The 101,260-nt window shown below is 41.4% G+C and overlaps 4 protein-coding genes across 10 annotated transcripts; 2 read left to right on the forward strand and 2 right to left on the reverse strand.

Annotated features, from left to right (window-relative positions):
• Window positions 1-26,294: 26,294 nt before the first annotated feature.
• On the forward strand, window positions 26,295-29,504 carry SAP18 (Sin3A associated protein 18). Its single transcript, XM_066570927.1, has 4 exons — window positions 26,295-26,430; window positions 26,685-26,794; window positions 28,242-28,364; window positions 29,022-29,504. Exons 1-4 carry the CDS (start codon window positions 26,317-26,319, stop codon window positions 29,176-29,178), a joined length of 504 nt encoding a protein of 167 aa, XP_066427024.1. The 5' UTR covers window positions 26,295-26,316; the 3' UTR covers window positions 29,179-29,504.
• A 7,988-nt stretch (window positions 29,505-37,492) lies between these two features.
• Window positions 37,493-46,950, reverse strand: SKA3 (spindle and kinetochore associated complex subunit 3). Its single transcript, XM_066544813.1, has 9 exons — window positions 46,848-46,950; window positions 45,151-45,215; window positions 44,109-44,274; window positions 41,878-42,301; window positions 40,133-40,236; window positions 39,234-39,421; window positions 38,816-39,031; window positions 38,560-38,678; window positions 37,493-37,743 (listed from the first exon to the last, which is right to left on the reverse strand). The coding sequence occupies exons 1-9, from the start codon at window positions 46,948-46,950 to the stop codon at window positions 37,710-37,712; spliced, it is 1,419 nt and encodes a 472-aa protein (XP_066400910.1). The 3' UTR covers window positions 37,493-37,709.
• Window positions 46,951-47,139: 189 nt separating this feature from the next.
• On the forward strand, window positions 47,140-48,621 carry MRPL57 (mitochondrial ribosomal protein L57). Of its 5 annotated transcripts, XM_066544820.1 has the most exons (4): window positions 47,227-47,364; window positions 47,671-47,890; window positions 47,973-48,067; window positions 48,157-48,621. In XM_066544820.1, the coding sequence occupies exon 4, from the start codon at window positions 48,162-48,164 to the stop codon at window positions 48,471-48,473; it is 312 nt and encodes a 103-aa protein (XP_066400917.1). In that variant the 5' UTR covers window positions 47,227-47,364; window positions 47,671-47,890; window positions 47,973-48,067; window positions 48,157-48,161; the 3' UTR covers window positions 48,474-48,621. The 5 variants fall into 5 exon arrangements, with proteins under 5 accessions (XP_066400915.1, XP_066400917.1, XP_066400919.1 ...); XM_066544818.1 differs by lacking the exons at window positions 47,227-47,364; window positions 47,671-47,890 and adding an exon at window positions 47,140-47,200; XM_066544822.1 differs by lacking the exon at window positions 47,671-47,890.
• Window positions 48,622-49,389: 768 nt separating this feature from the next.
• ZDHHC20 (zinc finger DHHC-type palmitoyltransferase 20) lies at window positions 49,390-98,497 on the reverse strand. 3 transcript variants are annotated; one of them, XM_066544816.1, is made up of 13 exons: window positions 98,429-98,497; window positions 80,680-80,706; window positions 75,742-75,836; window positions 71,602-71,722; window positions 70,188-70,257; window positions 69,058-69,090; window positions 68,157-68,277; window positions 61,732-61,864; window positions 60,022-60,148; window positions 58,691-58,780; window positions 57,497-57,597; window positions 57,030-57,107; window positions 49,390-54,868 (listed from the first exon to the last, which is right to left on the reverse strand). In XM_066544816.1, exons 3-12 carry the CDS (start codon window positions 75,799-75,801, stop codon window positions 57,070-57,072), a joined length of 894 nt encoding a protein of 297 aa, XP_066400913.1. In that variant the 5' UTR covers window positions 75,802-75,836; window positions 80,680-80,706; window positions 98,429-98,497; the 3' UTR covers window positions 49,390-54,868; window positions 57,030-57,069. The 3 variants fall into 3 exon arrangements, with proteins under 3 accessions (XP_066400913.1, XP_066400911.1, XP_066400912.1); XM_066544814.1 differs by having other exon boundaries at window positions 98,347-98,479; XM_066544815.1 differs by lacking the exon at window positions 57,030-57,107 and having other exon boundaries at window positions 98,347-98,479.
• Window positions 98,498-101,260: the final 2,763 nt, after the last annotated feature.

A 101,260-nucleotide genomic window follows, 5' to 3' on the forward strand; every position in this document is an offset into this window, starting at 1 on the left:
ACGTTAAAAGGCCATCAAGTTTCAACCCCCTGCCCATGGAGGGCACCTTCCACTAAACCAGGCTGCTTACAGCCCCATCCAACCTGGCCTCGGACACTTCCAGGGATGAGGAATCCACAGCTTCCCTGGGAAGGATAGGTGGGTTGGAAGTGCTCTTCCCTGTGCTCCAAACTCATTTAGATTGAAAGGTCTGTGCTGATAACCATTATTCCTACCAGTTTCCATTCCATGCTGGACTAACCAGGCACACAAAGTTGCAGCATTTCCAATGCCTACTTGGGGTTTTCTTTTAGCTTCTGGTTTGCTTTGGGGTTGTTTTGGTTTTGGTTTGTTGTTGTTGTTGTTGTTGTTTTTTGAGGGGGAGTTACTTGTTTTTCATGTTGTTTCATAGTGGTGAGGAGACGAGGGAGCTATGAGGTATCAGAGGACAGACAGGGAATTCACATCTGGAACGAAAATGCAGAACCAAGCTGCAAAGAATATTTAGATGCAAAGTTCATATTTGACCTTATTATGGATCGCAGTACCTGGAACCAGATTCATAGACTCACTAAGACTGGAAAAGATCTCTGAGATCATCGAGTCCAACCATTAACCCAGCACCGATGTATTCACCACTAAATCACATCCCCAGATGCCACATCCATGTGCCTTTTGAACACTTCCAGGAGTAGTGACCTCACCACTTCCCTGGGCAGTCTGTTCCAACACCCAACTACCCTTTCAGAGAATATCTTTTTCCTAAGATTCAATCTAAACCTCCCCTGGCACTACTTGAAGGCATTTCCTCTTGTCCTGCTGCTTGTTACCTGGGAGAAGAGACAGACCCCCACCTCCTTTATATGAACCTCCTTTCATGTAATTTTAGAGAGTGATAATGTCCACCTATGAACCTGTTTTTCATGAAAGCAGAAATAATATCATTTTAGATATCTCTGTTTTTTAATAAAGACAATTGACAATGAGAAATAATCCCCATGCTCCCAAATACAGTAATGTTCAGATCTGGGAGGCTGGCTCTGACCCCTCAGCGTGACAGATATGCATGCTAGTCATAACCAGGGGGTATTCATACAGAATAAAAACCATTAGAAAATAAACTTTTTTATACATAGGCATATATCTTTAGATCATTAATATGGAAAAAGCCTGCAGTCCTGAAATTCTTCAAAATTCTTAAAATCCTGTTGCACAGCTGAGAGGTGCTCATTCTAGGGTTGCTCTGTTTGGCAGGGAAAATGTCAGTCTTGCAAACTGTTAAGACACATTTAATCATGCGACGAGCCTCTTCCACTGGACTGCAAGCACGTACAAAGAGAAGTCTGTGCATAACTGTCTTTCCAGGATGGGAGCTATATTTACAGCCTTTTCCAAGCCAGGGAGACTATTTTTGTAAGTAATATACTCATGGGCAGTCCTATCTCAGGATATTTCTCTGAGCTTGTTTATTGTATTTTTTTTTCAATGTCTTCCATGCAAAACTGTCAATAGTGCCTATACATGAATAATGCTTATAAAAAAATAGTGCTTATAAAAGTGCTGGTTTGGGAGGAGAATATAGTGCTGCATTTCATGAGAAAAATGCAGCCTGGTGCATAGAAATTGTTTAGCATCTCATCTGAAGGCAGTCAGTTACTGTATAAAAATTGCTGTCAGAATTTCAATAGTGTCATTGACTGGAATATATTGTCAGGCAGGGTCAGGGGGAGAAGAGGAAGCCTCTCACTCTGGAAAGCTAAAGATAAGGAAATCCATTAGGTTCAGACTAGATTCCAGTGTTGGCAAAATATTGCAGGAAAATGTGGGTCATTTTGCAATCTTCAAATACCTGCAAAACTGAAGTAAATTTTAAATGATATGACTGATGCAGCATGGCTTCATTTTCTGAATTACTGCTGTGCTTATCCGATGAAGCATAGCAACACGATTGCCCAAACCAGACATTGCTCAATGGCTTGAGACCTTTTCCCAACAAAGTTCAGGCTGGTTTAAAGGAACAGCATCAAGATAAAAATTGCTTACTCTGTGCTAAAATACTCTTTTGTAAGATTTGCTTGTTAAGTGCTTTCTTAAATCTAAGTAAAACAGATCTTTTAATTTACCTTTCTCCTTTGGAATTGTTTGTTTTCCTATTGCATTCTGATCCATCTGGGAATGAGACTAAGCTGCACTACTTTGCTTCCTGGTTCCAACCAGCTGTGCTTCCTGAATTTCATGTATTTGCACAGAGCCCCTGGGATAAAATTCCCACCTGAGAGCAGCAAGTACAGGTGAGATGGGTTGCATCCATCCTCTAGAAGGTGGTGCCCATATTCAGCTGGTGCACCACAGATGTAGATACTCTTTAGACTGTTTCTGCTTTTATCCTTTTAGAAACCCAAACTAATGGAAATCACGTTCCTCAGAAATATGAGGGAAATTGAAGTCAGCTAGGTTGATACAACAACTTGGTTAAAACATGATTTGATCTTTGTAAGGTTTTTGGAGATCACCATGAAAGTAATCTCTTTGGAAATTACTGTCAAGTCTTTCTTCCCAGCTATCTTCTCCCCAGTAAGGCACCTCCAGAAGGAAAGATGCTCCATGAAAAGAACAATATAATCTGGGCTGTGCTGAGCAGCAAGTCTGTTCCCAGACTAGACTATGAAATAATAATCGACCATGAGTAAGGGTCATTGTGTTTATTCATGGCTCTGCTTCAGGGAGTGATGCTGCTGCTGGGTCTGTGGTGATTAAAGCACTCACCTGCTGACTTGCCTGAGCAGCTGTCTTGCCGTGTGGGCAAGTGGGAAGGACCACAGATCCACTATTTCACATTCTTTCTCCTTCCACCCACCTGCAACAATGAGGGAGGTGGGAGCTCTATGCAGCTCCATCCTGACATCTGATGCTGTGTGTTGCTTCATCCCCTCCTTGTACTCTTGTTTCACTGTTTGCTGGGTCACAGTGTCTCTTTCTAAACTATTGTATTTGGAACTAATTACCAAATCATGGTGCTAAAAATACTCCTAACAACCAAGTAATTAGGATGTGGGTGGATGAACTTTTTCTTTACACAGTACAAATTGCCAATAAAAGCTTGAACCCGTTCAGAGAACTTGATAATATTCCTAAAGCAGGAATATTATCAATAGTGCCTGATTCTCTGCTAGTTTTTTTCAAAAAGAGGGACACACACATGTGAAATAATAGTGAACATGTGAACACATGTGTGTATGAGCATACATACACAAGGAATTTGCTGACAATGACATCCTGTTTAGAATAACCGTGACATGTTTAGAACAAACCAGTGTGACGTAACATGAATCATGTGCAAGGAAAAAAGACTTTACAATGTCACTGAAATTTTCATGTTTCAACACATTGTTTTTCTTTGCAGAGCGACACTGGGGAATCATTATTCTCAAATCACCCATGCAAAACCAGTTTGAAACAGCAGTTCTGGGCTCTCCAGCACAGTACAGACAATACAACCTATATGTGAATATAATATACATGTTTAACCCTGATGCAAAATTGCATTTCTGGTGGTCAAAATTAGGCTCAGTGCTTCAATAATTGAGTAGGTGAAAAAAATAAACTATAACCAAATTCTAGGTACAGTTTAGGTATGCTTTTCTTTTTCCCTTAAGAGTATGCCTACAAGATGTATTGCAGCACTCTTTTGGAGTGGCAAAGATGCAGTGAACGTGAGACCTGGTACTTCAGAAATTCATTTTATTTCAGCACAAAGTAGTGAAATGGGACAAATCTAACTGGGAAACTGTCTCAGCTTGCACACAGACTGGTTAACTGGGTAAGGCATTCTGGATGCTCAGACTGCCTTTACAGCACTCACAGGTTCAAAAGGTTCAAAACTCTGAATTTCACAAGGACCCACATTCCTATGTACTCTGCTCCCAGCCCCAGACTTTGTATCAATTATTGACTGCAGCTGGAGCCCAGCAGAGCCCAAGAGGACTGTAGGAATGTCGGGACTTTGTGTGGAATTTCATCAGTGTGAGCCAGTTGTGCTCTCCATTTGGAACTGAATTGCCGAGCCAGTTGTGCCCTCCATTTGGAAATGAATTGCTGAAGTGTTCAAGTCTCTGCAATCAGCTTGATGGCATCACCTTGTTCAGATGCAATGCAGATGGCTTTTGAACAACACTGCCACCCAATCCAGAAATTTTAGAAGTCTTTAGGCCGTGCCCTTCTGATCCTGGAGAAAAAGAGAAGGGTAATGCAGGACATGTGAAGCCTTGGTAACAGGTCTGGGCATCCAGCAACCATCAGTCTAGCCTGCAATTATCTTTTCATTGAAGGCCTGGCACAGCAGCATCTCCCAGCATAACAATACCCCCACCACAGCTTTGTCCTTCCTGCCACATGCTCTGAATGATTCACACTCCGGACAGAAGGAAAAGGTGTGGGAGGAACACATGCGTATTCAAAGCCCTTGGCTTGCTGCAGAAAATGAGGGACTGCTGAGGAGAAGGGTAGTTTCCCAAAATGTCCGTGTGGGGGGAAAAAAATGAAGGAGTTACGAGGAACCCCTATCCTGAGGGAAGAAATGAGGCACTTTTGAATTCCCAGAGCAACTGGTATGGAGGTAAGGATTTGGGACTAGGATACTCTTAACAGAGCACAGCATGCAAATGCAGCCCCAGAGCACGTGAGGAGGAATGAGCCTGTGGAGTGCCCCATGCCCCATGCACACACACATACACACACCCACCAATGAAAGGGCATTTTGCAGCCCTAAGGGACTATCAAAGCTTCAGAAGGTTGATACACCACTGAAATGTTTCATGTTGATCTGGGTGAGGGGGTGGTAGCCAGGTGTATAGAGCCAAAGAGAACATAGATCAGCTTTTTCCCACTCCTTGTCCCTCTTGGGACTGACAGCAAGCTGTTTCACTTCTCTACCTGAACTTCCCTGCCTGTAAGGAGAGAGGGATAATTCCCATGTTTTGGAAAGGCTAAGAAATCTCTGGATAAATAGCTCTTTCTGTGACCGATCATTATGTTAAATTGATGTCTCAAAGCCCAGCATCAGAATTCAGCATTAATGTAAAGGAAAGCTGTGTTCATTTCTCTGATCATTTACTGTATCTGTTTAGAAGGCCTGATATTAAAGCCCTGTGCAGCTCTATCCATGGGTAACTCATACACAGGGAAAGATCCAAGTCTTGTTTAAAGATCTGATCCCATTAGGTAAAGACCCTGGAATTAGATAGAAATTACTCATGTGACAGACTGCAATTTACTCATATGAAGCCAAAAATAGCATTTGACAAAACTTTACTGAAAATGGGTATTTTCAGTTACTTGCTTGCAATTAATGTCTGATCACTAAAGCTAAATGTCACATTCCCCAAAAGCACCTTCCAGGAAGGCACCTTCTCAACACCTCACCAGAGAAATCTGATGGATAATTGCCAAGAAGGAGACAAAAGGTAGTAGTTACAGCAGGGAATGCACACAGCTCACATTCTCAGGGTTAGTTAGGAACCCATGTCCATTTGCTTACAAACCAGGCTGAGTCACAGGCATTTTACCACAATTACTTCTAATCCTTCCCAGAGCAAAAAACCAAAACCATCTCAGCAAGCCTTAAGGTGTATTATTCTTAGAAACTTATCAAGATCCTTCTTGTCCTAAGGAAGGACAAATAGGTATGGCTAGAGAGAATAAATACGTTAACAAGGGAGTTCAGCAGTGAGGGCTGGCAGTCCAGTGCCCTTGGAAGATAACACTAGATGGATTATAAGCATCTCACCTTACAAACATAGAAATGGTTCTCCCAGCTAAAGGCTTGAATGGAGTCACAAGTTAGCACATTTAATAGGCTACCTTATCAAAAGCCTTACAAGGAAAAGTGGTACTTCAGACAAGGACAAGGAAGTGCCAGATTAGATATCAATTGAACATACTTTGGGTTCCCAGCATAATGTGTGGTTTGAACTACACATGGGTCTCAGAGGAAACCATTCCTCTTCTGAGATGTTGCTGGATCTGACAGAGTCAGAGGAAAAGGAGGGAAATATAACTGGAAGATTATAAAAAAAAATAGTGACCATGGTAATGAGCCTTGGATCAGATCTTTGAACAAGACTTGGATCTTTCCCTGTAAGCCTTGTTATTATGACTAAGTCAGCTCTAAAGGGAAAAAAATAACAGCAGTGAATTTCAACTGATTAAATGCTGAGAGAAACTGGACATGGATCAGGGTAAAGGAAGGAATGGAATAGAAAAAGCGGCAGTGGCATATGTTAAGAAGAACTATTAATGTGCATTCAAAGACAATTAAAATAATAGTACAGATGGGTAAGGAAGTACGTGGATAAGAAAAACACACTGCAGAAGAAGAGAATTAGACAGATTACAGACTGATATCTGCAACATAATGCACAAGAAAATGCACAAGGAAAAAGGAGTGAGTTGATATAAAACATGGAAGTCGAACTGTAAGAGATTGAATTGTGTGCACACAAATACTCCAGAAACACTGAATAAGACTTCTGTGGAAACAGAGGTAGAGGTAGACGTCAGCTATAGAAGTAAAAAAAAACTTATTTCTACCTCTATTTTTAATAAGTCTGCTTTTGCATCAAAAAGTGAGAGAAGTAGGTGATAGAAGTAACCATAAATTAAAAAAAAAAAACCAAACAGAAATAAGATGCTCTTTATAAGCTGTTAATAAGAAAAAAGATGGGGATGCAAGGTAATCACATGTGTGGAACTGCTACTAAGCGAGAACATTACAGAGAGGCACAGGGAAAATATCAATTAATCTTGCTATATGGGATGGTGCACCAGAAGGCTGCAATTGCTACCAAAAAACCCCAAACCCATAAAAAGGGACCACCTCTTCAGAACAGAGATTACATCTGTGCAGATAAGATGGACAGAGGAGTTGAAGAGAGAAGCAAGGCTAGGCCTCATGAACATTCACAAGGAACACAGCAATTCAGTGGCAAAGCCAGGAACAGAATCCTCATCTACCAAACAACAGTCACCAACTAGATCATATTGTCACTAAAAAAGAAACAAAATTACAAAAGGATGCAAAATACAAAGAGTCAGAGGGGATGTCCAATTTCTCTGTTGCAGACTATTGCCCAGATAAAAAGCTCTGAGGCAAACCTGTAAGGCTTAGGTCTTGCCCTAGTTACTCTGCAGAAATTCAGATCCTCGCTGCTTAGCCTCTCTTTGACACAGTAATTTTCCAGTGGTGCTGTAAGCCTGTTGCTTCATCTCATTTTCCTAAGTAAACTGGCTTTTCACAGTGACTGTGCCAATGGAGCTGGCCTTCCCTCGGCATACCTGCCACATCTGCATGGCAGCATGGAGCTGCCCAGGGGTTGCTGCTGGCTCATGGCTTCTCCCGGGCTTGCAGAACTCTCCTGGTCAAGGTCTGCCCTCAGCAGGGCAGGCTCTCAGAGCTCCTGCTGAGCCCAGCACTGAGCCACCACGTTTCTTGTGCTGTAAGAGAGGGCCTGAGAGCTGAGCAGTTGTGTGATGCAGTTGTGAGGGGCAGGGCTCCTGTGGAAGCCTTCACTGTTTGGATTGCCTGCAGGAAGGAAGTGGGATAACATACAACTTGGCAAGGCATCTCAAGGCAGCATAAGAAGCTCCAGTCAACAAACCTCGCATATTTTCTTGGGGGAGAAATAATGATACTGAGTAGGGGAAAAACTACAGTCACACCTCTGTGTACTCTGGGAGTCAAAATCCTGTGTGCTTTGTACTTGTTTACACAGCTTTATCAGCAAAGAAGGATACCAGAAAACCGAGAGAAGTATTTGCTATTGTCTGTGAGGTGAGTGACTTGCACGAATAAAATAATTTGGCCTGACCCGTTTGTATAATCACAAGCAGGATGGAAAGATAGGGATTAAGTATCACATGGCCTTGGCAATAGAAACATGAAATTGCACATTGAGACTTGTCATCCATATGTGCCATACATCCATATAAAAGAGAAAGTTTTATTGAAATTTGGTTCAGGATTACAGTCCCTAAAAAGCTGTTGAGGAAAATTCTGAGCGGACCCCTGTGTAAGTCTATTGGGTTTGCTTGGCAAGGCTTCGGTACTGGGGGACTACAGGGGTGGCTTCTCTGAGAAGCTTCCGGAAGCTGCCCCAATGTCTGACACAGCCAATGCCAGTGACTCCACGATGGACCCGCCCACTGCTGGCTAAGGCTGAGCCCGTCAGGGTTATTGGTAATGCCTCTGGGATAGCAGACTTAAAATGGGGTGGAAAAAAGCTGCACAGCAGCAGCCAGAAAGTGAGAAAACATGAGAGCAACCACGCTGCAGGCACGCAGTTCAGTGATGGAGGGGCAGGAGGTGCTCCAGGCACTGGAGCTGACATTCCCCTGCAGCCTCGGTGCAGATCTTGGGGAGGCAGCTGTGCCCCTGGAGATTCTGAGAGGAGCAGAAATCTACCTGCAGCCATGGAAGAGCCCAGATTAGAACAGGGGGAATGCATGAAGGAGGCTGTGACCCCATGGGAAGCCCATGCTGGAGCAGGCTCCTGGCAGGACTGGTGAATCTGTGGAGAGAGGAGCCCATGCTGGAGTAGGTTTGCTGACAGGACTTGTGACACTGTGGGGGACCCATGTTGGAGAACTCAGTGATAAGAACTGCAGCCTGTGGGAAGGACTGATGTTGAAGAAGTTCATGGAGAATTGTCTCCTGTGGGAGGGACCCCACACTGGAGCAGGGGAGCAGTGTGACAAGCCGCCTCCTGAGGAGGAAGAAGCAGCAGAGACACATGTGATGAACTGACTGCAGCCCCCATTGCCTGTCCCCCTGCACCACTGTGGGGGAGGAGGTAGAGAATTCAGGAGTGAATTCAAGAAGGGAGGGGTGAGAAAGCTATTTTAAGAATTAGTTTTTATTTCTTATTATACTACTCTGATTTGATTGATAATAAATTAATTTTCCCCAAACTGAGTCTGTTTTGCCCAAGACTGTAATTGGTGAGTCCTTTGCCTCCCTGTCATTAACTCAACCCATGAGCTTTTTGTTTTATTTTCTTTCCCCTGTCCAGCTGAGAATCGCAGCAACAAAAGCAGCTTTGGTGGGCACCAGGCATCCAGTCAGGGTCAATCCACCACAGTAGGAGACTGAAAAATCCTTGGCTCTCCATCATGCTTTACTAGAGTATCATCACAGAATAATATACATGAAAACAGCATAGAAACGGAAAGAGTTTCCCCTCCAAAAATGCTTCACCACGTGCTCCTGTTTGATGGCTATCATTATCACCGTGTGTCTCCTAGTCTTCCGCACAGTCTTTCAACCCACATCTATTCTGAATTAACTTCCCACACCAGCTGCTGCTTTTAGCTCACTTCAGGAATACAAAGTTCCATGTCTAAAAAGCATGACAGCAGTCCTAAACATGCTTTCAACTTTCTAGCTACTTTCTTTCAGTCTCTGCTCTACCTTATGTTTACATACTCGGCTAGAGCTCATAAAAACTCCAGGATCAAAGAAGAAAGGCTCTGAATGTTAGGGGGTAGTAAACTGTAGGTTGGATAATATGTGATTTGTAAGTAATTAAAATACAGATTTTGGTTATAATGAATCTGTAACTTAAATGAGTAAAGTTTTCTTTAAGTTTTGGAATGTGATAAACACATGAATAAGAATGTTGCTATACTGTAAATCAAAGTGAATAGAAACACGGAAGTCACAACCAATTGTTTTAAAGCAGCGTCTTATGACAGCATGCAAAACAACTCAAGTGGTCCTTGCTTTTTTATCCCCATGATTACAAATCATAGAACCCATAGGTCTGGGTTGCAATGGACCTTAAAGGTCATCTAGTTCCAACCCCCTGCCATTGAGACAGGGACACCTTCCACTAGACCAGGTTGCTCCAAGCCTCATCCAACCTGGCCTTTAACACTTCCAGAAATGGAGCATCCACAGCTTCTCTGAGCAACCTGTGGCAGTGTCTCACCATTCACAGGGAAGAATTTCTTCCTTATATCTAATCTAAACTTGCCCTCTGTCAGTTTAAAACTATTCCCCATTGTCCTGTCACTACATGCTTTCATAAAAAATCTCTCCAGCTCTCATATGGCCCCCTTCAGGTACTGGAAGCCTGCTCTAAGGTCTCTCCAGAGCATTCTCCAGGCTGAACAATCCCAGCTTTCACAAGCTGTCTTCATAGGAGAGATGCTACAGCACTCTGATCATCTTCTTCATGATCTTCCAATGGACCCACTCCATTGTTACACTGGGGACTCCAGAGCTGGATGCAGCACTGCAGGTGGGGTCTCACAACAGCAGAAGAGAGGGACAGAATCCTGTCCCTCCCTCTGCTGCCCACACTGCTTTGGATGCAGCCCAGGATGCAGTTGGCATTCTGGGATATGAGAGCACACTGCCAAAACACACCCAGGAGTGCTGCTTTTCAACCAGCACCCCTAAATCCTTCTGCTCAGTGCTGCTCTTAATCCATCCCCCATGCAGTCTGTATTTGTGCTTGGGATTGCTCTGATGCAGGTGCAGGGCAAGTGCGAGTACACTTGGCCTTTTTGAACTCCATGCAGTTCACATGGGCCCACCTTTCAAGCCTGTCGAGGTTTCTCTGGATAACATCCCTTCCCTCCAGCATGTCAATCACACTACACAACTTGATGTCCCTGGGAAACTTGCTGAGGGTGCACTCTATGCCACATCACTGACAAAGCTGTTAAACAGCACCAGTCACCAATCCCTGAGGAATGCCACTTCTCATTTGTCTCTCCTCCGGCATTAAGCTGTTGACCACAACTCTTTGAGTGTGACCATCCAGCCAATTCCCAACCTATTAAGTGGTCCACCCATCAAATCCATGTCTCTGCATTTTAGAAATGAGGATGTCATATGGGACAATGTCAAATGTCTTGCACAAGTTCAAGTGGATTATGTCTGTTGCTCTTCCTTTATCCACTACTGTTGTAACCCCACTGTAGAAGGCCACCAAATCTGTCAGGTATGATTTGCCCTTAGTGAAGCCATGTTAGCTGCCACCAGTCACCTAATTTTCCATGTGCCTTAGCATAGTTCCCAGGAGGATCTGCTTTGTGATCTTGCTGGGCACAGAGATAAGATTATCATGCTTGTAGTTTCCTGGGTCTTCCTTTTTTCCCTTTTTAAAAGTCTTCTCTGTGCTCTGGCCGTTTTTTGCTTCAAGTAGTGCAATTAATGCACAGTTTTTCACTATGCTCCCTTTAGCCTAACAAGAGCAGTCTAATTGCTAACTGCTCTTCTGTCTATTTTCCACTTCTCAAAGATTCACATATAAGTCCAGACACTCAAATGCTCTCTGCAATGCCAAGCCCTTGGTGCATATGGAGCAAGAGGGCAGGCTCTGGCTATGACATGAATTTCAATGCACACCAGGTCTGCTTAGCCATTCTCTGTGTACACAGTGATATCGGTGTACAAATTTGGAGATTACTTTTTAAACCTTGTGCAATGTTGTGAAATGCAATCAAAGACTGTGTTTGTATACAACAAGTGTTCTCTTGGCCACTTGGAATTTCAGTTACTGCTCCTCATGACCATTTGAAACATCAGGCTGAACCCTCATCTTGACAAATGAGAGGAGGCATGTGCCCAGAGTGGGTGACACAAAATGTGTAGGTGGAGATTTTTTGTCTGGTGGCCCCTGAAACACTGCTGATTTTTCCATGTTCCTCCCCTGATTGCACCTGATCATTTCTGCCTGCACCTTTCTAGAGGGTAAATGATCTTCTATTCTGTTCACAACTATCCAGTTGTAGATCCCTGTGACTTTTAAAATTTCTTCTCTGGAAGCTCTTGCTACTATTACATATTAATTATTATTTTTGTTTGATATAAAAGTATCAGTTCTCTCAAATCTGATTTCTGTAATTCTTCTATTTTTTTCTGGGTTCAGGGAGGGTTTTTTTAAAATCTTCTTTCCTTTTCACATTACTGGTCTCTTATGAAAGGCCTAATCTGAAGCATTTTATTTCCGTCTCAGTACTTCTTCTTGAAGTGGTCCTTGCTTTTCTATCACCATGACTACAGTTCTTTATGCTCTGGCCATTACCTGCTTTAGCTACTGAAATTCACTGACAGCTTCTCTTTCAGGTTTTTGTACTCCCTTGAGCCTAACCAAAAATTTTTAATCTACCTTCTCCTCTCCTACACTTGAAGGATCCCATCTCACTTCTTATTCTTGTCATTGTCTCCCTTCCTCCTCACTCTCCAAAGGTTTTCCTTTGCCCCTGTTCCCTCTCTTGCTTCCTGAGTGCCTTCTGATATTATCCTCTCTCAGTACCTCTTGTCTTCTCCCAGCCTCTGTTTCATAGCCTGCCTTTATTTTGGAAGCTGAGTGAGCTGAAGTAATGCCAGTTTTACAGGAGAACTCATGCATAGAACCCTTGACTCCTCCTCACCTATGAGGTCCATGGCAGATTAGGAAAGAAACCACTCAGTGTTTCTGAGTCACATCCAACCATTCAGCTCAGGAGTTCCCTTCTCCAATTAGACCTGCTGCCCTGGTGATTCTTCATCTCTGCAGGATCCATTTTTCCCTGGAGACAATTGCCTTGTGTTTTTTCTTGATCAAATTCAGAGTTTGACTCTGAATTCTTTGGGAACGACTTTAATGGTTTTTGCACTTGCAAATCAAGTTCAAAATGTTTTTGCACTTGCAAAGCAGTTCACCTTTATAGTGCCACATAAATGTTTTCCCCATCCTAATTATAGTAGCCAGTGGCTCAGACATGCTGTACTGCACTTGGGGAGGAAGCAGAGAGAATTCTGTGCGTTGCACAGAGGAAATTGACAGACTGTGTTTGCTCGCTAATTGAATGAAACATTTCACTGACTTCAGCTTGAGCAATATAAAACTGTCTTGAATAGCCTAAATGTGCCTCTGTTAAAATTTCAGATAAGATCTCCTGCCAGAACTGTGATGCTGCCTTGGTAACAGTGATGGCCAGGGTAAAGTGTTGGCTCCAAAGCATGGGAACAGAAAGCATGACCCTATCTGTTCCCTCATCTTCTGGAATTTAAGGGACAAATATTCTTAGAAAACTCTTCATCTTTTAAAGGATGAGAAATCTTCATCGTTTTTCTGGATTTATTGTTGTAACAGGTTCAGAGACCCTTGGTCCTCCTTCTACTGTATTAGCACAGCACTGACTGGAGAAATGGCTGCTCCTGTCTTGAACTGTGAGAGCTCCCATGGGACCACAGTGTGTTAATCCCATGTAGCACCCAACTGTCTCTTTGACTGTCTTTTTCTCAGAAATATGCAACTCAGTTAAGTATGGATCAGCCTTGGTCCACATAATTTTATAGCCAGTCTCAGCAGAACCAGAGCCAATGGGTGAATATCAAGTACATTTATTCAGGTGGTACTTTAATAATTTACCATAAATCTGAAAAGTGTCAAAATGATCTGTACTGACATCAGGTCTTTGGTCATTGCCTGTCTGTTCAGCTGCCCAGAGAGGCTGCAAAGCCTCCATAAGTGGGGATTTGCAAAATCTGACTGGACATGGTCCTGAGAAATCTGCTCTAGGTGATGCTGCTTGAGTAGAGGTCACATCAAGGAGTCCCTTCCAGCCCCAGGTATTCTGTTACTCAGTGAGCTAAGCTCTTCCAGTTTTGTATCACCTACAATCCATATGTTCCTTTCAGGCAGCAAAGAGAACTCCTGCACAGGATGCAAAGCCCTTTGTATGAAATCAGACAAAGGGTGGGGGAGGAGGACCCCTGTTCATCCTGTAAAGAAAGTTTAGCTGGAGAATTGTTCTTTTCCTAACCTTATTCTCCTTATTCACATATTTTATGAGTAACACTTGGGAACCCAGAGTACAAGAGGCTGAATTTATTCATAGTCTGAGCATTATGAAAGCACCCTCTGAGGCAGTTTCCTCTCATGCTGCCACACCATTGAAGGCAGCCCTGACCTTCGGGGACCACCCTCTTCAGGAATGGAGGGTTATTCAGCCTGCATCCTGTTTAAGAACCACACACCCCTCCTAAGTACCGGCTCACTGCTGGAGCACGGGCCTCGCCATCTGTTTCAGTGTTCCCACTGTGGAGCAGCACTCCTGAAGTAACCAGTTGTGAGAGTGTGACCCACTCTTCCTGGTGCTAGGTCAGAACTGAGCTCCCTCTGGGTGTACACAGCTATAGCAAGACTGATACCACAAACCAGGTAGAGGTGTCAGCAACTTAGATGGCATCAGCAGGAAAACACACCCTTGGGATATAGCCTTGCATATCATTTAACCTTAGCTGAATACATGTAGGAAACAGTGATCTGGCTCCGTCAATTCTTATTCAAGATAAGCCCTTTGAAGTCCTTGTATTCTGCAGGCAGGGCCAGCTTGGCATTTTTGCCAAGTCGGTGAAACATTTTGACATAACTGCTTTCCTCTTCACCAAAACAACAACTGGCTCTTGTTCTGCTTATTCTAATCCTGAAAAAAAAACTTCATCGCATTTCCGTCTTGCTTTGCATTACTATGAGGGAACACCATTGCTGCCACAGTTTCTCTCGTGCATGAATACACAGACTCATTGCATACAAATCTCCCTTTTCTCAGTGTCCAGCCTCAAGTTTCTGCACTGAGTTTCACACTGGGAATGTGTGAGGCTGGAGAAGGAGAGAGCAGGCTGCAGAGCAGAGAATAGACTGAGCTTGCCATTCTTCATGCTGCAGAGAGTCAAACTAGTATTTCTTACAGGAAATAAGGCAGTGAGGGATCTGGTTTAGGCTGACTTCACTATGGCAGATACTTCTCTAGTCTTAAAAACTCCAGTGTGAAGATTCCTCACATTTCATTTTGGAAGCTTGGTCCAATATTTCTATTTGGAAGCTTGGTCCAGTGTTTCATGATGTGTTGGAGGCTCTGACTTGGGGCTACCCTCTGTCCAGATTTGCTAGATATTTTCTTTTGCTAGATATTTTCTTTTTCTGCCCATAAAATTCGCCTGCACAGATGTTTGAGGATTGTCTGTACTGCAGCTTGGATAGGAAGGCTACGCATGTGGAAAACCTGAACATATCCCCAGGACCTGTGGTGACCTAATGTACAATCTGTGTACAGGAAACCAGACCAGGAAGCACTGATCTTATTCTATGAATGGGATGTCGTTGCTTGGTGAATAGACAGTACATTCAGTGTTCCAAAAGTGTGGGATTTACTACATATAAGCAACATATCTGATTACAGAATCAGAGAGCAGTACTGGATTCAGTGCCTCAGCACTGCAGAGCATGACAGAAACATACTGAAACATACTGAGGAACACACTGAAACTGGGACCCTAAAGACACACAACAACAATTGTGTGATGCTGAGGTTATTAGACACCAACACTTCTGCAGTATCTTGGGTCCTGCTTTTGAGTTGCAGTTATCCTTTGTGGCCTGGCCCAGCTCTCCTAGGCCTCTACCTTCTCATTCTTCCCCAATTATTTACTTCCACCCATATTAGGTTCAGTAAGTACCAAATATATTTTGGGAGGACACCCTGAACAGAAGCACAGGAGCGCTGTGCTGGCTGCAGGACATGACACAGTCACATTTACCCTGATCATCCAGAGGTGCTGCAGCCCCACGTGCACTGCAGGTGAGGGGTGGCAGAGCACTGGTGTGAAGAGCAGGGGGAAATCAAACGGTACTGGGCAGCAGTACTTCCTTCTTGTATTCCACCACTCTTCACTGTCATGCTTTTATACTGACACAGCTGTTTGCATGACCACAGGATGATCTAGAAAAAGGGGAATTCCACACTAAATAATGTTTTGGGTTTTACTTGGGTTGTTTTTACTTCAGCCAACAAGCAATTGTGCTGGTCTCATTGAAGCTGTCGCTTGACTGTCTCTGAGCAGAAGAGTGCAGCAGGTCAAAAGTCCCTTAGATCAGCGGTGTATAGAAGATCACAAATGAAGTGGCACAGTAGCAGTGCCTGTCCAGCTTCTTCATTCCCCCTCTGCCATGTCCCCTTACTCTTGTCGTCTCCTCCACTGATACTTGGGTGTATTGTGCTGCTTGGCGAACCAGCCGAGGCAACCAATCCAGCTGCAAAAGATTCCATTATAATAAAACTAAACCAGACCATTTTCAGTGCCACCCCTTCCTCAGTGGGGTCCACTGCACAGGTGGAGAGGAGCAATGAAGGGATGGCTTGGTTTGCCCTGTGCTCCTGCCTAAGAAGTCCCTCCATGACCCTCAGCCTTTGCTGTGTGAAACAACAGCCCAAACATAGACGCTTTCCTTGCATCTAAACTAACTGTATTCTCATATTTTGTTTCTCAGCACAATCTTCCATTCTGAAGGGATTTTTAATGAAATTTTATGAAAATTCACATTGTTTTGTTAGCAAATAAATTCATGTTTGACACAACATCCGCCATGTCTGCCAGATTGGCAGGGGTTTTCTTTCTCTGCTTTGACTCTTTTCCTCCTTGTTTTATTTCTCCCTTCCAGTACTCTCTTAATTTAGACTGGACCCTCTTGTAACAGCAAGTCAGCGACTTGCTTTGGGCAAAACAATTTGTACACTAGATTTATTGTCTTCCTGCTTGGATGTCCATCTTGTAATGTCTTCCACATCCAAGCCCATCCAAGTTTCTTTCTCTCTTTTTTCCTCTGTACTTTGAGCTTAGTGTTTTGAAGGAAGTTGATCAAACTGAGCATTCTTGTGAATTTAAGCTTGGTTGCCAAGAATGTAAATGATTCATCCCCCTGTAAGGAAAAGTGCTGGCAACAAAACATTCTCCATTCCCCCTTTTTTACATGCAAAATACTGTTACTGCTCAAAACAGCAGATCTTTTTACTTAGAACAAAATGTTACCCTATTAATTGCACAACAACTAGAATTCTTAAAATACCTTTAAGCTCTATTCTTAGAAGGAAATATTGCCAGCAGAGGCCTTGAAAGTGATGAGATATAAATTACAAGCACAAGTAAAGCACAACAAAATGGTACCTTGCCTCATATCCTTCGTATTGTTATCTTACCCAAATTCCAGCAGTTTTTCTTTTATGTTTTGTGTCGTGGATATTTTAAGAACCCTTCAGGGAAATATAGATAATTTCAGGGGAGAAATGTGTTATTTCCTTGCATGAGGACAGTGCAGGAGCTGAATCAGCTATGCAGTGAGAGGAGTTTATCATCCCAGTTTGTTCCCAGTGGTGGTGCTGGTGTGGCTGGACAGGAGCACACCTTAGCTCAAACTCCCCAGGGACCTGCCATAGCCACATTCCCTGTGCAAGGACACCCTGCCTGTGCCATGCCCGTCTCATTCCTCTTCTGCTACAGCACTACAATGAGTGAAGGTTTTCACATGTTCATCAAATATTGAGCCTGATGCTCTGCACACTCCTCCCCCAGAAGACAGAGGGCTTTGTTTACAATTTGGCAGCAAAAGAAAAGCTGGTTTGGGATGACATATGCATTGGTACAGTCAGGAAAGCAGGATTCATCTTTTCTGGAAGTCTTTTAAAAGCTATAACATTAGCAAAAGACTCCATTGCTATTTGTCATAGTTTTGGCTTTGCTCCTGGCTGGGCCAGGCAATGGTGTGCACAAAGTATAATTCCCATGTTTCAGCAATGCCCCTGCAGACTTGCTTCAACAGTGACACACAGATAGGGCCAAGAACAGTTGTACCTGATGTTTTTCAATCTTGCCAAGGACCAGCTGCTTTCAACTACCTTTCCCCACCTATTATCTCTGCCAGCTAGCCAGTGATGAAGCCACTCACAGTCCTGGTGGCTGGAATAATGGGATTGCTGTCCCAGCAAGAAGCCAAGACTCATTCAGGCAGCCTGAAGAAACTGTAAGCTCCCCTGCAGTTCAGTTGTCAGAATGTGTACAGAGCTAATGGAGCTGCATAGCTCACAGCCCACAAGAGAGCAGGAGGAGGACGAACTTTGGAGCTCCCAGGAGCAGGTGCACAGCCCATTCTTAGTTGCCTTCCATCACTAACACCACCAAAAATTACCAGCTTAAGACAAGAGGCTCAAAGAATGTGGGATAAAAAAGCATTCACCAATAACCAGGCATCCCTGAATGCAAATGCAGTAGGAACTTCTCCATGACTGACCAAAAATGTTATCTGCCATCTAAACATAAAAACTTGTAATGCCTTAGCTAGCCAAGTCATTTGCATCAAAGAACAGCTACAGCTATGTTAGCACAAATACAGAAATCGACCCACTTTATTTGCAGCCCGAGATGGACAGATGCTCGTGAGTCTCTCATTCTGACTGGTCTTCATGGATTCTAATCAGAAACCAATTAATAACTTTGACAGTGTATTACTTTATCTTTGGCCATGGCTAAAATTCTTTCTGAATCTCATTCATGCTGTTTGAAGCTCCATATTTTTTTGGGTGAAGCCAGACCCAAGTCTGAGAGACTCAGCCAGACTGCTGAACTTCATTTTAAGATCTAGCCCATACAGCAGAATCTGCGTGCAATAATTTAGCAATAACTGTGCCCTGTGTTCTTAATATTTCTCTGAAATTTTCAAACCTGCATGCTTAGCAATTGCTCACCTCTAACAGGCAGGGGAATCTATCCATGTCTCTGGGAACAGAATTAGTGTACTTTTCGTTTTCAAGATTTTTAATTCCTTTCATATAATGGGGCTTTCTTTTTCCAAAATTTGTGGTTTTTGGATTTGAAAATTCTGAGGTCTCCTTTTAAAAGTAACTCTGAGTTATTATCATTCTTTAAGAACTCTGAACACCTGCATTAAATTGGTGTACCAGCTGGTAATTATTATGCCTTTACAGTCCTTAAGCCCAAATAAAATAAAATCTTGCTTCACATTGAAGAAATCTAATCTAAGGGGTGTAAAAGCACCATTTCTCCTGCTCTTCTATGCCCTGAAGTTTTATAGAAATTATTCTGAATTATTCTTAGATTTGTAACAGGCATAACAAAACATAAAGCTAACTGTAAAGAAGTGTTGACCCAAGATTTTTTGCCTATCCACTTCTTTTGAAATAGTTTATTTCCTCCCCCTTTCTTAATTTGCAAGAATTTTCCCTTTAGTAAGTCTGTGAGAAACTTATTTTTTTGAGGGCTGTGCCTTCTCACACAACTTGTGAACACAAACAAAGAGTGCTGCTCACAGCAATCTGAAATGTCACAGTCTGTCATGCTGTCACATAACTTGTCACATTGTACAGCTCATAATTTGAAAGCACCAGGTTATGGACAGATGTCATCTTCTGACTCCAAGTGAACCATGGCAAGAAGGATGCCTTTTATCACCATCCCCTCTGGCCCACTGATGTGCCAGCACAGCTGCTTGTGTGAACCCTTCCTCACCCAATCCAGGCAAGAGCAGCAGGACTTTTGTACACTCTTTACAAAAATCTCTTAGCCTTTGCTAAGCTGTTTCATTGCAACAACTCTATGGAGAGCTCATCATGACCAGCTCTGCCAAGAGAAGGAAGAGCAAGAAATGTAAAAGCAGTGATTTCTTCTACCAGAACCCTAGGCACTGTGTGCACTTCTTCCCATGCCCTTACGATCACTCATCTACAACTCCAGCTTCATTGCTCTGCAGCAAAACTTCCTACATTTGCAATTTCCCCAGTACCTCCTGCCATGTGAAAAATGGCAAATAATACAGCTGATAACCATTGTTATGAGAGATTATTCTTTCTTGGTCTAAGGAATAGGCATGCACAAATTTTCTAGGAACTTTTGAAGCAATTCTGCCTTGCATTGTGCCTACAGCACATTCTGTTTTACTGGCGCTATTCTACCACTACCATTATGATTATTTCAGTGTTTCCACTAAGCACCATGTCTCTGGGGAGCTTATGGTAACCAGGCTATCAGAATTCATTCTGGACTCAATCATCACATATTGTAAACTCCCAGTGATGGACAGTTCCTTTCTTTTAAAAATATTGTTAGAGCTAATTGATATTGCATAGCATTCAGTAAAGAATTTGGTTTTATATTGAATTATTCAAAATGTTGTGGATAATTTATTGCAGCCAGAACATTTTCGTCATAAGTGGCCATTCAGAAAAAACAAAACAAAACAAAAAGAGAAAGAGAATTGTGTTTTCTGACCTTCTCGTTGAGCCACAAAAGATATTTCTGCAGGGCAGCTAAGCTGTCTCAGGTTGCTGAGGCTTTGCTTTGTGCTTGACAAGACTGGCCACCTGGAACTACTTATTTTGGAGAAAGGTTTTGCTTGACTCTTTATGACAATGTTTCTGGAGGCAGGACACACGTAATGGCTTGCACAACATCATCCTTTCTTAGGAAGGATACCCACTGCTCTCATAAACTTTCCGTGGGGCTCTGTGAGCCCCAGGAGGAAGCCAGAATAAGCATGCCTCCTACTGGGGCTGCCCAGAGAGGATTTACTTGTCAACAGTTCCCTCATCATTGCAGAATCAGTGCAAAATGCCACGGACACAGGAGATTTTTTCTGTTAGGATCCATCATACTGGGGTAGAAAACAGGGAGGGAAATACCTGTTCTCAGCATGCAGGACACATCTTTATCCATTTACTGTTTTCAGTAGAACAGTGTGTGCCACACACTGGAAACTTCTAAGCGTCTATGGCAAGATGAAGAGAAGCATAGCCAGGGAGCTGCATATACATTATGTGTGTTTGTACACTCAGTTGGAGTTTTGTTCTTCAGGAAGAAAAAAAGCTTAAGTACTTTATTGTGACTCTTCCATGGGAAGGGAAAATAACAAATATTTGGGGGAAGATACTGAAATAACCATCAACCTAATCTGTTAACACTTACTCATAGAAATGTTCCCACTAAACCATGAATGGGAATGTGTCTATTTGATGGACACACTCACCCCCTTCTCAGACTTTTGTGTTGTGTTCAAGGATAGGATCACATTAATCCAGGAAGCAGGCAGGGAAGGGATTTGTCTGCACAGGAAATGTGGAAGACAATACTAAGAACATCTCTTCCAGCTGCTGATGTTGTGAGGGAGCACACTGGCTTTGCCATGCAGGGCACTTGGAAGACAGTGCTGTTACCTCAGAGCAGCCAGTGCAGGGGCAGAGGGTCAGGCAGCCTCTGTGTCCCCAGGGAAAGTCGATTCACTCAGTGGGCAGCAGCAGCATCTGCAACTAGGGAAAGCACCAGCAATGAAAGTGACCTTCACACTGGCTTGGTTTCTCACCACTGCTTCCAGTAGTGGAGCTGACCCAGTGAAGGCAAACCAGGGAGCACAGGCAGGGACCCACGCTGCTGACCTAACTATCTGCACTGAATTACAGGCTGACCAAGTTCCAGTGTTGGTTGTCCTCTCTATAAAACACATCTCATACACAATTTTAAAAATTTCCACTGTTTGAAATGACAACCCATTTGTTCCTCCCTCACAGTGTATGAACGTTTCTGTACTGAGGTAATTTCAGACAAACAGTAGGGGGGAAATCAGGAATCTGCGGTAGAGTATTACCCAAGTTATAAAAGCAGTTTATTACTCTATTGTGTGTCTAAAATTTCTGGAATATTGTAGCAGATGTATTTTATAGAGAAATGACAACACATTTTAATGAAATCCAGGTTTAGATTCTGGCAACATTTCTTCCTTCATTTTATATTTTGTAACCAAGTCTACAACTCCACCAGGAAAAATCAATAGAATATTTAGCACACCTCACCATCTCATCTTAACGGGTATTTGTATAGAGAAGAAAATATCTCTATGTGACAGACCAGGAGCTACTTTTTCTTTACTTAAAACTGAAGTCTCTTTTCCTCTGCTGACAACTACAAGCTCCAGTTTGTTCTGATCTGCTCCAGGTGAAATTCAAGCAGTCATTACAATTTTTAGCTGGATCTCTTTTGCATAAGCTGTACTCTCTAGCTGATTTAGGTTGTGAGCAGTTTTGCACTGGATCAGCCTGAAGTGCTGTGGCTCTCCAGCTCCCTCCTCACACTGCTCAGGGGATGCGGGCAGGGTCATATCCTGCATCCTCCATCACTGCCCATTGTGGGGAGCAGCACCCTAAGGAAAACAAGATAGATCATCACTGTTCCCAGCTCCTGTGCTCAGGCCTGTGGCAGAGCTCAGGAGCTGTGTGGACATCCTTCTAAATCCCTCACATGCCCAGGTGTCCAATATTAGCCTCAGCTGACTGCAGATAAATTGCGGAGTTTTTTGGGTTTTTTTTAATACTACTGTTCAATCCAGTGTATTTGCTTTATGAGAATATTTTTAACAGGAGTAAGCATATCTTACAAATTTTATTTCTTTCTCATGTGGATGCTGCAGGTTTCTGACAAACTGCTGTTAGTATCTAAAATGAACAGAAGTAACAGAAATATGAGTGATAATGCTTATCTGCCTAATACATTATTCCTTGAATATTTTTTTCTGAAACTGAATAAAAACCATCCTGAGAATACTCTTTTAGGAAACACCTGATGTGGAATAGCAGAATGGCCGAATTATAACATTTGGCAACACCACAAACCACTTCCAGCTTTAATCAAGGTCTCACACTGGCAGGTATGAGGCAGCTTGTTTACAAGGCACGGCGGTGGCTCTGCCTCGCGTACGCCGCCTGTGTGCCTGGAGCGAGCACAAACCTGCACAGCCTGACTGCTGCTGCTGTCACATTAGCAGTGAAACCATTCTGCAATACTGTAGAACAGTAAATCACCTCCAAAGCATTTTTATTAACTTTTGGTCCTTCTGATGACTTTGCAGGAAAAAAAAAGAAGAGAAAAACATATATGTACTTTATATACAAATACAGATTCCTCACAGGTAGCTAAGTCTTGGTGCTCCTGAATCAGGGTGCTGCCTCAGGGGTCTCTGTAGGCTTTACACATCCAGTGCCAGAGTCCTTTTCTACATCACAGCCCCACCAGTCTGTCCTGCACTGACTCATTCACTTGCTGCCTCGCAGGCAGGTTGAAGAGGACCACAGAAGCCCAAGAGTTACAGTGCATTTTGTGAGCCCAAACCATCTAAATTCAACACAGGGAACATAACTGAAGTTTACATGAAAACTGTGTAATTGTCTAGCAGCACTAGTGCTGCTAGAAGCACTAGGCTTCTTGAAATTCACACTAACTTTGGTACAAAACACAGGAAATTAAAACATTGTAGTCAAATCTACTGCACACGGAGCATTCTGAACATAAAAACACACCCATGATATCACCATGAGACAAAATGTAGGAAATACCATTGATTGCATTTGCAAAGAAGTTGTGCTTGTGCTCTTCCTCCACCAGTTAAAGCTGGTTTACAGTAGAAGCTCCATCAAATTTGAGACTTTGCTCTCTCAATTGATTGTAAAAATGTTTGAAAGTTGATTGTGCTGTTGCCAGAATAGGGTAGTTGAACTTTCCACAATCAAGATGAAGACCAAGTCCTCTATCAAACAGGCTTTATGGGATACACATACAACCAAGAAAAATTAAGGAGCTGTATGTAGTCCTGGTTAGAAAGAACTCAGAACACAGCCAATAAGCCAGAAGTCCTGGGAGCCTTGGGAACCTGGAAGCAGTATGCTGCTGAGGCTAACTCAGCTTCCTTGAACTCAGATTTTATACACCCATAGCTCTGAAATGTGTGGAGTTCTTTATTCTGGTCATGCTATAATTTTTCTAGTGTCTGGGAGGTTTGCCTCCATGGCTGATATCCCAGGCTAAGCTACACCATTACTTCCTGTACTTTCCCAAGGACATTTGTTATTTGCTACAATCCTTCCATTCTGCCTAGAAAGTTTTAAGCTACCCCATACCAACTGCTCCTTTTGTTTTTCCCTTTCAGTCACAAGTTACAGTAAATGTTTTGTAAGCCAGTGGGCTCCTTGACCCACAGTGCTCCTCTCTAAAAGGCTGTAGCAGCTTTGCCCAGTCCCATGTGCTAATGGCACCAAGTCCCTGTCTCATTCATGCCTGTCTCAGATGCCCCAACAAACAACTCACAGTTTGCTATTTAAATAACCACTTCCTTAAGAACATGTGTTAACAATACATGAAGGGGCGATTCACGCTTCCAAACCACTCGTCTCCTGCTCTACAGGCATTCACAGCTGGAAAAGTTCTAGTCATATTTTGGGTCTTTTCACAACAAAGGCTGGAGACTTGCTCCTGTGCACAGTCTTACCCTGCCTCACTACCTCGGTGAGGATCTTTCATTTTCCTTACATTGTACCTTATATATATATATATAGATACACACATGTTTGCATGTACAGACATTTTTTACATAGCACACAGTGTCCCTGAACAAGCAGAGGAGACCTCTTGCCCCCCAAAACCTAAGGATAAATGAAGGGAGGGTGAAGCAATCAACCATCCCACTACCACTGAAGGGACATGCCCTGCTCCAGTCCCATTCTCTCCCTCTGCCTCCAAGCTGCTCCTGGACATGCACTTCCACTCGCCTTGCACCAGGTCTAGCAATCGTGGAATCAGTTTAGAAGGCGTCAAGTGAAATTAACTGACAGAAAAACAGCCCACACTAGACAGTTTTCTCTTAAATTGGGGAACTTAGCTTAGCTTGGATTTGGAAGCATCTAGTGAGAGTCATGCCTGGCAGAAGGGAGGGAAAAACCTGTCATGTGACTAAGGACAAGCAGTGGGAGCAAAATCCCTCTCCTCTGGCAAAAGCAAGCAAAGGACCAACTCCAGTACCTCTGAGACCTCAGCCTAAACCTGTGAGAACCCCGTTTATGGTGTTATGCCTTGTTTAACCACACAGCCCCATCCCGAGTAAAACCCACACCCTGCAGCCACATCCACTGCATTTGCATTTCCAAATAACTTTCAACCTTTGCTTCCAAACACGTGACAAAAGAATCTTAGATTTTAGACTTAAAATAAAATGTGTTCATGCATAATAAATTAATGCTTTAATTTACTTAAAACTTAGGCCCACTAGTGTCATTTTTCACACAAATAATGTACTCCAAAAGTTCTAGCAGAAGGAACTACTCAGATTTGTGCTTTATTTGTTACAGCTGTTCCCTTACAATACTTGACATAAATTCCTTTGTTTCAGAAATGGTAGTTCACACACTGAGCCCAAAGTGCATATTATCATGGCAGAGATAATTAATTTTAGCAGAGTAATAGACTGAATTGTTGCCTGGGAAATCAAATTCCACAAATGGTAGTAAGGCTGACTCATTGCCTATGGTAACAAAATGATGATATGCTGTAACTTAATGTAGATTAAAAACTGTACAGCACTATCCAGACTACTACAAAAGGAAGTTAATAAAAATGGAGGGTGAACTGTAGAACCTTCCTGGCTTTCTTATGTTGTATTTGGTGAGCCATAAATCAACATTTTAAACCAAGTACTGTTGATTATATTAGAGTGAAATGCAAGAGCTTTTTTTTTTTTTTTTTTTGTAGTATGGACTCATAACCCTTTTTCTTCTTTATGATATACACATAAACATAATATGTGAATACACTTTTATAATATTTATCTCCCTGTTCACAGAGACGCTTGCAGAGACAGGAATACCTGGCGGGTGGGAGCAAGGACTGACAGCCAGACTTCTCAGCCATGCCCCACCACAGAACCAGAGGCAAAGGGCACACACTGACATAAGAAGTGATTTTCTCTTTTTTTTTAACTGCAAAGGCAACTGCACACTGGAGCAGGTTGCCCAGAGATCTCCATCCTTGGGCGTACTCAGAACCCATGCAGCCCCTGCTAATCCTGCTTTGAGCCGGGCTTTGGAGTAGGCAGCCTTCTCCAGAGCTCCCTTCCAGCCTCAGCAAGTGTTTGAGTCCCTGATATATGATTATTTTGCACCTGCAAGCAGGCTTCTGCTTAATTTTACAGAGAAACTTTGTTTTACTCTCAACATGAGAAATAAATTCAGAAGAAACAATCCAAGTGTAAATTCTGTGAAAACAACTGAGCCCCTCTGCACCTACCGCTATGAGTAACAAGCAACTCTCGACATTTTAAAAAAGCTATCACAAAACCACTATTTTGTATTCTTTTATAGATATTATATATTCCTTCTTGCTTTGTAAGACACAAACCACAGACTCAATTTTAACCTAATGAAAGATTCCACTTGTGGGGAAAAAAAAATAAAGTAAACGGGAAGCGTATGCATTTGACCTTTCCCTGAATGCAATATTAAGGGAAGCTAGATTCTAAATAGATTTCCCGCTAGTTTAGTTCACCCTGCTGCTACTTCCAGCAACGGGCTGCGCACTTCGTCACTCCGGCCGACCCGCGGCTCCCTGAGGGCAGGGCGGCGCCTGGCGCCTCACACCTGGGGGAGGAGCCCCGCCGGGGCCGCCCCCGCCCCTGCTCTCGCGAGATGGGCGGTGCGCGTGGCGACATCCGGGAGCGGCGCGGCAAGATGGCGGTGGAGTCGCGGGTGACGCAGGAGGAGATCAAGAAGGAGCCGGAGAAGCCGATCGACCGCGAGAAGGTGTCCGGAGTGCGGGGTGCTGGTGCCGCGCCGCTTCACCGGCCGCACCAGGGCAGACAGCGAGGGTGGGGGGAGTGGCGAGCGTCTAGTGTCGGCGTGAGGCCTCCGCGGAGGTGGGGGGGAGGGCGTGGTAAACGGCCCCTCATCCTGATCCCCTCCCCTCATCCTGATCCCCTCCCCTCATCCTGATCCCCTCCCCTGCGGCTCCTCCCTCCCATCCCCACGCTCATTCTCACCCCCGCCTCGCCCCGCAGACGTGCCCGCTACTGCTGCGCGTCTTCACCACCAACAATGGGCGGCACCACCGCATGGACGAGTTCTCCCGCGGCAACGTGCCCTCCAGCGAGCTGCAGATCTACACCTGGTGAGTGACAGCGCCTCTACGGCTGGCCCAGCTGCGGGGCCTCGCCTGGGCCCCCGGGGCCAGAGGGAGTTGTGCCGGCTCTGGTCGGAAAACTCCGGGGAGTTTTGCCGCCGCCGGTGTGGAGCGGTTCTGGCTGTGCCCTGGCAGCTGAGAGGGGGCATCTCCCGAAGCACAGCTTTGTGCAGCGGTGAGCGCTCGGCCGCCGAGACTAAGTGCGGCTCAAGTGCCCAATTACTGCTGCACGTAGTCTGTGGCTTGTGTTGTGGCGATGGTTATCGCAACACATCTACTCAATGCAGAGGTTCTCCTTTAATGCGTATGTGTTGTTCCAACAGCCCCGTTTTTCCGGTAGAAGCAGCTGTCCCAGAAGGCTTGAAATGTTGTGTGAATGGTTTGTTGGTTTAACTCAGATCCTTTTGAGAGTGGAGTAATGAGTTTTCTTTTTGCATGGTAAGGTAGCAGTGCTTTAACAGAGAGCTGCTTTTTATCACTGTCAGATTTATTTTGGAGAACTGCCTTAGTCTCCACTGCAAACATGTTAGGTTTTGTTTGTAATATTTTGAAGAACACCTTTGAAAAGGAATTATGCTGCTTTTTAAACCCTTCATGATGTTTGCCAGAGTTTTAACTCATACGTCGTGTAGTTGAATAAATGCATTTTTGTGGCTACCAAAGCATACAGTTCTAATTTACTTCTAAGTGGGATTTATGGACTCTGTCCAGGCTGTTGGTAGTGTCTGAGTTGTTTCCCATCTGCAGAAGTCAGAATGGGCATTGTCTGTCAACACACTGCTCTTTGATTGCCTGAAGCTCGGAGCGAGTGCACAGTCTGTATAATTGGAGACACTTCTCTTGCAGTGACTGAGTACTTTTGTTCTAGAAATTCTAGAAATTTGTTCTAGAAATTCTAGAAATTGTTCTTGAAATTCTAGACATGAGCTTTAGCCCTGCTCTGGTTGAAGGCTGGGTAAAGGAGTGCTGCCTGCTAGGGCAGAAACGGAAAGCTATTTTATTTTTCTGCTTTTCTTACATTTCCTTTAATAGTTAGTAATGTTACTTTAATATAGATGTTAGCTTAGGTGAGGAAACTCTTACACTGTGGCTTGTATGAATGTATTAAAAAAAAAAAAGGCTCCTGCTGTTTAAATGGTACCTCTTCAGAGAGACCTGGAGATCAGATGTTGAAATGTATACAGAGAGGAAGAGATTCATCTGAATATCACAGAGAATCAGACACATTTGCACTAGAGCATGTTGCCTCCAGTGTGTAGTAAGTGGTGAATTCTCCCAGGTGTTACAGTCAATAACTGTGGACATAGGATATGCCAAGGCAAAGAAACATGGTTAGGTTGTAGCAATATGTTGATTCTATGTTAAATATTTTGGGAAGCTTTATTTTCTGTACCTTTGAGAGTATGAAGCACTTTAGTTTCTTTGTTTAATCTAGGATGGATGCAACTCTGAAAGAGCTGACCAGCTTGGTGAAAGAAGTTTACCCAGAAGCACGGAAGAAGGGCACACATTTCAACTTTGCAATTGTTTTTACAGATCTCAAGAGGCCTGGCTATAGGTAAATGGCATTTCTTCTCTGAGTTAATAGAATACTTTGGGCACCAGAACAGTAAATTATCCTTCATTAACACTGATTTAAAGTTCAGAACCTGCATACCAAACTTCTGAAGTTCTCTATGATGGCTGCTACAACCTCTTAGTTGTGCTTGGTGACCATCCCTGTTAACGTGTTCCCAAGACTATGAGCCTGTGTGCTTGAAGGCTTTGGTTTGTATTGGCAGCTGGAACATGGCCCTCCAACTTGAGATAATGCTTTGTTCCTGGTAGGTCCTGGTAGGCACCTGAGTTACAGCAGTGATCTTGTAGCAGGTGTTTCTCTTCCAGAATGGCATGAGCTAATCTTTGTCAGCAGCCAGTAGATGTACCCTGCTTTGGAATCTGGTGGGGTCTTGTGCTTTGTCTGTATGGCAGGGGGTAAGGGGTTCTCACTAGTATTTAACATAAGAGGGTAGAAGGCTCCTCTGTGCTGTCAGACAGAGCATTTGGTGCACCCAGGATTGCAGAGAAAAACCCCAGTGTTCTGAGTACACAGCCACATTTGTGCAGTGCAGGGAATGGCATGGGAAGGGAGTTAGGAGCCAGTGCAGTTCCTGTTCTGGACATCTGGAGAGATTGGCCACTGATAACTAACTTGCCTTTCCTCTGCTACTCACAGGGTGAAGGAGATCGGCAGCACCATGTCGGGCAGGAAGGGCACAGATGATTCCATGACATTGCAGTCTCAGAAATTCCAGATAGGAGACTACTTGGATATAGCAATTACTCCTCCGAATCGTGCACCACCCCCATCAAGCCGCATGAGACCTTACTAAAGTCTTGCTTCTCTTTGTATGATTATGTATTCTGTTTACTCCTACTTGCTGTTCTAAAGCAGGCTTATTTTTTTGCTTTTGTTGCTAAGCACCTGAAGACATAGCTGAGCTTTGTAGAAGAAATTTAACTTTTAAACATTAACTTTTAGTTTGTTTAGAAGAAACCCCTTCAGCAGTGCCATCATCCTATCCCTGATTGTTATAGTTTGAGTAGTAAATTAGTGTGTCCAGTGTTCTAAAGACTTCCATGAAATATGACCCAGGAGGATTACAGGTGTTCTGAAGTTCTGTCTTGTTTGGAATAAAAATTGATGTTAATCCTTTGACTATTTAGTGGTGTATCAATGCTCAAGGCTGCTCTGTGTTAGAAGTTACTAATGGTGCTGGGAAGTGTTGAGCAGTCTAGAATCTGAAAATAGAGGAAGGGGTGGCTCAGGTCTTAGTTGTCCATGAGGCAGCTGGAAGATTGGTGTGTGGTGTTGCCTGGTGCCTTAAAGAGCAGGATGAAGAAGGGGTGACCTGTGTCTCAGCAAAGTGGTGCTTGGTGCTTGCCAGCTTGACTCCCTCTGTCACTGCAGGGGGAGAGGCTGAGATGTGCAGGTGCCTCTGGTCTTCCAGCAGGGTCCAGCTGTCCTTGCCTGACTTGGACCATCCAGCTGGTCTGGGCAGGACCAGGTGCTTGGTTTCTGCACCTTGAGCCCCTGTGTGCTAAGAGCAAGGCAAGGGCAGGAGTAGAAGCAGTAACTCATTAGAATCTCCACCTTCCTTGCCTAAGGCCTGAGCAGAGGCTAGGACTGCAGTAAATGTTCCTGTCTGCTGAGGACAAGGTGTGCTTTGTGTCATGAACTGGGATCTGTATAGCTTTGTTTTTTTCCCTCTCAGGAGTCCCTTGGTTCAGTATAGCCTGAGGGAGTTCTGCCCTTGGCTTAACCCTCTTCTGTCCCCCTTCTCTGCGTTCTATGTTAGGGAGCTGCAATTTCAGCCTTCATGAATGTCTCTCATTCGCAGAGTCACCTATATCCAGGTCACTTCTCCCCTAAGACTGTAAAGTGCTCCCCACCTTTTTTTAAAGAGAGCTCAAGAAAAGACACTTATAAATGCTGCTTATTAAGGACTGAGCCTGGAAGTGGCAGTGGAACTGATTTATTGTTGCCAGAGTTGGCATGGGCAGGATGTTTTTTTGTGGTGCAGTCACCTCTGGTGTGAGACAGTGGTGCTCCAAATACTGATGTGAGAAACCCTTGTGTTAGAACAGCTCAGGGACTTGTGTTACCAGGGACAAGCTTGCTCACGTTTGGGACACTTGACAGACCTGGACATAGAAAAGCAAAGGCCACTGCTAAGTGGCTCAGGGGCTACCCAGGGCATCATTTGTCCTGCAAAATGCATGCGGTGAGTAACCAGCATATAATTACAGAATTGCAAAGCTCCCACCAAAGGGAAGGACAGACCTGCCATTAGAGGTACACAGGAATATGGGCATTTCCTCAGTTTTGTGTCCTGGTTTTTGCTTAATTGCATTTAAGGATAATTCTTAAATGTAGTCACTATAAAAGGCAACAGCAGCAATGGAGCCTGTGTCTGTGACTCAGCTGCTCTGGGAAGCGACTTGACTTTGCTGCTGGAATGGGAGACATGGCCAGGGAATGCTGGTTCCTGCCCAGCTGGCAGAGAAAAAGAACATCTACTGGCTTTCTATGTGGTGGCCCATGAAGCAAAATCGCCAGGAAATGAAAGTGCAGAGCTGCCTTCAGTAGCAAATACTCCATTCAGCTTGTTTGGCTGAGGAGTTTACCTTTCCTTGACTGCCATGAATGTATAAATGTCAGCTGATCTCTTCCCCAGCTGTTTCAGGATAAACATCTCTTGGATCTCTTGCTCACAAAACACAGGAAGGTAATGTGGACGTGCAGAGCTTATTATTATGGGAAAAGACACTTGAGAGAAGAATGTTGTTCAGGTTAGGGGTTTCCTATATCAATATATATCAGCTGGCAATCCAAGCTGACGGCAGCAGCTGTAGAAGCAGCACCAGCATACAATCATCCAGATGTGGCAAGAGATGAAAGGGAAGTGAAAGCTGTCACCAGCTGAGCTCCTCGTGCACAGGAGGGGATTCAGTCCCAGTAACTGGTTGAGTTTGTCTCTGAATGCTGCTATAAAGTTGAGGAGGGATATCAGTCCCTAAAGAGAGCAAAATATGTAGAGCATTGGGGCTTGGGGAAATTGAAACATGGTCATCATCAGTGAACAGTCCGTAGGCTCAGGAAGTGGTGTAGACAGCACTGCATCCAAATTTGTCAGTCCAGAGGATTTGCTTTGTAGGCAGTAATTTGATGAGGAATTTTTGCCCCTCATGAAGGCAGCTGGATAAGGTGCTTTCCTTTTTTTTTTTTTGGATCCTCAAAGGCCTGAGACACAGCTTTGTCATATATCTAGTGTCAATCGCAACCACTCCTCCAAAGCTTTTTGTCGCCCAGCTGAGTAAGGGCAAGAACTAGGATGACAGCTCTCCAGAAAAGGTTTCCTGACTTTGACACTTCTCAGAGGTAATCCCTTCCCTGCCCAGCAGCCCAGACAACTCTTGCCTCCTGCCCATGCCCTGCCAGGAATACCACACCTATCCACACCTCCCTTGCAGGTGTCTCTCCAGGCCTCCCCTTCTCCCTGTCCTTTCTGAGGGCCGTTTTTCTTTGCCTCTAACCAGGGACAAACATCCAGATCATTCCTGCAGGTCTCCAGCCTGTGCTCCCTGGCCTCTGGCTGCAGCAGCAAGCCTGGTGAGCTGTGCTCCCTGGCAGGGCCAGAAGCATTCCACATCTTGCCTGTGGGGTGCAGCACTGTCATATAGACCCAGCCACAGAACCAGGGTAACTTCCCTTAATTTCTTTTTTACCCTCAGTACCACCTACTGAAGGCTGCTCTGCTCCCAGAGATGGGACTTCTTCCTCTTCTGTGTCCCTTCTGGTGTGTCTTTCCTGCCTGTCTAGGTTTGGCTTGTCATGAAGGACTCTCTGCTGTGCTTCCCCAAACAAACTTGGCTCTTAGTTCTAATTTCCCCCCCTCATTCTGTGCACCTAAACCAATGCTTTTTTTTCAATCTTATAAACAGAAAAGAAGGTATATCAAAAATACTACTTTTTTTCCTCACCAAGAATTCCCACACCATCAACCTTGTCACACCTTACATAAATATTGATGCAATTGTTGATCATTAGCCAGGCTTTCAGTTAACAGGGGGAGGAAAAAAGATTATTTTCCACATGCTCAGGCCTTAATTAATTTTTCACAGTCACCTTCTGATTTCATCACCCCTCCAGTGCAGGCAAATACAAGTGTGTATACACACATATGTATGTACATCCACGAACAGGGACTACAGCATCAGAAAGCCAGCTTCTTTCCTGTAGTGGCAGCACAAGCCTGATTTAACTTCTGCAACACTTTTGGGAGAGGTCCTGGTGTGGAAGTTAATTCCCTCCTTAATTTAAAGAGTGAGGACAACTCACACACTTTTTCAATAACCTGGGCAGCACCAGACATAGTCCTCCCTCCGTGTTTGCTATCTGACTGGAGCAGTTGTGGAGAATTAAATTTTACTATACAGCTCTGCTCAAAAGCAGAAACACTGGGATGCAGCAGGAACATATTAAGCATTATCAGCAAGTTCTCACTTTTGCAATGGAAAGCAGGAAAAATGTGGAGGTCTCCGAAATCCTGTTGTGTCAGAGCAGGTAAATGATGAGAGCTAGGGTAGTATTCAAAGAACAGCACTATAAGTAATGCAACAGATAAGGTTCAACCTGCCAAAACCAAAACAATCCAATCATCTGCTGCTGTCTAAGGCCTCGTGTCTGGACTTTGTGCAACTCAGATGGGTTGAAAACAAGAGTATCAGTTCCCCTTGAGGAATATGCCTTGCAAAACACCCATGTGGTGTTGTGCACCTGGCCACAAACACCTGTCGGTGGTGAGGGGGTGCCTGGCTGGCACACTGGGGCAAGGTCTTAACTGCCTAAGGGCTGGCTTCAGAGGGCCTGGGCTGTTTGAGACCCTCTGGGGGGTATTTCCAGTCTCACAATTATGGAGGAACAGCCTTAGGCAACCTTACCAAAGCAGCCGGACAGACAGGATAGGATTCACCCAGCCAGGGAAGGAGGACATCCTGGCTCCCACGCCTGTCCTTTCCCTTCTCATGCCTCAACAACCATCAATGCCTTTGCAGGCAGGCAGTGATTTCGGTCAATGCACAGTCCCTGAACAATTTAATCCTGGAAAACAGTAATTAGCTCCTGGTGGCTGGGCAAGCAGGAATGGATTTCCCTGCAGTCACAACTGCTGTGATGCAACCGACAACCTAGGGTGTGGGACCTGCAGCTGGGGGAGGAAAGGTGGGAACATGCAGAAGGCTCTAGATTGGTTTACAATAATTTCATAAGCAATCATTAGAGAATGTAACCCCAGGCTTTAAGCCAAGAATACAATATGCCAAAAATTATGGAAGCATCTGAACACCTTCCTGCTGGGTATTCTGCAAACTATGCTTTCCTTGGCCCCTCCTCAGGATAAATGCCTGTGTGACAGAGGATCTTATTCCATGGACCATTTCCCATGCAGACACATTTGTGCTACTTTTTTTTAAACTCTTCAACTTGATTTAGGCAAGACAGGTTCAAAGAAATTCCTGGATCTGGTCAGCTCCTGCTATGATGTCAACTGCCCCTTTGTAAAAGTAGGTATTAGTGTAAGAGAAGCATAAGGTTTTACATTTAAATTGATATAGGCAGCATGAGCCAATGTCTTCCTGGCAGAAAATTGTGCTCCTTTGGACTAACACACATGTGATTCCATAGTGTGGCCACTGGATATTGTCTTTGCTCCTTATAAACACCACAATATCTGTATTATTGTCCCATGGGGAACAACAAGGTACTCCCAAAACAGAAGGCAGATCCAACACCAGCTACAGCTGTTGATTGAGCACATGCAACCACCATGAGTGCTGGAACATTTGAATATTTGTTCTCAGTGACAACTGAGAACAAAGCAAATGTGACATTTTACAGGAAATTTAAAGAAGCCAGGGTACTTCAAAAAAACAAGGAAGCCTGGACTCCAATTATTGTTCCAGTGGTTAATAAAATCTTCAATAAAAGCACAATGGGAATCACTAGAAGTAATCCTTGTCATTTATCCCTTTGACAACCATCTGGGAAGTTTCATTTCACTGAAAGACCTATAATTGTGTTCAATCTCAGGCAAAGTATTTCCCAGATAAGAAAGCACTGACCACCTTATTAAGGGGCTTCCTGGGCAGAACAGTTGAGATGCTCCTTTGACAACAAATGGGATTAGGGGGAGAAGCTTCTGTTAGCTGACACATTTGATATACTTTAAAAAAAGAAAAAGAAAAAATACTAAGAACCAGAGCAAATGAAGGAAAAGGCTATGATTTTTTTGTTACTTCCCAGATGTTTTTGAATACTGAAGAGCAATTTTGTGCTGGGTTCAATCTTTTCTGAGAGCAGGTACTGCTAGGAGATGTGATCTCCCTTCTCACCCTTCCCTTACATCTGCTCCAGCACTCACATGGGCAAAAGGCAAAAGCTGAGCTTGAGATTACTGTTGGGAAGGACAAACAAGATGAGAAGACAAAAATAATTAGCGTTTCTGTGTCTTGGCAATGAAGAAATCTATTGTAAAACTGTACAACCCCTAAATTCTGTGCAAGGGAATTAGTGAAACAGCCTCTAGTGGAAGCAGCCCCCAATTAAACTAAATAAAGCACAACACAAAACTGTACTCTGGCAACTTTGCTTGTTTCAGGTGATGGCTGTCTCTTAAGAACCACTGTTTGCTACTTACATAGCTACTGTTTATCAAACCTTACAGGCCAATGCTGTTAAAGAGATTCACCCCACAACAAACCAACTTGTAAAATTTCTTTTGCATCATTCCCACTTTGACAGGTTTCTAACTTTACAGTGCAGCTGGATGAGCCTTTCTCCAGCAGCAACACTGGCCTAAGAGGAGTTTTACCCTCCTCCAGCCCCATGGCTGCATCCTTGGTTGTTCCAGTATTTCAGACAGCCACACACCCACCTGTCCCACCCTCCATGCTACAGCAGGATTGCATCCAGGTGGGTTTTCACTGTTTCCACAGAAGGAGACTCCACTGCCTCTAAGCAGCCTGTTCCAGTGCTTACACTTTCACTGCTGTCATTTCCCATTACCCAAACTACTGTTTAGGACAGCCTGAAACCTAAAAGAGTTTCAAAGGTGAAGTACAAAAAACTAAAATTAGTTTTTGTTTTGCTGCCATGATTTTATCTATCTCAGAGCCATACTTTGCCTATAAAAAAGAATACAAATACAAACAACAATATTACATGTATTGGAGTAATACTGAAGGCAAGAAAAACAAAACTGATGCATACGACTTCATTTCTTGATTCCAAAAAGTCTCATCCCTGTATCATGTCACAAGAGCTTGAGTAGACCAGAAGACTCTAAGATTTCAATTGTTATATTGAAGATAATTATTAGTTAATAATGTGTTGCAGAAAATTTTAATAGACAAGCAAAATTATGCAAGTGCCTTGCAGTGAGAAACCCAGCACTGCAAGGTACAGCTCCACGCTTCCCTAATGGAGGAAAGCACAGTGGAGTGCTGAGTTGTTCTCAAGTTTAGGGAAAAGACTTCTATAAGGCCTTTTGTGAATTTCATTAGTTGAAGGCAGGGGGAATACAGCAAGGTCTGTAGTAGTGCTGCTTGTTCCATTTCATGTCAAAAGGCTATCTGGCTTGCTGCAGGGCAAGAAAGAGACTGCAGGCTGTGAAATCCCTCCTGTTTAGTGTGGGTAAATCTGTCTGGTTGAAACCTACTTGTTCTGCAGCAAGAATACTTTGTACCTTTCCAAAGCCATGAAATTCCAGGACCAGCATTCACCCCACTGGTTTTTTAATCTATGAAAAAGCTGGAAGCAGGTGTGGCCTTCAATTTTGGAGGAGGATGGGTAGAACAAATAAGTGTTCTTATAGCAGACACCAAGCATTTGAGACAGATTTATTTAGTATCCAAAAGTGTTAATTAAGCTCACAGACTGACACATTAATATATACATAATTTTAAACAGAAACTACTAGCATTTTCAATGACAGGGTGCTCAGGTCAGAACTAGTAGAAAATCACTGTCTCCCATTAATTTGATATACATTTATCCTGGAAAATGGCTGTAATAGCAAGGAAAAGGCATCTTTACTTGTTAAGTTTTAACCAGGACAAGTCTAAACAAATGAAGAAATACTTGTGGGCTTCTCTAGACATTTGCATATCTTGAAGACTTAAAAAAAATGTGGAGCTGAGTTCAGAAAAACATCCACTTATCCCCATCTCCTGTGATAGTCTCTCCCTTCTCATGTGTTGCATGTTTGCCCTCACATAAATGACAGAATTTCAGTCATCAAGTGGAAGACAAATAGTAAGAACAGTCCTGGAGTCACTTAGAGGAACAGCTGACACTGGAAACAGCAAACTGGCTCCAAACAAGGATACGGAGCTGGGTTTTCTGGTGGAAAACAATAAAAGTGCTGGTAGAAAAAAATTCTAATTACTATGACTACCAAAAGAGTTCCAAACAGCCCTGAGAACTTCAGCTTGGTCAGCTACTACAGGGTTAGATGTGCATATTTAGAAGTGACACCAGCACTGAAGAGAATACACACAGCAGCAGCAGGAGAGGAAGCAATCACCTACAGGCCTGCCACCGAATTCCTCCAAGCAGCTGAAGATACACATATCCAGTAACAATTGCACATTTTCAAATGATTCACAGTAGAGTGGAGTCACCTTCCAGAGCTACAAAGAAACCAGATGCATAGCACCTGATACTATGTTGATGCATAAAGAAAGAAGCTGCACGGGAAATGCCTGTCTGCCAGAGAGGTAACAGTCAGTCTGATGCAGAGATGTGTCAGCTACATCTTAGCACTGCAGAAACGACTAAAAGCACAGAACTGCTTTAAACAGTAAAGCAGGAATTACTCTTCCAATACAAAACATATTTACTTGTTTCTGTTGAAGATACCAAATACTGTTGAAGCACCAGACTTCAGCCCTGAAAGGATGCAGAGTCACTGAAACAGCCAGAGATATCCACTTTTGAAAACAATATACTGGACTTTCCTTTTATTACAATCTAACTGCACTCTCTACAGCCTACGGCAAATGCAATCCTACACAACAAACTGAAGCACCACCTTGTACATGGATCTCCATTCCTCTTTGAAGTGCAATATATTTACAACCCCTCAATACATTTTGCCAATAATGTCAATAGAGAATTAAGCACAAGCTGTTAGTTCAAACAAGTTTATCCACATAATGGATAAAGAATTGTTCTCATTAAAAAAGCCTGCTCTCGGTATGCCTCTTTCTTCCCACCAGTATTTCCTTTTGCTCTTTGAACTTGTTATGATTTGGTGATAACATCCATGAATGTGAAAGTTTCAACATGGTCTTCAGTTTCATTTCAGATGTTTGTCTTGAAAACTCCACGATATCCTCTAAAAATATACCCAGACATGTTCATGAGCTTATTTTAATCATATTTTGAATTAGCAGAAGACAGAAATATTGAAAACTTGTCTTTTTTGTCTTGACAACAAAAAATGAAGGGTCAGCTAAAGTGAGATTAGACAAATTGATTCCAACTCCCAAGTATAGTAAGATATCAACTTTTATCCATGTCACTCTGGTTGTTGTTCCTTACCTGTGCCTTGTACCTCCTACTTAAATAATCTTTACAGACTCTAAGTTTAACAGATAATCAATAAGCATTATATTGCATTGAATCAGGAATATGTATGCTTTGATAAAGTTGTGATAAAAACTTCTTTATAGTCAAACTGATGGTATTCTTTATAAAACTATAACTCAGTTGTTCTAAGATTACTCATACATATTGTAGCTTTTCATTTAAAGTATTTTGTCTTTACCAAAACAAGTTTGAAATCAATTCTCATTTAGATACTTTTCACCAAATTCTTTTTGTTTTATTACCTAAATTTACCCAGAAAGCATTCACTGGTGCTTTCGTTGCCACAAAGCAAAGTATACCTACAGATAAACCTACAGTAAAACTCTGCCTTTTTTTTTATTATTATTTAGGAGGATCCAAACACACCACCAGCTATAATATTTGTTCTTTACAAACAGGCAGTTATATGCCATGCAGAAGGCCCAGTTATTTAGTCAGAGAAACAAGAGCTGTTTTGATAGTCGAATAGCAAGCAACTATGTGAATTTCTAAGTGCATTAGTGCCTCTTTGTACCTCCTACAAATTAAATTACTTAACCAAATTTGTGAAGTGTAATCATACCTGTTCTCTTTTTTGCTGTAATCAGTGGAACCACTTTCATATCTTGTAGTATTTCCTGCCTTGGTCTCCATTTCCTTGGCTTTAGAAGAGTCTACCTTATGATTATATTGGGAAAGCATCTATAGGAAACATTAAACAGGAATAAAAAGAATTACCTAAGAACTCAAACCAGATAGATTATAGACAGAACTAGGCCCTTTTAATTCTAGTAGTTTGATACTAAAATTTGTTAGGGGAAAAAAGCATATTAGCTAACCTTTAGAACATTATCTGGTATCCTTGTTATTTCTGGAGGTGGAGGAGTATTGAGTAAATGGTCATAGTGTTCCAGTTTGGGCGGGGAAGGGTCCCCAGTATGTTTAAGATACCCATCAGAGCTTGCAGCAAAAGGAATTCTTTCTTCATTGTATGGTGCATCTTTTGCATCATTTTTTGTCACTGACTCAAGCTTTCCCCCTGGTGTTACCTGCTGCTGCAAAAGAAGTATTAAACACCTTCAGTTAATTTACTTATGTTAGGTAAAGTATTTAGTAAATGTTCTTACATAATTACTATTAGAAAGAACTTTTATAGTGACATATGTAAAAATAGTATTGGAAAAGAACCCCAAACTGACATTTTAAAATCCGCTTATGGCAAAGTGTGTGAAAATGTACATAATTGCTATTTACTACCTTAGCTTCTGCTTTTAGCCATCTTGTTTGAAAATCTGGACACTGTGGTGTTGCTGCATGACTGGGAAGAGGCAGTTCCTTTGTCTCTGGTGACCTTGATAATACTGTATTATTTGTTTTGGAAGAGTCCTTCACATCAGGAGTACAGAACACAAATACCATAGGAGAAGCCATCCAGTCAGCTGCTGCTATCAAGGGTGAGCAAAATAAAATTAAAAATATGTATGTACACACACACACATATATAATTACTACCAGTTCCAGTTTCATTTTCTAAAACATGTGTATCCTTTAGTTGATATTTTGCTTGATCCATCCAAATTACAGTATTCCTTAAAGGCAGGTAATGCAAAGTAGTCATTCTAGTCCCACTACAGAATATAACTGAAGAAGCCCAACTTAAATCAGCATTGCTTTGCCTTCTCATTTACCCAGTTGTCACTATGTTGGTCTCAAGATTTTTAAAATAACCTATTTCTCCTTTCAAAGAAGTTTTAGCATTAATTTTGACAGTCTTAAATTACTGTCTTGCTAGCCCCTTTCTTTCCTGTCTTTAAACAGATCCAATAGGTATTCTCAGGAAAAAAAAAAGCTAAGTTGGCAAAACAGTATTTTTATTTCAAACATGGATAAAATGCAGTTACAAAATTATTAATTCCTCTGCATAATTCTAATTGGATAGGAGTACAAGAATGAGAAACAATTTATAGGAAGTAAGAAACTTCCCCATAGAAGCCACCAACATTTTTGAGACATTACTACTCATACAATGACCTGCCTTGAATTAAACATATTTAATCAGAAAAACAGTTAAAGTTAACCAATCTGTTTACAATACACTTGCACATGCATTCTGTAAAAATGCATATGTATATTAATTTAACAGATTCTTTACTTACCATTCTCAGCTCTCTTACTTGATTTTGATGAAGGAGTAACCATGATTTCCTTGATGGTCATTTCTGGCAAATCCCCTCCATTATCATCTCCTCTTTTAACAAACCTGAAAACCAAATCCCCAATTAGCTCTCAAGTATTATGAAGAAGTCACAATTAAAGGAATATTGCCAACCTAGTCACTTTTCTAGTATTCATTTATGAATAAGCAAGTAAAAATTTAGTTTTCTCAAATATGAATTTTTTACAGATTCTTTTCATGTGTGAGTCTACTGCAATTTGTGGTATGCAAATGTTCAGTCCAGCCACAAATGATCAAATATACTGAGATTTCAGTCTAAGGCATTAAGAAAAAACCAAACCTAAACCAGATGTCCAGGGTACAACAGATGCCACAGATGATCAAGTCTGTATTAGGGGTTTTATTTTGAACTGCCTGTTGACTATGAAATTATATTGAACAAGAGGAAATCTTTTCTGCTTTTAAACTAATAAGGTCTTGTAAACAGGAAAAGATTTTAAATTCAATTTTTATGTATAAATAAAATTGTTTATCTTAATCAAATACTATAGAGCTTTCAAGTAATTTTAGTAATTACATAACTATTTATAAGGAGAGATCCCAAAATTATTTTAAAACAAAATCTAGTGATTTCAAAGTGACAAGCTATTTAATATTGATTCCACAACACTGGAAACAGAAATTTTAAAAATTATTTTTTCGTATCCAAGATTTTCTAGTGAAAAAATCGCATATACAGTTAAGAGAATACTAGGCAAAAAGCGGAAACTTACCTAACCTACATACAAATCTGTGTCTTTAAAGAAAGTTATTTTAAATGGTTAAAAAGTAATCTTAACTATCATAACCAGATTTAGATCTTCTCTACAAAATGTCTAGGCTGCAAAACAACCCCACAACCCCACTAAACAGTATAGGCAGTATATTTTACTGAGATGAACACATCTTAAACTTTGGGTTAAATAAAGTAACTTTTCAAGTCAGTTTTGTCTTTGAAGTCATAGACGTAGTTGAAATCATATAATTTTTAGTTTTTACAATGAGTAGAACCAGTAGAATTTTTAAAGTGGTTTTCATGCATATGATCCTTGTTTTCAAAACAATTTCTCCAAATATCAAATATTTAGTAAATTTAAAATGGAACTTATTGTTAATAATAACGATAAAAACATGACCTATTAACTATGTGCATGACCTAACTGCTGCAATTATTTTCCTTTATAATTAGAACAGTAAAAATCTAGAGAAGTCTTTTCAACAGAAGACTGGAGCAAAAGGAATAAACTGTAAGGTGGGGCTTATGTTAGGGACAATACAGTGCTTCTAAAAATTTACTGAATGCTTTACAAACTGTTTTCTGTTTATATTAATAAAGCTTCTGCAACCTTTACACTGGCTGTATAATATCTAGGGCAGACAAGCCCAGGCTGAAACCTTTGGTCACATATATTGTATTTTTCTCTTTGTAAATACATTGTGTATGGATGATTCTTATGGTGCACTCAAGGCAAGGAGCACAGCAGATGTATTTCATGTCAGCATCTGGCACTGCAATGGGTATGTGAAAAGATGTGTAGGGAGTTAAATGACACAGGACTCAGCACCTGAGAGATAACAATCACCCACCTCAAGACAAAAGAATGGCAACAGGAGCAAGAAATTAGTACAGCAAGAAGAAAATACAGAAGATTCAGTAGAGAAATAATCTGAATTCCAGCAACTTACTTTTTGATAGCCTGAGAAGTTTTCTGAATAAGTGACATGGTATAATCTTCATTCATACACATGGTGTGTTCACTAATGCCAAAGTGCTCAAGTTTCGGTGTCGCACACTCGTAGTCATCCATCTTCAGCTTACATTTCGGTGTTTTGGGCAAAGCCTGCGGTGTCTGCAGTCTCAGTGGAGTCTCACTCTTGGCCTTTAGCCGACGCGCACTCGAGGTGTGCTGCGCTTTCAGCGCGCTCCAGGGCCGGGAGAAGGCGTACTGTGAGAGACCAAAGTCAGAGAGCTGCGGGTTGCGCAGCGGGTCTTTGGGCAACGCCGCCTTCTCTGCAGAAGCAGAGAACTGAGGCACAGCATTTGCTTTTTCTTCATCAGATTTATTCTGGGCAGACATTGCCGATTCACTGTTAGCTTCATCCTCCTCTTCTTTTTAAGAAAAGAAATGAAAAAAAAATGATGTCAGAAATTTTGACATTTCCCCAGTATTCAATTTTTTTTTTACTTAAAATAGATTCCTTCTTTCACTTTAAAGTACTGAACCTGAAGCTACACTCATATGGCTAAGCTATATTTATTTACTGAGTTTCACTCTATTGGTAAATATTATTTTCAGGGAAAATGAAATTCAAAGATTTTTACATAAATTTTTTTTTACTCCCTGCATGGAGATGAAAAGGTGTTTGGGGAAAGAGCAAAGGCTGCATACAGTACTAAAACGCTCATTCTTCAGAAAAACAGTATTGAGGAAAGGTTATGAAGCAGTAACTGAAAACTTGTGGAAGGAGACAGCTTTTTCAGTAACAATAGTTCACTGCAAAAATATGTAAATGCATAGTTTGTACATTTTTGGAGTTAGATAAAGCAAAACACCCCAAAATGTCTGTCAATTTCTGCATGATGTAGTAAGTAAAGGACAATGAATATGGTGAAGGGTCTGGAGCACAAGTGCTGTGAGGAGCAGCTGAGGGAACTGGGGGTGTTCAGCCTGGAGAAAAGGAGGCTCAGGCTCTTCTGCCAGGTAACAAGTGATGGGACCAGAAGACACAGTCTTAAGCTGCAGCAGGGAAGATTCGGGTTGGACATTAGCAAGAATTTTTTCACAGAAAGGGTAATTAGGCATTGGAATGACTTCCCAGGGAGGTGGTGGAGTCACTGGAGGTGTTTAAGGAAGGACGGGACATGGCACTCAGTGCCGTGGTCTGGTTGACTTGGTGGTGGTCAGCCACAGGTTGAACTTGATGATTCAGAGGTCTTTTCCAACTTAATTGATTCTGAGAAGCGGGTAGGGGGAGGGAGGCCATTTAAAGTAGTATACCTTCTGGTGTGCAGTGGTATTATCTCTTCAGATACACTTAGCTTAAAAACACAACTTAAAAAAATAATTTAACCTGTAGCTCTCTTTGGAGACTTTAAAGGCAAAGAGTATAGAAGGAAAGGCACTATAAAAAAAAAATCAGAGCTTTCTGCCCTATCTGTGTAAAACAGCTATAGGAGCTTAACTTGGACATCCATATAGTTCACAACCATAATTTTGTTTTGTGTAATGACTGGATAATGCTCAGAGCAAGTTAAGACTATGTCAAAAGCTTTTTGAAACCTGATTGGGCCCTTGGTACCAAAAGGGGTATGTGCAGTATTGACAGGTGTAGTACTTTAACTCATTTGGCACAACTGGATTTTTCAGACGGTTCTATGTGCATTTTCTGACTGGATTAAGGACCTCCTTCCCCTCCAATGATCAAGGTGCTACTGCTTGTCACATGCCACCTAATTCCTGAGCATTCTTGTCCCATTTGTGCTGTGAAACAGGCACTTTAGGATTTTCTCTAGGATGATTTAAGTTAATGAAACCATCACATGTGAATACAAACCAGCTGAGGTGCATCTACAATAGTTCCTGATGCATGAGAAGCTGAAGCAGCAGAAGTCTCTGGGTTACCAAAACGTGCTTGCTAACATGTTTTCTGAATATAATTATTACTGAAAAAACCCAAAATCCAACATACACTAACCTAAAGGCATGCCAGAAGAGCTAATTCCAAGTGTTTGTGTTTTGGTTTATTTTCACAGCACCAATCCCAACAAAATCTACCCTCTGGCTATTATTATAAAGCAAATAACATGGGTGTACTTGATCTCTATTCTAATTAATAGAAATATACACATAGCTAAAGAGAAACGTTTTATAAAAATGATACTTTTCTTCACATACTGTATTGACAAGAAACATTACCTGTAGAGTCTTTGACATGTGATTTGTAGCCATATTTCTGGAACAGCTCTCTTATTTTTCCAAGATCTGCTGCATTTCTTTGCATCAAGATTTCACTTGCCTTCATAAATTCATTAACTGCTTTTTTTTCAGAGCAAATCTTACCAAGACTGGCACTAACATCTTCCTTTGGGGAGAGAGAGGGAAACATAGAAATACTGGCTTTCAAATCATCACATGATAGTTTACACATCAAGCATTTTGGGAGTAAGTATTTAATTGCAATTCAGATGAAGATAAGCAGCGAATTTAGGTCTTTTCTATACCTGAAAACCAACAGGTATATATACCTACAGAATACCAGGAATATATAGAACCCAAGTGTGTGGAATCTTATAAAAGTAACTGTAATGACAGTTCACAGCATGATACCTGCTTACTGGTAACCTTGCCAAGGAATTATATGCTTTTACTCCAGAAAAATATGAGGTAACAGCAATTAGTCTGGACTCTTACTCCATATGTACAAAGAATAAATGCAGAGAAGGTGGCTAATCTTACTTTTATATCACTCAATTATTTCTATATTGTTCATTTCTATAACCCATTTTTTCTACTTCTGTATAAGAAATAGACAACATTTTTCACAAGTTTAACTGAATGGCTGAAGGTACTGAAACTTCTGTGAAGATTGATTTTATTCTAAAGGCTGGTCATGGAAAACAAGCAAGCTTCTCTTTTGTTGTGAGCTGCTGTTCCTGAATCATTCTTCTCATACCTTGGCACTGCTCCAACTTCCTTGTAACCTTTGTTCCCTGCTTACCTGAGTGACAGCAGTGACTGCAAACTAAGAAACATTGCTAAACCTACTTTGGGTCACCAAGTTTTTGGGCATTACCCAATATCCATGGCAATTAAGAGGACTTAGATGTAAGTGAGTAAAAATAAGGGTTATAACTATTGACTAACAAAGTTGAATTGTGGCTTAATGACCAAAACAGAACCATAAGTTTATGGAACATGCACACACATGTAATTTCTCAAGAAGGAAGAAAGTTGTTACCTTCTGAGTCTTGATTTCGCCATAGAGGTCATGTAAGACTGTGAGCGGAGATTCATCTTCATAGTCTTCGAGATGAATGTTCACATAAAAGAGTTTAGAAAGTAAAAGAGGTGTCTTAGTGTTTTAGCATGAAAGTAACATTCTACATGGCAGTTTCCTGCATTAGCAGATGAGCTGTCAATGTGCCCTCACTGACATTGAGCTGTGAATGGCCATGAGCTGTCAGTGTGCTCCCACAGCCCAGAGAGCCAAACGTGTCCTGGGCTGCATCCATGGTGGGCAGCAGGGCCAGGGAGGGGATTCTGCCCCTCTGCTCTGCTCAGAGCCCACCTGCAGGGCTGCACCAGCTCTGGGGCACCAGCACAGGGAGGACAGGGACCTGCTGGAGTTGGTACAGAGAAGGGGCACTGGGATGATCAGAGAGATGGATCTCTCAGCCTTTCCTCTCCTGCAAGGAAAGGCTGAGAGAATTGGGATTGTTCAGCCTGAAAGAGAGGCTTCTTCAGGATGAACTAATTGCAGCCTTACAGTACCTGAAGGGAGCTCACAAGAAAGAGAAGGACTTTTTTTACAAAGGCATGTAGTGACAGGACAAGGGGGAATGGATTCAAACTAAGAGAGAGAAGACTTAGATTAGATATTTGGAGAAGTTCTTTGCTGTGAGAATGATGAGGCTCTGAAACAGGTTGCCCAGAGAAGCTGTGGATGCCCCATCTCCAGAAGTGTCCAAGCTCAGGTTGGATGGGGCTCTGAGCAACTTGGTCTAGTGGAAGGTGTCCCTGCCCATGGCAGGGGGCTGGAATTAGGTGATCTTTAAGGTCCATTCCAACTCAAACCATTCTGTGTTTCTATAATATTAGAGATGTTGGACTCATAACCTAGAGAGAGTCAATATAGACAAAACCAAAGAGAACTAGTTCCCGTCAGGCACTTCACAACACAAAAAACTGCTCTTTATACAGCGTGTTAAACTCCACAGAGAAACTGCCAAGGCTTTCACCTTAATGTTGGCAGCTAATATTGTATATAACAGATACTGATAAAACAAGTGGGTCCTCGGGCTGTCAAGAATTACTTGTATTAAAATTTTATCCCTAAAGAGGTTGGATGAATTCGGAAAAAAAAAAAAGTGATATAGAGACCAGTGAAAAACAAATCTCAGCAGAAAATTGAATTCTTCAATTGTATTTGCACGTGGGCAGATGCACTGCTCACTTACACAATGCAGCAGACATTACTTTTTTTCACTGAAACCAAGGCTAATGCAAGCAGTGTAAAAGACGGCGCCCGCTACGTGACAAGACATAGCACAGAGATAAACACAATTAGAAGCCTGAGCTATCTGTCCAGAGAGAGAACACGCCCTGCAAACGTTTTCCTATATCGATCTACTAAAAGAAGAAGCAAGAACGTGCTTCTTATTTCATCCCATTTACCTTGGTTTTCTCCGTGATAAAAAATCTCAGCCACACACCCACAAAGGAGCTCAGAGAGACAATGAGACGAGGGAGCCCAAACAATTCCCAGCCGAGCAATTCCCAGGCTGACCTATTCCCAGGCTGACCTCCGGGCCCACCACAGGCGCTCCCAGAGGAGCACGAGGGACTGTGGCAGGCAGGAACGCAAATCCCGCAAGGAGGAACAGCTGCGATCCCCTCAGGCCCAGGCGTGCGGCCACGGCCGCGGGCTGCTCTTACCGGCGTCCTCCCGGCGCATGGCCCGCTCCAGCTGCTTCAACTCCCTCTCCACCGTGAGGGCCAGATCCCGCAGCTTGCCGAAGAAGCCCCCGGTTACGTCCATGGCTCCGAGCGGGGGAAGCGGAACCGGGGCGGCCCCGAGTGAAACGAAACGAAACCGAACCGAACCGGGCCGGGCTGGGCCGGGCTGGACCGAGCCGCGCGCGCCGCTGAGGGGCTTCAAACTGCCGCCAGCGCGAGCCCCATTGGCTCCGCTGGGCCCCGCCCGCCGCCGCCGCCTCTCGCGAGAGCCGCGCTCCTCTCCCGCCGCCATCTTGGCTCCTCCGCGGGGGCGCCGCCGCCGGAGCTTGCCGGTGAGTGAGGCTGGGAGGGGAGCTGGGGACTGGGGCAGCCATGGCCCCACAGATCCCCGTGGCTTCTGTTAGCGGCAGCGCTGGTTTGTGCCGTGCTAGAAGTGCTTGGGTGACTGACTTGGTCACGGCTGACAGAGTTCATGGAGGGTTTGGACAACTCTGAGGTACATGGTGTGGTTCCTGGCGATGTCGGGGGCAGGGCCAGTTGGACTCGATGATCCTTGTGGGTCCCTTCCAACTTCGCGTATTCTGTGATTCCCTAAAGCTGATAAAATCCCGTGTAGCGTGAAACGTGGGCATTAGCGGGTGTGGGACTAATGAACAGTTTAACAAAGAGCATTTGTGTAAAGTTTGAACGTCATTCGGCGTTTCCTGCCCCTTACACCCAGCGTGTTGTGGCAGGGTCTATTGGTGCTTTCCGCTTACGCCCCTTGGTCTAATTCAGGATATATCTTCTCTCTACCAACCAGATTTCCCTCGGTCAGGATACGAGACTAGGTAATTACATACTAATAAGCTTACGGAGAGACTGTAGTCCAAAACCTCATGCTGAGGAAAGGCCAGATTTGGATCGAGAAGACAGAGCTGGAAATACTCTGTTTTGACAACTATTTGAAGAAGACCTGAGCGAAGTGAACCTTTCACTCTTGAGTATCTGTGACTGGATTTTTCTTAAATAATTTGTGGAGGGTATGCTTTAATTGCAGTGTAAGAATAACTGAATAAATTCTTAAATTACATAGATTTTAATTCCCCTTTTCTGCTTCTGAAGTTTCCAGTGTACCTGGCCTTGTGCTGCCTGCTGTGTGTGATGGTTACCAGACTTGGAGCCTGAACCTTCAAACCAGCCAGCTACAAGGCAGTGGAGTGAGTGCTGAGCTTTTAATCTTGTCAAAGTTGTATTTTTCTCCCTAAGGTAATGAGTATTTATTTTATATTTCTTTTTATGTTTTAAGGCAAAATGTTTTTAACAACAGTATTACTGCGGAAGAGAATTCCTGGAAAACAATGGATTGGGAAGTACAGGCGACCAAGACAGGTTACCATTTCCATGAAGCAAGCAATGATCCGAAGGTTGGAAATTGAAGCAGAGAACGAGTATTGGCTCAGCCAACCTTACCTGACACAGGAACAGGAATACAAACACAACACGGAAGAGAGACGTGCCAAGTGGGAAGCTTTCAAAAGCCTGAAACAAGCCAAGTTTCCTGAGCACAGATACATCAGCGATCATTTGAACCACTTAAACGTGACAAAGAAGTGGACATGTTGAGTAACACAGCATATTTATATTTGGCACATGTGCACTACCCTGGGATCTGCTCTCATACCTGTTATGGTATTTCACTGTAATTAGCGTGGGTGACAAATAAGATGTTGCTGTGTGTACAAAATACTACATTAAAAGTAGTCCTCTGGAACAGCCTATGTTTTATTATTACTGCTTTGTTAGAGAAGTCCTTTGCGTGCCTCTCTACCATCTGCCCACCCTCTGTTCTTCAGGGCTTAAACAGCAAGTTACCAGGTGCAGTGGTGGTGATTTATAGATAACCTAGTTTAGTTTCAGCTATCTATAACCTAGATAGCTTCAGTGATTGCCTTGTGAAAGCCTGGGGAACACTCCTGCTGTGTTGAAAGGGTACTGCTGGTACTGGCCACATGGCTTGGGCTGGTCACTCTCCCTTCCTCAGGGATTGTTCTGTGTACACCAGGTACTTGAGACACGACTATGACACTTGCCATCAGGTATGCAAGGAGCTAGGGGAACTAGAACTGCAGAGACAGGGGGATGAGGCTGGAATTCATGGAATGTTATAAAATGTTCCATTTAAAAAAATTTTTCTGGAAAGAATTGTTGATCTTAACTGCTAGTGTCATTGTCATGTCAGTGTCGACTTGGGTGTTACAGCTCTCTTACAGATTGTTCCTGATCTAAAAGGAACGTGGCTGATTCCTGTTTGAGCAGTTGACTTCTAAGTCAGGCTTAGTGTCCTGGAGGAATAAGATTTAGCCACAAGTCAGGCTTTTTATTTCCCCACAAGACCCAGTGACCTGGAAGATGTGTCAAGAGTGAGTGCAATCTTAGGTTTGTTGCAGCTGGAGTGTAAAAACCAGAGCAATGGTGAAGTTTTTCCCAGGTAGGCAGTTTTTCTCGGTGATCTAATAACACAGATGCTACAGCTGAGCACTTTTCAGATTCTTTCACATACTTTTATTAAGTTGATGTTGCATTCACTGATGAATTCAAGTGCCAAGTCCATTCATATCACTTTGGAAAAGAGGCTTAAAATGGTACTTTTTTATTAAACATGAATTATACTTCAGTGAAGTATGAACAGGTCTGAACACTGATGTACAAAATCTTGAATGCACTTCCATTGGTTATAAATGGCTTAAGAGAACTTTATGGAAAAGTATACATATGGGGAAATTGCAAATACAATTAAAACATGAAGGAACTTCCAGGCAAAGCAATGTGATTTTGTATTTATTCATTTATAAAAGCCCGTTTCAAAAAGTTACTTCAAGTATTAAACTATAAATGGCAACGTTTTCTCTGTGCATAGGATGAGTCCTATCTGTAACATACAAAAAAATACAATAAGTGCATCATTGTTACAGGTATCTTTTACATGTCGTCCCAAACTTAAATACAGCTCATTCCAAGTTTAGGCAGCACAATTAAAAATAACTTTGTGGAAGCAGAATAGCTGGGACATTGTGATTAGTGCAAATGTTGATGACCCTTGCTGGCAAATACAAAAAGAATGCGGAGATAAAAGGGATGTTTCATTCATCTAAGTTAAAAATGGAACAGATTTAACAGGAGGAATGCTGCCTCTCTCTGGGATAGCTTCATGATTGTAAATCATCATTCAGGAAGATTTAAGTTTCCCACAATAAAGCTGATAAAAGGATAAGGGACAGGAGGAATCACAGAGGACCATGCTAAGCGTCTTTAAGTTGTCAGCTAAGCAGTGTAAACGGAAGGGAATCAGCATGTCACTCCCAATGCTTTGGTGACAAAGTAATACAAATTCTTCATCTCTGACACATCTGCTTGACTGCTGAGCATGAGCTCTGTCTTTCTCAGGACGGGGTAGGAAGAAAGATGGGGAAAGCTCCCAAAACCAAAGAAATGTCCTGTAAACATTATCAGACTTCACTACCTCATGGAAACAAATTCAAGTAATGGCTTCAGAAAACAAATGGCCAAACACAGGTTTTAATCCGCATTAAAACAAACTACTTGTAGCTTCATGAAATTTCACAACAGTTACATAATTAAGAAAAATGTGTATAAAAAGCTCTATATACAAAATAAATTGATAGAAATGAGTGTAACAAATGTGTTCAGTACTAAATCCCTTCATGTGCAGCTGCTCTCTTTGGTGCCACTTAGGGATAGAAAGAAGAGCCTCTGAAGTGCACACATTGCTGTTTTTTAGGTACTGTGAAAAGACATGTTTGTGAACTAAAAGTAACTGCTCTTTGGAACCTCTCTAAATGCACACCCAAATCCTCCAGTCAGACACAATTTTAGAGGGTGTCCTTGGAGAACATACACTATGAAACTCAAAGCTGTCGTGGTTTTGTTCTTATTTAACTTTTAAATAAAAATCTGGTCAGTCGGTGCTTCAGATCCAGGCAGATTTGGTCAATCTGTGTTGGAGCCAGCGCATCTTGGTAAATCTGCCAGACATTAATACTGCTGCAAACGCTGCAGTTTTCCTCCTCTTGGGGCTCTGCTTAGCTACAACTGGACCATACTCCAGTTAGATCATGAAGTCTTTGTGTGCATACTCAGTGGTATTGAAATTCGTCCCAACCCAAAAGATGATTTATAATTAATAAAGAAGAACCACACAAGACCAAAGGAAAGAAACAGTACCTGAAAACTGTGAGTATTCAGCACTCTGGAGAACAGGACCAGTTTGTAAGAACAGCATACCAAAAGTAGCTTGGTACTTGCAAATTCCACACTCAAGAGGCAGCTTTAACAAAAATATTACCATGATTTCTACTTAAATCACTAAAAATAGAAGTACCCAAACTTCCTCTAAAGTAACCCTCAGATTATTTAAAATGGAGGTTTTTAATCACATCTGACTTATATCAGTACAGTCTCAATACTGTAGGAAGTCAATTAATATAAAGTCAATTAATACTCCTCTTCCTGCCCTCCTCCCATAATACGCCTTTGGTAGGCACAGCAATGATGGGTGTGTTGCACACTCTGTGAGTAAATAACAGTAAGAAAAAAAAAAACAGTATTGTGTAGTTTTAAGTAATTTCTCTTTGTGGATTTTCCTGCCTCATATTCACAGGGACAGGTTTTTTCAAGACATTTCAGAAAAATGAAATCCTCCCCTACATCAGGCTTCTGTTTTCACACTGCGAATTTAAAGCCATTTTAAAATTTTTTTGAGTGTATGTAGATTTTTTTTTAAAGAGAAAAGCAGAAAGAAACAAGAAAACAGTTTCTAATCACAGCCAATGTCAACTATCTACAATAACTACTACATAATCCTTGTAGTAGTCATTACTTTAATGGATCTAAAAGCTTAAGGGCTGCTATTTTTAATGACAACTTAGGTATTTTCAAGACTCCCTGATACAGAGTAGGCTAAAGCACAAAACCAGCATTTACAATACAGCCCAACATCCTAAACAGTTGTTTTCTCAGGATCCATCCCCCTTCTGATCTCCTGACCATGGGCCAAAAGTACCCCCTTCCTGCAGCCCCTGCCTCTGCTAGCAGGGACACACGGATGGCTGCTTGCAGCCCAACAGCCAAAGAACCATCCTGCTCCCTCATGGACTTCTGGCACAGCACAGCCCAGGGAGCACTCAGGACAGAATCCAAAGGCAGAGGATGTTATCCTGGCTGCCTTAGCCATGATACCTCCCCCAAAGCCCAGGCCTGCCAGAGAACCTAACCCCTCCATCCCACTGGCTGGCATGCCCTTAGAATTCAGCAGTACAATTCCCTTAGAGAACTTAATTCCTTTAAATCAGTCTGGGGTTTCTCTTAGTCCCCAGTTCCCCAGGCGAAAAAACCAAAAGGAGTTGAGGGTGGTGAATGTGGGAGAATCATGTTTCAATCATTTTACTACATTTTGTATTTGTGAAAGTGACTTTCAGTAATACCTGCTTTTACATCAATAGTAACTCTGTCCTCAGGATTATCCTAAACCCACTGCTCTCCTTTTCTTACCTCAAATATGAAGAAAAATCTAGGACAAAATATTCCTGTGATCTGCATAAATATGTTAGAATTGTGAGTTCATCATGAAAAACCACAAAAATGTCCATCAGATATACAAAGAAGTGGTTTTAGAAGAGCAGCACTTGCTAGAAAATGCATATGGAGATAGCACAGTCTGTTTACTTGCAGTTTTTCCTGTAGATTCACTATGCTGACTAAAGAAATCAAACAAGTTCCTATCTTGGCCTACAGGATACATACATTCATGGGGGTGGGGGGCATATGAAGCACTTTGGGGAGCAGGTGGGGGCAGCAAAGACCATATTGCTGAGTTCAGTGACACTTAGGATTCTGACATACATTTTGCTTATACTTCTGCTAGATGATGTCTGTGCATGGATGTATTATTTCAGCTATAATACATGGATGCAGTAAAAGCCAGATGAATCCCAGGCCCTCCATGACAGTTCCACCAGTGTTTGGGGCTGCAAATTATGATATTCAGAACAAGCCATTTAAACACGCAGTCTCTCTTCTCTCTTATCTTCCCCAAGAAATTTTGCTGGTGTGATACTGCTGAGAGCTTATGTTAGGATGGCCACTTCTCACTTAACACTTGAGAAGAAAAAGCTAAACCTTTCAGATCAATGCGTAGCAAATGCTTTTGTAAGTTTTGGAATTAGCAAATGCAAAATTTCTTGTACAAAGTTTGAAGAAACATCCTGCAACTTTTATAAAACATGCAAGTTTGGACCATTGTTTCTGTCTCAAGAATATCCAACAGTGAAATCATAAGTTCTCAAAGAGTTCTTGTTCCAGAAGATTAATATTTAAGAAAAATTTATTATATCCAAAGACAAAAAATACTTATTTTAAACCTTACAGTATACTTGATACCTTAGTATTTCCATCATAAACAAATTTAACTCAAGTAGCAATCAGTCTGGGAGACAAACCAAACAGGTTCTTTTGGACTAGATCATCAATTTGACTACTACCTTCAGTCTGTATCAAAAGGGCTCATGTCTATTTGTAATCAGCAGCAGCTGAACATCAGAAATCTTACAGACAGAAAAATAGTATTTGCCACTTTTTCCAGGTGCAAAATTGCAATACCACCCAAAGATGAGTTAGCAGTCTTCTCTGTAGAGAAGTGAGGAAAAAAAAACCCCATGTTGTTTGCTGTAGGTCTTGAGCTAAGAATGGGATGGACTTGAATCCTCACACAGGAAACACACTTTGCCTTTTGTAAGCAGGTACATTGCTGCACATAGCCATCAGTCTTTAGCAATTTCAGCATCAATTAAACAGGACTTGAAAGTGGGAGGCTAAAGGATGCAATTTTTCAGTGTGCTAACACAGATCTATGATGTAACACTAATCTTCTCTTAAGTACCTGATATTTGTACTTTAGAACCAATAAAACCTTGTGCCTTTATAAAAAGATAAAACAAAAGTATAAAACAGTATTTATAAACCATCAAGAGTCCCATGGAAAAAGCAGTACTCTGCTTGTTCTGTTTCTAGAAACACACAACTGCAATATGATTTTTCTCTGGAGTACTTTATCATTTTGTGGCTGCCTTACACAGAACACAGCAAACAGTAACAGAAAATGTAAGAACTGTTAATTCCTTTTTGGACTGTCTTTTCCTTGTATGCTGACTGACAATTGTTGGAAAGTAATAATCCATCTTTTTTTCAACTAAAACCCAAGTTTTCTTCTTTGAGCTCTGTCCTTGGTATAGTTAAATAAATCAAGTTAAAATGATGAGGAAGCTCAATCCTATAGCAAAAAAGCAACACCCAAGTTAAAGGCTTTTATGTTGTTGGCATTGCCTAGCTCCAAAGCACAGCTAGTAGAAGGAAACCTCAGTCCCAAAAGACTTGGAGAGCTGTGATCATGGGGTAGACTGGTTAATAGGAAGAGAGGAGAAGACATCATCCAGTCCCTTCCCCATCACCTGGCATCTGAACTATGTATACTCCCACTTCAGACTTGCTGACCATGCTCTAGGCTGACTTTTTTTTTTTTCTTCCTTTTCCTTTTTTCTTTCCTTCTGTACTCTGGAGACCTGCTATGGAAGTGACTTCTGCAGTGCCTAAGGTATGAAGTTTGCCCGTGAGGAGGTAAGAGTCTCTGCAATTTACCCCCACCACTGCAGCATAAAAGAAATGCATAGTTCCCACTCTGGACCTTGTGCATCCAAGCAGGGCACTTCTGGATCTGGCCCTTTGGTAGCAGTATATAATTCAGTGTTGCATAAATGCACATTAAGAATCTTAAGGCATCTGTCTTAACTTCCCTGCTCTGCGATAGTGCTTACAAGAATCCATTGTACTGTGCAGAAACTTGAATTTCTTGTCTCTTCCTAAAATGTTCATGTTCCATTTTTTCCTGCTCAATTTCTTCCAAACAAAATTAAGTAATATTCAAGCTCAAAATGGGTTGCAGAAACCTAGTGAAACAAAAAAAAGGTAATTAATAGAATTATCCAATTAGCTTTGAACAAACAAATCATAGTGCATTACACAAATGCACCTGGGTAATATGATTTACAGACTTCTGATTAAGGTAAGTAGTTAAGACAACTGTAGCTCAGAAATAGCCTTCTGGGAGGGTGTGGGTTTTTATTTCATACTTCTTATGTTTTGGAAGTTTATCAGTGCTAAGAACATCAATCCATCACCACTGATCTGCATCTAAAGTATTCTGGATCCCTGACTGGCAATTCTATTTTTGAATTAAATTGATAGATGAGGACACAAATGGTATTTGCCTAGGTGAAGCTGGGGGACTGGCCTTCTTCTGCAAATCAAGCTCTGTACACCAGAATCAGCCATGACTTTGCTTCTCCTGGGTGTTATGGGCCCAAAATTCCAAAATACAACTATTGGCTTGTTACAGGGTTTTATGGAAGTGCATTGAAGAGATTCTGGATCTCACAGCTACTGTATAGTTGCTTAGAAATGCAGGACTGGAATGAACCATCTTGGCCTAAACTGTGATCAAATCCCACTGAACTCAGAATGGTTCAAACATTGTGTTACTGAGTTAATTTAAGGTAACACATACCCAAATGCTTTTGGATTGGGTGCAATTATGCACTTTTATTTATATAATTTTTAAAACTAGTGTAGTTTGGGCAAATATAACACAAAGTACAAATTCTTCCTTTATTAAATCTGGCCTCATTTTAGGAAGAGAGGGAGGATAGAAAAGAAATTAATCTCAAATTATTACCAATTAATCGTCTAGCTTAAAACAGTCATCTATGCTCCCTCTCTAGGTCAGTGGAAAGAAAGATTAGGACCTTTCTGTAATACCCTATCAAAGGCTGCTGGGATGAGCTGCTCTCAGAAACTGCTATTCTGCTCCATGAAGAACAGAAAAGCCTTCGTGACCTATTTAGATCAGATTAGGTTTTATATAGCTGGAGGCTGAAAGGAACCTCTTGCTTGGGATATTCTTTAGCACATTTATATAACATTAAGAAAAGTTGGAAAGGGGAAACTTACCATTGGTGAGTTCTCATGGTTGAGTAGGTTTTTCAGAAGTTGTAACTAACTAGTCTAATCTTGGTTTTGTATGAGTTTACACTGAGCACTCTGACCAACATGAGGCCAAGCATCACACCATCACCCACAAATGCCTTTTAGAAAGATTTTTTTTCCCTGAAAACAAACCAACTCCCTCCCAAAACTATAATTTTAGGTCAGAAGGCTCCTTAAAAAATAAAAGGAAAGGAAACAAAAGTAATCCTAAAATTACTGAGCTTACCAAATTCAAATGTAGTGGTTTATTTCTGATAAAAATGTGAATTACTTGCAGAAACATCACCCCCACCACAAAAACCACAACAACAACAACAACAACAAAAAAAGACAAAAAAAGAGGCGGTAATGACTCAGCTATAGCTTCTACAGCTGTTAGTTGACCAAATAAGATTTGTTTGTCTTCCAGACAGAAAAACTTAATGGTAACTTATAAGCTCACCACAGTAGAAAGTTAACATAAATGAAGTCTAATTTAGTCATTGGAAATACACCAAAAGAACTTTCATATATGCACCAGAAAGTGCTGTATTTCCTAAATGCAAAGTGCACACAGGGCACTTTAATGCAAGAAACATTCCAGAAGATCACTGTCAATTCCAAATGTGATAGAGCAGTCTGTATGCAGAGACCTGTATTCACTTACTGATCTTCCTTCCTCAGGCACATGCAGCTTCCTAAAGAGCAGAACACGGCCCACCAATATATGACTAAGAAAAAGACATTTAAGGAGCTCTTCCTCAAGACAGCGTTTCATCTCAGAACTGCATTTAGCATCAGATTCTTTTCCCTGGTCAGGTAACAAATCCAGCACTACCCACTTTAATCTAAATTACAGGATTAGTCTGACTCATCCCAGGCCTAGCCAACCCATGTTTCCTGCACTACAGCATTACTCCCATTCTTGTCTTCTCAACAGCCACTCTGAATTTTGTTTAGACTTTGTTATTACCCATCCAACATCAGAGGACTCTTCTGCATTCCGTGACTAGTTGATTTTTGACTTTAAGATGTCAATTTTATTCATACATGTACAGAAATAGCAATCAATTATGTTAGTCTTACCTGTTTCTCATTGAGATGGTTGGTTAGTAATTAGCTGAGATCAACTTTCCAATGAAACTATAATATGCTTTTTTGCACCTAGAATGTGAGAAAATCTCAATTATGTGTTTTTGCAGATCTGCATAACAAATAGCAAAGATTTCAAACCAGAAAGCACATTGACCATGTTGTGCCTACTTTTACAAAAATATTTTCCTCCCCCTTACCAAACATAAAAGATCCCAAATCTCAGAACTGAAGTGCAAAAGTGGAATTACTTATCCATATACCATCCACTACCATAACACAACAATTAATTTTGGAGCAGAACATGGGATGCAAGTTAGCCTTAATTCTAAACATCCTGACTTGATTCCATGGAACACGTTTTCTTCTATATCACTCCAGCCAATTCCTAAGGATTTTCTAGGTGCCAAAAATTAAAAAAAAAAAAAAAAGGAAAACTGAACCACGAACAAAACCACTACCTGATTTCACATTTTCCTCTTCAGGGCCAGTTTCCACCCACTGACAATCACCGGATAGCAACCGATTTTGTGATTCACTGAGTGGTCGAGTGGTTACAGAGCTGAAAAGTAAGCAAAGTCAACAAGAATTCTGTAATACCAGTAGCAGCCTCAGACATTTCTAGAATAGTGAAGCTATTTAAAAGCAAAGTTAATAAAAAAAACCCTACAGTGCCAACTGGAAATGGCTGCCTGCCCCCAGCCTTAATTCCTCTACAGGCTTGTTCCAGTCATTAGTCTAAAATAAACCCCTACCTGACACAGGCCACTCACTTCTAATGGAAAAACCCCACGGATTGAGACACAAGAAATGGCACCCTGACAATAACACTGCCACACAGCTAAAAAGAAAACCTGTGCAGTTCCATCTGGAAGAGCAGCCAAATGCTATCTTATCCCATGCAAATGCCAGGGCCTTCTTCTGAACAATCTTCTGAATGTAAAAGGATACTTTGCTGTTTGCACAAGGGTCCTGTTCTTGTGTAAATTCCACAGGTTATGTTGCACTGGAAGTAACTTCTTCTCTGTATTGCCTTTGAATCCTCTAATGTCTGGTAACTCAGGTTACTGCTGTTGGCAACAACCTTCAGCTTACAAATTCATTAAACTATGCAGAAGACTTCTAAGGTGGCAAATGTAAACAGAACCTGCACATAGAGACTCTTGTCGCTTTGAAAATACATTGAAGATACAAAACATGCAAATTTGAGAGGGATAAAAAGTAATAAGCTAAAAATCCCAGCATGAGAGATCTACTTCTCTTGCAAAATGTCTCAGCATTACTTGCTTAAGCATGCTTGAGGAGATGAAATACAAATAATACCTTGTCTTTCAGAAAAAAACCCCAAACCAAGCAAATAAACATTTTTTTTCCATGGACAATTATTCAGTCTTCCCAAGGACTTTTTTGATTGTTGCTAAGAGCCAGTAAGCTCCCTTACTTTCGGTATTACTTCTTCCTTAGAGCCTTACGTTACAACAAACCAAGACATAGTCAAGTTTTCAGTCTTAATCTATTCTGTCCTTCACTGAAGACTTACAAATTTACTCTGAAGTGACAAGAAGCATAAAGAATTCAAAAACTAACTTTGAAATAATTTTTTCTCTAGATAAGTATGAAACAGTACAAAATCAGTTTCAAAGTGCTATAGCTACCTTTTGGCAGGTTCATTTTGGCTTGAGACTGCAAGTTGTTCTTGATCCATAATCACCAAACGAGTTGGGAAAGTACATCCATCTCCCAAACTAAATGAGAAACAAAGACTCAAATCACTGTTGGTAGCTGACTTAAGTGAACTGAACAAGGACCCACGGAAGAGGCAAAGGCTACAGGGTCAAATCAATTAGCTGAGCAGAGTGCTGAACTCCAGACTTTAGCAAGGTAGTTCTACCACTAAATCAAATGATCAGTTAATTAAATCTTCAAGCTCAATTGATTCCCACTCTATCACTGAGTATGGATTGCTGTGCACAAGCACAAGTCTGTGGATTTCAGAAACACAGATGTATTTCAGTAGACTGTAGCCCTAATCTTCCCCATAACCAGCATGCACACATGGCAAGACTCTCTGGTATTTACAACCTCAGAAGCTGTATAATAAATAACATTCTGGTGGCCATGCTTTCCCCTTCACTCATAATTTTGAAATTAGCTAAGCCTTCTTTTAAAGTTTATCAGGACAAAATGTGGTAGCAAAACAGATCGAGCAATCTACCATGGAGCTTCCGTCTGTAATCACATGGTAGTTGAGCAGACAGCTGAGTCAACTTAAGCTGCTGGTATAACCTCTGCAGTTTGATACCAAGACCTCAGCTTCACAAACAGGTTCAGCAACATTTTTACCTGATACACAGACCCCCAAGAGCAGTGTTGAAACACAGTTCCTACTCTATTCTGCTGAAATCTGGTAGTGGTTGGAGTGTGCAGCACATCAGCCTTGCTTCATAAGGCTTGTCTGCAACTCCCTAATGCTGGCTCAGCTGATGTTTTAATTCCAGCATTTTTAATTATATCAGATTTTCCCCCTCCTGTTTCTTATTTACATGCAATTTCTTAGATGGCTTTTGATTCCTAAAGTGTCATCTACAGCAAAAGGAAAGCTGTCAAGCTTTTCCAGGGCCAAGAGAGGGTGTTTTTAAGCTGATGTTGTTAGGATGCAGCTGTTTGAGCTCCTCTGAGTTGCTGATTTCTGCTCTATAATCACTGAGACTATCACCAAAAGGTGTACAATTTTTGCAATATGCTTCTCAAAGCTTTTCAAACTTCTGCATTTAAAAGGCTCTTGTCAACAAGCTCCATCTTAGAATGAAAACTCTGTGTGGAGTTTGATCGCTTTCTCATGCACATTTTCCCTGCACCAATATTTATTGTACTGTATATACAAGTTGGCTTTTCAGCTGTGCTTTATTTTTTAGTAGAAAAGGAAGCAAGGTGGAAGTAATGGAATCAATTAATTCCCTAATTCATTACTGTTCAGACTGAATACCTGGTAAAGATAGGAAGCAACCAATACTTCTTTTCATCTCCAAAAACCTCCCTTAGATTTTTGCTGCATCCAAGAGAAAAGCCATTTTTATCAGGACCATTTCGAAATGTGGGTGCACGGAATGTTTCTGTAAAATAAAAACATGCAATTCTTTAAACCACTAAGGAGTCAGGGAGTGTGAAGAAACCAAAACTTCACTGCTAAGGAGCCAGTTTTGGGCAAGGCGAGGTGATCTTGATGTATATGTTATGAGGGGAGGGAAATTTAAAAAATCTCAAGTAATCAGAGGAAAAAAAACCCACAGAGTTAGTGAAAAATGAGAAAATCAGGTAAGGAGGACAGTCACCTTGTCAACTTTCTCTCTTTACATTTAACAAAGTCTGAGATAAAGCTAAGTACCATCAGCATGCCAAAGATATCCACATACATCCCTTATTCCTTGGTGACTTGCTCTCTCTTCAGCTTTCTTTGAGCAGACAACTTTCTCTTTTAAGAGTAATTTACCATAAGCACCGCTGGACCTAAGCCCATACAAAAGAGGTTTTTCCACATCTGCCAAATTAGGAAGCTGAATTAAGAGCATCCCGTGCTATCAGAGGAAGATGAAATCTATTATATTAGAAACAGACACACCATGAACTATAGCAAGCCACCACCATTTTTGTACTCAGTCCAGTTACGCCCTTGGCCAAGAACTGAGAGGAATCATTGTTCCCCCTCCATACCAATATCTTGTCTTTTAAGATCATGATCCAGAAAGCAGATAAAGAACTGTGTGGCCAATTATGACCACTGACTTTTGGGTAAAGAATATGTTGAAGTTTTCTTCAAAGCTAAAAAGAAACTGAATATTCCTTACCTGTAGATATGTCAAAGAAAAATAATTCAAATAACTCTCCTATCAACCAATCAAAAAAATCTAGCAAAAAAATTCTAGCCAAAAATTATTTTACTTTTAATCAACCCACTTATTTTTGAAGTTAGAAATTTAAATTCCAGTGAAAAATATAAGATTTTGACTTACTCAGTTGTAGAAATACTCATCAGTCTCTGTCCCCCCACACACTGCAAAAACCACTCTCAAGTGTTTCCTAGCAAGAACTTCAAATACTTTAATTAAATGCACATAGCTTGTTTATGCTGATCAATGCCATTTAAAATGTTTAAGCATAAAAATATGGGAATCTCTTATTATCTAGGAAATGTGCATCAGTGTTCTCATTTTTATCACACTCTTACAAGCCACTTCCTAATAATAATGTTAGGTTTTTTTTGACAGGATTTAAGAATACTTGTTTGCATCTAGTTCAAAATGTAGTACATGTTCATGTACAGTAGAGCCTCTGACTTGGTAGGGGATACCCAGCTACTCTAAGTATTAGAGCAACAGCGTGATGAGTAGCAATTGGGTTACATCACACTTTAAAATCACAACAAAAATGCATGGTGCCACAGAGGTCTCAAAAATACAAACAAAAGAAATGAACAGTCATCATGAATCTGAATGCTTGGCTCCAGCAGAGGACCCCCCACAGGCTTCACCTTCCCTTTTGTTTCACCTTTAATTACTTCCACCAAATATGCTTTTTATTGCACAATATTGAAAAAATCAATATTGATACATGTGATGACATATTATGTAGGCCTCATATTCTCATTGAATTGTCATTTTTCTGGAACAGGAAAAGTTTCATATCCCAATGGACTGACCTATAGTTGATCTGTTTTTGCCAACTAGCCAGCAGTGGTAGCTGAAGAGTGACAGTATACTGATGAAGAACATGGCTGCCACAAAGAAAAGGAATAGTACATGGAACTTTGCATGGGTATCTGGCAATTCATTCTGGGGAGAAAGAGAGAAAGAGATTAATATGTTAACACTTCCAGAAACTAAGGCACTATTGTTGCTGAACATTTCCTGCCACACCCAGACTGCTATAGGTCTTTCACCTCAGTTTTCACCAAGAAAGAAAAGCAGCAGCTTTTCCTTTCATGTCATGTTAAACTGGAAAAGGACAGCAATTAAATCTCATGGGTACCCCTTCCCCCAGTTTAGTACTGTGAGTGCACTTGTTCATCTGTGCTTTTCAAATGCATAGTAGGGGGCAAGGCAAAACATTTTCTATACCAGAAAATCTTAACTGTGCAGCCACAGACAAAGAGACATGGGGAAAATATGTCCAAAGCCACTTCCTCTGAAGGGGAAAAAAGTGCAATTCCTGCCACAAGGTAGTAATACTGTACCTAATTCTCAGCTGGTATAATGAACATAAAAGGTATATGGCTGTCATGAACAAGTCCTAAACAAGACATGGGATAGATGTTCAATTTTTGATCACCTCTAATGTTTAAGCAACAACAAGCATGTACCTAGCAAAACAAATTTGCCACGTCTGACCAGGTAGAAGTGAATCACCAGAAATCTATGTGGAAAACAACAATTTCAGTATAACCACCATAAAGACAGCAATTCCCAAACATATCAGATTGTCAATTCCACCCCAAACTATTTTCAGACTTTCAAAAGGCCAATGGGATTTGTAATAATACTATTCCAGCTCTATATCCTCAAAATCACAGCACTTTCAAGTAGTTGACCTTTAACAACATTATGAAAGCAGAGAGGCTATTTTTACTCAGCTACTTACTTAGCATTACTGCCATTACTTTTTTCCATTAGTGCATTCAGTATACCCATTTATCTACGGCTGACTTTCTTTTTTAAGCTAAAACACATTTCAATTAAGATCAAGTGCACATAGGTATATCCATTTTCCTGTACATAGCTTATATATTTATAGACAACAGATTACTAGTCTCCTTCCTTCTGTGATGATGTGAATACCTGCCATGAATGACTGGACTAGAAAAATTGTAGTAGGAACCACATTTAAACATTGACAGCAATATTGTATTTTACCTTCGGACAATTCTCTGCAGCTTTCCTGCGGCAAAGCTTTGCGCAAAGAAAGACAATTTATTAAACACTAGTATTATGTTAAGACAGGGTGTTTGAAAACAGCACAGGCTTTGTTAAGAACAAAATGGTTGGTGTGTAAATGTGCTCTTGGATGTGCCAATTTCCAAAGCACATCAGCAGCTTTAGCCCCTGTTCTCCAAGAAAATGAAGAAGTATGCAAGAGCCCACTACTAACTTCCAAGGCATGAAATCTTCTACTGAAGCATAGATGTACTGGAATTCAGATTGTGACTGGATCACTTTCAAGTGGTTGCTCAGCTTGGTCAGCATGACTAGACCAACTTCCTTCTTTGCTAGTTGTTTCCATCACAAATAAGAGTTATGTGAATATTCTGTATGATGAAACCATTCACAAAGGTCTGAAAAGCTCAGAATACTCCTGAGGTATCAAGTAATGGTTTATTAATTAAAAATCTTTCTGACTTCAGAACATATCCATTACCATTAGACGTAGTTTCAGCCAAAACCATAAAAAATAAATTGCCATTCTTTGCACGATTTTCTTCATTTAAAAGAGATCAGATAACAAATCAGTACAGTTTTTCTTCTTCTTAATTTTCTTCAATACAGAGTTTATAGGATGTACCTTTAGTATAACACCTGAAATTGAACCAGTGCTTGAGAAAACAAAGGAAGAAACAGAAAAGCTGAGTTCAAATTAGCTTTTAAATTCCAAACTTTATACCTTAAGAGTGGTATCTTGGCTAAGATGCCAACACTTAACTAATCTGTTGTAGGCAAGATGTATGGCTTTTTAATTCCATTAATATGTGCAAAAAGTTTAGGGAGAGCCCAAGCATCTACATTACAGTCAGGCAGATATACACAGCATTTTCAAAAGTGCTGGCTGCCATCAGATAATTCTATAGTAAGCAAATGACAGAAGAGTGCAGCTCTCTAAACTGCCATTTAAGTTCAGCTTCCTTTTTACTGGCCATTTTGTTACTTATTTACTGACAATTTGTGCAACAGTCCCTCTTCCACCTGCAGTAGGGATATGTTGTGTTTTGCGATCCACTGAATTCCAGCCTTGCAAAATACTCCACTTGCTGCTTATTCCTAAGCTTCATGTTGAAGCAATAGTAACTCTTTCTACCTCAGAGCACAAGGCAGTGTTCCCCAGCTGCCCAACTGATTTTTGTAACTTGAATTCCTATGGCTTTTTTGAAATTACATATTTAAACAAAATAATTCTCTACAAGGAATTCTCAGGAGCTTATTCTGATGCTAAAAGAGCAGCAGCAGCTTAGTCTTTGTGTGTTCTGTGGGTCAGAAAATCTAAGTTTATTTCACTTGCATCTTCCTAAACCAGCAGCTCTAAAACCTGGAGGATTTTTTGAATTATGCATGAATAATCTGCCTGATCCCCAAGGAGCATTTACCTCTTCTGACTACCCAGCCTCAGCCACTGGTTGTAACTTCCTGAATGACAGTTGCAGAACTGAAGCATCTTTCAAAGAAGGCCAATTCTTTACTGGAGAGAAGCATGCAGACTTTGAGTGTGTATAACAAGCTTATTCACAGTGGTGTTCTAGCAGCAGTCCACGTGCCCCCGCATGTGAAAAGAGAGTGAAACTTCAGACACTGGTTATTTAAGATCGTTATCCTCAGCAGCAGCACAGAAGCAGAGACTTGCAGGTGAGAGAGCTGCAGAGTTTACAAAAGGAAGCAATTTGCACAACACAGTCTGGACTACTTAGCACACAATAGGCTGAAGCCAGTCACTATTCAAGAGTCCCCTACAAACTCTTTCACAAAGTCATTTGATTGGTATCAGGTCATAAAATCCCTCAAACAAAAGTGCTGTCTGAGCTTGATTTGTTCCTCATTTTTCAGTAGACAGGTCTATCCTAATCTTTGAAAAAAAACTCAGATCTGGTCTACATCCTTAATACAGGCAGGAGGAATGAGTTCTAACTAATGATGTGGAACCACTCCTTTTTTTTACCCCCTTATTATTAATACAACCAAAGTTTTGCAGAAGCACATGTTATCCACCCAGGGCATGTATTACATCCTTTATTTAGCTATACTCAGGACTGAAAATTAATCTGGAGGACAGTGAAAGACACTGAAAACATAATGGTTTCAAGGAGGTGGCAGTGCAGCAAGAATAGGAGTAGACACAAATATAAGCTGGGAAGCATCACCATGCACTGTGTAAACAAGGCATCAAGCATTGGGCATCCAGCCAGTGCTGGTGTTTGTGTCAAAGACATTTGGTTAAACTGGCATTTTATCTTTAACAACCTCTGATGTAGAAATAAAAATGTCATGAATATAGAAAAAGCAGTTATGAGTATAAATAAAGAAATCAGTAACATTCCCTTATCTACAAAACAGATTTTAACATCAGCATCAGGGTGCAAGCCTGTGGTAAACATTTCCAGCCAGTGTAGCTGTTCCAGTATTGTATGCACAAAAATCAAGACCTTTCTTCAGCACTTCTGCATAGAGTATGAAATGTCCTGTGTAAAAGTCTTCCACGTGTAAGGGAGAAATACAAAGGTTTTCTTCAAAAGAAGAATTTGGTAGGTGTGCATGTCTCACAATGTTTCCAAGTATCTGCGTAGGAGCATCATGTCTCTATGCAAGTATTATCAACAGTGCAAAACAATGGATTGCTACATTTGTCTACTTAGCACATACACCTCTCCACAACCTCATAACAAGTTCTTCCCCCAGGCTACATTCCTCAAGAAGCAGTCCGTACTTCTTTCCAACACTGGATGTATCCAGCAATTTGTTGCACAGTCTCTGAAAAACATCTGTGAGGAAGCAAAAAATAAGCACTACCTTCTGAAGGTATACTGTAACATTTCCTGTAGTCAAGCTCTGGGAGGAAAAAACAACCTTGATTTGCTCAGTTTTAGACCATGGTGCTAATAACACCAAGCTTGTGGGTTTTTAATCCCCATATGGGCCGTTTACTGAAGAGTTGGATTTGATGATCCTTGAGGGTCCCTTCCAATTCTAAATATTCAGTGGTTCTGTGCATCTAGACAGCCTTGACAGAAAATGTCCAAACAGCAATCTGTCTGATGCTGTAGCAGACAAAGCTGAGGATTAGCAATATACTGAAGCAATCTACAGACAGCACATGTCAGCAGCATTCTGCTTTGGTTTGCATACAGATGTACAGAGAACCTTCCAAGAGAGCACTTGCCTAAAAGCTTATATACAAGAGACATACAAAAATTTGCAAGCTTACATGATTATGGAGCTGCCACCTCTTTCTGGAAATGTACTTTATTAAGTCAGTTATAAACTCAGAAGTGTCTTAGCTTAGTGAAGGGGGTGACTTAATATGAGTAAAGTGAGTCAGAGACCTATTCTGCTGATAAGATCAGGGTATTGCCAGATTCAGTCTTGAAAGTATCCGGAATTGAAAGCAAGTACACAATTACATTGTCTATTGTTACATTTCAGAAGTAGTCCATTCTTGCAGGAAGCATTTTTAACAACTGAATCAATAATAAAAAAAATAATCCCTCTTAAGTTTACTTCCTTTGCTTGAGAGTCCACTTCAACATTGTGTCTGATGAGCTTTGGAAGAGTCCTGCTGCAAATGTTGGTATTAAATGTTTGTTCAATGTGGGCAGTTGTCCTGTGGCCTTTTTTGTCTATAAAGTAATGTAGCAAAGCAAATTCTTTTTTCTTTTTTTTTGCTTTAGCACTGACTGGTAAATATGTAAGAGCGCATCTACAGTTTCCTTAGAAATTGTATACAAAGCACTGGAAAGCAGCCAGGCAGATGTTTGGAAATGGCACATTCACAGATTGAAAATTTAACTATTTTACAGCCAAGCAAGACTGAACAGCAGAATCAGACCATTTAATTTGAAATATCTTTTAAGACCCAGCTATGACTGATAAACACATTTATGGCTTTCATCTCACAGTACTGACAGCTCAATCCCCACATGGCTTGCTCTCCCGTGACAGACTGCTATACAGAACTCACAGGTTAAAGGAATAAAGTACTTTGGCAGATCAGACCCACAAGTTTAGATAACACAAACTTCTTTGCACAGTTTATCTTAACTAATGCCAACTGTCTCAGTACAGCTATTTTGAATACACGATCAAGCTTCTCTTACCCTGACATGGCAGCAACCTTTTGCTCCAATAAAGCAAATATCAATATCTACCACTGCAGACAATTACTACTTTTCCCAGTTACTCTGACAGCAGCCAGCATTTAAGAAATATATGGTATTATTTACCCAAAGATGTGATTGAGACCCTTCCACTTGCGGTAACTTTTTGCATGCTCATTAATGGAAATGGATTAAGGGAATTCTGCCACTAACACTTCAGCCTAGAGATAGGAAGGCACACTACAAGTTTTTCTAGATGAAAGGGAACAACTACAGAAGGCACTGTGTTCAGCCTGGATGTGACTGGAACAAAACTGATAGGTGCAATATAACACTGACATACAAGGATGGTTGCCTTCACATAAATGTTATTAAACATACTAAGATGGATGTATGTGTATTAACCATTTGACAACCCATAACAGTTGCAAAGAACATGTATAGCATTCATACTGTACATATCTTAGCATTCTACTCATACCAGAGCATATAAGCCACTAATATGAAGTTCAAACATGCCTATGTAGGGGCTCCAAAACAGAGCTCAGACAGTTCCCAACAAATTAATCTGCCTTATCTGGCAGCAGATTATCCATAGATAAGTCTGGGAAGATACAAAATTGTTATTCATATTTCACATTTGTTGGTATTTATTATATACACACACATATATAATTATACATATAGTAATTGTTTGATAGGCTCTGTTCCTTCTTTAGCCTATCTTTATCTGTATCCTTCTTTATACGACACATCTGTATCTCATAGTCTCATAAAAACCTGAGCTGTGCCACTCAATTTTGATGGAGCAGAGAAATTGCACAGTGTCCTCATCAAAAGTCCTTCCCCCCCCTTACTCATCCCAGGCAGTGTAATATATTTACTTCATCAAAATTCATAAGGTTCTCCTGCTTCAGTCACTTTGATTGATGTCATTAATGACAGTGAACCACAGAACAGAGTAAATGGTGAGTGACAACATGCTGATGCAGCCTTCAATAACACATGCAGTATTAAACAAATGAACAACAACCAAAAAAAGCCTTAGAACTTACTGTCCAAAACTTTATGAAGTACTGCAAGACTGTAGCAGCAACAAACAAACAGTACAGTAAGGAATACATTAAAAACAGGAGGAAGAATTTGTAGTTAGAAAATCCCACACAATTATTCACCCTAGAAGGAGGGGAAAGAGAAAAAGGTTACTAAGGTATACAAAAAATAAAACAAACAAAAAACCCACAATACATTGCAGAGCAAAATGTGTATGATGTCAGTGGTATGTCCAAAACACTCTGGCACCAGTGTTTCAGAAGCAATTTAAGCCACTATTTTGAAGGAAATTTCTCAGGCTGAATGATCTGGGCCTCTCCCATGAATTTTACCCCCCATGATTCTGTAGGACAGGACATGAGCTGGCAAAGCATTACAATACAGACAGTCCGTACAGGAAGCAATTCCCACTACAAACTAACTGCAGGCACCACAGAAAGTAACAGGAACCTCACCATCAACTTCAGTGCATGCTGCTTGCTTACAAAACCACCTCTAAGTCAACTGGTGGTACTAATGTTTTTCACAGTGGTAGCAGATAATATTTTTACTGACTACCAGTGAACAGAAACTGCAGAAGAGTCTGAGTGAGTCATACATATCACCTAAAATCCAGAAATTACTCTCGTATTGCAGTGGTATCTCCTCTCCTGCTAACACCAACAGAGTAAACAAAAGAAAGAAATGGATTTTCTCACAGGTCTCGTTAATGTCAAGGTTTCTCAATATGAGGAGAAACTGCATGATTTGGACTACTGGGCTTACAACTTTAAAACTGCATCACACATTTATTCCCATATATTAAAGAACTTCTGTGGAAATCAAGGTTTACTCCAGAAGTCCATTTTTGAAGTAGCGTCTAATTCATCATTCTTATACTGATTTTTTAAAAAATAAACTTACCATGGACAGTGGTGATCCATTTTTAATACACATCTGAAAGAGAGAATTTCCAGCAAGTTAAGACAAAAAATACATTTTCTTTCCAAGACACATAACTTTAGCTTCTACAGTTTTGGGTGTTGTTTTTTATTGATTGATTTTTTAAAGTATTTTGCCCTAATGTATCTTTTTCAAGCCCTTCTCAATCATACAAATTCTCTATACTACAGCAGCTGTTCTTTTACCTAAAAGAACCATTTGAAATTCAGAACAGTTATGAAGAGAGTTTCTTAAATTAGCATTGGGAGCATTACTGAGCAACACCATGTACCAGTTCATTAAGCCACACTAGTTTTATGTGTTTGCACAGAAAACAAATCCAAAGGATCTGTCAGGGTTGTGTGGATAAGGTGTGTTAGCCTGGCATTCACTTCAACTAAGTCTACCTTAGGGTTATTTTTTCTGCTTGTCCTTTTTTTTTTTTAAGTTAATGGAGGAAAAGATCAGCACAAAGGGCAATTTGAATAGCTCACATGCCACTTTAATCCAGTTTTAAAGTAAACACAGTTACTAGACATTTCAGACACATAGACATTCATTGTAGTTGCTAACAAATTTGATTTTAGCCAAAAGATGTGTATTAGGTTCTTCAGTTAACGAGATTTCCTCACGCTCAGCCTACTGAAGTCTTATGCATAGCCTCAGCCTTCAGTGCCTGTGCAGACTCCTCTGATGATTCATAATGAAAACAGGGGATAGCAATGATGTTTTTGAAATGTTAAAGGCATGTGACTCTAAGGCCAATTTTTGAGATAAACATTTCTAGCAGAACACATCTGTTTCAAAGCTACAGAAACAAGATACAATGAAACAGTTCAATAATAAGCTTTAGCTGGTGCTGGTATCTCAGACCTACCTTTCTTTACTTTCACTCTATATGATTTTTTACTTTTTAATTAATCTATTTTTTAATATAATCTTTGTTTTACAAGGCTACAAGCAGGTTTCCTAAAAAGTTCTGCCACTTTAGACAATAGGGCTGTACCATAATATTGCAGCAACAGAAGGAACCGATCCACTGAAGACATGAACACACTAAAGAGATGATTTCAGGAAAGGGAAAATCTGTAATTCCAGATTCAGACACTTACACGTCACAGGCAGAACAGTGGTGGCAGCGGTCAGGTTTGATCAGCTGGCATCGATCACAGTATCTGATTGCTGTATTTAAGTGCAAGGGTCAGGTCAGTAGAATTCACCTCATTTTATGAAAGCTTTCCCCCTCAACATGAACTGAATCTTAAAAGAGCTTCCTGCCCTTCCCTTCCACACCTGTTCTCACAGACTGTCACACACCTAATCTCATATGATATGTAGTTTTGATTTTTTAAGGAATGTAACATATTAAAGTATTCAAAACTACCTCTTACTACTCTACTGATTCCATTTTCATTTACTCTTTGACTCCCAAGTCTTCCTATCCTTCATCCTCTGGCACTGATCCCCTTTTCACCACTGCACAGGGTACTAAGGCATCTCATTGTGAAACTACATTCTGCACTGGCTTTCACTATCCACTTCACCAAACAATGATCTAGCAGACTGTTCAGTAAGTCAGATCTTCCTCATCTTTCCTGGATATTTTTAAACAGAGCTTCAGGTTTTTCTCAATGGAAATAAGACACCAGCACAGACAGTTGGAAAGCAGGAGGAAAGGCAACACCTACAGCTAAATAGAAATTATAAGAGCTAGCAACAGCTTCCCAGACCACTCCAGGAACTTAAGACTGGGATTCTCTTATATGGAGGCCTGTATTTAAAAGAGCCAGGTGTCCTTAGACTTTCTTTGGAAAAGTCACAGTAAACTTTGGCAATGGCTATTCTGAGAAGTTTACATTTTTGGAAACTCTACAGGGTTGTTTGTTTCAGGAAAGAGAAAAAGATATATGCATGTATAAAAGCTACAGATTTTTAAAGAATATACATATACATAAGACAGCACTTTCACAGCTCATTCATCTATAAATTGGAATAAAATGCCTACATATATTAAAAGCAAATCCAGAAACAGTCCATAACTAGATTTCTACTGAACTGCAGATGGGAATGAAACAATACTTATTTGTTTTAAGTTGCAAAAGCATATTAAGATCTTAAGTATGTTTCTCCTCACACTGAATCAAAACAGCTCAAAAAGAAAAAGAAAAAATTTAAGTGAGGATAAAAGTCATTATAAAATTGAGCAACACATTTGATTTTCCCTTTTTCAAGCTATCGTAGCTATATTTGTTTGCTGTGTTTATTTTTAATTGCCACAGCTGGAGAGAACTGCTATCATCTCTCTTCCTGCTAGAAGATATTTTTCTTCTTTAATTTCAAGTAGTGGCTTTATGTTGAGAACCCCAGAAAAAAGACTGCTCTTTCTCTCAGGGCGATTAAACACCAGGACAAACAAATAACAAAACATCATGGCATTTGCAATATGTGCTTAATAAATTATTGATTCAATGGCAACAAATGAATAAACAGCAACTTGAGGAGCATAGAACTATCTTTATATCTCACCTCTCGATGCTGTTGTCGTATAGATAGGCAAGTCTTTGGCAGCTCTTCTTAAAATCTCCTGCTGGATTTCTGGTCTCTCTTCTTTTTCATATTGTTCTTTATCAAGTTTTGACAAGCAGAACTAAGAGGGATGTAGAAAATGGATAGGATGGGGAAGATTAATTATTACTTTGTTTTCCAAGGAAAAGACCCTTTGGGTGTTCCCATCCACTGACCCAAAAGCATCATGTAAACAAAAAAAAGAATGCTACAGGAATTACAGGAAATCTTTAGAACTCCTAAGTTTCTGGATGTATTTAATTTCTGGATGTATTTTCAAGAAAATAATCTTTATCTCTGCTCCATTATCTATAGTATTTTCTCTCCAACACAAGGGAACACAGATACTCAGAGTGAGTTTTAAGGTACAAGTTTTCCTTTAAGTCACTATAAACATAATTTAAGCAAACTGTGAACAAGAGGAAGGTGCAACAAGTCCTTTGCTGCTACAAGGCACTGAAGTTCTCTTACCCCACTTCCTCTCTAACATACAGAGGGGTAAAAACCAGATGGGGGGAAAAAAAGGCAGGCAGGGGGCGTGGTGAGCTTCACAGCCCCACACAGAAGCTGGAAGAGTTTAACTGGATTTTTAACTCAGGAGTAGTCAACACTAGTCTCAAAATTCTTAAGTTGTATTGAAAGCACCTTAAGCAAAGCATGTATAGTTTGGGAGTGTCCTACAATTCTGAGTAACGCCTGACAAGCATTCCTGTTGAAACCTTACTGAAATGTAAGCCTTTACCAGAACATCCTGGAGAGCTTTTACTCATTTGTGAAACACTTAGTTTGGTATCCGCTGAAACAGTATTTCCCAGTAAGCCCCACAAAAACCAGCTGACGAGGCTCTGTGCAGCGGGGGCTGAAATGACGATTTTCTTTGGTATTTTTCTGTTCCAAAGCACTTCTAAACTCTGAGCTTCCTGCATGGACTACAAGAGCTCTCTTTATGAGCACACATAGACAAAGCATTCATGGTAGAGAGTGGAAAATGCTATGTGTGCAGCTGGAACAAAAACTGGCTTAGTGTGGTTTAGTATGATCGTATTTTCCTACCAAAAACATGTGCATGATTTGTTCACATGGATTCTCCTCTCATCCTGTACTTTTTCCTCTTTTGGATTACAGTCAGTTGGCAAGCAACAATGAAGACTCCACTTACAGCAAGGAGGAAGCAGTAAGACATTGCTGCAATTTCTCTGTGCTATTTCCTAACCCAGAATGCAAGCAAGATGCCTCACAGCTCACAGAATCTAGTTAAGCCTCCTGTCACATGTAGCACCATCCCAGTTACTGCGCCTACACACCCTTTGAGGGTGAAACATGAAACATGTCTAAATAATACCCTTTTAAATAACCAGACACTAGAACTAACCTATGCAAAGGGTGAACTTAAAATTTAACATTTCAGCCATCACTAAGAGTTTGACCTATTTATTTAAATTTAACCACTCAGATCGATATTTATTCAAGCATGAAAACTGGAGACGCTCACATCAAAAGTTTAAGGCAGATGTGAAGCAACATTCCAGCAAACAGTAGTGCAATACACCTTAATCCCTACTACCCTTGTGAGACTGCTAGGTAACCCAGGTATCCACGACCTGCAATCAAGCAGAGGTTGCAGGAAACATGAATACCCCCTCTAGATGACATTTCAAGGCAAACCATTAGTGCACAGAAAAGGAACCCACTAAAAAGATTTAAAGCTTTTTAAATTTGTCCATGTAACATCATTGTATTACTCTAAAAATCCTGGATAGGATTTTGGTTTTCCAAAAAGCTGCATTTCTTTTCTAATTTCAGAACTTAATAGGGCTATGAGACCACAGTCTCTCAGGACAATAGCAGGATATGTTCAAAGGCATCCAAAGTTGTCTGTTACCACACAGCAAACAGAATTCCCAATGAGGTTCCAGCAGTTCTTATTGAAAACAGAAAGAATCCCTTTGTTTCCTTCCTCTTTCTGGATCTTGTATAATGCTGATTGTTCTTTCTTAGGACAAATGCACAGGGATTACACTAAGACAACAGCAGCTGCAGAATCTTTTTTTTAGTTCAATAGTAAGATCACATGACGCTATTTGTTTTGCAAGAATAGCCAATTTGAATGATTAAAAATATATACATTTACACTCCCACACAATGGAGAGATACTGAAGTCATCAACAAAAAGTTTGTTTTTAAGTATAAACAGCATTAATTACTCACTAGTACATGAACAGAAGGGATTTGCCCAGAAACAGGTGCTGGGTTTTAAATGTGGTTGGTTTTTTGCTTTTTAAAAATTTTTTGAGTGTGGTTTTTTGTTGTCCTGGTGGGAGAGGTTTTTTGTTCCTTTTCATTTAAAGCTAGCTGCAGAAGAAAATTTTATCAAATCTGATCTCTCTCCACAGTTAATATACAAAAAATTCATTACATGCCATATGCCCAAGCCATCCCTTTTACTTGCTGAATACAAAAAGCCTGCTAGATCATCACTGTAACTACAGGAAAAGTATTGTCAGGATAAGTTTGCTATTAATGAAGAATTCAAGAAGACAGTAAAAGTTACTAGGCATTAGCATTAAGAGCAGCTCTAGTTCATATAGCTTTATAAAACCTAGAATAACTAGAATGTAGTTTCAACTACGTTCTAACTAGTTAATCTGCTTAACTCAACCATTTTCCTGCAAAACTACTGCAGAAAAAGCAAAACTAATTACCCTGAAGACAAGTCCCTTTGAATTTTTAGGTTTACCAATTCATAGACTCATTTAGGTTGGAAAACATCTAAGGTCATCAAGCCCAGCCATAAACCCAGCACTGCCAAGTCCACCACTAAACCACATCCCCAAATGCCACATCTATAAATGGTTTAAAACCTCCAGGGATGGGGATACAACCACTTTTCTGGGCAGCCTGTACCAGTGATTGTGACAACAAGCCTTTCAGTGAAGAAATTTTTCCTAATATCTGATCTAGACCTCCCCTGGAGCAATTTGAGTCCATTTCCTCTTGTCCTGTCACTCGTTACCTGGGAGAAGAGGCTGACCCCCACCTGGCTACACTCTCCTTTCAGACAGTTACAGAGAGCGGTAGGGTCCCCCCAAGCCTCATTTTCTCCAGGCTGAACACCCCCAGGTCTCTCAGCTGCTCCTCACAGGACTTGTACTCCAGACCAACAGCTTGTGCTCCATCTTCAACAGCTGCATTTAGACTTTTTGCTTAGCTAAACAGCAGAATAGTGTTAGGCTTTTTACACTTCATATTCTATAGCTTTAACATACAGATCTCTAAGCTATAATTAAGCACTACAGAGCAGTGTTTGCTTTTTCTTCAAAGCATGGGAATAACTTGTCTCAAGAATGTTTAAGGTTGACATTAGCACTAAATGTCAGTCTTGCTGAAAACAGAATAAAAATTCAACACCCACAGAGCAACCAACACCTCAAACAGTTTAGACAGTTTAAAAGCTTTGTAAAAACAAGGAAGAGAAGTGCAATATTTTAAATTCAGTCCCTGTATTTAATCCTTACATACACACACATTAGAGAAAATGGAAAACAAGGTAATCCATCTCAGGCTTATTGGAGTTAATATGGTACTTTTTCAAAGCAAAACTTCATCATGCATTCTTTCGCTATTATATAAAGGTTCTTTATGTAGTCACATCTCAGTGTTCCTAAACCTTAACCCTTGACTAGTAAGTGGGTTCAGTCCTCCAGGTCATAAGTATACATTGCATTACTACACTTTCTTATTCAAATAACAGTTAAAACTGCCTAAAAAGGAAACATAAAAATGTTGTCACTGTACTTCATTTATCATTTTTAAAAATTCCACGTTTCAAGAAAGCCACTTCATAGCATAGCACTGTACAAGACTGCCAAACTTGTGATGATTTAAACACACATTTTGTATAAGGAAATGTCATTACACAAAGCATATGGTATTTTAAGATTAACTTGATCATTTTCATTCATGATACACTGTCATGCTGTTCTATTTTAGACAATGAGAAGGCAAAGGTGAATCATGCAGTACTGCAAACAAATTTCATCACTGAAAACAGTTCAGCTATTTATAAAAAAGGCATTGACATTTTCATAACATTATACTTACCTCATTAGAGGGGGTTGCAGGAGATGTGAAAATTGTCTTCCCATAGGACCATACAAACATGACAAATGACAGATGAAAAACTACAAGATAGACAACTGCAATAAAATACAAATCAGAATTTGGTGAATATAGCTGAAAAGAACAACAAAAAAAAACCAACCCTGATCTTTGAGGAGGGCTAAGCAACTACACTTAGCACTCTAGGACTGTTCACTTAAAAAAAATTAAATAAACATCCACCCTCACTCCCCAAATGTTATAGCTGCTCTTCCTCAAGGAAATAATGTAATAATGTTTTTATTATAGATTACAAAGTGACCTTGAAAGCTTCCAGGGATGGAAAATCCAAAACTTCTCCGGGCAACCTTTGCTGCTGCCACAATAAAGAACTTCTTTCTAATACCTAATTTATACCTGCCCCCCTTTCAGTTTGAAGTCATTCTCCCCTTGTCCTATCAGTCCATGTCCCTGCTACAAGTCTCTCCCCAGGATTCCTGTAGTCCCCCCTACAGGTACTGGAAGGTGCTATTAGGTCTCCCTGGAGACTTATCCAGGATAATAAGCCCCAGCTCCCTTAGGCTGTCTTCAGCTGGACAGGTGCTCCATTCCTCTGATCATCTTTGTAGCCTCCTCTGCACTCACTCCAACAGGTCTATGTCCTCCCTGTGCTGGTGCCCCAGAGCTGGATCTAGCCCTGCAGGTGGGCTCTGAGCAGAGCAGAGGGGCAGAATCCCCTCCCCAGCCCTGCTGCCCACTCTGCTTTGGATGCAGCCCAGGACACCACTGGCTTTCAGGGCTGTGAGCACATGCTGCTGAGCCATGTAGGGCTTCTCATCAACCAACACCTCCATGTCTTTCTCCCCAGACTGGATTGCTTCTCAATCCAGTCTCTGCCCAGTCTGTACTTGTGCTTGGGATTGTCCCGACTCATGTGCAGGACCTTGCTGAACTTTCCAAAGTAGATTTTGAAGGAGAAAACAAATCGACAAAACCCACCCCCCAAAACCAACCAAACAAAATTCACCACCAAAAAAAAGGCCCCCACAAAACAAAACCACATCCAAACAAAAAACAAACAAAAACCCCCCAAACCCCAGAACTGAATACAGCCTCACAGCCTCACTTCTGGCATGTAAGTGACTAACCTTTCTGGATAAAGATGATGTTGTAATTCTGTTCTAGATTATCAGAAAGTAATTGATTACTTACTAACCTATGTAATTCAATTTAATTTCTACTTCTAACAGAAACAGCACAGTACTGTGCCATTACAGAAGGCACTGGTCATGAATGACAGTTAAAATCCCCAAGCAGGGGTTTGGAGATTACTGCACTCCAGTCATGCCAGATGTGAGTTAAAGATTTTCTTACTATCTTTCAAATCATCTGAGAAATACAAGCTGGAAAAGTCCTATTACACACAGTGGCAATAAAATGTAGCTGGGTTTAGGAGGGAGCTCAATAAATTTTCTAATGAGTATGCATGATATCACTGTCTTAAAGACCAGAAATGCAGACCTTATGACCCAGGAAGCTCCTTCCAATCTTGTTTCCTCTAATGGTTTCTTTTATCACTTGTCAAGAGGAAACAGATCAGTTGTGCCAGAACAGCAAGTGTTAGAGAAGTCATATTAAATATTTATATTATCTTCAGTTGCAGTAAAGTAGGAAATTTGACCTACTTTTCTGTACAGATAGAGTCCTTTAAGAAGGTGTATGATATACTTAATGGATAGCAAAAAAGGCTCAAAACTTTGGGAACCTCCAACAGCTCAGAAAATGTTTGTGCACAGTGACAGAAGACATGGCTTTAATTTATCATCTTTCAGGATTTTCACTGTTTATTGCAATGAAAACAAACAAATTGCATTTGAGCTTTTGTTAGAGAATTATACTTTTTACCTTTGCCTCTGATTCCTCTAACCTCAGAGGCAGACTTGGCAAATTTTCAGCTGTGGAGCTCACTGAAAATGCCAGAAACAAAACCCTTTCCTAAAGCCATCCTAAATCAGTCGCTTGATAGGAAAGAACTTGTGTATTACTGTAGTAGGGACTGCATTATTAGAAGATGTCTGTTATGAAAAACATACTCTACATTCAAACACAATGTGGTTAAGCAATTAAAGAATGAGCAAATGGTTTGGAAGAGAGGAAAAAAGTACATAAAACTGGAGTGAAATCAGTGGCACAGATCAGAACTTGGGTGGAGAAGAGGGCAAGAGAAATTGAATAGAAGGAAAGAGGAAATGAGATATAGGGAAGGGCAAGGCACAGCAAAACTAACTTACACAGTAAACAGTTCTACTCTGTCTATAAAAATCACACTAGAATTCAGATTCTTCTGAAGGATTATTTTTAGAGCACACACAATGAGTCAAACAGCAGAACCTCAAAGCTTTGTCACAGGCTGTAAATGTCCCTAAAACCCACAGAATAACAGGGACCACAGCTGGCTGTGTCAAGGGTACAGATCTGTGCCAGTGCTACCAGTATTTATTAGATAGAGGCAGCTATTAAAGTGCTCTTCACGTCACTGAGCTCTTGCAATCTGTCACCATCATTAAAAGCCAAGGGCCACTAGTCAGTAGCCAGTGATGGGCAGCACCCAGGGAAAGACCCTGCAGTTGGCAGTCCATAGTGGCTTCACTCTAAATAAATTCTTGCTTCTTTTCCTACTCCCATGCTGCCTTTCCTACTGCGATTACACATAACTGTCCTGTCAATGCTCCCCAGGAAATGAGAGGGAGGGAAGATACCATTTTTAACAGCTTTACTTTAGCAGTCCATCTACCCACCACTTTGGGTATCAGCAGCTCCTCTACAGACTACTCCCTGAAGCATCTTGCATCTGTTTCCAGAACAAATGTAAACTGGGTTTATTCCTAGTCAGCTCATTTTCTTGTCATTACAAGCTAGATGGAAAATATAACAAAAACCCCCAACCCCAGTATCTGCCAGTTTATCCAGATTCAGAGTCACAAGGAAGTCCTGGCTAGACTAAGGCAACCCAGGATTCTCGGTGCCATGCTGTGACCTAGTGAAGTCAGTTCTCTTTAAAGGCACTGATGCATACTATGCCTCAAGAAGAAAATGTCTTAAGACATGCTCTCAGAATCCTCCTAAAATATGCTAAGCTCTCCTAAGATTTGCCCTTAACATTCTTTTCTGAATCATTCTTAATACTACTTTCAAGACAGTCAGATTACAGAGAGGCAATAATATAGAGCAATGGTATATTACATTGTTAACAGAGATTCAGAGTTGACTTTATTCCTCCATCCTAATGGATATAAAACTAGACAAGAATATAAAATTACAAAGCAAAAATGAGCCTTAACAGGGTGAAGGAATCACCACTAATTTAATCAAAAGTTGCCATTATATTCAAATCACTTTACTGCAGTACTTATTACACTGAAACATGGAGCAAAATACACTTGCTAAGATGCACATTATTGATTTACATAGCAATGCTTCTGGTATTTTGTTCTTTCAACTCTTCTGATGGTGATTCCTGGTTATCATGAGCAGGCTTATAAGAACTTTAGAAAACTTAAGCCACCTTTCTTCTCAAATGAAAGAAGACTTCACATGTCATTTCAAATCAACTTTCATGGTTGATAAATTCATGCATACAGGATGCCTATGACATGATTCAAAACGGGAGGTGCAAGCAGCATGCAGGTGACAGCTATTAAGAGCCTAACAGGTTCCAGTGATAGTGTCAGTCTCATTAATTAATCTTGCATTTTCCTTCTCTGGTAGGTTTAGAAGAACCTGATCCAGTCAGATAGGCACTGCATTTGGGATAGTGATCTGACTATGCAACACAAACGTTGCTCTGCCAGACTTCCTTAACTGATACATGAATCTTGCCTTTCCAGAAGAAATTAGGAAGTAAAACTTATTCCTCTACAGGTCAACAGCAAGTACAGCAGCAGCTTGCAGAATTTTGTGAAGTCAAGATAAAGCCCAGCTGTAAAATGGGATGAAAAAATCCAGTGTAACACAAGCTCACAACTTGAATGGCTTACAGTTTATTTTGAAGATTTTCCTATTCTTTCAGCTCTCCATTAGAAATTAAAAACCAACAAATTCCATCAAGATCCCTCTTTTTACAGTGTTCTGGTAGATATTCACCGGGAAGAAAACTGATAGATTAGCTTCTAGTTTTGTGCTCTTTTGCAAAATATTTAAGAGATCAGAGCTTCTACCAGTCTGAAACAGCTCTCTGTGGATAAAGTGCAAATCTGTGCCTAATCTACCACTCATGTTCCCCTATAAACCGCAATGAACTCCCAAATAAATATCCCAGCAACAATATACTAGAATTTTTTTGTTAGTTTTTATCTCTGTCACTGTGTACTACTACCCACTGTGGCATGTACTTGCTAAAGCCAATATGAAGATTAAAATCTCTCAAAACAAGGCCTCAAGCACTTGACCTGGATATTTAAAATTATAATGTGTAGCTACTTTTGTAATGGTTGTCTTTTGCACAATTCTAACTACTCCTTAAGAATGGAGTTCTGAGGAATTTGGTAAGCTGTTTGGAAAATATTAAGCAGTACAATAACAATTCACTCTCTTCCAGAAGTCTTCCAGGTCACAGGCCTAAACAGAAAATGGAATTGTGTATGTGCTGCAGTTCCTTCTCTCTTCTCCTTTTTCTGTTCTTAGTAGGTACCCATTTAAAAATAAATGCAAACTTAAATCATAGTTGCATTACTTGCATTAGTCACAGATCTTGTCATCATCCCAAGTTTGTGGTATTAGAAACAAAACAGACTCAACTGTACAATATTTACCTTGTTTCTTAGCACTAATCTACTCACTACGCAGAGATCACACATAAAGGAGTACATTTAAACTCTATGTCCCTTAGGATTTGCATGCAAAGCAGCTATTCACATCTTCATAAAAACTTTAAAAAATTACCTTTTTCGGCAGTTGAAGAAATGGTAACTGGAAGAGAAAAAAAAAAAAAGTTAGGTAAATTTGTAAATAATTAAATAATTGGCTAAAAGTGAGATATACGAGTTTGTTGACTTGTTCCAAAGAATACTTTAGGTGTTAGGAGAGTTTCCCCACCCAACACCAGGGTAAAAAAGGAGTCAATATTCCTCCTGCCAGCCTTGATCCTTGGTGAGTTACTGGAAGAGCTGAAGGGATGCAGTTCCCTGGGCTAATGAAGCGAGCACACTCCACAGACAATAATTAGACATAATTTATGCATATTCCCCTTCCTATATGCACCTAACTAATTTTTCTGAGTCAACAGCTAGGCCAACAGGTGTACCACTGGAAAGCAGAAAACGAAATTAAAAGTTCTTACTTTTCCTGTGAAACTGTTACACTCAACCTTCTTCCTTAAGTTTTCCTCCCCCCCCACTTCTCTCTTCCTGTCACATACTATTTTTGCCTTTTCCCCCCCCGACCTGAAATCTTCATACATAGTTAAAATCTCTCCACCTCCTCATCTCCTTTTATGCCAACAGCAAATTCCATTGTTCAAATCTACCTTGTACACTGCCTGACTAGTACATCTTCCTGCCCTCAGGCTTCTCCAAAACCCTCACGCTCAGTTAATCAGTTCAGGGATGATGCTGAACAGAGAGCTGCTGGACTTGTTGGTTGCTGTGTTCATATCACTTCCCTTGCTGGATCTCTTCCTTGGACACTGAATTACTGAAACTCACTGAGGAAAGGATCCTTCCTGACTCCATCTTAAAGCTTCTGGTCACCAGCACAACCAAAATCTTAACAGGGCACACTGTGCCTCCTGCAGTTTAGCTCACTACATATTTCTTCCTCTCTCCCAACTTTGACACTTCTACTGTCATTAACCTTGTAACAATTCAAAAGAGCTTTTTCCAGATGCATTCTTGCTGCCCGTGTTACATCTGCAGGGCTTGAGTGTGCATTGCAGACTTCCTTCTGAAGGGAAGCTTTGTTACAGAGGTGGCATTTGTCACTTACCTGTAGATACCTACAGGGAACGGGTCTATAACTGCATTATGCACCTGTGCCTCTTTTCATGGGCAGCAAGAGGCATAATGACATGATACCTGAGTGTATAGATGGCCCCTTTTTGTTCAGACATGTTTTAGAGTTTTTTCCTTCTTTCTTGCTCCCATCCCTTTCCATTAAATATCCACCCTCTGTCTGTACACAGAAGCCTCTGCAAAATGAATGGAAAAGGTTTCAATTCCTTCCACCTAAAGGAGGAAGAAATTACCATTTGGGATAGAAAAATGTTGCCTTCAAACTCAAGGTGGTCAATCCGAAAGAACAGCTTAATTTCACATTAGTTATGCATACTTGCACAGCCTGCTCCCATGTTTCTGCCTGAAACTCCATTGCATGCTTCAGAAGCCAAATTATTTTTAAAGCAAATCCTGTGAGTGTTTTTGCTTAAAATTTTACCAATGTGTTATTTCTCCAGTTAAAATGTTTTCAACAATGCAAGGAGAAGATAAAAATTATTTTAAAAGTCAGAGGTAAAATAAGCTTGCAAAGTATGTTTAACTTAAATACTAAAAGTACTTTAGATTTAGCTTTATCTTTGGCTCCTTATATCTTAAGTAAACACCTTTGCACACATTCATTCATAAACATGTAATTCCTTGGACAAGAAACATAAAAAGTTCTTAATTATTCTCTGTTGGGGGTGGGAGAACATAGTTATCTATAAAACTTCAGGATATCTGGATATAATTGTCATTAAAGTACTCCTTAATTTGTAGCCTAATTTCTGCTCTCAGCACAAAACAAAGCTGTGAGACAAATCTGATGTTTGAAGACTCAAAATAATGAACAGGTTTTGCATGCAAAAACAAGGAAAAGAAAAGATAGTATCTTATCACAAGTGGGACTTCATCAAAAAGATCCCTAAATAACCTTCAAAAAATTAATTAAGCTTCGCAGCACCAGGGAGATAATTTCTCTTTCACAAATAGGTCCCTTAGGTTAGAATGCAGTTATTAGACTGTGTAGAACAATTTTCATTCGAGAAACTCCTGCAGTTTGAGGTAAAAGCCAACATGGAAATGCTTGTGATTTTCATCCTGTCTTAACATCCTCAGATGAAATAAAAGATGTCCTGTTCTCTTCTGTCTCAGAGGCTCATGCAAGTTAATGTTACTGTTTCTGTCCTTTTCGCAGTTCTAATGCCCATTGTCACGTAGATTAAATGAACAGCAACCCTACTAGTCTAAATCCACTCAGCAGATGGCACATCAACAGTTTTACAGGACCCTTATACTACAAAGCAAAGCCTTTCTTCACATAAGTTAATAGTCAATCTTTATGTAAAAAAGACTTTTAAGTGTTTGCTAGGCCAGCCATCTAACAAGAAGCTTTGTACCATTGAGAAATCAATTCTTGCTTTTGAACTGTACATCAGGGGAAAACACCTCACAGAACATGACATTGCCATTGTGGGCTCCATCCCTGGCCTGTAGTTACAAGTTTGCTCCCTATCACTTTTCTCCTCTACTGGTCATGATGTTTAGATGGCTGCCAGCTTCTGCTAAATTAGTGCCATTTTCATTTCAAACATTTTTGAAATATGGTTTCTTTTTTGGGACATGGGATGGGGGAAAAATCCCAAGGCAGCACTGCCTTTTCACTTACTGATTTTTTTTAAACAAAATAAACATTGCTTATGATTGATATGTTCAAATCATGATGCAACAGCAGTATACACTAGATAGATGCATCAGCAGAAGTTAGTGCCTTAAGCACTGCAATCAACACAAACTGCCCATGATTCACAAACATAAGTGGTGTAAAACAGCTGCTCTTTTGAGGATTTTAAAATATATTGCCATATCAATCTATTGCTCAGCTATAAAAGGAAAAATATTCTTCGGATTTGCTTCTTAGTATAAAGTTCCTGGTTTAGTGAGAAGACTTATGAAGTTCTAGAAAGATATTGCCAGGGAAGGATAAAACATGACCAGACAGTGAAAGCTGCAGTTTACTTCAATGCAAAGAGCTCAGAAGCAGGCACTTGCATGCTCAGGCACATGGAGTTTTCACTATGGCCCCAGAATTTCAAAGGATTCAACCTCTCAGTGCTACAGCACCAGGGGAGTTGAACAAAGTGAACTGTCTGCCTAACTGCAGCGCAGAGCTTTATACTGGCTACCTCAGGGTTTCCAAAATCAGTCTAAGGAAGGAGTGCAGCAAACCTACGTGTAAAGAGAGGTAGACAGGCCTACACTGAACTTCCTGCTGCTGCAGCTTGCCCAGAAACATACAGGTGCAACACGCTGTCAGCAGGCCCACTGAGCAGCTTACACACAGGATCTCCCAACATTTTGGGGTCCCTCCAAGATGAAGCACACCATTTCAAGTATGTGGAATCCCTTTCTACAGAATACTACCTCTAAAATTCACCATACAGCCTATATTAGGCTGGATTCAAATGTACTTTATAACTCTGTCCACTTAGGGGACGAGCACAAATTGCAATTTTAACTTTCACAGAGGAAAAAGTTGTTTTAGTTTTGATTTAGACACCTAGCATCACCCCTGGCAACAAAGACACTTTCCTTTGTGACCCCAGTGGTTGGTTACACTTTCCTAGATACTTTTCCTCACATTGTTGTCTGTTATCTTTCATCTCACCTATGTCACAAGAATGAAAGAGGCAGGAGCCTACAGCTTTATCACAGGAAACAATCCTGCAGACACAGGGACATCATTAGCTGTGTAACAAATGAAACTGGGGGAAAATGTCACTTGTTGGAAGCATTCCTCTTGGAGTGTGAAGTGATAGAAAAGTCAGCTTCAGAAAGCTTTGGAGCACTTTTGAAGCTGCTTCAAAGAAACCTCTCAGAATATCTCATCTCTAAAAGAAAAGTGTTAGGGAGCTGGTTTGCTTTTACTTTCAGGCTTATTTTCAGGGCTGCTATGACGTGTTCAAGCATCTTCCAACTTACTGCGTAATAGGAAAAAACCAAATCTCCCTATTCTGAGGCAAAGAGGTGATATGATCTCCCAAGACCTTGCAAGAGGCATGCTAAAAGACATTTGTCATCAAGCTTGGAATAAACCCCCCCTTCCCAATCACATTTTCCTACTCCCCTAAAAGGCATGTTCCAACCATAGCTAGATAAGCTTCTTGCAGAGGAAGAAATTCAACTCCAACCAATATAGAAGTATAGCAAAGGACAAGAACTGATCTTGTTACTGAAGTGCTATGCTTATTTCCACATCCACGCCCACGACAGCTCTGAGCAGGAGTCACACTTCGGTTATTCCAGCCATTCCACAAATTTCAAAGTAACATTCACATTTTGGCTGGCATTCCTTAAGGGTGGGAAGAAGTAGAGATAAAAGTGCAATTGCATCCCTTCACTAGTTGCACAGCCTTAACTTTTCTCAGCTTTTCATGAAAAGAGGTACAAACAAATAACTAAACATACCTATACTTACCCATGCACATACATACACATAGACTCATATATTTCCAGAAATTACCAGTACTGAAATTCAACAGAAACCCCTACGGGCACTGCCCTGTCTGCAAAGGCAAGCACCACTGACATCATCTCATTGTTTAATTTGTTCAGAAAATGGCATTTTATTGAAAGTGTAACTTAGATTTATGGTTACATAATTTCCATTTGCAAAAGCAGACCCTAATCAGTCACAAGAAGCTGATAGAAACACTATTTACTGATACAAGCAGGACAATGAGTAAATTTCCATGAGCAAATACTCATTTGGCTTCTGTTACAGGGCAGCAACAGAACATGAAGACCTTAGCACTTCTCCACTGTTCTCTAAAAGCCTTAATTCTGTGACCTTCCCACACTGAGATATTTCTTATTTCCTAACTGGCAGGCACACAGTAGGTGCTCTCCTCCCTTAACAGCCCAGAGTTGTTTTAGAGAAATGATTCAAGATGACTAAGTTGACAGCATCATGTAGCCAAAAGCCAAAGCAGGAAGATGTTGCCAGGTTCCTGCTAAAAGGCTATGGGGGTCCAGGAATCACACACTCAATTGTCACCATGAATGCTCTTTGCAGAATTTTGAGCCATATAAGCTTAGAATTGTGTTATCTTCATATTGTACTAGACTGATGTATTTCAACTTCAGATATCCAGGAACAGGACACAATAGGTTTCTCCACTCCCAGCATACTGCCAGGGGATTCAGAAAGCAACATTTTATAGAATGGTGCTGCAGGAGACGTGACTCCTTTGTGCTGAGCCAGCACCAAGAGTCACATTGCCACACCATGTGCCTCAGCAGCAGCACTGGCTGGGGCTGGTCTGCAGCACGGCTGCACCATCAGCCACGTCTGACACGATGCTTATCTCAGACGTGTGACCTGTGGTGGACAACTCTTGCTGCAAGGGTGTAAAAAGTTACCCCTCAACCATCTGCCCACTCCCCTGTGGCAGACAAACAGAGCAAAAGTGAGAGTTCACACTTGGGGTCATGTTTGAGCCACCAATGAAGTCGGTAGCTACCACACTACAAGTCTGTGTGATCACCAACAGCAGGCTGTTGCAGGGGTGAAGGGGGAATGGCAGCGAGTGACCTCTCACTGTCCTGGGTCACACACAGCCATGAGAGGGGAAAGAAATGCTGTCAGGGCCACTGATGCCTTAAAGCACGAGCCAGAGCCCAAACTCCTCACACATCCTGTGCTCAGCAGGAGCACTTGAGATATTGCCTTGTGACTTCAAATGATCACAAAATGATGCCTTCAAAGGCACTGCAGGTACTGTGTATGTGTGAGAATCTGGGGTGGGAGGAAATAGGAGGAAGAAAATGCAGGCAGGGAAGAAACACTAGTACAAAGGGGGATGCTCTGTTTTACAACCACATTTCCTACACTCGTGATCGCCATGCCCATCAGTACAGGATTCAGAGAAGCATTATCACAGGGACAGGCAAAATGAATTCATATTTCAAACAAGGCAGTTCAACTTGCACTGCAGAATGTTTCTGTTACTTGTTACCAGCTATCATTATGATTTGTTTTATGGTTTAAACAATATGAACATGATTCTTTCACTAGAACAAGTAATTGAGAGCAGCTGGAGGCTGGCTGCCCAGAAAATACTCTCTTATCACAATAATAAAGCAACTTTTTATTTAACCAAGGTCTTTTCAGCCTCAATACAGAGAGCACATGCATAAATACAACCAGTCTACAGCAGAAATTAGCATAAGCAATGCAAGATACTTCTTGGGTACTGAGTTACATTTAGCAATGAATTTAGCTATGACAACTGGGAAGATTTCTGCCATGTATTGTGGGAACAGTAAATTCTGTGCTACCACTTAAACAGTTCAAAAACATAGCTACAATGGCAGCTGACTTCTGGAATCCACAAAATCCTACAGATGGCTCCTTACCGCTGCATCTATAAAATATTCTTGAAAGTTATACCAAAGGTCTCCTAATGGTCCTCTCAACAAGGGTGCCTGCACTTTTCAAATGATTTCAAACCCAAGAGTTACACTTGGTCAGCATGCAGAAGAAAATGTGGCCAGGTCTTAACCTCAGTCCCACACTTGCGTCCGCACCAGCTACTGTGTATTAAAAGATGTATCAGCCCAAATTACTAAAGGATTTTTCTAAATATGAAGTTAGCCCTCTGCTCCAGCAATGCACCTGGTCTGCTGTCCCTGAAAAGCCCCATTCCCCAAGAAGCACTACTCACTTTCAATTTACCATAATTGCTCAAACCCCCCCTAATGTGACTTGATTTTCTTGGGCTATTTAATTACTCTTGACACTGCTCATTCTATTTGCATTTTGATGGGTTTAAAACCCTAGAATTACTTCTACACACTTTCTTCAGCTGGTTACTCATATTACTGGACTTCATTCAATTTTTTACCAAAAATTCTGTTTTATCATAACAGTAACAGCTTTATTGTTCAGTAGCATGGAAGTGCTGTGCATAAATTGCTTCCAATATTGTCTTTAAGCTATCAGACAGAGCCAAAAGAAAGCCTGGTTTCTTCTCAAAAGACAAAGAGAGCTCTTAGTTGCATCAGTCAGTGAGCTGTGCTCTCTCTGGCACATCAGTGAACAGGAAAAAGCAGAATTGACAGAAAGGCAGGGAAACTCAGAAGCATCTGAATGGAGCTAGCTAATGTCCACACCACTAATTAATTACATTTGCATTTGAAGGAAAGGTATTTATCCTCGGGCTGGCCAGATCAAGCTCATAGTAACACTACACTCAAGTATCTACACATGTGAAAATGCTTGTTGTGTTAGGAATAACTCCAGTAGTTCTGTAGCTGACACTACTAGACAATTGCAAGAGAGAGCAGTGACAAACAGGATAATCAGCTGGTGTTGACAAACACGGTGCTGTACAGAGCTGTCTTACACACTCTGCACAAGAGCAGGTGCTCTGCAGGTAATACCAGAAACTGTCAGTATATATAAAGTAAAAACCAAAGCAAGCAAAAATCCCACCCAACCAACATATATTTTCATAACAGTATTTTTGAAGTCATTAACAATCTGCCAACTCTTTTTGATGAAAACAACACCAATATGCAGTTTGTGACTGCCGGTCAATACCTGCCTTGAATATAAAGGTCACTTAAAGCTGACAGACTTATGGCTGTGGACATTACTAGTAAATCCATTTACTTCTACACCAGACAGATGAAAATAAGCAAGTCTTCATTTATCTATTCCACACAGCTGGCAGGAGAGCAGAGGTGTCAGCTCATGGAGAACAAAAATTCCAGACACAGCTGCTGTGACCTGCAGACCTGAACCCTCATCCAGCAGTGAGAATGGTCAGCAGCCAAGAGGGACCTGCTTTGCTAATCAAGCTCCTTTATCATGTTTGGCTTCAGACTCTTCCAAAATCAGTTTCCTTGCTTACCTACTGGCCCAGCTTGCAACAAGTGTTTCCTGAAATGTGAGGATAAAATCTCCTTGCAAAACTCTGCGGATAAAGATCTCCTTGTAAATCTCCTTACAAAGCATTAGGTACTCTGTTTTCTGAGAGGAGGAATTTGCTATCACCAAGTTCACTGAGTAATGGAAGAAATCAAACTGCCCATCAAGCTGACCTTCCCTCATGCATTATGTCACTGGATTCCCTAAGTGAAGTTTCAAGTTTGCAATGTTGGTCAGGTTTGACTGGTATTTGCCACCTGAGCTTAAATATGGAACTGCCTACGTTAAGAGTTGATTTTCAGCCAGCAGTACATTGACAACAGAGCAGCCAGTAATGTAACCTACCTGGATTCCCATCAAGATATTAATAAGCCAAGGTCCTGGATTCAGCCCTTTAAGGAACTTTGTATTGAAAAACATGTCATTTAAAAACAAGTATATTAGTTGTGGGAGAGTAGTGATGGGGAACTCCTGTCTTCAACAAACTGGACTTGTAAATATTAATAAATATTAAGTATTTTTAAAATTATAAAACTATTTATGAAATAAACAAAGGTTTAAAGACCTCTCATGGTGATTTAGGGAATCTGTTCATACATGGGTTATCAAGTTGATTGGTAACAAATGCTGGCATCCTTTGATGCTGGAGGCTTTGCTGCTTGTTCTTTTCGTAAAACAAAATGTTATACATTAAACCTTACTTAGACTGAGACACCCCAAGACAAAGCTTGACTAGCTAAATCTACACCCTCTAGCTTCTTTGCAAAAAGGAAGAAATGACAGCAACTCCCTAGAAACATAAAAAATGATCCAGGGGTTGCAGAGGGAAAAATCCACTGGCAATAAAAGGATAGAAAGTTTTGGATAGAGGACAAGGTCAGAAGTACACCATTTTGATGCAGGTCTCATCTAAGTACCAGGTTACTTAGGAATATGAAAAAGTGACAGCACAAAGACTGTATGAGCCACTGCAAAGGGATTTTTGGATACTCCAGAACATCTAGACTGAATCTTTGATAGTAGTCCAGAGCTAACAGAGAGGCAAGCGTACAAAAGAGCATGGCCTGTCATCCAAGAGCTCTCATTCAGTAACTATTGCTTCCAGCAAATAAATAAACAAACCAAAAAATCCTCAGAGCTCACCTGCCTGCTGACAGTTCACCACATATTCTTGGAAAGCATAAAGTCAGGACTCTAAGAACGTTAACTGAAATACTGTAAATCCTAATGCAATGTGTGCCAAGGGGAGAACAGCTCTGTCTACTCCTCCTCAGAGATGCATTAGGGCTCCCAGGGAAAAGCACTGGAGGTAACAGCAGGGCTGGCATGCTGCCTAACAAGAAACAAGCAGGGCTTGAAGCATGCATGGCTCCTACTGAGAGAATTAACTTCTGTCATCTTCCTAGGCTATCACCCACCATAGCAACACAGTTGCAAGCACATCTTTGCTTGCAGGTGAAGTACTGGAGTGGGGCACTCTGGTGGGAACCAATTTTTGTAATGTCCAAGAAAGGACTGCTGCTTGCAGCACAAAAGTCAGCAATCACAGTGAGTTGTAGGAAGTTAGATCAGGAGAGTGGTTGCTTCTAAAGACCAACAACTAGGAGTGAGTTGGCCCAGATCCTTAAGCCTGTTGTCATCATTTGGGATGGGGGCAGGGTGTGCAACTGCTTGACTATAGCCTCCAGCAAGAGGAGAGCCCTGCCACGTGGTGGGAGACTACCACAACTCCTGAGGCATGGAAGCACAGCTCCTGAGGCCCTGCATGTACCTGAAAGCTCTCCCAGATCATTGTTTCTGCTCACAAAGAGATTCCCACTTCCACTCTTAACTTGGCAATAGGGTTCTACAAGTGTGGGAAGTAGTGAGAAACATAGGATATTAACAGCTTTCAGGATGTTAACAGAAAATAGCCACACAAAAGAGAAAAACATACCTGAATCTAGTAGTCAAGGGTTTTTAAGCTTTCCACTGTCAAAATTTATGCTTTGTCTAAATTATTAATTATTACAGAAGTTCAAGCCTACTTTCTGCACTGCTTGCTGCTTTAGCTTTATCTCAGCAGCTATCTACCATGGAACACAGCCATAGTATCACTGTATGCAATTACAAAGCTGAAGTCAAACTTTTTAAAAATACAATTATTTAAACCCCTCAACATGAAACTTAAGGAGCAGCAGATTAAATAGATAAAATACACAAAACATCCCCACAAAAATCCTATGCATAGATTGCATCCTTTTTCAGATACTGTAAAAAAGCCACTTGAGTGTTAGTCACATAGGATTTTGCAAAACAGAACAGAAACCACACTGCTCCAAGAGCTCTGCTTCAAGTTTTGGTCTCCATTGCAATGTTCAGGGTAAATCTGCAGGGCACAAACCAACAGATGTGAAATCCTTCAATGAATCACAAAGCAATATACACTTCTTTTCTCTCTTTGTTTAAATCCAAACTTGACAAAGCTGAAAGGAATGACTACTTGTCAAGAAGAATAATACAGTAACAGGTTCTCTGCATTCACACCCATGACAAGGCAGTAGATGAGGCACTTGACTTAAGTCCACCACACACAACTGCAAACCAGCTTATACAATAACTATGTGTTTAGGTCTCCTCAAACAAATAATGTCTGTTTCTTTCAAGGTTATTTAAATTTAATTTAAACTTTGTTTCATTCTCTCTGCACTGGCAGCTTGCCTAATTCTAGATGAATTTCTTCAAGCTCTAAATTTTTTTTGTCACAAAAAGGTTTAAAAAAGGAAAAAAAAAAACCCAAAGCCCAAACACTATCTCTGCACTTAGCACTTCACAAGAGATGCATAAAAATTGCCCACACTGGAGACAAACACACATCGAGATGCACAAATGAAATACCACAAACAAAAGACTGCTGCTTTGAAACCCTCTCTCTGTAGATCATATGATTGAAATGGTTCCATGCTTCACATTTAAGATAATGCTGCACCACGTACAGCATCAGAGAGACTGCTGCAGAAACTGCAAAGGCAAAGCATGCTGCTCTTATGATCTGCTTGTCTTTGACAATCTCACAAGAAAATTTTAAGAGTCAGAGGAAAAGATGAAGAAGGAATGGATGAGCCATTTGGTCGTTTGAGAAAAAGGAAAAGCACAGGCATGAAATGCTGCAGAGGGGGAACTTGACTTCCAGCAAAGATAAGGGAAGATGGTCAAAGATTAGGTATTCCACTGAAGATTGTGGGGAGGAAGAAGAGCTGAAGAGTGGGAAAAATCTGGCTTTTTTGTTTCTTGATGCGGGAGAGAAGGAGTTAAGCACATCCCACAGAAAACAGTTTAGTGACAGCAGAAGGAGGAATATTGGGGAAGTGGCTAAAAGAACAAATGAATTTGTTGCAATCTCATTATCTCTTTTATAACTGAATCACACCTTGGTGGAGATTCAGCTTACACAAAAAAAAAAAAAAAAAGTGGTCTGTCCTTACTTTCCAAGTGTTTCTGTTACATTTTATACATTCTAATGGGAAAAAAATGTATACTCATCCTATTACAGGAAAATTATGCACCAGCTGGAAGAAGTTAATGACTGAGATCAAAACTCCATAAAAGCTGTTTCAGGAACCTACAGTTTGTAACACTTGTAAGAAAAGTACATGTTAAACCAGCATAAAATCTTACAGTTGTAAGAAACTGTTTAACAAAGTGATGCACTGCATGGGTGAAAAATGAATGGCATGGACCCTCAGCATTAACAGGCACAATTTTAGGCAGACAATTAGAATCTATCTTACTCCCATTTTCCACCACAGTCCCAAGTTCCAAGAGAAAAAGCAGGTCCAGTGCCATCCAAGCATTTCAACTATCACAGGTATATGAGAACTCAGCTCTGAAACCCATCTTTAAACCCTGTAAATTCTTTAATTATGAAAAGCATATGAAATTAACTCATAAAAATATGAGTCAGTAGAGAACAAAGTTTAATTATAGAAATTTCAACAGACAGAAGAACCTGAAGTTCACTGTATATAGAGGGTCAATGACCTCAAAGAAATGTCTGCTGAAAATATACGCTTGAAATTCTGGTCCTTTTATCCATAGCGTCTTGTAGGAAAACAGAGACTCCCAAGTGATGAAGGAACATAAAACTCCTGACTAAAAATGAAAGTAATATTTAGATCACTGTTCTAACTCCAGAGGCATACAGAAATCTCCTACTGCTGTTACCAGAGAAAAAACTGAGAGAAGTTATTTTCCATAATATTAAATGCTCATGGTATCCAAGTCCTTTCAAAGCAAGAAGCAAAGCTTTATAGCCCGCATCTAGAAGGCAATCAGGAAGCACTGCAGAGTGAGTGATCATGGCTACAAGAAAGTAAAACAGGAAGAGCTCCTGCTTTAGCTCAGACACTTACTCAGCTCCTTGCTTTCCCTAAGCCCCTTCTCTACTCTACTCCAAACCCATCCTGCCCATGGAGCAGTTTCAGACAAGTGCTGAGGCTCACAGTAGGTCTCACACACAGTACGCACCACTAAGTTTCATCAAAGCTGTTGGACAGCAGAAGAGACAAGCCCAAACTCCCTGCTGGCAGAGCTGCTCTGAGCTCAGCTGCTCATTTTCTGCCTAGTCCCCTGAGCAAGCTGGGCAGCACCGAACTGGTCACTGCACCACACTGCTTGTCGACCAGATAGTCATTAGGTTCAAGGAAAGATGCCAACTGCTGCAGAGCTGTCAGGAATGGTTTAGCAGATGCAGGAGCTGAGGTGGGCACTGCAGATAGGGGCTGGGAGGGAGAAGAGGGATGGAGTCCTTCTGATGACAGAAGAAAGAGCAGATACAAGATAACTCTTCAAGAAACCAGGCTGTTGCACTTGGAACAATTTTTTCATTAGAGGACTGCCAAGCGAGCAGATTGCATTTTAATGTAAAAGGCACATGTCCACCTGTCCCTATAAACTAGTATGACCAATACAGTGCAAGGCACCATAGAAGATAATCTTTCTCCTCAGCTGAGCACTTAGTTTTCCAATAATCTGTATCCAGTCTGACCACCTCAACAGGAATTCTAATTATTTATAATAACAGAAAAGGTTCTCATTTAAGATGATAATATGCATGCTTATGCTGAGAGATTACAACAAAATTAAGTGTATGCAGAGTGGTTCAATTTCTGTATTTTTAAATTCACGAGAGGCATGTAAACATAGTTAACTAACTAATGATCTAACCTGCTTAATTTGTTTTCCTTTTCTTGACAGGTGACCCTCTTTTCCTACAGGAATGCCTTTTACATGCTTAACATGCAAACATTACCCCAGTGCTGATACTTCAGCTTTTTCTGTAGATTGAAATCAGAACTGCTGTTGGTATCACCTTTGCTTGAGAGATATGGCATTAGCATTTTCAGTAGAGATTTCTTTTGGAGGAGGCAGATGGAATTACCTTCTCTCTGTTTATGCAACAGACTCTTCAGATGGGGAGTGTTACAAGGGATCACCACGTGCTTCTCATAAGGGCCGTGCTTTGGCAAATCAGAGCTAGCTCCCTACTGACAAGAGACATTGCAGCAAGGAGTATAATTTGTACTACTAACACAAAGTTATGCATTCTAAAGTACAAACTTCTTTGTTTGCCAGGATTTTAGACACCCTAGACATTACACTGTATCAAAAAAGCAAACCTTCTGCAACTAGATGCTATGAAAAGAATACACAACTAGTTTCTCCCATAGCTTTCAAAATCAGAGTTTTCCATACTTTGCAGACCCTGAAGCATGAAAACACTCATTCATTCACAAGCCTACTAAACATGTAAAAAAGTCATTATCTTGAAAACTCCTGGCTCAAGAGAAGAGTCAGGACTGTGATTTTCAGAAAATGTACAATAAATGTATTCTTCAGTATAGAAGTAAAAAGCTAACCTGATCAGGATTTTTTGCTGTTTTGTTTCTTTTTAGTAACTCCAGTCATAACACTTTAGTTAGGGGCTGCAGACAACTCAAAGTTAACAAACTCCCCTTTTTCTCAGTGCAAGACTGCACTACCAAAGTCTGGAAGTGTTTTTTAGCAGAAGGGTTGCCTGTAAGAAATGAGCTGACTTCACCCACCAACTACATGTGGCAAAACAGTGTCTTGTGACCACCCTCAAACCAGGCTGCACTACAGCCCACCACCTACAAAAACATTTGGGATAGATAATAAGATCCAAGTCAGTCATAAATGAAAGCAAACCATGAGAGAAGCATTTCACTCTTTCTGAGCATCTGAGGGATGTGGTAAGCAAACACAATCAGTCCAATTCAGCAGCAGCATAATATAGCCATTGTTTACAAAAGCAATGATGTTAAAAGCAAAACATGTTTTGAAAAGATGAAGGAACACATGAAATGGTTTCAAACTAACAAAAAGCTATTTTACAACATCCTTTATACATTGCTAGGTGTGTTTTCTTGCAAACAGAGCTCTGGGCAAGTTATGTGTGAAGAGAAGAAATAATCTAGTTAGAAAGTGTTCAGTCAGCTTTTTCTACTTCAAAACGTTTTAAAAAGCCCTCTGAGACCTGCCTTCAGTCTTTTGTAGTTCCACATATGCACTGAATTTTTACACTATGCTGACATTCCCTCAACTTACACACATTTGGCTGTTTTCACCTTTCCAATTAGCTTAATAGCTAATTTACTTGATGGATCACAACTACACAGCAATAGTGGTCTAAACAAGCCAGTGTTCAACATCTTCAGAGAGACAGAAGATACTGGCAGTTCCCATGGGAGGAAAACAATAGACAAGCTCATGAGTGTCCTTTCATCTTATCCACACCAGTTCTCCTTGGTGCTCACAGCCAGTGTGTAAGTAATATAATTTAGGGTTATAGAAGAGGCATAATCCAGTAAATACATACTAGGAGTGAGTTATAGAGAAGCCCGAGTCCATCAGACACCACATTGAGCAATATGTGAGCACCCCATCAGAGGAGGGTGGGGCAAGCAGCACAGAGAAGCAAAATTGAAAGGAAAAGGGTGAGGTGATGAAAGAAGCAGCCCCAACTTCACCATCTTCTCCTTTATGATACTACACTAAGCCTGGCTTCCCACTTGATCTACTAACTGAATATATGTTCAACCTTTAATAAATGACCAAGGACTTCAAGGAAAAAAAAAAAAAACCAAACCAGGAAGAAGTAATAATTGGGAAAACACAAGATTTCCCTCTTCCTGTTTCCTTGTTAGTATCACATCTAACAGTCATAACTGTTAGAATAAACTTTGAAAAAACACTGATATCTGTGGGGTTTCAATTTCTCTTTTACCCAGTATTTACTTGAAATTTTCTATTATGTCTCCTCATTTCTAAAGCTTCCCTTCCTCCATCTCTCTTTCCTTTAGTAGGCACAGATCAGCCTCTGCCAAAAGCCATACCAAAGCCATATCCCTGCTTCTGCAGTCGCCCCATGTGAACACCGGCAAAGGCCAGCGTTGCCTTATTCACCAGCTGCGTGCTGGAGGCACATCCTTGCTCTTCCTCGTAGCACACAGTGCTGTCCTTCCCAAAACAAACAGAACATAGGGAGCACCAGCAGAAAGAAAAACTACCTGCCAAGACAAACAGAAAACCTTGTATTTTGCTCTAAATCCTCTCAATCCTGGTTTGAACTCAACCGCAGAGTAAAACCACACAAAGGAAAAAACCCGCAATGCCAAAAAGACCCAAACATAAAATCTCTTTCCTCTCACTTGGTGAGATGACTTTTTCTCAGAAGTGTAAACAAAATTCAACAGATTAAAAATAAACAACAAAAACCAAAACCCTCCAAACTCTCAACAGAAAAAACTCACAAGACAAATAAAATCCTTGGTCATCGAGCATGATTTAGACAAGTAACAACTGAAAAATTCAGTGGCAGCAACAGAAGTCAGTAAATATTTTGCTCATTAAATGACACTTTTTCTTAAAAGCCTGTATGCACAGACATTAATAGAGCTGATTTGTGAGCAAAAAGAGCCAGTCTTCTAGAAACCAGACTTAGAGACACAGAAGCTCTTGCTTCAACAGGAGCCAATCTTCTCAATAATTTTCACACAAGCGAAACCTTAATGAACTCAGAAGAGCTCTTTTCAGCTTCTCTATGTTCATGATAGACAAATCATTCACAGCACCTAGTCCTGACCCACTCTGTGATCAAGACACAAAGCTGGGACTCAGAGCTTGAGGCTCTGTTCCCAATTCAAGCAGAGACCACCTGTTCGACCCTAGGCAAGCCTCTTAATCCCTGAGTTTTTGTTCTTTGTTTAAAAATAGCCCTAATCTGCCTTTTGTCATACTAATCAGACTGTAGTGGGTACAGAAAACTTATAAAATGTGAGTCTATAACCTCCCACAGCCCCTTTCAGGACTACTGTTACAGCTACCCATGCCCCAGACCTCCAGTAGACTGACTCAAATTTGTTTTCAAATGTTTACAGTTTTAAGCATGATTTCCCAGAAAACCTATTTATTCACATAGACAACTGCACAATAGTTATTTGGCAAATTTGGATACACTGACATATTTGCAACTATCTCATGTCAACATTTCACTTAGTACCTCAACAAGCATTATTTTACAGCTATGTCTCTACTATTTAAAGTTCAAATAACATTTATGCCAGTGGTTCATGCTCCAGTCTAGATCTCCAAATACAAAAGGTTGTGAAATAACATCAGCATACAGAAAAGTTACCCAAAATACTAAGTCATCAGAGAAAAAACCAAAGTGATTATTGCTAATGGAAGGCTGTATATATCAGTCTACCCAGATACAAAGTACATGCAAACATTTTTTTTTTTCTAGCTAGGGATATCAAAGCATGTAGTTTACACAAATAAGAAGTAGTACCAGGACCTACAGACACTAGACAAACCTATATGTGGCTTAAAATAGTTCTTAGTACTTTCGAGGTTCTTCTTCATTTCAGCTTCCTTACTTAAACACGCCAAATGCTCAATAACCCGTTCCTTAGTTTTCCTATGCTGCTTCCAAGTTTCAGCAATTCTGATGAATACTGCACATCACAGTTCCCCTCCATTTACCCTGCCCAGGGAAAGCCAACATCCTCCTGAACGGAACTTTCCTCCTGAAAACAGCAAAGGGTAAATATCGCCCTGACCGACATCGGCTGCAAGTCAGATTTATATAAAGACGAGCCCGCGTCCAGAAAGCCTGGATACGGCCTGACAAAACCCCCTAAGACCTAAATCCTTTCCCCAGCCCGCTTAAGTTGGATGTTTCCAGCCTCATAATGCTTCACCGGCACCGGGCTTCTGAATGAAAAGCAGGGAGGGGAACCCCCTATACACCCTTAAGGAGTTATTTGATACATCAGACGGATGAACAACAGTAAAATAGAGGGGAAACTCCTCACGAGGAGACACGAGGGGCTGAGCTCTCGAGAAGTCCCTGTCCCCAGACGAAGCACCCTGGGCCTCCTCCTCTCCCCGGAACCTCCACAGGCGGCCCCGGGCCGGGACCCCGCCACCATGAGGCACCTGAGGAGGGCGGGAGGACAACAGGTAAAGCCGGCCCGGAGGGAGCGCCCGAGGCAGGGTTTCCTTCCGCCGCCCGAGCGAAAGCCTGAGGCGGGCGCAGGGAGAAGGGAGCCCGCCGGAGCGCAGGGGAGGAGGCGGCCGGCGGAGGGTCCTGCCCGCCCGGCCGGTAGCTCCTGCCGCCCGCGACCCTCCCGGTCCACTCACACACACACAGCTCCACCACGTAGGCGTAGTAGGACCAGGCCACGACCAGGGCGATGAAGGCCACGGGCACCCAGGCCAGCACCTTCTGGCAGCACTTGAGGACGTGGGACGGCGCCATCTTCCCTGCCGGGCACCGCGGCAGCGCCGGCGCTGCGACGGGCGGGCGGCGGCTGCAGCTCCGGCCGCCGCTGCGGAGCCGGCCCCGGGCGGGCCCTGGGCGGGCCGCAGTGGGCGGGACAGGGGCGGCCCCAGCGCCCGCCACCGCCCCCTTCTCGGGGTGCCGGAACGCCTCTGGATCACAGAACGGTAAAGGATGGAAGGGACCTCTGGAGATGATCCGGTCCAACCTCCCTTGCCAAAGCACGGTCACCTCGAGCAGGTGACACAGGAACGCGTCCAGGTGGGTTTGGAATCTCTCCAGAGAGGAAGGCTCTATGACCTGCCAGGGTAGCCTGTTCCTGTGCTCTGCCCACCCTCCAAGGAGAGTTCTTCCTCATGTTGAGGTGCAACTTGTGTTTTAGTTTATGGCTATTGCTCCTCGTCCTGTCACTGGGCACCACTGAAAACAGCCTGGCACCATCCCCTTGCCACCTGCCTTGGTGATGCATTTATATGCATTGACGAGCTTTCCATGTTGCCTTCTCCTCTCTAGACTAAACAGGCCCAGCTCCTGGAGTCTCTCCTCATAAGAGAGATGCTCCAGATCCTTAATTATCCTTGGAGGGTCCTCCACGGGACCCTCTCCAGTAGCAACTTGTACTGAGGAGCGCACAGCGCTCAGAACGGGACACAGCGCTCAGATGAGCGCACAGAAGGGGACACAGCGCTCCAGATGTGACCTCTACGGGGCTGAGTCGTGGGGAGGATCCCCTCCTTCGACCTGCTGGCCATATTCTTCCCGATGCATCCTTCGCCATTGCACCTTGGGGGACCCTCCGCCTCCCTCTGTTCGCACGGGCGAGATCCTCCTCCGACCATAAACCTGCTCTTAAACCTCCAGCTTTTCCCCTTTTCCTGTCCTGGCCGGACGGGTCGGTGTCGGGCAGGAAGGCGGTGGGACAACTCCGGGCCGTGCTGCTGCCTGCCCCTGCTCGCCGAGCACTTACACCGCTCAAGCAGCCTGTTGGGTGCCGCAAAGGGAACTTTAAAATGACTTACTACTCTTTTGTTCCACCGGCTGTTCCTGAGCGGCGCTGAGCGCCTGACAGCTGCGGCCACACCGCGGCCTCGGCCGGGCACTGCCGCCGGCGCTGCCTTGCGGAGCTCAGCCTCCGGAGGGCCTGAAATCTTTAGCCTTACTTTGGCATTGCTGTGGGTGGGATGCCCAGGTCGGAACGGCCCGCGCCATGGCAAAATTCCCCATCTCCCCGCCGAACCAAAGGGTGCTCGCGCCAGGAGCGCGTCCCTGGCCCCTGGCGGCTCCCGCGGCGCTCCGGCGCCATCTGGCGGCAGCAAGAGGGGCCTCCTGAGCGGAGGGAAACGGAGCCGACAGCATCCATAGGGAACAGACAGCATCCACAGAGAACAGACGGCATCTTAACAGCTGACAATGAGGGAACACGCTGGCCAAATACCCAAGACACCGCCTCTGTATGTGTGGCAATGTGTGTGTGTTCATCTGGGTATCAGAGCAGAGGAATGAAGCAGCGACCTGTGGCCCTGATGTAGAGGGCAGGGACATGTGCCCAGGGATCAGGGAAAGATTATCAGTCTGGGATCTGAACTCTGGGTATGGGCATGCTTGTGCACGCTGTGTAGAGGAGCATGATCAGGATGGTGGGGAAGGGGATTGTAAGACTTCACGCAGTAATGCAAGGGCTGCAAAAGACTGCAGGAGAGGGAGAGAGCTGGTGTAAGAATTTGGTGTGGCCCACTCCTAACAGAGAGATGTACAGCAAGGGAGGAGTGACTGGTAACATGGACAGCATCTTGGTTATGACATCTAGTCACTCTGACAAGAAGTACTGACAAGGATGGAGCAGTTTGGATTTAAGGTGAACTAGGACAGTCTTGATCTGATGTGCTGGTTAGCACATCAGGGATATAGCTGAAGTATTCCAGTTTCTCTAACCTTCATTAATTGTGGCACTTGGGGACATGCTTGAGTGGTGACGATGGCAGTGCTGGGTTAGCAATTTGATTTTATGAACTTAAAAGGTCTTTTCCAACCCTAATGATTCCATGATTCTGTTTCTTAAGGGTATCAAAACATGCCACAACTGCTGGCATGTGCTTTACATCAAGATCTCATGGGACTGTTAACACTTGGCCTCAAGACAATGGGAAAGCATTTAAATTCTTGGTGTCAAAATAGTATTTGTTAATAATGCTTTTAGAAGGACCTGAGTTTGATACTTCTGTGCGCTTTTAATAATTTAATTGCTGTGTTAGTTTCTTAGTAGTGTATTCAGTGAAGAAACATTGTACTTCCAAGCCTTCAGGAATAAAGAAGGGACCTGGACCTGCGAAGCAAAGTTACAAACAACTTTTACCAAGAACATCCTGCATGTTACTGTGGCTGTAAGTGACTCCTGGCTGTTACTGTGCCTTAACCATCCTCTTGGCTGTGCTTCCACCAACTTTTCTGACAAAATCCCATTCACAACAAACACAATTCCTAACATGAAGAATAAGGAGCACAGACATGAATAAAAAGGTTTAGCCAGCAAATAGTTCACTATGCTAGGGAAGATGTGAGGGGTTCCAACATGATCCTCCCTATCCAAGTCTTCCCTGCTGACACAAAACTGCAGTTTCACCCACAGAGGTATCAGTGGAGCTGTGTGTGTTGACATTCCCTTTTAGCAGGTCCATACTGAGCTGCAGGAACAGCCACACGTGGTTTGGATGCGGTCTGACGCTGGCAAAGCTGGAAGCTGTGACACAGCCAGTGTTTCAGTTCTGGGTCAGACAG

The sequence above is a fragment of the Molothrus aeneus genome, chromosome 2 (genome assembly GCF_037042795.1).
Source record: "Molothrus aeneus isolate 106 chromosome 2, BPBGC_Maene_1.0, whole genome shotgun sequence".
Classification (NCBI taxonomy): domain Eukaryota; kingdom Metazoa; phylum Chordata; class Aves; order Passeriformes; family Icteridae; genus Molothrus; species Molothrus aeneus.

What these genes read in the sequence shown, in the direction of transcription:
- SAP18 (XM_066570927.1), top strand. Translation starts at nt 26,317, where the DNA reads ATGGGCGGTGCGCGTGGCGACATCCGGGAGCGGCGCGGCAAGATGGCG. An exon ending in GAGCTGCAGATCTACACCTG is followed by an intron (nt 26,795 to 28,241) that starts GTGAGTGACAGC and finishes TGTTTAATCTAG; the next exon opens with GATGGATGCAACTCTGAAAG. An exon ending in CTCAAGAGGCCTGGCTATAG is followed by an intron (nt 28,365 to 29,021) that starts GTAAATGGCATT and finishes TGCTACTCACAG; the next exon opens with GGTGAAGGAGATCGGCAGCA.
- SKA3 (XM_066544813.1), bottom strand. Translation starts at nt 46,950, where the DNA reads ATGGACGTAACCGGGGGCTTCTTCGGCAAGCTGCGGGATCTGGCCCTC. An exon ending in GGCTAAAAGCAGAAGCTAAG is followed by an intron (nt 39,032 to 39,233) that starts GTAGTAAATAGC and finishes CTTCTTTTGCAG; the next exon opens with CAGCAGGTAACACCAGGGGG. An exon ending in TACCAGATAATGTTCTAAAG is followed by an intron (nt 38,679 to 38,815) that starts GTTAGCTAATAT and finishes TGTTTCCTATAG; the next exon opens with ATGCTTTCCCAATATAATCA.
- MRPL57 (XM_066544818.1), top strand. Translation starts at nt 48,162, where the DNA reads ATGTTTTTAACAACAGTATTACTGCGGAAGAGAATTCCTGGAAAACAA.
- ZDHHC20 (XM_066544814.1), bottom strand. Translation starts at nt 98,464, where the DNA reads ATGGCGCCGTCCCACGTCCTCAAGTGCTGCCAGAAGGTGCTGGCCTGG. An exon ending in CTGCAACCCCCTCTAATGAG is followed by an intron (nt 71,723 to 75,741) that starts GTAAGTATAATG and finishes CATCCCTCTTAG; the next exon opens with TTCTGCTTGTCAAAACTTGA. An exon ending in ATGGATCACCACTGTCCATG is followed by an intron (nt 68,278 to 69,057) that starts GTAAGTTTATTT and finishes CCCTCCTTCTAG; the next exon opens with GGTGAATAATTGTGTGGGAT.